Genomic DNA, 121,896 nt, shown 5'->3' with positions numbered 1-121,896 from the left:
TCTGGATTAGCATCCAGGAATTTTTTAAAGGATTGTTTACCATTGCTAGATAGGAAAAAACTGCACATTCAGAATCATTTCTTTCCAAATGCATATGGAATAGAAATGACTAGAAGTGACAGACATCCTCTTTATATTGCTATATCACAAGCTGATCCAGATCCACATGACTGTCTGGATACAGGGATTCAATTCATGCATGTTGTTGAGGGAAATTTCAGCCTTGGCGGAGGCGTGCAGTCTCAGGCTGCTCATGTTTTTAAAGCATTCAGCTTGGCTCTACTACACAGTACCTAAAGAGTGGAAAAAGAAACACCACAAGAGTCAGATGATGAATGCAAGGTCTTTATATATATATTTCTTCAGTATAATTGCAACATATTTATAGAGTACTGCAGTAGAACAGAATAAAACACAGACACCTGTTGTTGTTTCATGTAGTGATATGAGGCAGGAGGTTTCCCTTTAGTTAATGGGTGCCTTCATTATTCAGTCTTACTAGTGCACCATGATGAGAGTAGAGTCATTTCAAAGCTTCAGCAAACTTAAAAAACAAGAACAGACAAATAAATACTGTACAACACCATATATGTAATACTAGATTCAGAAGTCACAAAAAGGTCATGCTTTTCTCAACAGAACAGTTATACGTATATATGCACCTTCATATAACAATGCAGCATTTCTGGCGAGTTTCCCTTCACAATAACACTCTCATCAACAAATGGCAAAAGTAAAGTGCCTTTTCTTTAGAATTGGTGATACCAAAATGCAAATGCATGATTGCAAAAATGCATCTGGATGCAGACTTCCTGAAAAGATAAAGGTTTGGAGCAGACATCCATAGAATTAGACTGGATAGAAAGGACAAGTGGCACACGAGGTCATTTGATAGGCTGTTATAGGAGTGAGGATTGTTTAAGTGATGTGCAGTGTTTAAAAACCTCTGTAGCTACAAAGCCAAAATATATTCTGAGAGCGGTTAAACAGTCGCTTGATCAATCTCACGAGCCACACTTAACACTCTTAAGCCACACACTTGAACACACACCATATAACGGTAAGAGACTATTACCAGTATCCTGCGTCAGCCTGTTTATGGGTCGCTACCTGAATGACCTCTCAGGGATGTTTATTTGAGAAGCGATGTCCTTTCTATCCAATCAAGCACTGTACATAAACTCAAAGACCTTAAACAACAAACCACACAATTCATCAACAACAGGGATCAAAGGACTCCAACTGCACTAAAGCATCATCTGTTCAGCAATTATTGATTACACACCCAACACTCCTCTACTAATCTTTACCCACAAGACTGTACAAGATCCAATAGTGCTCCGCTGTCGAGGTAAATGAGCAAATTTGTTGTGATGGTCAGCTAGTCCCCCCCTGAGAAGATAGCAGAGACACAATCTAAAAGAACGTAATGTTTTCCCCACATTGCGTGGAGATACGGAGGTGGGATTTACACAGGCACCAACAGTCAGACTTCTGTTTTAGCTCTTTGGCACCCAGATCACATATACTTCCTGGCAATGAAAGAAAATGTGTGGAAACACTTGAAATCAATCGGTGTGAAATAGCATTTGAAATCAAATGTTCTGTTCTTTTATAGTCTCTACCTGAAGACTAATAGCATCATTCTCTCTAGCAAACTAAGCACTTGCAAATGAATGTTCCAAATCCTTTTAGCTTAGTTGTCTGGCTGAGACCTCAAATTTCTCAATAACCTCCTACTTCAGTTAAGTAACTCAGAGGACTGGCTGAATGAATGTGTCCTGTGAAACTAATGTCTTGTTCCACTTTATAATGCCTTTGTAAAACCTGAAGGATTTTATACTGTAGCAGCATAGTTAGTTATCACCTGGACTGTCCAAGCCATGTGCTTGTTCCATCAATCAATCAAGCTCATATTCATTATATTTCCTCATGTAAAATCTACAATAAGCATGATCAGGATGTTTCCTTAATGTTGGTGTTGTCAATCACAAGCGCTCAAAGATAGCATCAAAAAAGCCAGTAGGCAGACATCATGCTTACACACACCCAGGAGAGAGTACTGGATATAAAGAGAAAGAGCTTGGTGTCATGCCAGATGTGTAACAGGTTGGCAAGTGATGAGACAACAATGTATTTTTTGTTTTAGTTCAGCTTGGTTGAGGCCGATATAAGGATAATGTGCCAAATCCTAACTTGAGGAAACCAGACTTCACCAATATTCCTAAACCTCCGCAAAACTCCTAACCTGTAAATTTCCTTCAAGTCATGTCTATTTAATTATTTATAGGTGGCTTTGATGTAATATTTCATGACTTTTAAGGTAGGCTACCTCCCCTCAAATTAGGATTGGGCCCTCTGACTCTCTGAGTGAAGTGGTAGTTTTGGCTGTGGTCCTTCAGTACTCCCTGGCCTCTTCGAGTTCATTCATGAACACGTCCTCGTGGGGGTTTTCTGGGCAACTCAGTCCATTGTTGGGTGGTCGCACCGCATGGAAGCGACTCCAGTCTCCCTTGCACAGAATCCAAGGCAGCACATCCACTTTGAAGTGCAGCTCGGGCGAAAACTCGGTGCTAATCAGGTTCGGCGTGCCTGCGCCTTTTCCTCGTGTGATCAGCCTCCCGCGGTCGTCGTAACAACAGTGCTGTGCCGCAAGGGTAGTCGAGTCACTGGACAGTGCCGAGCGGATGCAGCTGCGCGCTGAAGGCTTGTAGATGTCCAGGCGCTCCTTGGAGCCGCTGGCATCGTGCCAGCGGAACGGCCGTCCGTGAGCGTCATCATAGACACTGACCACAGTGTACGCGGCTTCGAAAGGGTAGGAGCAGGGGCAGTTGGGCAGCTCAGACAAAACCTGATGGAGGTACCTCTGCAGGAACTCGCTCTTACAATTGAGCCATTTCTCACAGCTGTCTACATCTGTTGGAAAGAAGACAGCAACACTGCATTAATCTCTGCCACTGCTGAGAGCATGAACAGATGAACAGACACCATGGAGTCAAGTCTGAATCCTATACTTGCATCTGTATACATCTGCTTTACACTACTGAGTAAGCCTAATCTAGATCCAGTTCCAGTATATATCTGATTGAGAAACCTTTTTTACGGTTATGGAAAACTTCCCGAATAAACACTCACCTGTTCCAAAAGGCTCTGTGCCATTTTCCATTTCGAAAGGGAAAGGCTCTACCACAGTGTTGACATCACCTACATAGAGAGGGATAGATTAGCCGATTAGTGAAAAAAAAAAGCCCTGCAAATCAGAATAAAAATCTGAATATTTAATGCACGTGTTAAAGTAAAATATGCTTGGAAGTAAAATATTACCCGGGCAGGGCTCCAGGTCACATTTAGAAGCTTCTGTCAGAGTACAGGAGTACCCACAGGACTTGGTCCTCTTCCTCTCACCATGTCCACATGTCACTGAACAGGGAGACCAGGGTGTCCAATCATCTATGTCTTTCTCTGTGGAAGAGAAAATGTAAACATCAGTGTCAGGAACCCAAAGGTACACAAGTAGTGCTTAACAGATTTTAACTTCAGACATTTATTTGCTCTTACGCACACAAACATGCAAACGTGTTTCAGCCTTGTGGCTTTCATCAGCGCATCAGAGACTGAAAATGTAAGCATTTTCTGTGAACTCATTTCCTACTGATCAAAACCTATTCCACACAAACAAGAAAAAGCCTATTAAGATTAAAGCACAAGAGAATTTACACAATGGGAAAAGTGTCGTAGAGATTACGAGAGGTGATGAGAAGATTAGAATAGCAGCTCTGCACCTTCCTTTTGTAATAGGTGGAGCTAATTGGAAGCAGCTTCGAAGTGTTGATAAATAATTACAAGCACAAGAGGAAGAACCGGCAAAATACAATAACACCGTTTTGTGTTGCTATGAACTAAACACGCACTTCGACAGGCTAAAAAATCCAAAATGAGCTTTCAAACTTTCCTGACTGCCTCAGCCCAATTTTCTCCTGGTCTAACCTTTCCCATGCAAACCCATGTTCTTTTTAAGAAGGCTTCAGTAAAATTAAAGAGAGAAAAGCTGTGCTGTGGCTGTCCGCCTCCGCGCCATGCTTCCTTGTGGTGTTAATAACACTGAAAACAAGTCATTCTTGATTAAAGGCGAGGTGGGTGCAGAAATACCAGCTTGGGTGTAGCGAGCACCCAATTTTACTTCGTGGGCGCTGCCAACTCGCCATGTGGCCATACAGGAATGAGGTCTCAGGAGAGTCTTAATTATAGAAGAAGCTAAGGCAGACATCCTTGATTTATGTTCACCAAGCCTTTAGATGTGACCACTTTATAGGCATTGTTGCCTTTGCTCGCTCGTCTATACGCACAACAGTTAAACAGATGGAGCCTATATACCGATATAAAGGACAGAGGAAAAGCGTTACAGTAAAACCTAGTTTTAAGCACCTGTTACTGCATTACAATAAAACAGAGGAGTTTTGTGCAGCGTCAACCTTCATAACTGTTCAAAAACACAAATAGATTAATTGTGCACAAATTTGTATCTATGGGAAAACCTTTGACGACTAAAACTTTCATGCTGTGGTGAGTCTATGGCTGTGCACTGAATTAATTTGCTTTTCATTCACTGTACAAATCTGACCTCTTCTCATCTCGCACTATTTACTATTTTTACAACTGAACAAATTGTCTGTGCAAGCTGAGACACAACACTAGTTATGTGGATCCTTTAAAGCACCCCGAAATTCTTGAACTCGCTCAAAAGGCCAAGCCGCCGAGGGTACTGAGGACCATCAGGGTCTGAGGGGGGCCCGAGGGGTCCCAGGGAAAGATGAAAGGGCCGGACAAATGGCCGCTGTCATTCTCTGTTCCCAATCTGCCCTCTAATTGTCTACAAGCAGAGGGCTGTTTTGTCCCAGGGAACAGTGCCGGCCTCACGCTGCCATTAGCAAAAGCATCAGACCCATCTTCAAAAGGCAGGCCTCTGCGACCAGCACAACCAGTGTCAACTTCAAAGTACCCATAACCCACAATGTCCTCATATTCAAGTGCTCATGCAGCCTCACTTGCTAGCATTGTTTGGATCTCTGTGACTACAGTTAACATGCAGTCTTTCTAAGCTACACTTCTTTCTCCAGCTCTACTTCAGGACCATCTTCATCGCTTTCAATATGATTTACTGAGCTATTTAGTGTCCAAAGGTTCATTTTTAAGCCTTTTTTTCCTTTGGGAAACAGAAACAGTTGTGTTTATACGGCCTTAGTTACACACAGAGAGTGCACCACTTTGCAAAACCTACCATAGTAACTCTGTATTGGATCCCAGCCTTCGTTCCAGTGAGTATCCCAGTCCCCGCCTACTCCGCTGGGTAAGGGCTCCTCACTACCGTAATCCAAAGAGTAATCTTCCTCCTCCTCTTCTTCGCCAGTTTCCTCCATGCCCGACCGGCTGTTGCTGTCCTCGCTGGAATCGGTGTAACTCCAAAACAGGGGCCAGAAAAGCTTCTTGCCTCCGAGCAAATCTACTGTGGATGAGGGGGAGGAGGAAGAGGAAGGTAGCCAATCTTTTTCCTTGGCAAGGTCCATCTCCACTTCCATTTGAGGATCATCGACTACTTCAATGGTCACCTGAGTAAAATAAGAGAGTGTCACTGATATCACAGCATGAACAACGCTTAAATGAATTATTTGGAGTCAATGAAAGATAATCAAATATTATCCATCTGAAATGTTCAATATCGCTACAATAAATCTGCTTTGCGGTTATGAAAAAGTACAGCATATACTTTTTGCAGCTTTAGTGCTTGACTTACAACTCTTCTTAAGAAATCAACCATGTCAAATCCTTGGAAGGGTATTTTAGTCAGGAAACCCGCTCTCCGGATCTAAGTAAGCCAGTCAGACGTAAGCATGAGCACTCAGTCAACTAAACGATCCTCTCAGGGAGAGAATGCGAACCTTTATTCTGGATAACTACCTCTCATTACCTCGATATGACTCATCCCAGATTCACAGTACTTCCAAGGGCCCACTTCAGCTGATGTAAAGACCAGACAGCAGTGAGACTAAAGAGAAAAGCTATGTTTCTGTAATTGTTGTAAAATGAATAGTTAGAAAGTAGCTTGACGATCGAGTACTATGGTCATTTCAGTATAGCTGGGTATATTCTTGCTGTTATCCTCGGCCTAGGGTAGGTCTTGTAGGTCTATGTTACATAAAATCTCCTCGGAAATCAAATGTCTCTGTACTTATATTGATGTACAGCAGATTGGTAAAACTATGTCTCGCATTCTGAATACTCTGACCAAACAGGAGAAGATAAGTGCCTGCAGAGATCATAGAAAAGACTAAATCTGTGTCTTCATCTGTTTGTTGTAGACATTAAAGGGTTTCCTTTTAGCCTCTAGACATATAACACAGAGGTAATATCACGTGACTCCCTTGTCCCTACTAACCTGTATGTTGGGGTTCTGTGAGTTAATGTCAGCTTTGGCCAGGTCTGGAAAGTTCTTCAGATCCAGTATAAAAGGTTTGGTCTCCTCCTCAGGCTCAGGTTGTGGAAGAACACCAAGGGAGCGGTGCTGGGGGTGAGACCACCTCCTCTGGTGGCTGTGGGGCTCAGGCAGCAGACTCTGAACCTGGTTCTGCTGCTCCAAAGCCTCAGAGGCAAACTGGACACCACCACTATGAATTGACTGGCCATGAGCCTGACGGAAAGAACAGGTAAATGCAGGTTACAGTGAGCACAAGTTATCTACTGGAATAATTTAAGAAACTAACCAAAAGAACACTTGACAGAAAAACTCTTAAGGTGCGATTCTGCTTGCAAGGTGACAAAGTTTGCAGACACCACCAGTGTGTGCTGCTTAAGGGCTGGTTGCAGAAAGAAAGATCTATTATTAATAGTGGCTTACTGAAGGGTCTAAAAACAATTAGTGTTCAGTTTTCAGGAAGAAAGCCTTTACACCATCCACCGCTTTGCAGCTTGGTAAGCAATTCCAAAAGGCCCCTGGGCATCCACTAACCAGCCAAGTCATCACCCAGCCTTCGGTTCGTTTTCTTTTTTTTTTTTCCCACAACAGTCATGCCATCCAGGCCGTGGACAAAGAGGGTCCTGTGCCAGAGAGAGATCCGCTTTTAGCTTTAATGAGAGGGCCTGGGAGGCGTGGGACCCCTGGGCTGATGCGAGTGTGTCTGAACCTGCTGTGCTGCCGCCGCTACTGCCACTGCTTAATTTGACCTTTCAGGTTTTACAGTTACTGAGAAGGAAGGCCGGCAGGAAGAATCGCTGATCTCCGAGATTAATGGTGATTAGAGGTGACATTATAATAGTGGGTAGTTGCGGAAACATGTACCAAATGTAGAATGCAGTCTCTAAAATGAGATGCTGTTTTTTGCTTAGTCTGTTTTAAATCTAATAGGACACATGACTGTTTCATGACAGTCACTGGTAAAGAGGAAAAAAACAAAAACCCCTAATGAACCCTTGTCTGCCATTCGTTCATGTTTTTGTCATCCTGTGAAAGAGCTAACTGGCCCAAACATATGATTTGACAAGAATTTCAGATTGGACCTGTGCCAGTTTGTGGTACGCTCAGCACAACAGTGGCAGTCGGTGGGCTAAAGAGCAGAAGAAACGCTTTAATGAATGACCAGTCAGTTCATGATTTATGGTTATGGCCTCGAGAACAGGGCAGACTTTTCAGGGACCGCCTGTGATCATCCCATAAAGAACTTATGTAGTCAGTCAAATCCAAGAATGTGAACACATAAAGCTGGTTAGGAGGCGGTGCCTGTCGGGGATGATAAATGATGGATAAAGGTGAGCCCTCCTCAAATATGTGTAAGCTGGTGGTGACAAACAGATACTTTTTTCTGGAAACATTTAGGTGTTTTCTTTGCACTATTTGCCACTTTTCTTACAAGAAATGACAACAAAAGTTGACTGAAAATAGCGATGGTGCACATTTTTTAAGCAAGAATTTTAACATTAATTGTAAGAATATAAGTAGCGGTGAGTAACATTACAGTTGTATTTATATTACTAATGTAAAACAGTTATGTTTACTGGATTTTAGAATTTTTAGATGAACATTTAATGTGATTTTTACTGAACATTTTATACTTTACAATACATAGTCAGCCAAAGAAGACCGCCAACTTGCTGTGCCCCCAACACGCAACACCCCCCACACAGATCTAATGATTCACCATCTTCAACATTACATCTCATGTCTGATATAAGATTTCACTGGTAAAAATTCACCCCCACGTTGCTGCGTTTATCCCCGTACCTGACCTTAGTCCATACAGGTCATAACGGGCTTACACAAACCAAACACACACAAAATCTCAAGTCCAGAGTCATGAAAGAGACCGCATACTTTCACACCCTCCTCATCTCGTCCTGTTACACATCTGGATCCTGTATTCTTTCGCCCTGTATATCACTCTCCTCCTCCTTTCGTCCTCCCCCTCATTCTCTCTGATCGTGATCTCCTCCTCTTGGTAGTGGGGCTCCTCTGATCAAAGGCATCATGGCTGATGGCATGCAGTGCGTTTTAACAGGGACACTGCATGATGCACCGGGGGTACTCAGCTCTGGCCTGGGGACTGGATTTTCTTCTTGAAACAGCCTGACAATACACCCTTTTGGCAAACCGCAGCGTCCTGCTTTTAAGTGCCCGGAAAGACTGAATGTTGGGCTACTGTCACTGCTACTGTTGCTGCTGACACGCATTTAGGTTAGGGAGAGGAGGTCCGGAGACTGGATGGGGTGAGCCAGAGTAGAGGGGTAGGGACAAGATCCGGTTGGGGTTTGGGGGAGGGGGGTATGCAGTATGGCAGCCCTGATTTATGCACCCGCAGATATCAAAGGGTCCTGCACTTGGCTGTTTCCAAACCATTACAGAAGAACAATAAACTATGGACTCTCTTTGATCACCATCTTTGTGTAAATGGAAAGAGGACAACAAATGCATGCCTGGTAGAATCAGGGTGAGGTAGTGGAAGTTGGTATGTATAGTGGGGGTACAAAGCAGAAGAGGGCAAACAGGTCCCAGTATCTGGAAAATAGGCCACTTCAACACAACGCCCCTCCCTCTATTCTCCACCGAGGCATGGGGGTAAAGGCAAAAACAGGAAATTCCACATTAACACAAAAAAGAGCCAACGTAAACAATCAGATGAATGACACTTGACCTGAGCTCCAGTGTGAGAGATGCCTAAGGCTTCCCTTTCTCTGGTTACATAAGCATCTTCTTACTGGGCACCCTAACCCATACTGAGCTTGTCCTCCTCCTCCCGCAGTCTTCCTCTGCTAATCTCCCCTCTTCATCCACCACTCACACATGCAGGGGGTCACAGGCAGAGAGAGTCGCCAACATTTGGCTTTTTGGTGAATGAAATGAGCAGTCACAGCAGCCACAGTAAGATTTTTATTTTCTTCTTGTCACTAATGAGTCCTTCCTTGTGTCTTTTTGCTTTGACATCAATCAGGCAGATGATGAGAGAGAGAGAAAGTCCCAATAGGGCATCCATGGGAGGCCACACAAGAAGGAGAGAGTTCAAAGGCAAAAACTGAACCCTGACACAAACACACACAAGCGGACTTTGATATCCAAATATGTCCATGTGTAACACAAACATTCCCCTTTGACACACCGCACAGTGTGTGTGTGTGTGTGTGTGTGTGTGCAGAGAGTTTGGATTTAGCAGAGTGAATGCCCAGAGATGGCAAACCTTACTATACATGGAGAGAGCAGTGGAACAAAAGAAGGCAACAAATTTCTAATGTGGAAATTCTTTAGTTGATTAAAGAATGCCTGGAAAAAGAGGGTGAGAACATTTCATTAAGGTGTTTGTGATTTTTAAATTTCAGCAAACAAAATTACAAACAAATGCACAACATAAATTTTAAATGTTGCAAACAAAGTGAATAACTTAAATAATTTGCACCAAGCAGTTATATTACCAAGAGGCTGAATGGGAAATTAAAGCTAAGCACCAACTTTCTGATATTTTATTGTGCTCTAGTTTTAAAATTATGTTGGTACAATTTTATAAGCTATTGTAGTAATAAAAGGAACAGGACTCAGGAGACATTTTACAACCATCAGCAAAAACTTCCAACGCATTAGCTAATTGCCTGTCAGTGGCAAGTGTGATCTATGGCTTTTTCTAACTTGTTGCTAAACTCTACGCCACAAAAAAAGCCAACACACAGAAAGGGAAAAGAAAAAGGAAAAAATGGAGAAGAGAACTTACTTTGTGGGCAATATTCTTGCGTCTGGTAGGTAACCCTGTCACCACACTCACAAGAAGTATTGACCAGAGCACAACCAGCATCTGAAATCTTCTCGGGACCTCTTGACTCATCTTCTCCACTTCAAAGCTTCCCGTGAAGCCTAAAGGCGGTAAAAGTGCTTCACTGTGCACTGTGTGTTTTAGGTTAGATTACAGCTTTACAACAACAACACAAAAAACGCTTGTGTCCTTTTCGCGTTTTCTTCTCTCCGACTTTTGGCTCAGGACAAATAAAAGTTTTCAGCCTCGTCTATCAAGAAGTGTCGCAACTTTAATAAGATGCGCACGAGCGTCCGCAGGTATCCCGCGCGCTATCCATTCCTGACACCAGCGCCTCGCGCAGCAACTGTCAGTCCGTGTGGCGGCTCGAGCTCGATGCTGCGCTTCTCCATAAACACCGCGGGACGGAGGAGCTTTAAGTACCAGAAAGAAGTTAAATACCCCACGCAGAAACTCCCCGTCCGCACTGTCGCTCACTTATTCAGCTACTTCAGAGTGTGACTCACTCGTCGTGGGCGGGTGCTCACTTCCAATACATTGACATCTGGAGTTCATAGTACGCTGTGCATTTTGCTAGCTGTCTGTCTGATGCGTTCATCCATTATCCAGCTGAAGTTCATCCACCGGCTCTAGAGAGGGTGTGCGCGCGCACCGCCCAGCCAACCGGTTTCGGTAAACTTTCCTTTTACGCACGCATTCAGGGGGGTTGATGCTGAGGGAGGAGGGGGCAGGATGCTCATTGCTCACAGCTGTGCGGAGGGTGGGTGCGCTGGGCACTGAGGTACATGGTAAGGTTTAGTTTGCGTTGCAGACGGCAAGCCACAAGGCGGACATGCTCTCACGTGTTACTGGGAAAAGTTAGAGATTATCTTCAATCTCGAATACCAGTGGCTTAGGGGAGGAGTGTCAAATATAAGGCCCGGCAATAATTGTTTTTTTTGTATTTTCATAAATGTTACAGCTTATCCTCCTGATAAAGACACACACATTAATACTACAATGATGAAGTAACAGATAAGCAATTAAATGATACCATAGAAATGTCTAGTTTTACTGTGTCCACGGTAAAACAAACAAAAATAGGAAATTTCCCAGGAAATTAACAAAAACTTTCTTTATAATTACAGGACAGTCTGGGCAGTGAGGTCACAGACTTCTCTGTAATTTTACACATTTCTTACAAATTTAAGCCCAAAGTGACAGATTTATTTCATTTACTACATCTTTATATAGGTAAACTGAGATGTAGAAACTGCACTTTTTGTCCTAATAATGAGATATCTCAGAGATAAAATGTGAAGTTAGACATCTTTATGCTGACAAAGGGTATTCTTACTTGTCCTCCTTACTTAAGATCAAAGCATGACCCTCGAATGTAAGATGAGCTTGACAACACTGTTAAGTGAATTATTCAGCTTTAGCTCTGTGAAATTTTTTAATCAATTTAAATTTGTGTCACTGCTTTAAAAGTAGGTTAAAGGGCAGCCAATGACTGGACTGTAAGGAATGCTGACTTGTAAGGCAAGAAGCCTTTGTAACGTATTCTTCGTGAGCTGTGCCTGCAGTCTGTGTGTGTGTGGTAAATAAACACAACGTCTTTCTAGAAGTTGATACAAAGAAAGTGATTTAATCTTTGCAGCACCGTTTCCAACAGCACGGTCAACAAACATCATGGCTTTATAAACTCCTTTAAGTGGTTTATCTCCAACCCAAATACGATTCCAAAAGGCAAAAGCAACAGATAAGTTTCCACTGGTCATTGCAAGCAAGTTTACAGGTATTGTAAGCAGCTGTGCATTTGAATCATTTCTGCAGACATTAAACCTGCAGTTTCAGTGGGGGGAAACCAGGCTGAGAAAAACAGCCGTGTTGCTGTTTGCAATTACATTTTTTTTTTTTTTTTTGCCTCCATGGACAGAAATGTGAAGACTTAACATACTGCACGGCCCTGCAGGAAACTGAGTTTTATGTCAGGGTGCATACAGATCATAATGAAGTGTTCCACATTTTATTGCTTGTTAACAGCAAATGCATCTCCGATCTGTTAGTCAAACTATTTTTTTTGTGTGAACACAGTACTGGAATGATACAGACCAAAAAAAAAAAAAAAAAAAAAAAAAAAAGTGACTAATGTATGATGGATGTACAGTTTAAAAGACCAGCAAATAGCAGTCACGCTGTGCTGAAATGCCCAAAACATTAAACACACACACACACACGTCTCTAAACTTGTGTTTCATCGAGTGTTTGCGGGAATTGGCCAGACGCTGGCCAGGTTTCTTACTGGCTACACTGACACTGCAGCTCAAATCAATAAAGAGATGGAACATAAACACACAAAAACAACACACACTCAGATGAACAATGTTTGACAGTGGCTTGTAAAGCCACATGTTTGGGGTGACCTTACACAGTAATGTCGGACCAAAACAGAAAGTCAAAAAAAACAAATGTGACACAAAAAGCAGGTTGATATGGAATGTCATTCCAGAGGATGATAACATCTGGTGAATGATAAAGTGGGGGAAGGGAAAAACCAAAAAGAAAACCCCAATGACATTTGGACTATAACCAAACAAACCTTACAGGTTTTCAGTGACTACGTCATCTGGACACAAAACGCCCGTCAGTAGTGCTGCACTGAAGTTAAGACATGTAGTCAAGTTGAAACACACTTTCCACTCAGATAATGGTTTCCACAAATAAAAAAATAAAAGAGATCGCTAACGATCGACAAACACATGTTAAATAAATAAAGTTGTCTGTATATCAGATGAGCCCTACATCGTCATGCATACAGCGTGCTCAGATTGGCGATTCTCATGAAAGCGCTTGAGTGAGAACGATTTCAGCAGGTGAGAAAGCAACAAACAAGATAGAAATCACATGTAGCTCATTAGCTTATAGAAATGTTAAAGACACAAGGCTCAAGTTTTTGAGTGCAGGTGTAAACCGTAAATAAAGCTGAAAAATATTTCTAGAAAATATGCAGTTAAAAAAAATCCTTTGTCTTCCTCTCTGGAATTCTTTCCCTGTTAAATGTTTTAATTTTGAATATCTGCTTTGCATTTTAACAGGAAGGCTAGAAAACATATCTATACATATACTTAGAACCTTTGGTTGGGTAAAAGAACCCAATAATCTCTCTGTTCAAGTAAAAGTGATTAGGATTAAAACAAAACAAAAGCAGATAAATACATATAGTATACACATGCTTATTCCCGTGAAATAATGCATCTCTCGCTGAGGTTTGGGATGCTACCCCAAGGCAGTATTACCAACATTGTGATAAATAATATTTACATATATGATCGTTTCCTATCGACTTCATCATAGCACGAGCTATGATCAGATTTCAAGAGTGCAAGAGCAGGAAGTCATGGCAGAGCTTCTTCTACCTTGCTCTGAGTTATTTGAATTACAAAGAAACACCACGCTGCTGCTGTTATTGCACAAATAAGATACACATTCAATGTGCGCACAAGAATAAGACTTTATGTTAGACAGATGCAGTCGCAATAAGTTAGGACAAACTGGAAGGCTCTGAATGGACTTTGTAACAACGGACACGGACGCATGTGGCTGATTTTGGTCGCGGTGAAGCTGTTGGGACTTTGGCTTTGAGTCCACTGGAGTTTGATGTGAACAAATATGGATAGCATGAATGCAGACACTGGCTCAGACAAAAATACGTGGGGGCATAAGACTGATATCAGACGAGAAACGCTAAGAGAGGGGCCAGTGAGTTAGGAAAACACGCTCTGTGTGACAAGAAGAGGACGACGAGGCTCAGTCCTGAAGAAGACTCTCCTCGGACATCCACCCAAGCGAGGGAAGAGCCTGCTCACGTCTTGAGTATTTCAGCTGCAGGAGGTCGCCCACTTCACTGATGGCTTCCAATGCCTGACAAAGCAACAGGAAGAATGCAGTTAATCTCGATCCAAAATACAAGAAGAAAGCCACACAGTAAAAAAACAAAACAAAAAGACGGTACACATGCCAAAACTTAAGGGATTCAGCCAGACTGATAAGACTGGCTTTGATTTCTAACACGTCAGAGTGTTGAAGGAGGCGAGGAGTCCAAAAGCAGAGGTGAACAGAAGGCTCCCTGTATAAACCACAACTGAACACTTCTTTCCACCAGAGACTGTATCAGTGTTGCAACACACTGCAGGGCACCTGGAAACAATTTACCTTCCTCCTGACCTTTTTTCTGATTCCACGCTTTGCCTGGCTTTTCCAAAGACGGAAAAAACGGCTCCTAGAAGCTCTGCTACAAAGGCAGGCCTGATGCCGTTTAAACGGACTATTACAAATGGTGTTGACAAGCTTCCCAGTAAGATGAATGAAGTGTCTTTGGAGAGACAGAGCAGCTCAAATAAAAGTCTCTGCCTGAGTCACGCTGTAATCTTTAGAGACAGCTTGGCCCTTCTAGGTTCCTTCGAAATAAAAGGACATATTGGAAGCATTTATTATTCGACAGGCACGCTCACACATACATGGACTCGAACGCAAGGCACAAAAAGCTGTCAGTCAGCGGTCAGGCAGGCAGTTGATTAAAAGTGCAGGAATCCATGATCACCCACAGTGGATCAAAACAAACTCTTAAATCACATTGAGGATAAAATTAAGTCTTCAGCAATCAAATAGTCTATCCTGTAACAACAACTCTTGAACTGGCTTCAGTGGTGAAGGAGACCACTTAGAAATCAGATGTGCCCCTCTCTTTACGTCTTTGATGATATTTAAGAACTTATTGGAAGCTGCAGATCAGAAGTGGCACTTTTGCAAAGCTCTGGTTTTAGGTCGTGCTTTACAAAGCAACATTGCAAACTGTTTTTAAAAGAGTGAACAATATTTTCAACTCAGTTTTGCACCAATTCTGCTTCCATGCGCACACAGATACGATTAACTTTTAGAGTAAAAACAGCCCATGCTGCAAGTATGAGTAAGGAGGGGGGGGGGGAGAAGATAAAAGTAAACTTTTGTGTTTCATGTTAGAAATGGGACTTACTGTATCGAGCATCTCTCTGGTGTGAGCGGCTGATACACAGAAGCGTGCTCTGGATTCGATGATGGGCGTCGCGGGAAAGCCGACGACCACTGTACCGATGTTCCTCTTCAGCATCTCCCGACCGAAGGCGCTGATAAGCAAAGGAAACTTAGACAAAGGGCAGTGTGCTGCTATTCATACGATGGATCTACGATTAATGTTCTCATTAAGTAAAAGGTTATATTAAAAACAGAGCATATGCTCTTGTGCAGCTATACCCCAAAAAAATCTAAACAAACAAAATAAAAAACACACCCGATTTTGGCCGGCATGTAGAGCATCAGCGGTACAACGGGGGAGTCATCGTTGCCATAGATGATAAAGCCCATTTCGTGCAGTCTTCTACGGAAGAAGGTGGTGTTCTGTGAAAGCTGTCGGAGGCGATCAGCACCTGGAAAAGGTAGACAGAGATCCAACTGGGCTTCAGAAGAGTTATTCACAATTTTGAGTCAATCTTTTGAGTCAGTTTACTCTTTACTCCCTGAGATTTCTTCCTCTTGAAGAAGTATCAACTGATTCTTCGCATTTTTGTCAAATTAAATATTATAATCTCTATTAAGTTAACTTTTTTGCAATTGGAGACCTCAAGTATTCACCAAGTAACATCTCCCGGCCTTGATTAAAGCCCCTCCACATCAATGGTGCAACCACACAGGTGTTTTCACTAAATCTGCCTGATAAGCCCTCTTCAGTACAAATTGTTCCTGATTGGCATCCCCCCACCCCTCACTCCCCATTGCACCTGTCAGAACAGGAAAACTTACACTTTTATGGCACTTTATTAGTACATGAACTTCAGTGATCTCACGCATTCCAGACAACCTGAGCAGACGTCTAATCAGCCAGAGTGAAAGCACCTGTGAGGGTGTGCTGCTCCTTTAAACCACACCGTTCTGGTTACTGGTGCTTGTAAGCTTCGTAAAATTTCATTATCTGCTCTTTTTCTGCAGCCAAGTGAAGAAAGCAGTGTGTACTTTACAGAGACCCCTCCCACCACCACTCATGACGTCTTTATTCCTCAATTTAGCTCGCTTTTGAGCACAACTGATCCAGAGTGAAATACGCAGTTGTGGTTCTAACAGCAAAACCATGTTAACAAAAACAAACAAACAAAAAAAGTACAAAACTCTCAAGAGGGCCACATTGTTTCCAGCCTTCTAGTTATTTGAAGACTAGCTTTGAAGTCAAACAGAACTCTAATATTTTATGGTCAAGAGGTCAACATCAATCATGTGTCAACCTGATACATGTTGTGGATTCACTCACTGAGTCTGTCTGAGCCTCCAGAGATAGCATCGTAACCCAACAAATAACCATATGGCACAAAGCGCCTGCCTGGCTGTGCTCAAAAATGGAGCAGAAACAGCAGCTTCAGAGCACTAAGAGACACAACAAAGTCTGACATTACACTTAACCACATGCTTCTTTTCCAGTCAGGGGATCCAAAGGTATCCACAGAAGAGTGGAAGATTCTTAAACCTCCTTATATACGGATGAAAGCTTTGTCTACATACATTTGATTAATATAAGCTTACAGGCTTTCAGCAACAACAACAGTTTCGCAGGCGGCTCAAATGTCACTCGTGACTTTGTGTCAGCGCCTGGATCTTCAAAGGGTTTCATTTCGAGGGCTGACGGGGCTGCAACCAATCAAACTGTAATAGTTACTGCTGCAATGCTGCAAGGTCAGCTGGTCTGGCCTACTCCTCTCAGACTAACTTACAGGAAAAGCTGATGACACTGTAGAAAGACAGTAACAAAAGTTAACACCAGATGTTTATTCCTATGCCTAATGAGTTTCATTTCATCTTATATCAGCATGTTTTGGAACTCCAAGTCAGTCAAGCCCTGTGAAGAGTAAAGGGGTCCCACCCTGCAAGAAAACAAGACCCTATCATCTATTTGTGTGTGTGTAGGAGAGTCCAGCAGAGTTTGATCTGCACAGACCTCTGGTCGCGAGCACCATGCTGCTTTGTACCCACAGCGTGAAGGAGCACAAACATATACAAAGAAACACACATCTGAAAGCCATAAAGGGGGAGAGGGGAGGGGCAGAATAAAGCCTTCCATCAGCCTGGACTGAACTGGACAAAAGAAAGGAACCGTTAACAACCAAATGGAAGAGCCACAATCACACAAAGTTCAGAGCCTGACCAACATATGTTCTCAGCTAACTTCAGACCAACACAGATATATTGCTATCAGTGTATATGTTGTCAAATATGCAACTGGGCTTGGGAAGAGTTCATTTAGAATCAACGTTGTAGGTGAGCTTATTATTAACTCAACATGTTGCAGCAGATAGCCACCCTCCTCGAGCCAAGACTTGTTCTCATTATTTTTAAAGAGAACATAATGCAGAAAAAAGTGCCTGTAGTAATCTGGTCTCATCACATGCTTTGTCCAGCAGAGCGCGCTCCAATCTCAATGTTTATAACACGTAGTACCATGGACAACTAATCTATATGTGTCTGATACTTTAAAATAAATAAATAAATAAATAAATAAATACTGCATTTCTCAGTCCCTGATAAAATTCTGAGCCTAAAACTCCATCATCAGTAAGCCAACAGTTTTTAAACATATTTAGAAATCAGAATCAGAAGTGTCTTGTACTAAACTTTGCACCCCATGCTGCAGTCACACGTGACACTGTCAGATTGTTTCTTATATAATATGGGCATGTACCTGTGCAGCATTTACAGCACACCCAGAAAGCTGTAACACACACACGCACTTTGATAAAGTGGCCTGACACACCTTTATGTATAGGTAAATATTTACCAGTTAGCTAATAACACTGGCTTTTATCTCTTAGCTGTGATAAAATATAGACCGTATGAAGGAGTAGAAAAGCTGGCAAAGTTGATTAGAAATTAAATAAAAGCAATACCATAGTAACTTTGCATCCAATAACCCACCAATATGTCTGCAGAATAATATCTGAATGACTGGTCTATACTGCCATCTTGTGGTTAGGTCAAATAATAGCAGGAAAACTGACCACAAACACAAGGTTAAAATTTCAGTGATTTCTTAAGTGTTGCAACCAAAACAAAACTGCAGGGGGAAAACAAACAAAAAACCCCAAACCATACCAAAAACCATTTGTAATTAAAATTTTAAAGATTCAACTTTAATATTTGATTTGCCAGGCTAATTAACAAAACTTCTATTTGCAATTTGACCACCAAAATGTTTCTGCACAACAATAAATAAGCAGTTATCAGAAACAGTTTATGGATAAAAACACCGTCTACACTTCCCTTCCAGTATTCCAAACAGCTGTGAGCAGTTTTTCCACCTACCCAGTGTGGTCCCATCTTCTCCCATGATGATCTTCATAGAGGTGATTATCTGCTGGGCCACAGGAGGGGACATAGAGGTGGCATACATGGCGCTATGAGAGTGGCGGCGCAGATAGTCAATCAGCTCCTGACAGAATGCAATTAAAGTGAGGGGGGGGGAAAAAAAAGTATCACTAGGACAGTTGGGACATGATTTTTTTATTTTATTTTATTTTTAAACGTGGCATACTTGAGTTTTTCAAACTGTCGTTTCTAGCTCAAAATGAAAGCATACACTCAATCAGATCCTATCTTGTAAAACAGGAAGCTGAATTCTACTTTACCAGTAAACACTGTTGGCCAACACTGAATTAAGCAATTTAGGAGTTAGGAAACTACTCAAGCTATTGACTATGAGTAAGTGTCTCAATACTGTAATAACCATGAACCATTGCTTTGACTACTTCACATTGCACAGACTAGACTTAGCCTTCTGAAAACTGTCAGCAGTTCACTAACCTTTTTGCCTCCAATATATCCCCCAGCAGCCCCAAAGCTTTTGGTGAATGTTCCCATCATGATGTCAACATCTTTGGAATCCAGGCCAAAGTAGTCCACCACTCCCCTGCCATTAGGGCCCAGGGCGCCGATACTGTGAGCCTCGTCCAGGTACAGGTAGGCCTTGTAGCGCTTCTTCAGAGCTATGACCTCCGGCAGGCGTACGATGGACCCCTCCATACTTCAGGATTATGAAAAAAAAAAAAAGAAGAAGAAAGAAACTAAATTAAACGTCTGCAACAAACCTAAAGCCATTATTAACAAACACCCACAATCTGAACCAAAGCACCAGAAGGCTGCTGTGTAAAGCAGTTGACATTAAAAGGTACATGCCTAACACTTGCAGGGCTGTTTATGCATAGGTGAGTACAGTCTATTTTAGCAACATAAGGTTTAACTCTAGAAATCCCTGTGGAAATGAAACTCCATTAACATTGCATCAGTAAAGGGCACTGACTCTTTCAGGCAGTTGGTCTGAGAACTATATTGATCAACAGGATTGATTGTCCTTATAGTAAATCCCTTCAAAGAACAAGGAATTAGGGGTGCAACGATACACAAAATTCACGGTTTGGTTCGGTACTTTGGTGATACAAAAAAAAAAATGTTCATGCCTTTTTAATTTATCATTTATTAAAATTATAAATATATATTTTAACTCAAAAGTACAGTTTTTAAATTTAATGTTGCTGAAACAACAAAATAAATCTGATTGAGGAATCACTCATCTTTGGAAAAGAGAGTTTATTACAGAGAAATGTCTCTTTCCAAAATAAAAGCTATACTATACGCTTCTTCTGGGCTATATTCTCAGCAGCATATTAAACATATCAGGTCCCCATTAGGAGAATTATGTGCTAACGGCTGTCTAAATGACTCGGGTAAAGTTTGTAGCATGCGTGCTTGTTGTTTTTGTCTTCCACTTGTCTTTGCACTAGGATGCTGTCGGAGTAAATGTGCAGTCATATTCATTGTGTTCCCACAGACAGACAGCTGCTATGTTGCTCAAAGACCGATCAACCAGCTCACATGGACAGATATCCATGTTAGTCCCACACCACCCAAAAAAAGAAGCTGTGGTTGAAGAAGCTAACATATTAAACTACCAATCTGCTAACACCACCTATGTGTCATGATATCAGAAGTGGCTAATTGTTATCTCTTTGGGTGCAGCTGTCTGCCTTGGCTAGTGGCAGATGGTCATGTAACAACTTACACCCAACCACAGTAGTATAGTCATAAAATATTAATAATTAATTTGATTTGAAGTATTTATGAGGTTGAAATGACTAAGTATACATTACCAGCTCACACAGCATATAATCTATGCTAATTCGTTAAGGCAGTACATTATTTCGTTTAGGCAAGTGTAATGCTTTAGAATAGTATTTTATCGTGCTGAAAAACCACAAAAACTGCTGTCTGCACCTGTAGATGCCCTCCACCACAATAAGAATTTTCTTCCAGGGTCGGTGGGTTCTCGGCTGCCCGTGCACGATGGCATCTCTCAGTAGCTTCTCAAGGCTTTGCATGTCTACAACACAAAGGAGTTTGTGAATAAATGTTTGTTTTAGGTTACTCGTTAAATCACTGACAGTAAGAAAAGCCAAGTAATGAAAAGACAAGCAAATTTAAGGATTAACATTTTCCCAACAGAAATATGAGACCTGTGTTAAATGGATGAACAACTCTGTCAATATTTCATGATCACAGAGCATTTTCTCAGAAGCCACACAGCTTGGTTCCTGCCTGCTGACTACACGTCATGATCTCAGGTGTGTGTGTGTGTGTGTCATGTTTTTATCCTGAGCCGAAAAATAACCACACCCTATAATGTGTTATTTAGCACTGGAAACAATACAGTCAATGTATAACTGCAGACGTGAGTAAGCAAGTGTCCAAAAAAATAGTTTGGATTTTATAAAAGCAGCATGCTGAAATGTACGCACACACCCACGCTGAATGTCTTTGCTATCCTTTTGACTTAACGGGAATTATTGTTAATTGTTGCATAGAGTTGAAAGATCCATTCTAATCCTTTGTCTCCAGTGTAATGTCAAGCTTTGGGTGTAACGCAAAATACAGCTCAACTGCTTGCAGGTCAGAGGTTTAAAACTGGAAGTCACTCACTGTTGTGTTTGAAGACCCGAATCGTGGAGCCCGACAGACGAGCACCCAGCACCAGCGACGTATGATTCAGCTCATCGCTCAGGATGAGGCAACCCTACAACCGCAAACAGAAATGAATTTTTCAAATGAAAGCGACAAAGTTTACACATTTTCACGTAACTTTAGCAGCTCACCAAGTAGCCAGAACAGCAGAACGCCATCATTTCTCCAGAAATGTATATAGCTCAGAATTTAAAGAACTATCTTCGCTCATCCTTGTTTAGGGATGGATCTATTGTTATTTAGGTTACACTTAAGGTAAGCCTTTAGTACAAGAGGCAAATATTACAAGAAGAAGAAGTCGCGTAACTGACACACTATGCCTGCCAATGTGAATTTTTATTACATTGAAGAGTGAATTAAATATGACAGATAAAAAATGGATCGATAATTGTTAAGTTCATACAGATTGAAAGCAAAAAAGACATCATTAAAAGCAATACCAACCCGTTTAAAAAAAAAAACAAACCGAAAACAGATAACATAGCAAAATGGCAGCCTGCCCAGCTCTTAAAATCAACACGCCCAAACGGTCAAATAAAAGTTCCTCTAGCCAATGAAAACCCGAGTTCGTTACAACATCACACTATGAGGACAAGGATGTGAGCTAGTAGAAACGTGACAACCACAGTTAAGAATTTATTAATGTTTATGACCAGAGCAGTCTGATTAAATGTCAGTCTCGATGTTGTTCCCTTTCCCACGTTTGTCATTAATGGTCATAAAGACGTATGCTCTGACTCACAAGGTGCAGTGACACGCGCCTATCAGCACAGGTTTCTACCTCCCCACCAGCTACAGAAGAAAAGCATCACGGCTGGAACAACAGGAATTCCAACACTCAGATGTTTTGAAAACTTTCCCAGAAACTAACGGGTTTTAGAACAACCTGAACTCTACAAGCGTGGCTATCCATCTGAAAAAAATACCCTGTTTTTGTTTGTTGTTGTTGTTTTTTTTTTTTTAAATCCTGTCCCCTCTGGCAGCCTCTGCAATCTGAATTATGATCTGAATGCATGATTGTGCCAAACACATTTTGGTTTTCCCACCAACACAACACCCCAGGCCCCACACCCAGAGACCCCGATTAAACCTGTTTGACCAGGATGTATTATGAATGGAGTGATTTTTTTCCAACTGTTTTGGCAAGGCCTTTGTAAAGTATTTAGTTTTACATTTATAAGTGACATTGGGCAGTAGCTCTGTGGGAGGGCAGGATCTTCGCCTGGTATCCAGTAAGTATCCCATTTTCACTTTATACAGGAAGAGGTGGGTTTCCTCAGCAGAAATTGCTGTTACCAACACTCACAAAGGGCTCAACGTGATAACATACGTACAGACTCAGATGAATACATTTGAGTGACAATGGAAGTGAATGAAATTCCTCACCTTCCCCATGAGAGCAGGAATATTCATGGAATTGGTTGCAAAACCCATGCCAAAGGCCATGGCTGACTCAACTCCCAGAAACCTGGCAACCAATTGCTCCATTTCCTCGTGGATGTCCAAGTTTCCTGAAAAATCACAGCAGCTCTTCAGGTTCCTCTAATATTTAAATTACAGACTTTTCTCTAAGTCACGCTGCCTTTTCTATCATATCGGTGAAGTCAGTCCATTTCCCTTAAGCTACACCCCCCCCAAAAAAAGTAAAGAAAAAAAGAGAAAAAGAGAGCAGCATACTAGGTGCTGAACTGTAAAAGGATTTGAATTTCAAAGCTCCCATCACAGATTATTATTTCAGCACTTGAGCTGTGGCTACTGATGCATCCTGAAAGTGAAAACAAATGTGGAGCAGCGGTTTAAGTGGAAGTGGAGAGTCTGGGCAATTCCACTTTTACTCATAGTGGAAAAAAGCATCCTTGAAGGATGACGAATCACAAGAAGGATTTCACAGACCAAATGTCAACATTCAAAAGATTTCACCCCTTACCCATCTCACAGCGAGTGCTGCCCACTCCCACTCCATACATTTTGGTGACCTCGAGAGCAGCATCGGCACAAGCTCCGGTGTTCTCAGCGAAGCCGAGGTAGTTGTATGAGCCCATGTTGATAACGTCCTTCACCACTTTGCCTGTATGCCTGACGGGAAGAGACAGAAAATTGGGTTTTAAAAAAAGTTGTTTCTTTAACCTTGTTTGCTCATTTTGCAATGCAAATCTTTTTTAGTGTTTACATTTCAGCTTCCAATGTTATCATGCACATTGGAACAATAAACTTATGTTATCAATAGAATTTGGCAGGTATGCTGCATTTTTTAAAACAATAGATACTAATCAGAGAAATATTTTTAAAGAATGATAGTCTTTAAAATAAGCAGAGCAGTTTATTGACAGCTACTGAACTAAATTCAGTAGCTGTCAATAAACTTTTCAACTCTTTAATTACAGATCACTTAACATTATAAAGACCCTACTGTACCCTATTGTAGGTAGCATGTGCTAGCTCGTGCTACCTACAATAGGGAGAAATAACAACATCCCCTTTAACAGAAAGAAACTTAGAGCAGAGCCGGACTTTATGAACAAAAGTATTGGGCCACACCTGTTTTCAGCCCTACTGCCAAATGCCGTACACACCTGGCTTTGCAGTCTGCCTTCACAAACTTTTGTGATATAATCAGTCATTCTAAAGAGCTCACTGAATTCCAGCATGGCACTGTGACAGGATGCCACCTTTGCAACAAGTCAGTTCATGAAAGTTTTCCCTCCCAGACATTTCATGAGCAGCTGTAAGTGGCATTATTGCAAAATGGAAGCATTTAGGAACCACAACAACTCAGCTACAAAGCAGTGGACCTTTTAAAGTTACGGTGGATCGTAGGTAGAGCTGGGCGATAGAACGATAACGATATGTATTGCGAAATAACTTTTCTATCGAGGAAAAGTTAAACTATTGCGATAGGCCTCATCTCTCTTGTCCTCTTTAAATAAAAAAAAAAAAAAAAAAAAAAAAAAAAGGAACAACAGCCAATCCAAATTAAGTAGCGCAGAGCCGAACCAATCACAGCGGCAGCGTCACGTGACTTGTTACGTGCCGCACATGTGTATTTGTTTGGGAAGCAGCCAGCGGTAATGGAGGAAATGACTGACTAGAGAAAAATCAACCGAGCGTGACCAAAGGTTACCGAAGAGAAAACAGATGATGGTTCCAATGCCGGAGAGATTGTCGAACGGAAGAGCCATAGAAGTTCCGTAGTGTGAAGGTATTTCGGCTATTTCAAGTCTGACAAAAACAGAGCAGCGCCCACTGTAAATTGTGCTGAAAGCAAGTCTGGAAATACAATAAACCAGTGCATGCTCAATCTCTGACTGGAAGCGCTAATTCGTCATTCGGCTTTTGTCAGACTAAAGTAACTGTTGAAACTGTTTGAAAAGCTCAGCTATACAACAAGGAGAGATTGAGAATTTCCTTTTAGTTCTCAGTTTATTTGATATTGACAAAAGTTAGTCAATTTTGTCTGTTCTTCTGTAAAACAAACTAAGATTTATTTTTAGAATTAATATTTTGTTTCTAAGTGGAATTGACAATTTAGTCTGTTTCGTTTGTTCTATTTTGAAACTTAAATGCTTTAGCGGCTGCCTTTTGTGTAGTTTGCAATATTTGCCTTTATTTATCTGAAAAAGTCTCATGTTCCTTAAGTACATCTACCCTGTTGAACTTATTATGGGAAATAAATATTTAAATAAAAACAAGCTGCTGATTATTTCACATTTTACTTGTGAGCAACGGCACATTTAAATCTTACAAATATAGTTATTTGGCTTATATTGTGATAGATATCGTTATCGCCTGAAATGAAAAGAACATATCGTGATATGAAAAAATCTTATATCGCCCAGCTCTAATCGTAGGTAAAAGTCGCCAAAGCTCTGCAGACTCATTAACTACAGAATTCCAAACCTCCTCTGGCATTAACATCAGCACAAAAACTGTATGCCGAGAGATTCCTGGCAGAACAGGAATCTGTTTGTATTTAAAGTTTTACAGAAGTAAGCTGCTCTTTTAGGGCACTGAGCTAAAGCACTCTGAACGCCCTTGAAGTAAACACAGAAATAAAAATGATCAACTCACTCATCTAATTTGGTTCGTCATTATCGTCTAATCATATTTTCCTAAATAGTACCTCTGGAAATCTACAGGTGTAAGGGAAATACATTTGAGGCTTTAAAGGACCGACTGCCAGTTTGCTTTGGGATGTCAGCATGTTCAGGGATGATTTCTCTTTCATACTTTACTGTAATGAGTTGTGTAGGGTGTATCTTAGGACATCATGTGACAGAAAGCAGTGGTTTCAACATAACCACGTGAATCATGCCTTGCATCACTCACTATCAGAAACACAAGGTCAGTAAACTGTGAGTGTAAATCAGTGACACAGAAATACACACCTCAGAGAGACTACGTCACTCTCATTATCAGAACTGCAAGGTCAGTGACTTAAAGTGCATGTTAATGGAACAGACACACACACCTCTCAGGGGAGTAATGACCTTCGTGTGAAACACCTCTATTCAAAATAAACACATGGAGACAAAGAACCACAAAAACAACACAAAAAACAAGCGACTTACTCAAACGTCCAGTTGTAGTCGTGAGTTACTCTCTCTACCAAGTCCACCTTGGCACCAGGAACACTGCAGATAGGGCGGTTCCAGTTGTCTCGGATCCGCATGTACAAATTCCTGGTGTAAAAGTTTTCAAAATCCTGATAGAGGGGGACAAAATCCTGCAGAAAGAAAGCGAGAAAGTGCAGACGATTTCTAACATAATCTTGACAGTTTAAATTAGGAGCAATCTCTGAACCAGATGTAAAACAACATAACATGAACACCAACTCATCAAATATCCAAAATTCAAACATAAAACATGTTGCAATAAAAGTAGGACGACTAGATTATTTTGTCTTGTTTGGAATTTGTCCCCTGAATTTGTCTTGTATGTGAAAAACTTCAGTATACACTTCATTACCTTCTGCTCGTCTCTCTCACGGGCCACATGGCACTTTTCAATGTCCCAGTGTCTAAGGAAGTCTCTGAGGTAGCCAAAGATGGTGAGGATACCGTAGCCCATGTAGGTGAGCACAGCAACCCATAGAGGAGTCTCCTCGAAGGATTCCACAAATGGTTTCTTGTACAAGCTGGAATTATGGGGGACATTTTGGTTCTGGAAGTCAACAAAAAACAAAACAAAAGGTTAGAATCTCAATTTCAATTAACAAGTGAAATTTAAACATCTTTGTGCAGATTCAACCAGCCAATCTGAGTGTGAGATATAGATTTAAGACCATTTCCGCATCTCGCCAGATCTGTTCGCTTACTACTACTATACAAGAACTCCAAAACACAGCGGTCACTCCGGTTTAAGCTGGAGTTTGAGTTTGTCTTGCAAAGACTGTCAGAAAGCTAAAAGTTACACAATAAGCACATATATTCGTGGACACTGAGGCATTCCTGTGTCACTGCAGCCCCCCCCAGCCCATTCCCTCTAGGGCTCTGAGTCACTGAGCTTTATGAATAGTTATATTGATCTTGGATTGTGAGGTGATATAAATGTGGTCATAGATTGGTGGAGCAGCACAACATTGAAAAAAATAATAATAAAAAAGCTTGGCTATTTGATTTTTTTGGTAACAGTAAACCGATGAGGGCAGTTACTCATTACATTGCTCTGCCCTGCAGCTTAGCAGCCATATCGCATATGACCAGTCATGCCTCTCCGAGAAACACCTTTGAGCTTATGACCAGGAGAGAAGCGTGCATGTGTGTGCACAGGGTGTGTAACTAAACCCAACCACACAGGTAAAGGTTCACTGAAACAGCACTGAGAGAATAGCACTCGGGCAGCCATGTTTTCTGAAAGCAGTGAGCACAAAACAGTCCTGTTCAAGTGCACTGTTCAAACAGACTGTTGCATACCGATGGCAGCCAACAAGACTAGATGTAGTTTGCCTGGCTTCAGATTTACTCTGTTTAAAAATAAGATAAAAACTACACCAGAGGTCCCATTTGTTTATAGACGAGCATCACTGAAACTGCACCCAGAGAAACAGCCAAAAAACAACCCTTTATGTTTGCTCTTTCTCATGCTTCCTCTGCAGTTCAGCAGATCATATTACACTGTATACATAATAAGAGCAGCTCTTGGTGTACGGTTCACATCAGACACAACAAATTATGTCTAATTGTCAGCTGAAAGGATCTTTCACTCTGCAAGCTCAAATCCTTCTTCCAACCATTTTTTGATAAACTTGTCATACGTGATTATTGATCCGTCATTGAAATCCAGTCTTTACTGTAAAATGTGTTAAATACTGCACTCGATCAACAGGGAACACTCATTTCAACTAGCTGACTGAAGGAAACAGTTTAAAAAACAAAACAGTGCTGCTAAAAGAGAGAAATTATTAACAGCCCTATTCCTCCATCAAACACAGGTCTCACCAGGAAGCAACAACAAATTCAAGGCCTTATCAACAGCAAGCAGAGTGCCCAATCAAAGCAGGCACAGGAGAACGCTTTTTCACCATTTACAGCAATTCCAGTTTAAGTGTAAATACCATGTATAACAATGACCAAGGCCAATCACCCAGTTTGACATTGCCAAATAAAATTAAAGAGGTCCTAATGTGCGCATTTCTAGCTCCAGGTTTCTTTTTTTTGGGACTCCATTAGCTTTTACTTTTTGCCTTAAACCAGCTCATTACAGGCCCCGCCCTCATAAACTGAAGGTTTGAGGAGCAGGTGGGTAGGGCAGCAGTCAGCCTCGTGTCCCTAAGATGACCATATTCGCTACCAGTGACTCACACAGAGGCAAGAGTAGGAAAAAGAAACTTTTCTAAACTGATCGTTTGGTTCACAGCCTTTACCGCCACATACATTCATTTCATTATTTGCAACTTTGACGATGTTAAAACGAGCGTCTATATATATCTTTAAGGATTAAGCTGTTAATATAGCCACAAAATCTGGATCTAGTAATGTAAATGCATTAGTGTTGAAATCAGCATTCTGAATGCTGTTGGATTAATGCTGTCTCCCTTCTGTGTTTAATTTAAACAAGCTAAAAACAACAAACACAAGGCAGACCTCCACTACCACAAAAAAACAAAAACACTTTCAAAAAGAGTTCTTTTCTTTTCTTTTTGTGGGTTTCATTCCTGCCTTGGGAATGAAAGGGAAGGACCCCACCCTTCACAGCCTGAAGACATTCCTCTCCTGCTCAAGTGTCATGTGAAAGTAGTGGTGTCCTTCTCTCCCAGGATACTGATAGGTTTCTGTGGTAATAACTCCGCAGGACCTCAGTCGTCTCATACTGGGGTCAGCGCAAACAAAGGCCTGTCTGATTTCACCTGGCACAGGTGCAATATACATACAAGAGGTGAAAAACAACAGAGTGTAAAGTTACAGAAAAAAAGTCTCCACTGCAGTCAGGCCTGATCAGGTGGCATGCTCCCCTTGACAGCATAAGTATATGTAGCCTATACAGCGCAGTAAAACCCAATACAAGGTAGAATCACAGTAGTGACTTTCTAGATTGGAATATGTTAAAGAGAAATGCTTATTTAAAAATAAAAAGTAAGTACAAGTTAATTTTAACTTAAACAGCTAGCTTGAGGTTTATAGTATTAGGCCTAAAAGTGTAGACTGTATGAGATCACCAGAGAATGCATTTCCTGAAGAAACTGCAGTGTGAATGCTGATAGCTGAATGTTTTGAGCTGAAATGTAATGTCATATTGAATGAGCTGAAATAGGCCGAATCATTCACCTGAAGGCTAAAATGTAGAACAGTTAAGAGCTAAAGTTCACACAGAAGTAGTTTCAAAATTGGAAAGTAGCTGAACATCTTTAAAATTGAGATGAGAAAAAGCTGACCAATACCAAAAGAAATTTAGAATCACAAAACATCTGAATGAATATTGAAAGTTCATATTCTTTAAATCACTGAAATGTGGGGAGAATCCACTACAGACACACAACAGTGTGTTCGTTATGCTCCTGCTGTCATAAATGTGGCCACAGGAGCAATTTAAAAAGTGGAGTCTTTCCTGCTGTTGAGACAAACTAACTAAAAATACAACACAGTATGTCTCTATGGGTTGGTTAGAAGTTACTCCCTTCACTTGCATCCACAGTTTAAAAAGGTTACATGTGTTAGTTTTGAAAGATGCATTGTTGATAACTGTAGACCAAACTCTGTGGACACAGCAGCAGTTGAAAGAGAAGATTTTAAGGTGCATCTTTTGATCTATGCCACTCTGGCATTTGGCTTTTCTCACTGTAATTGCCAACATTCCATAGACACCCATTATAAACTCTGAAACGGGTGAAAAAAAAGCATTAAACTCAAACTTTGAACACCACAGACACCATTCAAACTTTGTGTCTGTAGGTCAACGTATGTGGAAGTAGTTAGAGATGAAAGATGAGTAAGTTGAAAGAAGATTTGAACAGTCTCCCCCACTGAAATACATTATAAATATTTGTTGAATAAAGTTGAATAATTTGAAAATATAAAAGTTAGAAATGAGGGAAAATACCAGCAGTAATGTCCAAAAGAAGAGGAATCTAACGGTGGTTTACAGTTTTTTTCTATGCTGAATGGCGCTGAAGGAGAAAGCGTAAAACAAACGTACGGAATATGAAATAATAACAATAATAATAAAGACGTGAACCAACTGCCCAGACTTCAGTCTTGGCTAATTTCATTGACATGGCAGCTAACTCGTGAGGTCACAGTCATATGGCAGCTACTCACACTCACATGCCTGCTGTGGAAACACACTCCCTCACAGGAGTATGTGGCCACAGTACAAACAGAAGTAATACAAACGAACGGCTCACAGGCTAACACTAACAGGATTAATTCAAACTATGCTGAAGAGCTGTTTGTATATGAATGTGCCCTAGCAGTTGACGGTTGGGCCTTACCTTGTCTCTGGGGCGGCGATACTTCTGTGGCTGTTCAAACAGAGAGTGATCCTTCACGAAGCCATTTTTACTGCCCTTTTTACCATTCGAGGTCCGGTGACAAATGTCCCCGTTTAGCAGCTTACTCGTAGCACTTTCCGTCATCTTCGTCGACCGGCTAAACCTATAAATTTCCCGGTTTGACGTAGCTTAACTTGGGTAACGTTATCGTGAAGTATGAGCTGAAGAAGAAGACGCTATTCAACGCCCACTATGAACCATGAAGACACGAGACTGCCGGAAATCCCCGCCCCTCAATGGTGTTATTGGCCAATGCGGTTACTCCAGGACAAAGATCGTCTATTTAAGTCAAAAAATATTGTTCCTATCGTTTAAACAAAACAATGAACGATAAAACACACACACACACACACACACACACACACACACACACACACACACACACACACACACACACATATATGGTGGTGTGTGTGTGTGTGAGAAATAGAGAGACAGAGAGAGAGAAGAGAGAAACGACTGTCACTGCTTATATCATTTCCTGCTATGTCTTACGTAACAGCTGCTGTTCAAATAACAAGAAAAGTGATGATAACTAATTTGGGGTCTTGGATTCATTGCAATTAGCACTTGTCACGATTCTCCCAATTTTTAGGCAAACAATTTGCCATTAAGCTCAGGAAACATAATCTGCAAATTTCGTGGCGGGATTTAACAACGTGATGACATTGCGTTTTATTAGGAACAGTGTGAGAGCTCTTACTCTACTCCTCCCTCCCTCTCTGCTAGGCCCACCCTCTCGTTAGCGTTGGACGTCCTAAAGCCCGGGCCTTGGAAATAACCCAGAATAACCTTCGCTTGGGCGTCAACTGAACACCTTTTTCCGCAGACGTTTTTATGTGCCGAGAAGATACAAAACAATGCGTCACTGTGTATACTGTGCAATAAATTAATTCCACTATTAACGCCTTAATTACGTATTACTTCATGGGAGAAACACTGCCATGGACCATATTTGAAGTACACAGGCAGGGAAGAGATCTCTGTTGTGAAAGCGTGCAGCAACAATGGCATTTCCTGGACACACAGCCAGGGTTTTGTGGTGGACCTCCTTGTTGTACTTCCTGTTCTTTTCCTGTTTGGTACATGTCTAGTGGGGAAACGTGCCTGGCTGTCAGCACACAGTGCTGGATAATATGTGACTGTTTGTACAATCCTCCTGCTGTAAAGCAGCATTACGCTCCTTTCTGGGTCCATCATTTGCATGTATTTGTTTGGTTGCTGGAGGAATATTTCATGTGAACAGGGCTGTTCAGACTCTTTAAAAACCCATTCCCACTTTTAGCCTCCTAGATGGCACTGTTGTGCTATGGAAAGGTTGAGCCCCATCTGTTCCCGTACCTGCAGTCAGAGGTTATATGCTGGTGCTGTCGGTCAAATATAGTTCAGAGTTAAGCGGCATCGGCGTGTTGCTTCGGTGTCACATCCGCAATTAAGACACTGATGATAAAATCTGATGATTTAATTCTCTAATCAATGGTCAGCCCTCCTCTCAAGGTGGTAACCTTGTTTGTGGATTAATGCAACATCAGCCTGGTCAGCTCTTACCACTGTGCACAAATGCAGTTAAGCACCCATCCATTCCAAACCTGATAAAGGTGATAAGGATCCAGCTTTAATAGGATCAGAGGCAGGGTTAAAAGGTACAGGGACGTGCTCTCATGGATGCAGATAGTGCAAGGAGCTTTTACGTTGATGGTATTCGTTCTGATGAGACTGTGGAAACCATACTAACGTAAAATGAGCAAGCAGTTTGTTTGTTCTTGGTATGACCTCTGTCTTCTCGTAATTATTAGCTTTATCCCTTAAACAGATCTGATGCATTGGATAGTCATTACACTGTTATTTGTTAATAATACAAATTCTATGTTATGTTACGCGTTATGATAACTGTGGAACAGATTCATCTCTGAGATATAACCTTAACAGTATCACAGACCTTTTTGTTTTTCAGCTGCTACTATCGCACGTCCAAGGGTTCCCAACTAAAGCAAGTGAGGCAGCAGTCCCAGGTACTGAGCTCCAAGAGCTGAAAAGATATTAAAAATTGACCTCCATTCCTGCCAGGGGTGCCAGATCTGTAGTTTTCCTAGAAGAGTGGGTTAAATAGGGTAGAATTAAAATGTATACCCTTCTCTTCTTCTTTCAGCTCGTCTTGTTAGGTGGATCATCTGCCTCACTATCTGCATGTCCTCCTTCATTGCATCCATGAACTTTCTCTATGGTCTTTCTATTTTCCTCCTGCCTGGCAGCTCCTCTTCTGCACATGTCCAAAACACCTCAGTCTCGACTCTTTAACTTTGTCTCCAGCTCACTCCCAGTGAAACTCTTAGCACCTTCCAATCTGTATACTCAAATCCTAACAAACTCCTAATTAAAGTTGCCAACTCTACTGGTATTGGGCTTTTTCTTTTAGTTTTCGATTTATTTTGGCTAGTTGTGATTGGCTGTTAGACTGACTTGTTGGCAAATGAATGCTGAAGAGGCCTGATTTTGTATATCTTCCGTAATTTGGATGACCATGACTTCATTTTTTGACTTTGTATCTTACTTAATATAATGATTAACTGGTCAATGAAACAAACAAGCCCATAATTACTCTCATTGCCTTACTTGCAGTTATAATATAGTTGTCCTACACAGTACTATAGGAATGAAAGTAGCAATTAGTTAACAAGCTTCAAGCCTTTGAGAGTTATTTAACTTTTCTTACTATTGCTACATACAGTTTTCAAGGCTGTTGATATCTAGCATTTTTTTTAATCTTAACAAAATGTAAAGTTGCTTCTATGTTCCTGAGCAATAAATATATAATGAATACTGAAGTCAGTGCAGATCTTAAACTTGCATTCTTTCTAATGGCCACCAGGTGACGACTCCACTGTATGCAAGAAGACGCTCCAGTGTGCAGAAGTGCGTGACTGAATGACATATCCTTGGTAAATGTTTCCAAATGTGTTTATGGTCTTAATGCTAATATTAGGTCACTTTGAAATTGTAGAAACAGTTGGACTAAAATAAACATTAAGCAGGCTGTTTTCTCATTGACGAATTGCTACTGAGTGAGGCCTAAGTCACAGTGATTATTCCCATCATACATATACAGTCTATGCTAAGATTAATGGGGAATTTGCCAGATGGGGGAATGCTAAGATCCTATCTGTCGATGCAATGGCAGAAAATGACAACTTGTATTGTGAGTTCTTGTTTTCCTTATGAACTGGCTGTGAGTTTAACTGACCCGTGCTGTTGTTCGTCTGATGTTAACATTTCAACATCTGCAGCCCGCTTTAAAATAATATGGTCTGTTATGGGAACTGATCAAAGGGATTTTTTTCATCCTCTCCCCATCTCTGGTTAGACATGAGGATCTATTGTCTATAAAATATTTGAATCTAAATGCAACATGAGAGTAATTATGCCTGGGAGCATATGTACCTCAAGCCTCCTCTTTCAAGCAAACATCAACTTTCCAGCCAACTGATATTCAGCTTTAGCCTAGTCATGCTACCTGTTGGTGTTTTTTCAAAATTTGCCCAACAACAGCTTCATCCTCATCATGAAAACGGAAAATTATCCTTGCAATTTATTCGTATTCAAAAGGAGAACACTGCACATAGCAACTCTTTCCCTGGGCACCTGGCTGATTGGATACCTGCAGCGACTCAGACATACTATGAATGCAAAAACTCTTTACAGATATTGATTCTTTCACTGATCCGCGGTGCTATAAAACCTATGTGCCTGCTCTTGCATCATAATCCAAATACCTTATTATCATAATCTACCCAGCGTGATGCCCCAAGAAAACTTCCCTGATGAGAAAAACATCACAATTACAATATCTCCATTGACAAGGTCATATGTCCCCGCCAACGTTCTTACAGTGTAATTCAAACAGGGCATTATTTCCCATTCACCGAAGATGCATTCCTGCTCTCTGCTGCAATTTCCCCGCTTTGATGTCATCTAATGAAATCATCAGGAGAATCAATCTCTCCTCCTATTCCCACGACAGCCTATTAAGACCCAGTACTAGAGGAAGTCTAGGCAAGCAGCCATTTTTAACTTCGGCGGTGTCTAAACGCAGGGCGATAACAAATGATGAAATCAAACTGGTGCACAAGTAAGAATATAAATGAGTATAAACGAGGGTGCTCGTCGCTAGGAATTACGCTCCGCTTCGCAGAGAATTTGCAAGTCATATCCCAATCAATGATCCATCCCGGCGCTCACTAATAATTCCTGTAATCAATGCTTCCAACAATCGTGTAGGGACAAAGTGTTAATTAGAGCACTGCTTGTGACACTGTAAACGGCTAAAGGGAGAATAGTCAGTATGGGCGTAGCATGGAGGAGGATTAGGTGATACTCATATGAGCAATATTACTCCACCATCGTCATTCCTTGTTGCTTGTTTTATAAATGAAGACATCAGCTGCCGTGGTTATAATCCATCAGGGAGCGGAGCAGTCCATCCCATATGGGCGAGAAATTAGAAAAATCTTGTGGCCCTCTTCTGAGTTTTCTTATCAAGTTACGTATACATCAAGCAACCACACAATATAAGACAACTTTTTAATATTGTAGGCAATGGGAAAGGAAAAAAATCTATACGCGCACCTCCACAATGTTGGATGGATCCTGTCGCCACTGTGCAGCAGCTAGGCTGCTTTCTGACTGACACCACCATTAGAGATGGTTACACCTGTCTAAACCTCGCCTCTGTCACAGATTATCAGCAGAGAGAGCCACTGAGAAGAGGACAGAGCCTCCTCCATGGAGTCAGGTAAGGCAGGCGGGACAGACAGATTGACAGGTGGACTATTTTCCAGAGAGCAGTAGACTCTGTCCAGCTCTACACCGCTTGCATAATGAGGAGTGACTTCTGGCGTGAATGTGCGCAGATGAGGAACTAATGATAAGAACGTGATTGAGGGGCACAGAGGTTGCTCAGGTGTGTGCTGCTGTTAGTGCTGAGTGTCAGTTTGACATATTCAATTTCCAGACTGTGCGGCTTTGTAAACTGCACTAACCCTATAAATATCTCAGTATGTGTTTGAGTGAAAAACCATATCAGGCCCAAAGGGGAATATTTCAAGATTACAATATAAAATAAACATTGTAAGTAGAAGACTGCTGGAACATAATGTAGGTCATGTTTTTTATGCTAAATGTTCAGTGAATAAATAGATATTTTTTTCTGCCAGTTAAAGACGGTATGAATATTTCATATATTACAATCAGCATTAATTCTTTGACTTTTTTAATGGCACAGAAATAAGATGTAAACACAGCCCTGACACATTTTAAACTGACCAAGTTAATTAATAAGTAAGCAGCAGACAAGGGACAACACCTTAATTTGCAGTCAAATGTTCCCTTATATTTACTAGCGAGGTGCTAATTTGATCTTCCAGGCTACATCCAAAACAATGAGCTAAAAGAGGATAAAAAGGGTCTGCAAAGCTATGGTGGAATCATGGGAAGGCAACAGCAACTCAAATCCCTCATTACAACCAAGATATGCAGAACAGCTTCTCTGAATGCATAACTTGTCAAACCCTGAAGAAGATGGGCTTCAGCAGCAGAAGACCACACCAGGTGTGTTCTAAGCCTTTCTGCTTAGAACACGAAAGTGAGGATGCAATTCACACAGACTCACAAAAACGGGACAAATAGACGTTTGGAAGAACATTGAGTCTTGATTGGTGCTGATACATTCAGATGATTGGATCGGAATTTGATGTAAACAAAATGAACCAGTGAATCCATCCTGCCTTTTATCACCAGTTCAGGATGGTTGTGTTGTTGTAATGCTGTTTGTAGAATTTCTTGGCATTTTTTTTGCCTCCTGAGTGCAAGCTGAGCATTGTTTAAACACCACAGCCCACTGAACATGTACTTCTCTTTACGACCACATCATACCGATCTTCTGATAGACGGTTGGAGCACAATCATGTGTAATGTCATGAAACTCAGATCATCTCAGACTGTTTTTTTCCACAGTCTGCAAATCCCAATCCAATAGATCTCAACAAATATGCATTATCATCATCTGCTATCATGTCAATGTGGACTAAAATCTCTGTTATGAATGGAGGGAGTTCTGAAGGCAAAATGTGGTGGTCAAGTGAAAGTATATTTTCTAGATTATTGCTGCTGTAAATCAAATTTACATTTCTTGCACAGTGCCTACGTAAATAAAGAAAAATCCATCTCATAGAGAGAGTAGGGATTTTTGACCTTTTGTCCTACAGAGCAGATAAGTCATGCCAGTTTCATGGCAGAGAGGGAATGGATCCAGTGTTTTCCGTGGATGCAGGGGTGTTTCTCTGACAAAATGAAAAGGTTGCCTTCAATACTGGAAGAGACACAGAGGGAGACAAGATCTCTCTCCGGCCACTGTTTTCGACAGGTCATCAGCAGCAGGCTAGAACATTTATCACCAAACTTATTGCTTTGCTGCCACCAACTGGAGGAAGGGGTGGGGTCGGGGGAGGGGGGGGGGGGGGGAAATCACAAAAGGAATCACAAAATAAACTAAGCTATCCTCCTTCAAGTCCAGCAAGTGGAAAGATGTGCCGCAACAACTCAATATTGTTTATTATTTCTGGGTTTGTTTCCTTGTGGAGCACAGATAAGGAGCTATCCATCACGGTCCCGGCTGGTGACCTGAGGATTCCATTATGTCCCGACACAATATGTTCACGGTTTACATTGAGCAGCACACAAAGGCAATGCCAAGGAACCAATTTCCTCTTACCTTCATGAATAAAGAATCTCATTCATCTTCCTCTGTGCACATCCATAAAGGCAGACAAGAGTGGAGAGGAGGCCCATTATCAAGCTGTCCTCAGTGCTTCCACAGTGGTCTAAGCACAAATGCGGCTGAAGGGAAACACAACTTTCCTGTTGTTTTGAGATAGGAAAGTTTAAATTGTGTTGACTTTTGAGATTTTTTACAACATTTTTTTTTTTACCTTCTTTCTTTTTGTGCCTCCACAACCACACGTGAGAGTCGTGCGTGACTACACTTGTGATTCAGTTACCCTCAGCTGGTGTCTGTCATATTGATTTCTTCACACTGACACTCATATCAAGCCTTCACAATAAACCCCCGCTGTCCCTAAAGTACCTCTCACACTGTTGAGTTTCTATCCCTCCATTCAACATTTATTCATATACAGCTTGTTCCCCTTTCATGTCATTGTTCCAGATAATATAACATGTTCGAGACAATAGAGTGATCCTAAAAATGATGCCTCACGCAGAAATGAAAAATCAGGACAGCTCTCAATATTACAATATCTGAGCCCTCTCCTACCACTGACTCGTGTTTTTTTTATTATTCAGCTCATTTCCTCAAGAGCAGAGGGGAGACTGTGACAAACCACCTGCTTTCCCCCACACTGGTGAAGAATTGGATGACTTTGGAGCATGTCGGGTTCTTTCTTCGCAAGTATAGGTCAGTGTTAAATCACATCAGAGCCACATTGCTGAAACTGAGCGAGAGTTTAATGTGTTTGCGCCTGGTTCCTCAGTCCGTAGACGAGGGTGGGTCTTTCACAGCTTTTTCCTCTGGTCCGACGGGAGGTGAGAACTGTATCAGCACAGTGAGGAGAATGAATTTTAGGCTATAGTCCATTCAACCTTTATTTTATTTTTGACTCGAATTTCTTCTGCCATATCATTACATATGTTTATACCTAGTTAGACTTATAGGAAAAATAAGGTTTTCATAGGAATCTATACGTTAAGTACACCCCATGATTCAGTAGGTTGTAGAACCATGTTCGTTACGATGTTCGTTACGATGTTCGTTACGATGTTCGTTACGATGAACCACTTGTTGTTCCTAGAGTACTTAAAAGTAGAATGGGAGGCAGAGCCTTCAGTTTTCAGGCCCCTCTTCTGTGGAACCAGCTTCCAGTTTGGATTCAGGAGACAGACACTATCTCTACTTTCAAGATTAGGCTTCAAACTTTCCTTTTTGCTAAAGCATATAGTTAGGGCTGGACCAGGTGACCCTGAATCCTCCCTTAGTTATGCTGCAATAGGTGTAGGCTGCCGGGGGATTACGGGTTTTTCCTTTCCAGTCACCTTTCTCACTCAACATGTGTTAATAGACCTCTCTGCTGAATAATACTTGTCATTAATCTCTGTCTCTCTTCCACAGCATGTCTTTATCCTGTCTTCCTTCTCTCGCCTCAGCCGGTCGCAGCAGATGGCCCCGCCCCTCCCTGAGCCTGGTTCTGCCGGAGGTTTCTTCCTGTTAAAAGGGAGTTTTTCCTTCCCACTGTCACCAAAGTGCTTGCTCATAGGGGGTCATGTGATTATCGTGTTTTTCTCTCTATGTATTATTGTAGGATCTACCTTACAATATACATAGCCTTGAGGCGGCTGTTGTTGTGATTTGGCGCTGTATAAATAAAATTGAATTGAATTGAAATTCTATTTGTTGGGGTTTACAGGAATTTGTTTGTGCACAGCTCGCCCACCACAGCATTTCAGTCAGTCTGGACTTTGACTGGGGCATTGCAACAATTTTTCTAGGTTTGCTGCTGTGCTCGGGACCATTATACTATTGCATGACCCAGTTTCGACCAGACGTTACCTGTGTGCAGATGGGACACAGGTAACGTCTGTATACTTTGGTTTGGTTTATAGACCAAATCAATGACTGCAAGGCCCCCAGGTCCCGTAGCTGCATAACAAACCCAAATCATTACACCTCCACCACCATGTTTAACACCTGATATGACGTGTTTGTGCTGATATGCTGTTTGCTTTATTCAGATGCAACTTTGCAAAGCCTAACTGTGCTAACATGTTCTTTTTTTGTGAGAAGCTTTCTCCTATCAACCCTCCCAAACAAGCCACACTTGTTCAATCTTTTTCCAGTTGTACTGTCATGAACGTTAACGTTTATCATGCCAACTGAGACTGTAGAGTCTGAGATGCGGCTCTTGGATTTGCTGCAGTTTCTCTGAGCATTGCACCGTCTGACCTTGGAGTGGATTTACTGGGATGATTGTGTCATTGTGCTCACCCACGCCTGAATGCTTCAGACCGACAAACTGCTTAAACTGCTGCTTTTACAGAGGTGCTCACACTTAACATCCTCTTATGGAAGCGGTGAGGCAGTACTTAGCTTTTCATGGCTGCAAAGACTTCAGTGAAAACTTTTTTCTTTACAACTACATATGCAGTTTGGATCGTCAGTGCCATTCCTACTATAGATGTAAATGTGTACAATGGTCTTGTGTTATTTATACCCTTAATATATATCGAGTATCATTTCAGGATCTGTGCTCAGTTGAAATATTAAATAGAATAGGAACAAGCTTAAGGGCTGAGTGCAAATTTGTCATCTCCATTTAAATTCTGGCAGACAAAGCAGGTTTTAAAAGTTTAAGCAACTTTAGGTTTTATGGAAATGGTGCAAAGTGTTCCTTTAGGGCTAGGATCGAAAAGCTTAGTTGCAATTTAGTGGGGTGGGGGCTGTGACTTGGAAATTCCTTGAAACTCACTGTATTTGTTAATGTTAGGAAGACTTAGTCTGCTATGAAAACTAAAGAAATAGATTCAGTCGTGTTTGGCTTTGGTTTATTTATTGTGTGCTAAACAGTGTATGAAGTAAATGTACAGTAGTACGCCCTTTCCTTGTGACATCTGCACGTACAATAAAATGTTATCACTGGCCTGCAGGCCACACTACACCCGTCTTTAAAATGAATTACACTTGGATATCCTAACTTGGTATTTAGAGGTCTTCAGTTTTGGAATGACCTTTCCAATAACCTCAGGTTTACATCAGTATCTGATCTTTCTCACGTCCAACAGAAAACATACTTTCTTAAAAAAAAAAAAAAAAGCCAGCTATCCAAAGTGGCTGTACGATAGCTGATATTTGATTTGTTATATAGACCTGCGAGTACGACCCCAGGAGTGCATAAATACAGGACTAAGTATTATTGCAGATGACCTTCAGCTCAGCAGTGAGCTGCTCACACTAAGCCTCCTGTGTAGCTGTGGCTTAAGGCTATAATTTCTCACCTGCTGGTAAAAAGATGTGCAACATAACAATCGCATTCAGAACCGTGCATGAGTCAATACCCACAAACAGCGCCCACTGAAGAACAGTCTTGTGCATGTAACCACTGTTTGTCCCTTTTCAAGCATCAGTGGAAAATGGCATGGTGCAAAGATTTTGGAGTCCACTGGGCTGTGTAATGCCACGCTGATTATTTTCCAGAGCCAGGGAAAATAAAACTGTCAGGCTGCATAAATCATAATTAATTGTAATTAATTGAACTAGTTTTAGCCTAATCATCACATAAATCGCACAGCCAATTTCCAGTGGGGGGAAAAAGCCCTGAAAACTACTCACACACTGTAATTGATGGCTTTGCTGAATGCATTTCAGGCATTTAATCATCTATGTAAATGGGCTGCATTACTCAGGAAGTGATTAAAATAATGGAAATCTACTATGTACAAACTATGCCAATTACACAACTAATGGACTTCCCACTATGTTGGAAAAGTTTAGAATAACTGAAGCTTAACCGGACTAAAAATAACTGACAAGGAAAGACAAGTCAAACTTGTTTACTAATTAAAAAAGCACAGCAGTTACACACGATATGAAACTCAATCCATTGGTAGTAATGTACAAGAACTATAAATTTGGCTGGATTTATATCTTCTAGATACATTTAAGCTGCTGTACACATCTGCCATAAAACAGGGACTGTGCTCACAAATGTACGAGGGGTTTAAATAAAACACTGCCATAACAAACAAAAGGAGGGAATGTGAGGAGAAAGTGAGGAAAAAAAAGGGGGTAAATACTGAGGAATTCCTGTTGAGTTTATTCTGTAACCTTCAGCATTACAGGTTTATAAAAACAAAAGCAGACAGTGACTAAAATCTACATTTTTTCCAGGGTCAGTTATCACCATTCCCAGCCACATGTGAAATGAAAGAGGTTGCACTGTATAAAGAGTAATGTTTCAGATGCAGAGCCCACTCATACTTTGCCTCACAACAAATGCTCAACATGGGTTAATGAAGTCTAATAGACAAAAAAACAAACAAAAAACAAGCGTTTTACACAGCCTTACACCCTCTTTCACACTGAAAGAAGACATCAATCTTAATGTCCAGTCCTGACAGATACTTGTATACCACAACACCCCTCAACCGCTGAGGGGATGCACTGACTCCCCCTCTGTATGAGAAGTGCACCGAGCTGCTCTCACTCCTTCCTGCGCTTCTTGTCGTGGTAGTCATCCTTGGAGCGGTTGCTAGTGGATGGCCTCTTAGAGCCGCCGTGCTGCTTGGCTTGCTCCAAAAATTTATCCAGACCGAAGGGATCCTCCTCAAACTGAACAGGTCCTTCGCGCCTCTGCCCGTGGTCGGCGCCTGAGAACTCTTTGTCTGGGGCAAACCTGAAAGTGGACAGGAAAATAACTCATTACCAATCCCTACCTGATCTGCAGGTTATTAAACGGACTCACTGACAAGGGGCAGAACATTTTGAATGAGAAGAAAATGACCCTGAAAATATCATGGAGCAAATGTCTCTGGTAAGTCAGTCAAAAACTGTTTTCAACATTCTGTTTTGCACAATGGTCTCGCACCCTGTGGCCAACCAAACACTCCTGAAGCACAATGACAACCTGGTGACTAAACATATGGGACAGGCTATGCTCGACTAGCCGAGTGTAGCACTGCTGCCTCAAGGACGAGACTTCCTGCTGGGATTCATGTGAATGCTTGTCTCGTGCCTCAAAATAAAATTAGAATAACCTTGAAATTTTTTAGGTCTTTGTCATTTAAAAAAAACATAGATACTCCCTTGGCTAAAGGGCGCAGGCTTAGCCATCTTGGTAGCAGCCTAATTAACAGTTACTATGCTTAGATTCCACACATTTTCAAACGCAAAATTCAAACAAGACAACAGCGACGACTTCAAGTTATTATAAAAGTGAGAAAACTGCTGGCGATGTGAATTGACCAGCTCCGGGAAAAATCAACTCCCAATGCGAGCGACTGAAGGAATTACCAATGAGAAGGCAGGATACCACTAGCTGACATATGACCTGGTATAAAAAAATATATATGACAAAGTTATTTAGGTAACCGGAGCCTGGAATGTCTGCTAGCAACAAACCGTCAGCACCAAACGATGCACAATGAGCGACCCACGTCCTGTGCAGACGGAGCGTATTGGAATACCAAATTGTATCCATGGCAGAAAGCTCTGAAATAAGGTTCACATGAGGAAGTATGATCACACATCTGTCACTGTGTTCCTGAGTTATGTTGTTAATTACTTGCTGGAACAATACGACATCCAAATAAAGCTGACACAGATACCACCACTTCAGCTTTTTTACCCTTTTAGACATATTAAACATATCTCTGAAATGACCTCATAATGAGAATATGAATATAATAAAGTAAGTCCAAGGTGTTCTTGATTTATTGTGTTCAGTCCTTCCTTGGGTGACTCTAAATTTTGGATGTGTTGTCAACACATTATGTTTATCTTAAAGGAACATTTTTGTAATCATTTTCTTCCCAGAACAGTTAAAAAGGTGAACAGGTCAAATAACGCCGTCTGAAGAAAAAAAGAAAAAGAAAAAGTCCTCATACCTGTTGTTGTGCATGAGTGAGTCCAAATCATCTGCATAAGCATCTTTGTCTATATTCTTGCTGGGCCTGTAGATGTTGGAGGCCATATCTCTGCCACTGCGGAAAGGCTGGTCATACACGTTGTACGTCTCATCTTCACCACCAGCAAAGCCACTGTCCATACCCTGAAAAGAATGAGGGAAAAAAGAAAGACTAAGATCCAGTTTGATCTGGAACTGAAACTTTCAGCTACATTTATCTTCACAGCAAAAAACCCAAGATGTGAACGCTGGAAGAGTGGAACTAAAAACGTGAGAATCATTCCAACCTTGCTCTGATTGAAGAGTCTCTGGTCATATTGCGCCTCGCTGGAGGAACGAGGGTTGGGCTTGCCCAGAGCGATGAGCTCACTGACGTCCCTGTCCTGATCTCTCTGCAGCTTCGACCTGGGACGCGGAAAGAGGAAATCAAAGGGATGTTCAGCAGAAATCAAAGACAAGATAGAAGAAATGACTCATGGAAAACTTTAGAGAAAGTTTACTTTAACTTTCTTTAAAAGTGCTGTAATAATGTGAGTGCTACAGCTTCAAAAATTTAAAGAGAATAAAAGTGTCATTTCAATGTCATGTTATATAATACATAAAAATTTATTGGAAAAATGCTGGGAGAAACTTGCATGAATGCTTAAACTCTGTATCCTGGCCTTAAAGCTTGAATATATATTGAAATGTGAAGTTTTTTTATTCAGTTCTTGGTGACTTTAACATCTTGATTGTCCTTCAGCAAACAGTCATCTCAAAGTGAAGTGAAAAGTAATTTTAAGATAACAAGGTCTGTGCTTTCTGACAGCTGGAATTGTGACTGTAATGAGCTCTCCTCTGAATTTCACTTTCTTCGCTTCTCCACGGACCCACAGTTCCATCAACTGACAACCTGACGTGCAGAACACATGACTTAACACACAAATGCACACTGGCGGCGCATCCCCCATGCACAAACAGTCTGTGGATCCTGAGCGCGCTGCTGGATCCTGCTGCGTTTGTTCAGTATTAGCTCTAGCTCCATGAATGATTCAGCAGTGTGGACTGCATTCGTGTATGCGTGCGTGTTTAGAGGGAAAGGGTGGTTGAGTTCACATGCGGTGCGTTTAAAGTGCGTGTCCAGCACCTCTTATCGGGAGCAGCTCTGGAAATGTTCCTGTCGTGCTGCCTCTCTTTCCTTCTGTCATGGCGGATCTCGTCACGCTCCCTGGCCTCGCCGTCCTCGCCACCTGCCGCGAGAGATGGACGGATGGGAAGAGGGAGAGAACAGGGTGCAAAGAAAAAACGAATAATAAAGAAGAAGAGAGAAGCAAGGGGTACACATGAGGTGAAATGGTGCAACAGAAGTGTGGAGTGAAAAGAGCAGGGGAACAGGGCGGGGCAGAAAGAGAGAACAAGAGAAGGTTTTATAAGTAACCTTAGAATATTTGAATCAAAATCACAGCTGATGGATGAAGCATTTACCACAGCAAAAGTTCTATTTTATAATCACAGTCAATGTCCTGTAGCTAAACAGTCATTCAAGGCGTAAAAAAAAGAAGAAGAAAAAAATAGACACGAAACATTGATTTTTCCTCTCAAAAATATACGTGAATTATCAGTGGGGAAGCAGGAACATCATTTCACAGCTTACTGGTCCTGTCAACACTGGCAGACTGAAAAATGTTGTCATGATTTATGCCGGTCATGTTCCCGATTTGGCAGTGGTGACAGCACTGATAACAGAGTCCGCTCTACTTGCTCAGAAAAGCCTCACACAGATACACCCATGAATATTAAGTAAACTTTATATTCCTGGCTCTTATCTTCAGGGCTCACCTTTGTCACCGTGACTTTTGATCCCTGCCCTGCGATCTCGAGCCATTTGGGCCAGCTCCCTCAGCTTCTCCTCCTTCTTTTCCTTCTCCTTCTGAGCCATCTTCTTCTCTACCTGAGCTCGCATCTCCACGGCCTCTCTGGCCTGCAGACATAATCAGCATTTAAATATAACCAACGAACGATCACTTTAAAGCACAACCTTTCAGATTCCCTTTGACAATCATGTGTTACCTTTCTATCAGCAATATAAAGGGCCTCAGCCAGCTTGGCAAAGTTTTCATTGATGTGAACCGTTTGAAGACCCCTCCCATCAGCAGCCAGACGTTTGTCGAGTGGGATGGTGTAGCCCTGAGCGCAACCAAGCATAGTGAGGAAAAAAAAGTGGGCACACACATGTACAAAAAACAAAACCGACCCAATAACTATTTCAGATGTCATGTTACCTTAGCGTTCTTCCAGTTGGAGATGCACGGTGGAATCTTCCACTCTTGCTGCTCCTTGACCGTCATCTGTAACAAAACTGAGAAACTATCAAACATAGTGCAAGCAACTTGATTTAGGATGCAGCGTTAAAATGCCTGAAAAGCCGGACATCTGTTTGAGCCAACTCTACCTTTCTGCTTGGAGAATGCATCACAGGGGCAGGGGGAGAAGGCGGTCCACGAGGAATCTTCTTGTTGATTCTGAAGCACGAAGAATGACAGGCAAAATATTTTAGATGTTTAAAAAAATTTATCCTGTAAGACTTTTTAACACATTTTACTTGGAAGTCCTCATTTACTCCTTACTTTAAATTTCTAGGGTGATCAAAACACCACACCCACAAAAGGGACACATTCTACAAAATAAGCATCTAGATATCATAACTATGTATTAAAGTGTCAAAACAGATATTAAAGGTTAAATGAACACATTTCAAATTACATAAATTAATGATGGAGATAATGTTTACTTACTTAAAACGTGGAGGTTCCATGGGGTCTTTCTGCATTTCCACCATGCGGATCACCCTCTGTTTGGCCCCTGAATTAAATGCCACTCCCTGTTGGGACGGGGTGTACCTTGAAAAGAAGGAGAGGATGAGGGGAAAGTGCCAGACAGACAAAACTTTATCCTAACCCACACTGACATCCGTTAAAGCTAAAAATACAAGCATGTAGTTGCGCGGCAGCAATAAGAGCTTTCTGAATTCTCCAAATACTTCAATAGTTCATTTAATAGCCCTTTAAACAGCATCCTGTATGAAAGGAGAAAACATAATGCTATCCCACAAGTTAGTGATACACCATTTGACCATTTATATAAACAATTAACATAACTGCCAAAGTGGTGCAGGTAATGTGAATGATAATTGTAAGTTAATCTTCCATTTCACGTCATGAGTTAGTGATATATTTTATCAGTTAAACTCTGATCATCACATTTTTCTAATAAAAAGCTTCTTGTTAAGTTGTTGCCTTGCATGAAATACACAGATCTATGCATGTTCTCAGAATCACGAGTCAGACTAATTGATCAGTGTGTTCAAGGTTCTGCATAATTCTGCTTGCACCCGTACCGTCTGTTCTTGTATTGCAGCCTTTAGGATGATCAGAAATTAATCAATAACTAACTAAACTAATACAGTCTCAGTGCAAAACTCTGGTTTTGTAGACTGAAATTCAAGTGAATCCAGAGGAGAGCTGCATTATTAACAAAGAGGTAATTTGGGGGGATGATCTGAATTGATTCCTAGACTTGAGTAGTTATGTTAGCTAGTTTACATCATTAGCTTACTGTTAATAAGCTATACCCAAAAGCTGTTGTACCCACGTTAAAAGAATCTAAGAACAGGAGTAGAACTGAAAGAAGGCCTCAGGCCCATGTACTACAGAGCACTACAGAAACTGGAAGTCAACCTTCCGACTCTCCTCCCTGACTGTGTGCAGTGTTGATAATCTTCTGACTAATACATACCTGATGTACTGTGCAGGAGCTTGTTTGTCTGCGGCTCTTACAGGCATGGCAGCAGCGATTTTTTGAGACACCTGCTTCTCCAGGGCTGTACGGGTCTTCTCTGTGAGCTACAAAAGGATGATCATGTTTACATTCCAGATTCAAGAAAAGCAGTCACATGACACAAGAGAAACTGTACTTCTCAAACATGTAGTAGTAAGAAAGCATCCTGACTGGAAACAACATAAACTGATGAAGGTTGAGCATGGTGCAAAATCGGGAGATGAACAATCTCAAACAATTGCAGGCTTTGATCTACTGAGAATCAGTAATATCTCAAGTACACTAAAACACTACAGCCTGAACTGTCTTTTTATTTTCTTTACTTATTTATTCATTCATTTAGGTCTTTATGGTTTAGTTTGCAGGAGGATTAAATAGACTTGAATCAGTAATTTTGTTAGACAACCTTGTATTTCACAATGACAACTAAAACGAATCTTAAAGATAAGCAGTCATCCTGGTGTCCAACACTTCTTACTAATTAAGTTTAAAAAGTCTAAATACAAAGTTGTCAAAACTAATTATGACAAATTGTTTCACTCACTCAGCAACTTTACTGGGACAAAAATATACGTTGTCCATTTTTTCTTTGACATCATCGATACCTCCGAAAAGCACTTTGTGACGGCTTTATATAAAATTTTTACTTCTTTGGTAAATGGTTCTAAAAATGACAAGTGAGCACTCAAATCTAAAGTAATTCTGAGGGCGACGTGCTCTTACCTCTTGTATAGCCTCCTCATCTGGCTTCTGTAGTCCTGGAGCATCTTCATTGAGAACTTCCTTTGGAAGCAGGTCTGTGTATTTACTGAAGATCACCTATAAGCATGAAAAATGAAACCAATAAAGGAATACCACTTTTTAAAATGAAAACAGAGCCAGAGATGCAAATAAACTAAAGCCTAAAAGTCATTTTCTGGCCGTGCGAAAGCGATGTACATGACAGGTTTTATTCAGGCCTTAAAAGAATTGCTGATTTTTATATTATGATTTAAAGACAAATTCTTGGATTGTATGGATTGTATTGAGAGGATCCCTGCTAACTGTCGAAGGGATAAAATGCCCATATACCTTATCCTTTCCCTGTCCTTGTCTGGCAATGGCATCATATTTAATCTTTCCTTCTGCATCCACTTGTACTGCCAGGGCATTTGATGTCTTCTTCTTTCTACCCATCTCCAGAGGAAACTGAGCCACATGGATCTCTGGGAAAGCACCTCCATCTCCAAAGTCCTGCAGAAACACATATTTTGCAGTGAAAACTCAGGGTTGATTTCATCTTCAACCCGTAGAGGTTAGACAAAAAGGGACCCAACTATAAGCGAGCCAAACAAGAAACCTTATCCCATACGAGCAAGAGGTTTTACCTCGAGTGAGCGAGGTATCCAGCCTTTTCTGTGTCCATAAGGAGGGGGCTCTCTACGGGATGCAACCAGGGCGGTAGAGTAAGACTTCTGGGCCCGGAGCTTCTCCTCTGCCTCCAACTGATCTTGGGACAGCTGGGTCGGCGCCGGTAAAAAGCTGAACACACAGGAATCCTCATGTAAGTCTCAAAGTGATGAACAGTAACACAGGCGCTCTAAGCCCTGGCTAGCATTAGCCGCTAGTGACAACAAGTAGCTTCGAGGTTAATTAAGACACTCGTGTGTCAGTTCAAATAGCTAATGATCAAGGTAAGTTAAGAGAAAACGTTAAAGAAGCAAGCTTAAACACGTGGCTGCCTAAACTACGTCTACACAACGAACTACATCATATCGTGACCACAACTGCGTGCTGATAAGCTAGCTATGCTAAATGTGGAACTCGCGACATTTTTACTTGCTAGCCGTAGCCGTTGGCATCGACTAAATCAGATACAGAAACGACCGCGTACATACCACACATATCAGTGTGATACATTAATCGTAGTCTACACACCAGAAACCAATCGGTTGAATCGATATCTTATTTCCTAACAGTTTTGCAATTTATAACTACAAAAGGCTTTGTCGTGAAGCTCACCTCGTCAGAGACATCTTCCCGTTTCTTCCTAAGCAATGAACTGCACATGCGCGAAGACAGAGCAGACATGCGCAGAATAGAACAGACGACAACCACCAGAAACAAGAAACGTTCTGGACAAAGTATATAGGTGGAAAGTAGGCAGGGGCATTTGTAAGGTCTAGGAAACGATGGCTGGAGAAAGAAGAGCAGAATTCTTCATACTTTTAAGTTAGAAAAGTATCATGCAAAATTGAAAACAATTACTCATTTAAGAATAGAAGAAGTGGTAACTGATAACCTGAAAATGATAACTAATTCATGTTCATCCTATTATATAAAAAAAAAACTTTATACGCAGTGATGCTCTGACCTTTTTAAACTCTTTACAAAACACTCCCAAACTGGAAGGAAGGTGAGGATTTATGTGACACTATCTGTCAAAAAAAATCTGTGAATAGTATATAGTCATTGATCAATGGTATTTGATCAGTGGTTGTTGATCAATGGTCATGACAATGTGCATGTTAATGATTAAGGAACTGACCTCACAGCCCATTGTTTATTCAGTGGGCTGGTTTGAGTTATTGTGCAAAAGTACTGTTTATAAGGTTGGGGAAGCCTGCAGTCAGCTGAGACTGAAGAAGTCACCTGGATGAGTGATGAAACGTTTCTCCCACTGAAAACACTTTGTCCAGATGAACAGATTCAACCTTTTGGGATCTATAAGAAGGCTGAAAAATAACAAATGGGACAGATAGCTTGTCATCTGAGTTCTATAAATTATTTCATCCTCAGTTGATGCATTACCCTGGCGTATGACTCAAGGATTAATTACTCTAATTCCCAAACCTAAAAAAGATTTGCTTTTAATAGACAGCTGGCGTCCTATTTGCTTATTGAATAATAATTACAAAATTGTGGCCCTTGTCTTTGCACAGAGAATCAAACCGGTGTTAGAGTCAATAACTGATGAAGAGCAATTTGGCTTTTTACCTAACAGACATATTTCCAATAATATCAGGCTTATTTTGGATATGTTGAATTAGTCATACCTAATTCCAGATAATGGCTATATTCTGTTTTTTGATTTTTTTTAATGCTTTTGACACGGTTGAACATCAGTTTTTACATCATTCACATAAAAGCCTTGCCTTTTTGTAGTTATATAACAATGCCAACTGCTCTATTAAGCTTAAACATGGGTCATCAGCCAGATTTAATGTGCAACGAGGCATCGGACAAGGCTGTCCAATTTCACCATATCTTTTGCTTCTTGTTGCTCAGCTGCTCTGCTCACATATAAAATCAAGCAACTTACAGGGCATTTCTATCACTAACATTTCTCATTGATCAACTTGCTGATGACACAACTTTGTTTTTAAAACATAGCACAGGGATTTCTTTTGCAAGTATTTTGTTAGAATCATTCTCTAAAACTTCTTTTGCCTTAATCTTAAAAAGTTTGAATTATTTTAAGGAGTGTTTAAGAAGTGTTTTATTTGGAACAACAGTTATATTCTCTGTAAAAACAAATCATTTTTTTTCCAGAACTGGTTTGATAACAGTCTCATGGCAAGCCAACTATTTAATCAAGAAGTGCATCTGTTTACTTATACTGAATTTTTACACTACTATAAAATTCCTCTTTCTCCGAAATAATTCTCTGTTGTTTTTGACGCTATTCCCTCAGGATTGTTTTCACTTCTTTGATGTGTAACAGGAAATAGAGCCCAGCTTCTGCCTCCTCTGGTCTCTGGAACTGAAATTATTCAGACTAGTTTTCTACCCTTTTAACCACCTAAAACAAGAACCAGACAACTCAGAATCTGTTTCTTCAAGATGTGCTGTTCATGCTTTTATTTTTGGTGGTTATTTCTTGATTTTATGTTCTTAAAAATTGACAGTAGGCTTTCTAGATCATGTAGTAACAAAGTGAATAGAAAAAGGTCCTCCTGCATGCTAGATTTATAGAGTCCTAATGCAGTAAGTGAGACAGTGTGCGGGAGTTATATTTACATTGTTGTGAAAATACAAAACTATACTCACTGCCTTTATAAGCCATCTGTATGTTTTTTTTCAGTTGGTGTTGTAAGTAATACTCACGGCTATCAGTGGAGTCTCAGGCAAGCCAGTAAGTGCAGACAGATCAGATTGTAACTTGCTGCAAAAAGCATTTGGAGATTCTGTATTGAGTGTACGTGCCAAGCATCAAACTGAAGGGCTGAAAAATGAACCCGGCATAGACGTGTCAAAAACTGCAGTTCCTGGCTGTGAATCAAACCCCACAGATGCTCCTGTTAAAGTGCCTACATTTAAAGCAAGTATTTCTTGCATGTTTTATCCATTTAATTAATTAAATTTAATTCATTGCTAAAATTCACAACTTCATTAGCAGCTTGGCTGCTCTAAATGGCAGGTGCCAGCACATGTGGCTGTCGATGGGAGCTTTCTGCTGTGCTCCAGTTTTGGTGAATTGCACCTTTCTGGCTCCAAAAACGCAAGTTAGCAAGTATTTAAACATATAACAGAAATCACGGAGGCTATTTCCATCTTTTATACCCTACAGTCAATGATATTTGCTTCATGACGCTTTTTTCGTGCTAAGTGTTGAAAATGGCAGCACACATGTCCTTGACATCTGTCATGGCATTACTATACTTGAAAGTTTCACAGCCCTGATGTCCCCCCTTTAGAATATCTTTTGTTTTTGAAGCAAAGTGTAACAAAGCAACATTTTGGGCTGGATTTAGGTGGAGATGAAGGCTGAGGCAGAGTATAGCAGAGGCAAGAGGTGCTTATTTGTCCACATATGCTATAACTGCACAGACAATTAAGGGCAGGTCAGGCCTTCCAACAGTAACACAGCGCACACACTGTCTAAGGACAAATGGCAGCCTTAAATACTCTCATCTGTTAAAGGACTAAACCATTATTTGCTCACATGTGAGTTTACCAAATTCCAATATTCCACCATCTATAGACAACCCACATTTTCATAAATAAACATATGCATTTTACCATTTTCTAATAACAATGAAAACTATGATATATTTTAACCTTACATCTCAGCACCATCATAAAAACACCAAAAGAACATGTTCCCCACACTCTCTTAACCCATCGGCTTTCCTGGAACCTTTAAACGATGTCCGGACTCCCGGGAAAGCATTTGCCCAAACAGCCTGGAGAGGTCACAGAGGACTTTTTACATCAAAACTTTTACCTCTAGACTTCGCACATAAACCTTTGCCTAAGTTTTACTAAACACTAGACCTTATTTGCTCCCCATAACAATTCTTTACCCCTCCAGGGCAACCACCACACGTCTCAATGAGGAGCAGCTATGCAGGCCCTGGAACAAAAGGCTACCTGCTAATTATTAAACTACTCAATAAATATTCAATAAATAAACTTCTTTTGTGCAAATAGTTATTGGTGTGCAACTCTATGCCTAAAGTGCGGTGTTAAATAAAATGCTAGTTAAAGTGCTTTTAATAAAAATTGCTGAATGGACTGACAAGTCACTGATAAATTGCAGCCCTTTGGACCAACAGTCCAAGCTGCACTTACATGTTTCTGTTTTTGCAAGCACTGACTCTACAAAGTAGTGTAAAAGCACAAGCAGGAAAAACAGCTGACGTTATCTTGTGTAAAGCAGCTGGAAGGAAACCCTCAAGCAATCACGTCCTAGTTCCCATTTAAGCCTATATGTTTCACTTTTTTACATTTGTTTCAAAAACGTGCTTTGCCCAAGAATTGTAGGATTATGTCAAAATAATAGAGTTTGCTGTTATATTGTATGTGATGAATATCTTGAATCAACCCTTCTGACATGATGATCAGCCATAAAGCAATACGGGACATCCCCACAGGTGCTTGTAAGCTTTCTTTCCTCCCCTTCCTCTGTGTCTCTCCTGTGAGGCAGTCTGTCAGTCCCTCAGCAGAGACATAGTTTATTAATGTGACACAGGGTAAAAGGACACGTCAAAGGAGATCAATCATCGGGCTGTGGTACGGGACAAGAAAGCTTTTAATAAACCCAATCATCTGGGTGCTTCTCCCTCTCGCTCTTTATTTAATGTGCCTGACATTTGGCATTGAGGAGCCCTACACCATCCTGTGTGCACACCCTGGATATGCTGTATCAGGATTACTGATGGAGAGGTCATTGTTTCACCACTCAACTGAAAAACCTCCGGGGAGCTTCTAAGAAGTGCTGTAGACGCATGACAAGCAGCATTTCTTTGTGAATGACGGGGGATGTTTGAATTCAGTTTTTAGGTTACGCTGACAGAAGTGGTCACGATACATTTTTCACACAAGTAGTTTTAATGATTGATTGATCCCACATTCCTGGCCGTTGAATGAAATACAAGAGGCTGCACAAATCTCTTCAGTGGGATTTAAAAATGACAATGACAAATAATTCAATTTTTTTCTCTATTTTGTTTGAAGAGCAACATTTAATGGAATATACTCCTCAGCTTAAGGTCACACAAAAAGCAAACCAGTCGTGCATTTTCTACATCATGAGGCCAGACTAATAATAGTAGGGCGCTTCCGCATGTTCCTGGCTGTGTTTAATTTGGGGTCATGACAAAAGGTGATGCAGGCCAACACGGAGGTGGCAGAGCTCCTGGCGATGTGGACGCTCAGAGCAGCAGTAGTGTCTGAGGCTGGGGAAGGCGACGCATGCCCTGATACATGACAACATGGCCCCTCAGTGTCACTGTAGGGGGACATCAACCAGGGAAAAGTGATGTTTAAACTCTAGGGCACAAGATGAATGGACATAGCCATCATACATCCATCATTCATCCACACGTCTATACATACTGAATGTATCCCTCTGCCCACCCGGCCCACCCGGCTCCTGAATGAAAGTTTTAGGTTCCTTTTAGTGCTGCTGGCTTCTGTTGCTTAAAAAAACATGACCTATCCGTTCAAAGACTCCTTATGGAAAACCAACTGTGTTGATATAACAATGACAAATGTTTCATTATTAATGTACACGAGGAAAGTAATATGTTAACTGTGTTTTTTTAGAACTCTCATGCAATCAGCTGAGCATCACTGTCATGCTCAGGCAAGTTTTGATACATTGTTAAAATAAAAATAAGAACTCTTAGAATTATTTGTTACATTGTTTCTTCATTGTTTCAGCTTCATGCAAATTTTAGTGCACAACATTACCATACAGCAAGACTGTCAAAGAATAATGGTTGTCATTTTTTAAAGTGATGTTAAGCAGTAGCTGTCCAGGCTTTCCAAAGGTCTTTCAAAGTTTTTCTTTGGACATTGGCTTCTTTTTCACCTTTTTTCAGTCACATCCTTATACCTGACCATTTTCAGATGATTATTTTAATGTGTGCTAAAGGGGAAAGAAAGGAAAATTAGTGGTAATGGGTCTGATGGGGTGCTCATTCCAAATTTAGACAGAGGAGGTCAGGAGAAAAATACAGTGTCAAGTATCTACAGCCATGTGTAAGAAGAGGAGGGTGTGTCATGGTTTAGCGTTGCATTTCAGCCAGTGGTGTTGGAGATCTTGTCAAAACTGATGGAACTATGAGGACAGAAAAATGCCATCAGATTTTGAGCCAGCATGCAATACCATCTGGAAAGCTTCTGATTGACAAGGATGAAATTTTTCAGGATGATCATGATTCTAAACACACTACAGGTGCAGTAAAAGCATACCTGGATAACTCAAAAGTGGACAATGAGCGCCGAGCTATGAGAAGTACTTGTAATTTGCTCGCTGGAGATACGGGAATCAAAAGAATTTGTCTTCTCCTCGCTCTATTCTTTGGAGAGGAGTTGTTCTCACAGATGAGCTCCCCTCTGCTGAAAATGATTCATGTAAATTCAAGTAAAATTTATTTATATAGCACATTTCACAGATAAAAATCACAAAGTGCTTCACAATAAGATCAGACATACAAGTTAAAATTAATTAAAAGCCTGTTTGTATAAAAATGTCTTCAGCTGCTTTTTAAAGGAGTCAGTAGAGTCTAGACAGCGTAAAGACAACGGCAGGGAGTTCCACAGCCTAGGTGCCAGTGCCTGAAAAGCCCGATCCCCACGAATTGTGAGGTAAATACTGGGAGGAGAACAGGAATAAGTTTCAAAAAAGAGAGAGACATTGAGAGAACGCACGAGAGCCTTGTAGCTCCTCGTGAGGAGTGAATGAATAAAATGAAAACAACTTAAAGTGGGTCACCAGACTGCCAGTTCCAAGTCTGGTGTATGTACACGCACCCACACATGCACGCGCACAAGTACACATTTGCATGCATAATATGCGTGCACAAATACAAATTGACACACTCGAGAGGATGTTTACTGCATGCCATGCAGCACATTTGACAAAAGAGAGCAAAGCTATTGTGGCACTTTGTTTATTCATTGTTGCACTGCAGTCCTCCACCTGAGCTAACAATCTCATATAGCGTCACTATGTGTCACCTCAGATATTAGATACAGAAAGATGGTCTTAAACGAGTCTGTGTCTATTTCCATTTACCTGCCACACAAGGTTACACAGAGAATGCTGTTTCTGTTCCCTCTTCCGGCTGCTTGATGAAGAGAATCGGTTTGAATTACATGGATGTAAGTTCTTCGGTATTGTCACAAATAGAATCTGTAAATCTGTTAGACAGGTATGGACACCTTGCTCGTTATCCCTCACTGGTCATTAGTGCTTAATGTTCACAAAATGTTGTTCTCTTTTTCTAGCTAGAAACTGTTGGGATTTCTGATATAACTAAAGAGGGAGCAAAGAAAAAGGAAGATGGGTACAAATTTTACAATGCAAAAAAGACTGAGTGAAATTAAGTTATTTTAAGAGTGGCAAAATCCTGGGTTACTGTGTTGTCAAAGCCAGGGGCAATGCTCACTGGCCTTCCTGCAGTGGAGTCCTGCTCAGTGCTCCTCTTTGCCAGGATTAGGATGGATTCCAGAAAAAGACTGGGCCAAATAAGGTCGGCAGAGGGCTTGCACAGCTTATGGGGGCTAAATAAACCAATGGAGCTTGTCATCTAAAAGAAAGGGAGCAGCACTGCGGACTAAGTGGAAGAAGAACAATATTTGATTGTTCGTATTTGTCTTTGTGAATCCATTATTTTTAAAACATGCATGTTCAGCTGATGGACACAATAAGGTCAGGGGATGGATGATTAAGTTAGCAGAGGAGTGGGTGACTCAGTGCTGAAGACCTTGTAGTTTATGCGGCGGCGTAAACAACATTAACAAATGTACACATCCCTGCCCGAGGTTGTGAATGATTATTTTATTTAGCAATGGTTAGATAGAAGAGCAAATAATACAAACATTTTCCAATATATATATTGCATCAATCATGTTCTCTTTTCTTTTGGAATGCTTATTTTGATTTTCATGAATTTCGAGGTCGAATAAATAAATGTGTTTATTCACCCTTTGGCTCATTACATAATGAATGAACCATGTCAAGCAAATCATATCTACTCCTCAGTTCACAGATTTGCCACTAGATGTCAGCACCATCCCGAGAAGGGTCATCAGTTCTGCGCACACACACACACACACACACACACACACACACACACACACACACACACACACAAATCCGAGCACATCCACTATCACAAGTGAGAACAAAGATGCCTCCAGGTGTTTCTATGACTCTGAGCCCTACTACACTGCATCTGTTTTGCATAAGAAAGAGACAGACACTGAAATGGCGAGATGATGCTGTATACTTGTGGGCGACTGCATGTTTTTTTTTCTAAAGCAGGCGTGCTTGTGCGCAGTTCTGTGCGAGTGCCAGGAAACGCATTAGTAGACAGCGAGAGAGAGAGAGGGAGCCAACAGCGGCCAGTCAGAGCCTCTTTGCATCAGCAGGCGGGCTGTCTGAGATACCCCCCCCCCCAACCCTCGCTTCCTGCTCTTTTGGCATTTTCCCAACTTGGACAGTGCACACCCCATTTAGGGTGCTTGGTTTTGTGAAATGGGCTCCCATCAACACCAGCACTCCCATCATTTGCCTCCCATGTTGGAGAGGAAGTCATTGATTTCCTAATCAACAAAAAATTGCTGTGTCATTCAGAGAGAGCTTGTTGTTGAGAGGGCGGACAAGAACAAATTAAAATGCTCTCCGCACACACTGGCAAGCCTTTTACGCAATTATTCAGCCTGCTGCGTGTGTTCAAATAAACAAGGAAGCCAAGTTGCTCTCTGTTAAACCCTAATTTCATGCCGCATTCATGCATTCGTGGGCACGCCGTGGCTGGTTTTCGGCACCTCGATGTCGATCTGACCTTGAGAATGGGGAAGGGGGAGATACAGGCAGAGCTAAGTATGAGCAGCGGCACACGGGGCTCGATGAAGGGTGCTGATAGTGAGCAGCGGCAGCGTCTCCAACAGTGGAGATATGCATCGCTCCAGATTTGAGACAGAGCCCTCGAAGTGAAGCAAAGGATTTGAGAAGCGACTTTAAGAATCTGCAGTTCAGCCTCATTTCATGCGCTCCCTGGTTTTCAGTGGAGCTAGCGTTACACACTAAAGAAAGACAATGTTCGCCCAGGTGCAAAATAGTAGTTCTGTGTTACTGTTGGCTTCCACTACTATGACTGGTCTGTGTTACTTTTGTAAGGGATTATGTGTAATTAGCCCTTAGTAAACAGGGTAACTGATAGACAATAAACCAGTAACCAGTTTTATCATATTTCTGATGGAACAACACAGTTACAAAGTCAGATGCAGGACTAACATCGTTAGCTAGCGCACCACGTACCTCATCACGTCTCACCTGAATATCTTCCTTAGTCTGTAGAAGTATCAACTTTACATAAATGTATATAGTGCCTGTATACTGCTCTCACCTGAAACACAGCAAAATAGCAGTTCTGTGTTACGTGTGCAGTTCACAGGGAAGTAAGGAAACTTGTGCAAGCTGCTGTAGTAAATGTTTGATTTGGAACTCAGCACTTGTTGTCAAGGTCACATTAGGACACCATGGGCTGCAGGGACTTTTTTGGGTGTCTTTTTCAAGCCCCTTGATTTCTCCAGCACAAGTCAACTATCGCTCTGCTACAGCTCCAACCTGCACAAACAGAGCACAACACAACAGCTCAGGACTGTGGCTACAAAAACAAGCCATAGATTGATTGTAAGCCAGGGTAAAGAAAACACACACACACACACACACACACACACACACACACACACACACACACACTGCTAGAGCTGCTTCATCGTCACAAGGCTATGTGTTGTTTAGTTTAGCTAGCTAGCTTAAATTTTTAATAAAAATGTTTAAATAAGATGGAACATAATCTTGCTTTGATACTTTTATTGAAGATAGTTATTTTCTAATATTGGTGCACACATTTACTCAAAAGTTCTGACTCTGGTTTTCCTCTTTCTGCTAATAATACTTATCTGTTGTGTTTCCGAAAAAGTGGACTGGAAGTAGAGGACATGTCATTGGAAAATTTGTAAAATAATTAGTTGTTGTTCTTTTTGGGGAATTCTAATTGTATTTTTTATATATAATCAGGGAATCTTAGTTTGTAAATTTAATTGTGGACCTATGTTAGGGTTTTTAGATTTATGTGATGTTTGGGTAAGCACCCCCACCCCCCTGCTTGTGTCTGGCAGGATAGCCCATGTCTACGCAATGTGACCAATCCTCTGTCTGTGTGTTCGAAATAACTAAGAGCAATACATAACTGAGGAATTTGTTGCTGTTGTGTTTAGAGGCATGAAACTCTCACTTTTGGAAAGAACAATCATTAAAAAATGCAATCATTAGTTATTAAACTCTCTCTCTCTCTACCACAGTGTGTCCTCTCTCCCTCCCCTCCCTGAGCCTGGTTCTGCTGGAGGTTTCTTCCTGTTAAAAAGGAGTTTTTCCTTCCCGCTGTCGCCAAATGCTTGCTCACAGGGGGTCACCTGATTGTTGGGCTTTTCTCTCTGTTATTTTGGCATCTTTACAATATAAAGCACCTTGAGGCAACTCTTGAAACTGAATTGAATTAAACTAAAATAGTCATGGATGGTTCCTGGTGAGGTCTAATACAGCAAGTATGTAATAAACTCTAAACTCTTATTAACTCTTGTATTTTCAAAACTATATATATTTATATTTTTTTTTAGCAAAGTTGTTACGTTTAAACTCAGATTAAAATGAGGTGGTGCGTTTGCTTAACTAAGTAGAAAAAGGAGAAGTAAATGTATCTGCTTTTGATGGTGTAACTGAGTTCTGATCATGTAAGGCCAACAGAACTGTACATATTTCATACCTTTTGCCTGGGATTTTTTTTATGTGGATTCTGGTTTGTGCATGTCTGTGTCAGTGATGTGCCATGTGATTTGTCCATAATTATCAGTGGGCTTACTCACACACAGCTGTGTGTGGGACATATTCCTGTGACAGTTGGGGAACTGCCAGGCCAGCCACGCCCTCTAACCACTGTCTGATTGATTCGTTGGAACAACGTTGGCCCTTGTGCTTTCATCTTTATGCATGGAGGCTCCCCAAGGCGATCAAACCCCAGATTTTATTCATTTCCCCTTCAGTCTCCATTCACCATCTTCTATTCATGGCTCTCTCAAACGTACCACAGGCAGCCAGTGTACTGAAATGGACCTCATTATCATAATAATTGCAGGCGAGGTTCACCTTAGGATGGCTGCTTCTCCACTACAACCAGATGACGTGTTCTGGTAGTGAGTGATGCGATGGGGCTGCTCCACCCTAACAGCTTTCGACAGTTGAAGGAAACTGGAAGTAGAATTTGCATCTTGGTTCTGCACGTACCTGGTAGCAGATCACCTGGCATTATCTGCTAAGCAAGAAGGGACACAGCAGCATCAGGATTTGATCCATGTTGTAGACATGTTGGTCATATCAGCAATCCAAAACATTATAAATGATTGATTATTAAATATTAAATATGCTAGCAATAGCAATAATGTTGTCTTTTAAACATAGACGCAGTAGTGGCAGCGATCTTCCATTGGTCTCTTATGACTAGCCCCGGCTGGTGAAGGAGAACTGTTCCTCAGAATGGTTGCCCCAATTTTGCACTCAGTTTTCCAAACATTTTCTGTGCTTTCTGATCTTCAGCAGCGCTAACTCAATTCAGTTTGAGGGGGTAGAGACCAAAAATGCACGTGAAGGTTTGTGAAGAACTTTGCATTAATAACTTGCAAACATCCTGGGCTTCAGCAGCCAGTGAAATACCTCTACACTTATTGTTTTTTCACTTATTTGGTGTGGTGGGGAGGGGAGCCTTTGGTGATCACTGAACAGTTACCACAGGCATAACTGGCTTGTGGTGGACGCGCATTCATTGTGATTTTGCTTTTTGATCCTTCCTCTCATTGTGAAGCAGAATTCACCAAGCATTGAATTGTTCTTTTAATCAATATTCACCTTTTTTACCTTAAGTTAAAAGAAAAGATTGGCACGACGTCTATACCACTATGGGGGCTTAATGTATTAGTGCAGATTGAAAACTGGAAACCAGATGAAACCATTATCTTGGCTCTTAAGTAAACAAAATCCAGCTCAGCACTTAAATACATTAAAGTGATGTGATTACTCTTTTCATTGATGGGTTCAGTAATTAGCCTAGATTACAGCTGCTCTAACCAACTGTTTTGACATTTCAAGTGCAGCTTCTTTGCTATTTAATTTTTTTGAGTTAAAAGGAATCTGATTATTTGCTATCATTTCAGTCTCACTACTTTCAGTGGACACGCTGATCTGATTGATTATGATAGGCTTGTGATTGGCTGAAGGACAGATGATATATAAAGAATGAATGAGACATCATTTCTTCTTTGGATTGCACACAGTTGAAGCCCAAATATCTGAGTAATGTCATACTGCACTGGTGACACTATTTGCAACTACCGTCTGCACATTAGTGACTGGGTGGGGTGACGGCGACGTGGTATCGATGTCCTGCTTCCAGGGAGCTGTAATGGTATCCAACTTTATATATAGTGAGCTGGCGATGTGACGTTAGTCTCAACAAAAAGAGGAGAAATGTGACTCCGGGTAACTCCACAGCTGTCTAATCCATATATTGTGTCTTTTTCATTCGCTTAGTCACACACCAGTGAGCCGATGTTCGAGAATCACCTGGCTTTTTGTTCAGGGCTGGAAAATGTGCGAAAATGTAGGCTGACGTCTCCTTAAACCAAAATATCTTTTCTTATTTGGAAATGGTTTGTCATGGGGTGCGTAACAAAAAAAATCTTATTTTAAACAATATTTTATGCTTTAAAAAGCTGAATAAACAGACCACATATTACTCACCATTATAGACATGAGAGTGGAATTTCTCTAAAGTGTCACATTTGTTCTTTAAAACTCTATAAAATCTTTAAAATAATGTATTTTTCCTCAATATCTATATATCTATCAATAGATATATAGATATATATATATATATGTATTTTTTTTCTTTTTTCTGCCAAGTAGTGTGTTATGACAAAGGTATTAAAGATCAGAAAAGGCACAGCGGATGCTGGAGTGGATATTCATTTACATCTCAGAGCCAGTCAAGGGTGGCGAACCCAAATGGAACTGCCAGTACTGTCTCCCCCTTGGTTTTATCGGGCTTTCTCCGAATTAGCACTGTATGAAAGTAAACTGGAATATGGATTTTCAAGGCCCTCCACCCCACCAATGCCCCCACCGCATAAAGATAACTCAGACGCTACCACTTGCAGCCTTGGTTAAGGGGTGTATGTATGTGTGTGTGTTTGTGTGTGTGTGGAGGGGGTGGGGGCTGTGAAAGATCACAGGGCATGCATTTCATTGCGCTGGCCTGAACTGTGAATTAGCCATGCATGACAGTAAAATACAAGGCATGAAATTAGCTACAGCTCCCCTCCTCTGTCATTTGTCTCCCGTGACATCAGTTGCTCTCTGCTGTGTGTGTGTGTGGAGTTTTTTGGGGGTGGGGGGTATTTTTCCATTACAAATGAAGTAGCAGAAAAATGCAGATCGGATTTGTTATGGATCAGCACTGTGGAGTGGAGTATGGTTATGTCTAACGCAAAGCAGTAACATAATTTGCTGCTAAATAAGAAAGAATGAGCAATACATGATGCATTTCAAATGAGTACATATATTCTGATTTGGCAGCAAATGTGTGCTTTGAATTTTTAAAGACAAGGCTGTTTTAAGTGTGAAATTGTTTATGAGAGGAGAAAAATTGTGCAACAATGCCTTGAAAATGTCTAGGTTTTATGTCCCAACTGATCTCTACTCTTTACAACTTCAAACATAAAAATATCTCTCAGAAATAAATGATGAGACGCTCCTCTTTTTTTCCACGCCTCTGAGATTGCTAACACGCGTGGCCTTGATTTCTTTGGTTGTGTCTTTTAGCTAGCTGATGACACATTCTCACATGATACACGTCGCTATCATAAAGGACATCTTTATGGAAGTCTTCAAGGACAGTGACTCTGCAGGATCTGTCTCGCTCTCTGTGCATGACTTTCGTTTCAGGTGTAATTCCCTCAGCAGGCTTTCGTGAGATCAATGCATATAGTTACACCCACTGCTTTTATGCTTTATGTTCTCATGTGATGCACCTACACCTGGGTTGAAATAACATTTCCTATCCCCCACACCACAAAAAAAGCCCATGGAAGAAAGGAGTCACTCGACATTGACTCAATTGACCTGGCTCTCCCACTGGAATGAGGTGTTTTTGGCTGAGTGAACAGTGTTTCAAGGTTATGGCGAGAGATGCAGTCAAACGTAATGGCAGCCTGTAATGAGTGTTTTCCTGTGGGATGGACGGTGACTTTGTGGATGGCAGGTGATTTAAGGCCTGAGGGAAAAAGGATTAGAGAGTCTTCTGCCATCTCAGGGTTCAAACTAATTTAAACTGATAAAGCACAGTTTGTTAATACCTGTCTTTCTGTTTGTGCTTCTGCACCCCTTTTGCTCCGCGTCAGTCAAATCTACGTCTCGTTTGTGTTTTTTCTGAATGAAATGTTTGCCTGTGCAGCTTTTTCTCAAGCCTGTTTGCCTCCTTTTGTGTTTGGCCTTTGTGATTGGGATATCCATTACATATTTTTGCGGTGCCTTAAAACGACGTGGCATGTCAGGTGCAGATGAAGCATTGTCACTACAGGGAACCGCTGGCATTGTGTTCGGGATGAAAACAAGTCAGTGTACGATGGCTTGATGCATGAGCAAAACATTTGCCTAAAATTTTCACCTTAGCAATAAAGACCAACTCAGCTGTACTGAATACACAATATGCTTATTGCCCACAGGTACATTTAAAGCAAATGTATGTGTGGGCTGGAAAATAACGTCCCTGAAAACTGCATCTTTTCTAATGGCCACTTGAGGCCAGCTTAAAAAACCTGAGTCAATCCCCCATATAGCATTATGGGTCATTCCATCTCCAATTATTGTGGGCCTTCTGCTCAGCCGTCTCTGATTTCCCTGCAAATTAATAGTCCAAAGTTTGGATATGTGTAAAGATTTCTGTGAAATTTTAGCTTCATATATCAATTTTTTTTCAAGATATATGCATATATACAGTGGGGCAAAAAAGTATTTAGTCAGCCACCGATTGTGCAAGTTCCCCCACTTAAAATGATGACAGAGGTCAGTAATTTGCACCAGAGGTACACTTCAACTGTGAGAGACAGAATGTGAAAAAAAAATCCATGAATCCACATGGTAGGATTTGTAAAGAATTTATTCGTAAATTAGGGTGGAAAATAAGTATTTGGTCACCTCAAACAAGGAAAATCTCTGGCTCTCACAGACCTGTAACGTCTTCTGTAAGAAGCTTTTCTGTCCCCCACTCGTTACCTGTATGAATGGCACCTGTTTGAACTCATCATCTGTATAAAAGACACCTGTCCACAGCCTCAAACAGTCAGACTCCAAACTCCGCCATGGCCAAGACCAAAGAGCTTTCGAAGGACACCAGGAAAAGTATTGTAGACCTGCACCAGACTGGGAAGAGTGAATCTACAATAGGCAAGCAGCTTGGTGTGAAAAAAATCAACTGTGGGAGCAATCATCAGAAAATGGAAGACATACAAGACCACTGATAATCTCCCTCGATCTGGGGCTCCACGCAAGATCTCATCCCGTGGGGTCAAAATGATCATGAGAACGGTGAGCAAAGATCCCAGAACCACACGGGGGGACCTGGTGAATGACCTGCAGAGAGCTGGGACCAAAGTAACAAAGGTCACCATCAGTAACACACTACAACGGCAGGGAATCAAATCCCGCAGTGCCAGACGTGTTCCGCTGCTGAAGCCAGTGCACGTCCAGGCCCGTCTGAAGTTTGCCAGAGAGCACATGGATGATACAGCAGAGGATTGGGAGAATGTCATGTGGTCAGATGAAACCAAAGTAGAACTTTTTGGTATAAACTCAACTCGTCGTGTTTGGAGGAAGAAGAATACTGAGTTGCATCCCAAGAACACCATACCTACTGTGAAGCATGGGGGTGGAAACATCATGCTATGGGGCTGTTTTTCTGCCAAGGGGACAGGACGACTGATCCGTGTTAAGGACAGAATGAATGGGGCCATGTATCGTGAGATTTTGAGCCAAAACCTCCTTCCATCAGTGAGAACTTTGAAGATGAAACGAGGCTGGGTCTTCCAACATGACAATGATCCAAAACACACCGCCCGGGCAACAAAGGAGTGGCTCCGTAAGAAGCATTTGAAAGTCCTGGAGTGGCCTAGCCAGTCTCCAGACCTCAACCCCATAGAAAATCTGTGGTGGGAGTTGAAAGTCCGTGTTGCTCGGCGACAGCCCCAAAACATCACTGCTCTCGAGAAGATCTGCATGGAGGAATGGGCCAAAATACCAGCTACTGTGTGTGCAAACCTGGTAAAGACCTATAGTAAACGTTTGACCTCTGTTATTGCCAACAAAGGTTATGTTACAAAGTACTGAGTTGTATTTTTGTTATTGACCAAATACTTATTTTCCACCCTGATTTACGAATAAATTCTTTACAAATCCTACCATGTGGATTCATGGATTTTTTTTTCACATTCTGTCTCTCACAGTTGAAGTGTACCTCTGGTGCAAATTACTGACCTCTGTCATCATCTTAGGTGGGGGAACTTGCACAATCGGTGGCTGACTAAATACTTTTTTGCCCCACTGTATGTTTATTTTTGCATTTTGAAATCTGAGGCAATAATTCAACATGAGTATATCAAGAACTGTTAAAGGTAAGCCAGACATTTTCACTGGCTTTTATTAGTATTGGCTTGATCACTCTTGCGATATTATAAAAGGCATATAGTTCCAGTTCACAATAATGCAAAGTGAAACATGTAAAACACCTTTTGAAATGAAATTCTTAGTCATAAAAATGAAGAAAATGCAATTTTTTATTCATTTTTGCAGGTTGGATTGAACATTTATAACAACTTGTACCACAAAAACCAAAATATTAGTAGTAACCCAAATATATGCATATTTTACATTTTGGGACCCACTTTGTAAGCATGCACGTCCTATAATTTTACGTTTAAAATATACAAAGAAGCATTAAAAAAGCAACAATTTAACTGTTTTATTTTTATTACAGCTTGTGCAGCATTTATTCAGCAGTTGGCGTGCTGACTGCCTCAAGTTTGCTTGCATGTAGCAGTCAAGCCATCAGGGTTATGGTTAAGGTTGGGGTGCCAATCATACCAATGCATCATGTGGACATTGCAACATGGCTTTGCAAGACTCCCATGAAATGAGATGCTAATCCCTTTTTCACTACTTTTAATTGTTTTACTATGTTATTTGTGTTTATGAAAAGTTTTGTTATATATATATATCTTGGGGAACATTGCTTCTAATTCTGCTCTTTAGGTATGGCTCAATGGATTGGCCATGCAGCACGTATTTATATATCTTGTTATAGTTTCATAGCATGACTGTTGAATAATAATGGCATTTTCTTCATTTTACTAAGAATTTCATGTTAAAAAGTAGGCGAGATGTTTTATTTTGCTTTATTGTATAATTCAGCTGTATACTTTACTTTTTTTATTAGTATGTGCTCTGTATATTATATATGTTGTATTTCATGCCTGAAGATGGAATGACCCAGTGTTAAAAAATTTTACAGGAGAAAAAACATTTATTGCTACCAAGGGTTTAAAAAAATTAATAATTGAAAATGAATTAATTGGCTGTGAGTGACAGACGGATGTTACACAGTGAGCTTGACTTTATCTCAGGAGCTGAACTGAACCTCTTGCTTATGTTTGTGGTGTTGTTGCCGTTTGCGGCATTTTTAATCCAATCCTGAGAAATATGATGTTTGCTGAGAGGTTGAATGTAACAGAATGCCCCAAAAGAGATTTTTATTTCTCTATGATTAACAGCTGGCTATGTGGTGCATACATTCCACAGTCTTGTGAAGCTTGCTAGGAAAAATGAACCAATAACTTTAGACTCTATTTAATGTGGCCACAAGGTTTGCAGAACTTTAATCTTCAGCATGGGACTCCTCCACTTATATACTGCATGTAAAAGATTAATATATTAATAATGATAGCTGAAGTGAAATAATATTTCAGGCTGTTCATTTAGGCTTAGGCATACAGTATGTATTATTTAGGGTTTTCACCATATCATATTTTCTCTATGTGATTAAAGTAATTAACTTAAAGGTGCTACTAGATGTCTAGTATAGACTAAAAAAAAAAACAGTGAATCGGCAAGCTGAGCGTTTCGTCTCTTTTTGGAATCAAACACTGAGGTCACATGTAGAGCACACACAAATGTAAAGATAAAGACACTGACATACAAAAGTGATAGTGAGACACAGACTTCGATTAAATTTCCTAATGAATATCGTTTTATTTAAGCTTTAGTCAAATTTTTAGAAAATGTGCAGGTGTCTCAGATAATGTTTATGATGCTTTTCATTTTTTCTCTTTCACTTCCATATTTCCTTTATCCATCCATCCATTACTCTGGCTACACACTCCATGCCTCACCAAGAGAGAGGAGGGCATGTGGTACTGCATCAGTGTGTGTCACTGTGCATGCCACTGCATGCTATGAACACTGAGGTGAGAGGAGGAGGGTGACAAAGTTGTGCCTTGTAGCGCTGTCAAAAGTCTTAAGCCACCCCTCATTTCTTTATATTTCACTAGGAAACTGGGAAATGAGTGCAGCGATTTATTGAAGCTTGTACAAACATACATGGAAATACAGTATATGAGGCAAAAACAGAGTCTGTACAACTGTAACAAGCTTGAAAGACAATATCTGGTACGACCACCAGATATTTAGTCTTCAGCCTTTATTCTTCCTTTGTCCTTTATTCTTGGCTGCCTTTTGTTCTGTTCCCTGTTAAGTTGATCCCACAATGTTTCAACTGAGGTCCAGGCTCTGGAGAGGCCAATCTATGACTGATAGTACACCACTGTGTGTTTTGCTATCCAGGTATGTTTTTACAGTGTTAAAGTGTTTTTGAGATAATTGCCGTGGTGAAACAATGAATCTGTTCCCAATCGGATGCTTTCCATGGATACCATCAGAAAATACCATCAGATTTGGATGAAAATCTGTGTTTTACAGATGGCTGCAGACACTGTTGCACCTCCTCTGTATGTACTGATGATGATGCTCTGAAACAAAAAGTTCCAATTTGGATTCCTGACCCTGTAAGTCCTGTTTTCCGTAACTTTAAGTCCAGTTCTTGTTTAATTTGGCATAACTGAGCCTTTTTGCAAACAGGGAGATATGCTTCTTGGCACCCACCCTTCCCCAGAGACCATTTCTGATGAGGCCTCAGTGAACAGTTGATATGTGCACATGAATTTCAAATACTGTTCACGTGCTGGTTTTTTTTAGGCCTGCCACTTCTCCTTTGGTCCTCCACTCTCCCAGTTTCCTTAATTTTTTTAAAGACACAATGAACAGCATGTCGGGATACGTGTGTGTTTTCAGTTATTAGCTTTTTTTGTTTGATGCAAAAATACTTTTTTATGCCTGTCAGTCTGTGCGGTCTTTGGAGTTTTTCTTAGATTCATTTCAAGAATTGGAAACAATATGAAAGCTGAAACTGAAGCACAAATAACTTGGATGGTCTGCAACGCACCGCAGGCACTTGTTATTTGTGAGATATATCCACTAAAATTGCTCCAAAAGGTGACAGCACCGCAGGTGCTGTGGAGCGGTCCAGTTCCAGGACTTGAATTAGTGGAAGTGAAGTCTAGCACACAGTGATCAGCTACAGCTGTCTGGCACCTGTCATTTGCTATGGAGGGGAGGATTACAGGGCTTCAAATTAGCTGTAAGCATGTATTTTTAATGCTGTTAGGGTGAACATTTTAATGTGAAATAGTCTATGGTGCACTCACATACAAACCTATGTGCCTTTTGATCTTAAAGAAATATTTTGCATTTCCTCAAGCTCAGATTCTTACATTATTTTAACAACCTTCCATACACACACGGAGCCTGCATCACTAGAAATGACACATTGCCCTCTCTGCATGTGAGACATACGCCGTGGCAGTAAACAGTGCAGAATACGATTTATGTGCCTCAGCGCTGTGGCAGGAACAAGTGATAAATCATGGAGTATTGTGAAGTGGACACTTCATCAGGCTATGCATTTTCTGAATATGTCTGCTGTAATTCTGAAGCAATGAGTGCTATTACTTTCTCCTCATTGTAATTAATGTCACCACAGAGAGAGAGAGATAGAAGTATAGAGGGAGAAAGACAAAAATAATACAGAGACAGGAGAGGAAATGAGCAGCTAGCAAGCCCGAGAGGAGAACATAATTCAGGGCTGGACCGAGTGCCTCGGCTGTGAGATAACGGTGATAATACAAGAATTGGGGCTGTTGTTTCAGGGATAAGCTAACAGTGTTAATTCCTGTAATTCTTAAAATTAGAGTTAAATTACTCAATGCATTACTGATTTAGCAAATATGTATTTGGAGCCTAACTGGGAGAAAATGTGAAAGTAATGTTTAGCACCTACCGGATTTTTGACCATTCAGGGGGAGTAGTGTCACACAGATCACATTTATAAACTACTGTTTTCACTATAAAGTTGGTAAGGCTGATGTTACCGACAAGCAGTTGCGTATTAAAAACCCAGTAGATACAAAAAAAAAGTTTAGTGAATTTTTGTTCTTCTTTGAGTCCCTCTCAAATTTAAAGGTACAGTTAGTGATTTTTGTAAGGTTATTTAACAGAAAAAAAGGATACTGTACTCATAAATATACAATGAATACTGTGTAATTACATCTTCCAACAAACTGATGCATTCTCATAAACTTATGCATTGTTTTACTATTTCTGGAAAGATACTGGCCACATAAGTGGAGGAAAAGAGAAGTCGCAGGCATTCGCTTGCCATTGAGAGACATGTAGATTAATAACTGAATCTTTGGATTCTAAATATGAATATGTCATACCTATGTTTTATTGTCTGAGAAGGGATCACCTTCACCAAAGAAGGGAAACGTGAAAAAAAGAGACAACACTACTGGCACCTTAATCAAATATCATCCTCTTCCTTCTCACCCCAAGCCTCATTTCCTGAACTGAAATCAGGGCTCTAACACATGAAAATGTGCATAAACATGCTCATTTTTCCTGAAAATGTCACAGTTACTTATTGTCAGCAGGTTAGATATGTGACCCTGCCATCTCCTGCAGCTGACAAGAACTGGCTGGACAACAACAAGTGGCAATAAGCGAACATTATGCTAGCTAATGTTGGGCTGAAATCACACTTTCTCTCTGATAAACATTTTGATTAAATTCTCACATTGTATGAGAGTGTATTTGCTAACCCTCAGAATCCAGCAATGTTACATCCACTTCAAAAAAGCTTCACAGCAAACAGCAGCTAACAGAGGCTAACAGCAGCTAACAGAGGCTAACAGCAGCTAAAGGAGGCTAACAGTAGCTAAGAGTGGCAAAAACAGCAGTGCTCACTAACAGTTCAGCATATCCTCAACAACTCACCACAGTATCTTTATCACTGATCAGAACTGAGCTTCTCTGACTAACTGACGTGTATCAGACTCCTTTCCCAAAGTTTCACAGCCTCTTTCAGAGTAAATAAAGGTGGACGCTGCTCACCTGGCATTGACGGCTGAGGTAAAAGTGGACTCACAGCCTTCAACAAAAAATGGATCTGACCAGTTTATACTGGTAGCAGTATAAACATGCTGATTGGAACTGGCTGTTATAGGCTGTATTTTGATATAATGTTTTTGATCTCTCTTGACTAAAACCTGTTTGTCCTGTAGCTAGGATTATGCACCTAACTGTGATGGGTAAGAAAACAGACCTCAGATGACTACAGTCTGAAGCTACTGACAGCTAGTGGTAAAAATTGTAACCACCATAACTCTAATTTGAAAGTCCAGGGTGACTGTCAGGCTAACATGTGAAATATTTTTTGGCAATAGTTAAAAATAGCAATATTGTTAAATAATATTGGGTTAAATAAAACCTTTCTATTGAACAAATGAAAAACCTGATGACCGCACTGGCATTGTGACCATAAACTTACAACTGTACACCCACGCAAACTCACAAACCAAAAGAAGGTGACTGTGGAGTTACTACAGCCTTGAAGTTTAGAAAAGCCACATTCAGTCAAGAGATACTCTGTGAGAAAACCAGCAACACCCAATTCAGAAAAAGTACAAAGATGTAAAAAAAAAAAAGAATAAAGAGATAATTACAACATCAAAACATCGATTGCTTGGTTTAAAGTGCTCAGGTGTTAAAGTGAAAAATAAATCAGACAAGGCAAATCTTCCACATGAACTATTATCGAACTAATTACAGTGAAAAGAAAACTAAGTCTCAACAGCAGTGGTATAAACACCACACATACACGCACACATATCTTTCAGTTTAGTCTTTCACCTCCTCAAATTCCTTTCTGCAATTGTTATTTGCTATTATTACAAGCAGTTCATTTTATTAACAAACATGCATAAAAGGCTGTAAAAAATACAACTGTTAATTGGAAATTTAAAAAATAAAATACCTTGCATCGCCCATCGGGCCAATTGTTCACAAATAATATGCACCAATAATTCTTTTTTGAGAGCTAGAATGTAAATGTGCCTGTCTCTAAAGCACTCTGGGTCAACTTCTGTTGTTTAAATGTGCTACAGAATTTAGCACATGAAACAGATGTGACAGTCAACGTATATTTTTTCATTTCCCCCCCAAAATTCAACACAATTCAGTGGATTACATAATAAACAAATTATCAAGCCTATTGCTCTTGTATCGATCCGATACCAATGCCTGCATTGGTATGGACACTATTGATATTTAGATCAATCTGCCCAGCTCTACTTCTTGTGGTGCCGAATTATTCCATAACATGTTTCATATATATGTAAAAAGATGTGCTGTTTTAAAAAAAAAAAAAATCTACTTAATGTAAAGAAAATGCTTTCTAAAAGTCTTTTCTGCAGGCTGAAATGTTCACAGATGCATATTTGACACCTCTCCCTGACACTGTGTATTTTTGACTGCTCCATTTTGTTTTTGAGATGTATTTTGCCTCGGTCAGCCTTGGAAATGAAAAGCTGACTGAGTGGCTGTGTATATTACAGGCCTCCAGGTGAATTTGAGAGAGGAGGGAGCAGCAGAGACCAAAAGCAGATGCAGGAAGCAAGACCGTCTGTCTGAGAAAGCGTGAGCAAAAACAAGGTTTTTGTGCTATTATTTGAAGTTTTATTATCAATTAAAGATGTTCTTAGACAAAGGGGAACATTACTTCTAATTCTGCTCTTTAGGTATGGCTCAATGGATTGGCCATGCAGCACGTGTGGACTGTTACGAGTACGCATGCTTCCACTTGGAAAGATTAAAGATTAAATACTAAGAGTTTTTAATCAACTCTGGAAGAAGAGAGCAGTTTGAGAAGTCATAGCCTGTACTATTGGAAGAAAAGATTGATTTGTCGCTTCAATTTACTCTCGGTAATGAAATACGATAAAGACTTTAAAGATCTCATTTTATTGTTGCCAAAGGGCAGAAACAGAGAAGCGAGTGCACTTCGACACTTCATAGCTGCTGTGATCTGCAGTACCTGCATGGCCAAATCCACGCTGCATACATCATCCTGAGCATACAAGGAAAAACAAGATGCATGTCAATGCTCAAAAAGGCTTACTGATGCAATATTGTTCTGTTGGAAAAACACCTGGCGCAATTTCTTCACTCGTCGCCCCAAAGCTCAGCAGTGTTTAAAATCCAGCACACCTTTGATCGGCACGCATGATGGATTTTCTCAGCCCCTCTAAACCGAAAGCGACAATGCATACTAAAAAACCTTGGGGAAATGCTACAAATTAAAAATCGAGTTGGAAAAACAAACACACACACACACACAAACGCATGCTTGCATCCAGCATTGCTCTCACGTCGCCTTCTCTCTCGCTGCTGTTGCGAGTTTCTGTTTGCTTTAAACACAGATATCCCTCCAGTCCCTCACGCTGCTGCACACTGTAGCAACTCAAGGCATGTTGATCAATGCAGCCTTAATTTGAGAGCATGGATTATAATAGAGGCATTAGCGTCCATTGATTGGAGCGCAGAGGGCCAGTTGCAGTATGAACGGAGAGTCAATAGAAACATCACTTACATTGACCAATACTTGCAAAAAGCCCCTCGGGGTGGGGGGATTTAAATGTCAAGAACAAGTTTGATGTGGGGGAGATTTGACCGGGCTCTATATTTGGTTTGTTCAATTTTTTTAAATGTTTTTTTTAATTAGAAGAAGAAGCAAAGTCCTGTGATCACGTCAAATAATTTAAAAGTGTTAGAAAAGCTGCTAAGGGGAAAGAGTTAAATATTTTAGATACTAAAAGTAGCGTTGATGAAGACACTAACTGTTCGTGAACTGGAAGATTGGTGCTGGGCTAGCGTATGGTAATTTAAGGGTACATCTGCAAGGTTAGGAGGAAAATTACAAATTGATTTTGGCGATTTCACAGGGTATTATAAGCTCAACTTGTTGCGTGCATTTAAAGATCCACACCGAGCGATTAGGGAAATGAGAGCACAAGTTCAATGAAAGTAAAAACACTTCATCTTGGAAATGTCTGTGGAATCAGTGCAGGCTTCAAAATGTCTGTTCTAGAACACCATCTAGGTGCTCGGGGCTGTCCACTGCAGGTATTTGTGGGTGATAAAAAAGTGTTTCTACATACTAATAAACATCATGGCTTCTTTATTTTGCATGCAAATTTCAAACACTTTGCTTGTACTGTTACATTCGGTCTGTGAGATAACATACATTTCTCCCCTGTAACATCCCATAATATCCTAACAGAGATAACAGGCAGTCTGGTCAGTAATCGGATTAATGAAGCAATCTGGCAATCAGTATTAATTAACCAAATGAGCCTAAGAATGAGTTTTTGGGGGGAGAAAAAGGCAAAAACAACAATAAGTAGAGCCAATCGTCTTTATCTGTGAGAACCACATTGCTCATCCACACTCTCTGCAGCCAATCATTCGAACCCTAATTAACTCTCTGGAATTGGCTCTGTGTGTGTGTTTTGGCCTAAATGTTCCTTCCCACTATTTACAGTGCAGGAGATTATCTTTTTGGTTGTTGTTGTTGTTGGTTGTTGATAATCTGAGTGTGCTGCAGGGCTAGCAAAAGCATGCCAGGGGCAGCAATATTTCCTCTCTGCTTGCACTTTTATTGGCTGTGCCCGGGTTGACAGAACCTGTCCAACAGTCAGTCACAGAGAGGTGTCCTCTGCTGCTTGTGTCAAACTACACCTAATCCTTTACATTTTGGTGGATAGAATACCTTAAGATGTCCAAATGCTTACAAGCCCAGAGATGGAAAGGTGTTTGACCGTGGAGAGCGTTCACTGTCTGTCTCTTTTGTTGCACAGATTCCCAGCTGATCTACGGTATTGTTGTGCTCTCCATTCCTTTGAAGGCACTATCCTCCTTCCTCCTCCCTCTTCATGCTCCTCTTGTGAAGCATGAAGTAATAGTGGCTCAGTGAAACTGCTGCGCTAGCTCTTTCATCTCCCCATGGAGCATCTGGTTGGTTTGAGCCATGTAGTTGCGAGTACACACACCCCGGGCCCCAGTGTGAAACTTCACCCGCTAACACACTCTGATGGCGTCCTCCGACGGAACCTTTTTTGATTTTCACGGCTTATGCTAAATATGGCTCTCTCGTGCAGCTGGAAGTAGCTGCTGGAGACAGAGAGCGAGCAAGAGTGATGGGAGTGGTGGAGGGCAGGGTTGCAAATGGTGATGTGGGCACATGCAGGGCTTGCGAGAATGAGGGGCATGACAGAAGAGATGAGCTCGGGCAGGTGAAGGGGTGAATCATGTTGTTGTGTTTTGAAGCAGCTAGGGGTGGGGCAGAGGCTGATTTGGAAGCCCAGAGGGGAAGGGGGTCGGAGAGTGAATGCATTGAGGCTAATGTGGGGAGATACGAAGGGGGAATGAGCTGAACAGTAGGCTCAGTCAAGCAGGCAAGTTCACTCATTCAACGTATTCCCACAGAAAGCTAATGTACAAGAGAGGCAGACAGAGTGGGTGGGATAGAGAGAGTTATAAAAACGAGAGAGGAAAGAAGTAGAGAAATATGAGCTTAGGGCATAAGTAGGAGTGTTACATCATGGAATAGTAAAAGATTGGGTCAGGTGGGAGTTTGTCTCCTCTAGGACTGAATTCGAAATCTCTCTGCTGCCTTTTCAGCGTGCAATAACAGCCAGCCCGATAACTCAGAGAGCTTATTATCTCACAGTCCTCCACTGCCAGGTCAAACAACAGTCTGCACCTCTGAGCCCCCAGGATGGAGCACTGCACCACAGGGGACCCAGGGCTGCTGCTCTCCCCCCTGCTGGTGGAACAAACTACACAGTCACCCAGGAGCACTTCCAACTGCGGAGACTTTTAAAATACAGACCTTGAGCCCTTTTGGTTTTAGCCATGTTTTTATTTTTTTAATGATTCATTAGGAAGCAGCTTGCCTCTTTTTGGCTTTGCTTTTAATCTTTGGTCCTGTTGGGGTTTTCCTGCCCCTGCTCACGGTCTTGGAAGAATGATCCAGATGCTCCATTACAATTAAAAGTCACTTACACTAACAATTATTCTCAAATCAGAGCTTTTGGCCACTTGGGGGCAGCGTAAACAAATTGTCAACCTGTCGTCTTTTATATCACTAAACTAAGAATCGGTATTTCTTTGTAGTGATGCTGCTGGTCATCTGCTGAAAGCCTTTATTGCCTTTTTGGTTTGTTTTCAGTTACCTACATTCTGAAAACAAAAAACAACCAGCTTTTCAGATGCTAAATGCTCCTCTATGTTTGCTGTCCAAGCACTGGCTTTTCATTTGGCGTTGCAGAACTATGCAATAGTTACATGCTAAGACCAACAACAAAAGAATAGCCGGGCTGAACCAAAGCAATAAAATGGTCATCCAATGATGTGAGATGGCTTTTCTATCACGAGCAACCCTTTATACATTTTTATCTTACGCGGTGTGTTTAGGTAAAAAAAAAAGATAAACTCTTGATATTCTCTTCTATCTCCTGTGGCGTTGTTATACAATGTCCCTTGCGGGGTTCCGTAATACTAGACATATATAGAAATAATAATAAAAAATTATATTTATTTATTTCAGTGTAACACATGCTACCTATGCCTGAAACTGTAGTTTATATTTTATTTGAAATGTTTATAACAACAACAACAGCAACAACAACAACAACAACAACAACAACAACAACAACAACAATAATAAAAGTGTTACTATAATCATCAACTTTATAAACTTAAGGCAAATAATCACTTCTCTGAAGTGAAATTAAGATTCTAATTGATTCAGGATCAATGTGTGGCATTATTGATCATATATGTAGATCTAAAAATTACTCTCTTTGTCTGAAGACAGATCTCAGAAAAAAAGACTCCTAAAGACACCAGGATACATCAAACTAAACTCAGCTCAAGTTAGCATTCGTCACACTCTTGATTATAATAATTGTCTAGTTTAGTTCATTTCCCTTCAAGGTGAATTTTGTAGACATTTCAAACGGCATTAAATGTGAAAACTGAGAAAATATTAATGTTCTGCATTACTCTAAATGGTTATGTGGACATCTTTAGTCTTTATATTACTTTAAAGTATTCCCTGGCAGTATTTTCTAAAGCCTGAAATAGAACTGAGAGTTGGTTGGTTGGTCTAGTCCTCCTGTGGGCCTCTTGAATTACAATATTGTGAAAGATTATCGTTGATTTTTTTAGCCAAAAACATCATATTTAGTCTAGAACACAGGTGTTTTTAAAAACATAAAGGGCTGTCAAGTGCATACCATAGACAATAACCTAACCATGGAGGTATGTTGGCCATTAAATGGCCAACAAACAACCTGGCGCACAGTCTGATGTCCAAAAAAAGAGATAAAGATGTATGTCTTTCAAAGTTCTTCACCCTGTGTGAGTTTTCCAAAAACTACAGTAACCCAAATCCCTGTCTACATGGGAACGTAGCCTAGGTTTAAGTATTCACACTCAGGACATAATTGTTACCTAAATTAGGAAGTTTAGAAAGGTAGCAACAGCTGGTAAACCATCTCCACACAGGAACTCTGGTCTGGATTCATGACGAATGGACCAGTTGACTAGATATTAATAAGTTGCTGCCTTGCTCATTAAATGTATTGTTCTTATTTTACAAATATGGAGTGTCAGTTACTGTTTCAAACAAGCAATGTAAGCAAAGATTTTACAATGAACTAAGGTAAAATCATATAGTGTTTTGGGATGTGGTTGCTAGCGTAGCAGAAACAGTGGTTGCTGCTAACGCTATTAAGGTTGGCCAAAAAAAGCCACACATTTCAGTTACATCGGAAACATGATTCTATTAATGGTTTCATATAAAATACTCACAGAATAGTCTGTTCAAGGTTCTGAAGGTTTTCTGGTTTTTAGTCAACTTTTACATTTTTTTTCTTTGCTTTAAACGATTAGCAACTTAGTTGCTAGGAACATCTCTCATCAAAGTTGCGCTTTCTTACATGTTTCCTTTGAATTCTCCAGCTAATTACCCACTTTTTAAAAAAAATATGTGCTCAAACTACTGAACAGCTGGGAGGGTTTAAAAAAAATACTTCATGCCCTGTGTGTCTAATTGGTTATTTATTTTTCATCTGATACACCTCATCATGGTGTGTTTGGCTTCATCTTCTCTATATATTAAAAAAAAGAAATCTTCAGAAAAAAAAATGATACATTGAAATTTACTGGACTATAAAGGAGCATAAAATGTAATAATTCAAGTGCCACAACTCTGCTTAAAAGAATGTGACTAAGAAGGAAGACTACACAAGCTGTAGTGACAGCCAGACAACCGGCCAGCGTGCCAAACAAGGACAGGATCCCTTGCGAGCTGCTGGCAGGGCTGCTTTGTTGCATCCTCCAACCTGCTCAGGTGTGCTGCATCCTTAACTAGGCCAGCTTCACCCATCGGTTAAATTGGAAAAACTCCAATCAACAACCCTGTGGCCATCACACAAGTAAGCCTAAAAGTTAGACGCAATGGCACCATTGCCTACTTGTCGAAATCAGAGTTAGTGCATTATGAAATGGCTCATTACTAATTTAGCCTGCTTGTTGTTCAATAATTTGTGCTATTCATACACGCGCTTTCTCTATGCACTCAAATTCTTCTGAGCTGCAGACAGCCAAAGTCAAATACTTTATCCACACTGCTGCAGACAAAAGGTTACTCTGATTCTCCCTCTGTCATATCTGCTCACCTCTTTTCTCTCTCACTCCATCTGTCTCCATCTCTCTTCTTCAGTCTCTCTTTTCTTTTTCTCCGGAGAGCTCATTCTTCCCGAGCTTATTTCCCACGAGCCGTCGCTGATTGTATGATTGCAATCACCCCACGCAGCTGCCATGGTGACAGGTAGAGCGTATTCTTGCTCTGAGCGCAAATTTAACACCACATTTGATGACATAAGCAGAATGAGGTGTACCAGGATGTGTCCCTGTATGTGTGGGTGCCTGGTTGTGTAAGTGAGGCTAATTTATCTAACGGACTTATACCCATCACAAAAAGCCACCGGCGTCAGAAAGTCTTGTGACAGTGTGTTGTGTATTTCTCATTTTCTTATTACATCAGAAAATGAGAAATACCAGCAGATAGTGTGAAGTTATATGTCAATTTGTAAGCATTCTCTCCTAAGGGGCATGAGGTTTGTCAGGGAATTGGGGTTTTTATGAGTGTTGTCTGTCTCTACATCTTTGTAGCTTCTATGAAACCTCTCTGAGGGGTGGAGGGTGCCCTTGCTTGTGTCAGAGAAATCTGTTTTGACAGGCTCGGGGTGATGTTTGATGGTAAGGTGCCTTTTCTGTTGGATTTATTTTAGGTATTAGTTCCTCCTACGCCGAGCGGCGCATCGGGCAGCTAGTGATCTCCATCGATGTCGGTCAGCAGCGACTGCTTCAGCTTCGTCCCAGGCAATGTCGACAGTTCTCAGGTCGTCCATAAATGTTCGACGCCATGTGGTCTTTGGTCGGCCTTGCTTTCGCTTGCCAGTTCATGGACGCCATGTCATGGCAATCTTAGCTGGGCGATGAGGGGGTAGGCGTAAAATATGTCCCGCAAAGCGAAAGCGTCTTTCTGCAACAACATCGGCTAATGGGCGGGTGCCTGCTCTTCGTAGGACCTCCTCATTTGTTATTCGGTCCCGGTAGGAAATTCTCAGGATTCGCCGCAAGCCACGTTGTTGAAGCACGTTCAGGTGTTGAATAGTTGCACTTGTTGAGCGCCAGGTTTCACTAGCGTAAAGTGCAGTAGGGAAGACGATAGAGTTCAGTAGTCTGATCTTGACCCTCACATTCAGGGAAGTCGAGTTCCAAATAGGTTGGAGACGTCGCAGGACACCAACTGCCTTCCCTACTCTGGCGTCGACATCCCGATCAGAGACCCCGTCATTCGAGATGATGCTGCCAAGATCTTTTCTGTTGGAAAAAAAAAAAAAAAGAAAATTGTTTGGTCTGTGTCATACATGCCTCCCTAACTGGCAGAGTCATCGCGAGCAGGAAAAAAAAATGGTTTGCATTGTGTGACAGTCCTTGAGTAAATTATGGTGAATGTGGGGAGAAATAACACCTGGAAAACCCTATTTCACGGCACATAAAACTGCACATCAAGCAGCTAATTTCCATTCTGAATGTATTCTCTTGCATTTGTCGGCAGAGGCAGAGAAAGCCGGCGCAATATCACAAGTTTAAGGGCTGATGTCACCCAGTTATCCAGTTATGTCTGGCTTTTATATCTGCGCCGCCGCAGTAATGTACAGAAAGCTCCACTATAGCTCACCAGGTTGAGTGGGTGACCCCACAGACTGAAGGGTTAGTGTAGATGCCTGTGTTGTTTCCCTCTTCTTCCCTTGTCAGAAAATTAATAAATAAAAAAATTGTTATTATTAATCTGGTTCTGCTGAAGGTTTCTTTTATTACTGTGCTGGTATCTATCTGATACCGAATAAATACAGGGCTGGTATTTCCAATGCCGATACCACTACCAAAAGCTGTATTTTTAACCCATGTTAGCGGATAGCAGTGTGTCATCATTTATGAGATGACTTTTCATTCATTTTCCAAATTCTGAACACAATTTAATGACCAGTAAATCACTGTTTGTTTACTTTCCACAATAGTCAGGTAACACAGTAAAACACACCTTTCTGCTTTAATGTATTTTTAAACTGCATTTTTTTGAGGTCACTGAGGCAGTTAAACAACTCCTTGGTGTCAGGGTTCTTGGGGTGGATGAGGTCCGCCCTAAGTTCCTAAAAGCTCTGGATGTTGTAGGGCTGTCTTGGTTGGCACACCTCTGCAATTCTGCATGGAGATCAGGGGCGTTACCTCTGGATTGGCAGACCAGGGTGGTGGTTACCATCTTTAAGAAGGGGGACTGGAAGGTGTGTTCCAACTGTAGGGGGATCACACTCCTCATCCTCCCTGGAAAAGTCTACATCAGGGTGCTGGAAAGGAGAGTCCTTTAGTTCGGCTATCAGGGAGGGGCTCACAGTAGAGCCGCTGCTCCTCCACATCGAAAGGAGCCAGTTGAGGTGGTTCAGGCATCTGACAGGATGCCACCTGGGTGCCTCCTGGGTGAGGTGTTCCAGACATGTCCCATTGTGAGGAGGCCCCATGGCATGACAGTGTGTCCAGGACACGCTGGAGAGGTGATATGTCTTGGCTGGCCTGGAAACACCTTGGTGTTACCCCTGACAAGCTGGAGGAGGTGGCCGGGGAGAAGGAGGTCTGGGCTTCTCTGCTTAGGCTGCTGCCCCCATGACTCGGCCCCGGATAAGATGAAGAAAAAGGATGGAATGTAAACATGTCTGTCTCTAAAACATTTTTGGGCAATTTCGTTTGTTTAAATGTGATATAGGCTATAAAAAATAAATGTGACAGTCTACAGATTCAGACATTTTTCATACTACAGATTTAAAAAAAATACTGACATTGGTATCAATACTATCGATATCAGTCTGCCCACCTCTAGTTTCTTCCTGTTAAAGGGCAGTTTGTCCTTACCACTGTAAATCTTAGATATCAGCTTAAATCACTTATTAAGTCATTAATTAGCAACAGGAAACCATCTTTTTAATCCCCATCCCATCTCTTCCCTTTTGGCTTTTCTTACATATACTCCTGATTTTTTTCTAACCTGCAGCTCTCGATCCTTTTCTCTTTTACATTCACACATCATCTCTCCTCTTACTTTGACTTTACTCTGTTCATTTCCTTCTTCCACCTTCATCTTACTCCCCTTTTCCCCCTGCCTGATGATGCTTTCACTCCTCAGGTTCATACTTCATCTCCTCCTTTCTTTCACTCTACCCTGCAATTTGATTTAATTTCCTTCTCTTTCACTTTAGTCTTCCCCCCCACTAGTTTTTAATACCCATCTGGATATAAAAAGGACACCACGGAGCATAGCTTCAGCCAGGCTGAAGGAGATGTGCAAATGTGTTTTATTATGAGTAATTTGGTAAATCTACTTGGACACAAATAACAGATGACAGTTATACAGGAAATATAATTAAGAACTTAACTTGACTATTTTAATATTAATAATTCAAGCTTCTTTTGAATTACTTTTAGGGAAAAAATACACTTAACGGCCACTTTATTAGGTATACCTTTCTAGACAGGTTGAGCCCACTTTTGGAGGCCGTTTGAGAAGAATGAGTTCACCTTTCTGTCATGTTCAAGGAACCAGTTTGAGCTGATCTGATCTGGCATTGTCAGCCACAACACTCAGGTAGGATGTTTTGTTTACAAATGTGGTGTTAATAGCCAAGAATATATCTCGCACACTCTTAAACCACCAGCAGCAGCCCGATGCAAAGATTGAGTCAGACCGTCATGCTGTTTATGTTGTTTATGCCAGATTCTGACCCCTAAATCCAAATGTTGTAGCAGAAAGCAAGACTCATCATACCAGGCAATGTTTTTCTTTTATCATCCATTATATATTTTTTAACTTTATTATTACTTTTATGAACTTGAGCAAACTGTTTCCTGTTTATAACTGACAGGAGTTTCTCATTCTTGATTGGAAGTGGCAGTTTCTGGAATCCATCCTTAATGTTCAAGCCAGACTATAAGAGAGGGCAGCATCAACGCTAACAGCAGGATGTCTCTGTTTGGCAAAAACTAGCCAAACTATTTGCTTAGGGTAGCACATTGTGGTGGATTTAGCGTTCTGGTCGCAGGTTGTTGTGGTCGCAAGTGACTCAATTCAGTTATCAGTACAAACATTTCAGTTGTACAATCTTTCTAATAGCTTATGGTTCTGCCTCCTTGACACTGGCCTTGTAATGTGTAGCAGCCTGTCTTTTAGCTTGGCTGTATAAAATTCAGTTTCATACTGAGCTTTGTTGAGAAGAGTCCTCTGTGAAATGGATTGAATGAACAGACATGTTTGCTGTTGGCTGTTGTTGAGCTGAAAAAAGACACCATATCCACTGTTGCTCTGTGCTTTTCTTCTGTACAGAACCCAAATGAATTTTACTTTTCTTCACAACAAGAAATGCATTCTGAGCCAATAGTGAAATAAGAGTGAGCAGGTGGATGGTGCTGCCGATGTAGGAGCAGGATGCAATAGAAGACCAGTTCAGATATAGGCGACCCTGCTGTAGGGGGCAAATGGTAACAGCTTTAGTGGTATTTTAACTAAATAGTTTTATTGATTCTGAATTTATGTATAAAATAAAATCCCCAGCTGCTGCTGTTAAACTTCTAATTATATGTGGGGATGAATCCAATCTCAAAATGTCAAGTGTTAAGTGTAGAGAAAACAGAAATGTCCAAGGTTTGGTAACACCTCAAATAAGATGAGGTCTGAGTGACTGATACTGCTGTAATCTGATCATATTTTATGGAAGTTGTCTTTTTAAGAAGAGAGCCACTAGGTTAATGAAACACACACACTTATAAGTCCACTGTTTAAAGAAAATCGCTCAAACACCTTGCTCTCTATCAGTTACAGATTATTTTTGCACACATAACTGCTGTTAAAATAATAAAAGAGGCAGTTTTATAACTTCTAGTTCATGGCACTCCCTGCAATGTCAGAATCCTGCTGCATAAATGTTTTGGAGGTGAGAATATTTCAACTGAAAGGTAAATTAATCGCAGTAGAGCACATGCAGCCACACTCTCATTATTGTAGAGCATTCATGGTGTCCACAAAGCGATGCACTACCCTTGCTTTATAGACTTTGATGTGTTGCACAGATCGGGGAGTTGGCCTAAACCCAAAGGCTCGTTCTCCTGGTATAGCAGTGTCATGAGAAAGCCTTTAAATTTAAACAGTCACTGTATCCAGACCTGATACACTGGGAGTGGACAACAAACAGATGTGGCTATTAATAACTTTTCAGCTTTAGTTATGGCAACAAACAACAGTCACATCGCCTCGGTTATTTTCTCCAGAAGATACAGAAGTCATCAAAGAATGTCTTCATTGACTCTTCGCTAAAATAGTCCCAGTTTGTGCTTCTCCCCTAGCTTAATCTCCATCTATTCTGAATTTGGCTACTCAAAGGAAATTTGATGATCGCTCTGGCAGCTGTGAATGAATTTTGTACTTTCATGTATTATGCTATAGTGCTCTAGTGTGTTTGTCTCATCATGCGTGTGAATTAAAAGCTGATTCTCTCCTTGACTGCCACTAAGAGCCACGTTGTAATGAATGAATGAATGAGAGATTTAAAATCTCTCATTCATTCACTACAACTTGGTTGTAACTGCTGAGCCAGGAGCACGACGGGCATCAGAGGCAAGGAGTGACTGAGCTGGTGAGTGAGGTTGTGGTTCACACAGGTCAAGTTTCCATCTTGCTAAATGAAAGACGCATATGCATAGAGAGGGTGTGTGTCATAAACTGGCTGTGTGGAGGCAGAAGAGGACCCAAACGCAAAACTCACGGAGACAAAAAGCTGAACTCAAAACCACTGCTTTATTGCAGGCTTCACAAAGAAACAGAACTAAACTGGGAATGCTAACTGAGGCCCGAGGGAACACAGAAAAGCACACATGTTCGGGGAGGAGACATTGACGACGCGACACCGAACTGAGGGAGACATGCACATAAATACACAGAGGGTTAACGAGGGAAGTGGGAGCACACGGGAAACACAGCTGACACAGATAATCATAACGAGACACGGCAGGCGTAACACAACACTGACGGGAGACTGTCAAAGTAAAACAGGAAGTACACAGAGGTGCAGACAGGAGGAGAGAGAGACAGAAGAGCACAGGCATAGCGGGCTGGGGAAACATGGAATAAAACACAAGGAGGGGAGACGAGGGCTCACAGATATAGAGGGGCACACAGGGGGTAAAAGTCACAAGAGGGAAATCAAATAAGGAACAACTTAACAGAGCAACCCAGGAACCATGGCCTAAATAAAGAACAAAATACAAAAATACATGAAAACTAAGAATGCTGGGCCAACATGGCCCAGGATCATGACAGTGTGATTTACTGGTGTTAATATTTAAAATGTTTATTATTATGTGTTTAGAATATAAATACTATCTGATAATATTATAATATTGTCTGTTTCTGGTCTCTTTCTCGAACCCATATACTCATTAAAAAGAGACCAAAGTACATATACAAAGCTAAAGATGAATTTATGTGATGACAATACTATTATTTTATTTATTATTTTACAAACTTCCATTGGTATCAAGACATCAATATTTCCGATTCTTTGGAGAACAGTGTTGTAGCAGCCTAATCCCATGTTGCGACAGCCCTGCTCCAGACACTAGTCGATAGGAGAAGAACAATTTAGTTTTGGATTAACAAGAGTTCAAAGAAAACACAAAGTGCTGCTTGGCAGAGCATTGCATGCATGCAGAAAGATGCTTGAAAGTTAAATGTTTGCTAGCTGGTAAGCTTCTTGCAAGCTGTGGGCACTGGCACACACACAGCAACAAGCAAGGAACGGCACGAGCTGTGTCATGTGATTTGATTCTGAGCGACGGATCCTCACAATAAAAACTTTTCACACAGCTTTGCAATACTGAAAGATATTGGAGGTTACCTTACCTGCCCCTAGAGTGAGACGACTACACAGGTGTAGCGAGTTGAAGAAGTTTTGTTTCTCCCTTTTCACAAAACACAATATATCTAAAGCTGGGAGGAAGTCTCAGCATGACCTCTGTGTCATGTCAGTCATTGCTAACACTGGCAGCTAGGACTGTGATATTAAGTGACAGAGACAACCTGCAGTCTCCAAAGGAGTGATCTGCTATATGAAGTCTCTTCTCTCGAGTTTGCCAGGTCCACAAAAGACGGGAGGAGTGAAGGCTGGCGTCGCCCCTGATGATTCTGAAACACGAGCACTCCTGCACCGCTGTGCACTTTGCAAGGCTGTTGCTTTTGTTGAATCGATTTTATTTATTTTTATTATACGTGTGTGTTTAACACCACACGAAAGGCCGAACAAGGAGGGGTCTTTAGTGACCTTTTTGACTTTTTTATTAAAAGATGCAGCGAGACTGTGTTTGCGGTTCTATGAAGCATATTTTTTGATAGAGATGTTCTGCTGTGCCACAAGAATTTTAAATGGCTCAATAACAACCTTGTAAATGTCAAACGTCTTACTCCCATCTTGCTGTTTACCCCCCCCCCCCCCCCCCCTTTACACGCTTTCTTCTTCATCCTTCGCTCATGTGTGTGTCTCGCCCATCCTATCCTGTCTTCCTCTCTCTTCTCTAATTGTCCCCTATAGCCGAGGGGACGGAGCCAGACAGGGAGACAATTATACAGAAGTTGCTGTTATGTAATTCATTATCCTGCTCCGTCTTGATTGGCTCACTTGGGTGAAGTAAGGGTAGGAGGGAGGGAAATAAGGCAGTTCATGCATGGCGCACAGAGTAAAAGGACGGCCGGGTAGTGATGTGCCTGGCACAGCATTCTTACATGCCTCAGCGCTTTCCATATATACACATATATAGAGAGATAGAGATTGTTGGAGTTTGGCTTTATCAGGCTGCACTCAGGCCAACTGCCCCTCCTCCTGTTTCCTCTTATCACCACGCCGCTCTGAAGGTCAAATATTACTCCGATGTTTGCTCAAAATGCTCGAATGAACACGCAGGCACAAGTACAAATCTGTCCAATTTATTACAAACCAGAAACACACTTGTTCATTATCCGTATGTCAGGAGTTGTAGATATGCAGAGTCCAGAAGAGCACTGAAGGCAGCTTTTTGGGGCTTACATGTAAATTAAATAACCGTTTCTTCACTCCAACATCATAATGCACGACTTCACAGAGCCTCTATCGCTATCCAGTGACACATTGCTCAATGAAGCTGTTCATTGTGCTTGCAGCAAACATAAAGTTAATCAAATTATGGGTGTTCTTCATTTTTCTAGGACACTTCAAAAGCACCCGTGGTGCCACTTTGGCCATTTCCTTCATACAGAAGACAACAGATGGAACAAAGGAGTCGTTTCATTTCAAGGCCGAGGACAGGGGCTTGATTGTCTCCCAGACAATTTTAGGCTTATTTGTAATAAAAAAAAAAAGAGAGAGAAAGTGGGAATGACTTTCAAATGCAGCTCTGTATCGTTAGGAAAAAAAGCAGTCTAGTTTCCTCTGCGCTGCTGACTGGATGCCTAACATAATGGACGGACACCTGTTTGAATTAACCAAAACGTTGCAAGGTTGCTCTGACACTATAGGCATTGCATGGTGCATTTAAACAAAGGCTGTCTAAAAGAAATGATGCAGTGATTGAGGAGTGAGAGAAGAAGGGATAAAAGGAACAGGAGAAAGAGATGGAGGAGGGAGAAACAGAACAAGGAAGAGTCACACTGACGGGCGTCTTATAGCAGGGCCGATGTCCTCAACATTGTGCGTCTGTCATAATCTCCCTAATTCACCACTGTATTACATAATGCCAGGCAGGAGGCCTTGTTTTTATATAATAACCGTTTACTACAGGAAATGCCCGAGTCAGTGTGTGCTATTTAGTTTTGTATTCGGACTCGAGGAGTAGAGAACGGAACTTGGAACGTATTAAATGACCGTTCCACAAGCAGCACCTACGCAGCGACACTCAGCCTCGATCTCTCACTTCAGGAAATAATCGCTGTGTTTTATTTTACTAACATATTTACTTGAGCATTCCTGTGCACGGACAACTTGACACACAGTGCCGGTGTGTTCAGATTTCCATTATTTTTGTTTCTCCTATGTAATCTGAAACATTTATCCGTGATGCAAGGAGTCATCCCGGCAGCGTAGCTACAGAGATCGGTGCAGACTCAGTAAGTTGTCAGAATTGCTATGACACTTTATACTGACATTCATTGTCCCGACATCATCTTAAAAGCTTTGATAGTACCAGGATCTTTCCCCCTCCTCCATCAGGAGCTTGACATATGCAGTTTTGAGTAAAATACGTTGACATGTATTGGATGGACTGTCTTGAAATTTTTCCAGAGACATTCATGATCCCTTTGGATGAATATATCAACTTTGGAGATCTCAAGGCTTTGACTTTAGACACGTCTGGCATCAGGCAGTGTGAGGGGGCTCTGTGCTTTGGGAGAACATGCACATGCGTATCATCAACAGTGACAAGCAAATTCTTCCCTCATATAAAGGCCTGCATTTCAATCCAAAACCTTTTAAAGATGTTGAAGAGCTGGCCTCATTTGGCAGACTGTATAAACTGTAACAAGATCTGATGTGTGCTGACAAGCCTCTGCTGTGGATGTGGGCTTTGTGCAAAACTACCAGCTGTAAAACCGTTCTGCAAAAAGATGTACCAGGCTACCTTGAAAGAGTACATTAATTTGAGTAGTAAGATGCAACTAATGCAGTCCTGCTGCATCCTCTTTTCCGTAAGCCTTATTTACTGAAAACAATTTATACGAGCGTCTTAATTGCTATTGTATTTTTAAAGGTAAAACACGTCTCTGGTGTTTTATCTCCAAGTTCCCTGCTAAATCTACAGGCCTGGCTTACATTTTAACACCTAGTGATTATAGCCAAGATGAGATGGCAACTTTTTTTCCTGTCTGGAGCATAGATTGCACATAAAATATGGACGTATAGATGCCTGGATCTTAAAAGTGTAGCCAGTGCTGTGTCTTAAAACTCTTTCCAGTGGTTGTTGGGAGAGGTTTATTTTTATTTTATTTTGTTTTACAAAATACGTTGTGTATGTATTCAAATTGTTATGTATTTATACAATTATAACCTGTTACTATAATGTGCATGACACAGTCATTATAAATAACACGACATGCGGAATCACGATATGCCTGTATGTTGTCAAACAATGGCAGTAAGAAACATAGTTTTAATAGCTCCGAATAGCATTATTTTCACCTTGACACTCAGATTCATCTGTTGAAGATGAAGGAGAGGTCAAAGGTCAAATGCAACATGCTATTTTAAATCTTTATACAGTACTTTCTACATATTGACAACACACGCCACACTTGTAGCAATCATGGCGTCTAAGTTATAAGGCTTTCTGACCATTTTTGACTAATAAATGATTAAACTGACTTTGAAGAGCTTGGTGGAAATAAGCAAAGGTGTAATGGATGGTTACCATGACTCCACTCTACAGCCGTACATGCAAAACTTTACAAATTATTGTGTTCACAGAAGAAATGATGCCAAGCAATCAAAAATATAAGCTCCGTGGCAGCTGTAATTATCTATGGAGAAGTGACCCTTCTTCTCAGTTTATGATCACAGAAGATACTTTTCTAATAAGTTTAAGGTCTTAATCGCTAGTTTTAAATCCCCAACAAAGACCAATTTCCTTTTTATAAATCATGATCACATCCAGACACAAAAACTGACAAAAGACAAGAAGCCAATCCTGCATGAGTGTGCAGTGCTCTCGATTCCTCAGTCAGATCCACCCCTTGCTTGCATAGTCTTGTTTGAAAAATTAAGATACCGATGGACAAACTGATGAACTCATGGCTTCAATATGGGGTCTGCCACACACGAGGTGATGTCATCTTGCTCACGTCAACTTTTAACATACAGCCTATGATCAGGAGCTTGTCAACATCAAACAAAGTGCCCAGAGCTGATCTGTTTGTGCAGTCGACTACAGCAGCTTCACTGTGTACTGTGGGTGGGGGAAATGAATATGTACAAACCATCAGTGGGCTTTGCCAGAATTTGTCTCCTGACACCTTGTGTTTATCTCTTTGAATGCATTACATCTTGTTACTTCAGATAATCAAATTTGAATGTGAGGCGCCGATTAAGCAAAGCTCACACAAATATACACATTGCACTCAAATATTCATGCACACACACACACACACACGCGTGCATTTATTCTTGACCGTTTGAATTGCACCATTATGGTGATTGCAGTTTACATCCATCTTCTCTTTCTCTAGACAGCCACAGTCAAACCTAATGAGCTTTGCTCAGACGGAGCTCGTGGCTCTATTCAGGTTGTGCAAAATGTGTGGAACCTAATCCTTTCTTACGCAGATCACTAACTTACACTGATCAGCTAATAACTCTGCCAACTCTCTCATTAACCACTCTCAGTGACTCTGGTCCGGCGCCCATGAACTCACAGACCTGGCACACACACGTTTTTCCTCTCTCTTCCATACATGTAACAGTGCTGGGTGATAGCAAGCAGAGAGCTATATTTTAGGGTGCAGTTAATCCTTTACATACATAATGCAAACCAAAGACATTTTTATCACTACACCTGTAAGGCCTGGAAGCCTTCTCGATTTTAAGCCACTTCGATTTGGTCAGAAATGATCCAAATGTAAATCTGAGTGAGAGCTTACTGCAGCATCAATGACACATCTTTAAACATTTTCAAATGTTGAACAAAGTTTTAGGCACAATGGTTACTGTCAAAGGCCTCTTCATAATGTATTTATGGTACTAAGTATGCAAAATGGATAACTGTTGGCATTCTTATCCGAGGTTTGGATCAACATTAGGGCACTGCATCATTTAGCGCTGTTGCATTGGCTCAAGAAGGTCCTGGCTTCTGTGTGGAGTTCACATGTTTTCCCCACATCTGCTTGGGTTCCCCCGAGTACTCCGGCTTCCTCCCAAAGACATGCAATTATTTGGTTTACGGTAACTGGTGATTCTAAATTGGACATAGGTGAGAATACGAGTGTGAATGGTTGACAGAGAAACATTCAACCAAGGTAACCTTTCCAGGGTGTACCCCACCTCTTGCCCTATGGTAGCTGTGATCGCCTCTAGATCCTCTTGTGATCCTGCGTCAGATAAGTGAAAGAAAATGAATGGATGGATGGGTCAGCATTAATGAACGACTGCTACTTTGGAACCTTAGAGAAAATATATCTACATACAAACATATGTGCACATGGAGAGATGACACAGCTAGCTTTTAACATGGCGTCCTACAGCTCTTTGTAACCAGTGCCAGTATAGTGTCACTGATTTATTATATATTTGTGATAAAGAATGCAATGTTGGGGCCAGTATGTAATGCTGTGTTTAACTTCCAAACCTAATGAATTATGCAGGCTGTGGCTTAAAAGTAGCCTGAACAGTAATGTAATATACATATATACATATATACATATAAAAAAAAAAAAAACACCCAGCACGCCCCTGCGGGCGGTTTTATCCTTCAAGCTCGGGTCCTCTACCAGAGGCCTGGGAGCTTGAGGGTCCTGCGCAGTATCTTAGCTGTTCCCAGGACTGCGCTCTTCTGGACAGAGATCTCCGATGTTGTTCCCGGGATCTGCTGGAGCCACTCGCCTAGCTTGGGAGTCACCGCACCTAGTGCTCCGATTACCACGGGGACAACTGTTACCTTCACCCTCCACATCCTCTCGAGCTCTTCTCTGAGCCCTTGGTATTTCTCAAGCTTCTCGTGTTCCTTCTTCCTGATATTGCTGTCATTCGGAACCGCTGCATCGATCACTACGGCCGTCTTCTTCTGTTTGTCTACCACTACTATGTCCGGTTGGTTAGCCACCACCATTTTGTCCGTCTGTATCTGGAAGTCCCACAGGATCTTAGCTCGTTCACTCTCCACCACCCTTGGGGGCATCTCCCATTTTGACCTCGGGACTTCCAGGTTATACTCGGCACAGATGTTCCTGTACACTATGCCGGCCACTTGGTTATGGCGTTCCATGTATGCCTTGCCTGCTAGCATCTTGCACCCTGCTGTTATGTGCTGGATTGTCTCAGGGGCATCTTTACACAGCCTGCACCTGGGGTCTTGCCTGGTGTGATAGACCCCAGCCTCTATGGATCTTGTACTCAGAGCTTGTTCTTGTGCTGCCATGATTAGTGCCTCTGTGCTGTCTTTCAGTCCAGCTTTGTCCAGCCACTGGTAGGATTTCTGGATATCAGCCACCTCCTCTATCTGCCGGTGGTACATACCGTGCAGGGGCCTGTCCTTCCATGATGGTTCCTCGTTTCCCTCCTCTTTCTTGGGTTTCTGCTGCCTGAGGTATTCACTGAGCACTCGGTCAGTTGGGGCCATCTTCCCAATGTATTCTTGGATGTTCCTTGTCTCATCCTGGACTGTGGTGCTGACACTCACCAGTCCCCGGCCCCCTTCCTTCCGCTTAGCGTACAGCCTCAGGGTGCTGGACTTGGGGTGAAACCCTCCATGCATCGAAAGGAGCTTTCTTGTCTTTATGTCAGTGGCTTCTATCTCCTCCTTTGGCCAGCCTATTACCCCAATATATATATATATATATATATATATATATTATATATAATATATATATATATATATATATATATTATATATATATATTATACATATATATATACATATATATATATATATACACATATATATATATATATATATATATATATATATATATATATATATATATATATATATATAACACTAACAAGCTGATCTACAATACGGCAACAGTGATCAGTGAGATGCTTGGCTACAAGTTGAACAGCGACAAGGGGCAGTACCCTCCATGGAGAAGGAGGCTAGAGGGCAAGATCAAAGTAGCACGGAGGGAGGTTAGCCAACTAACGGAGTTGCAGAAAGGTGCGACAAATAAGGTGCCTAAGAAATACAGCAAACTGTCCATACCTGAGGCCTTGGAAACTGCCAAGCAAAGACTCACAGCCTTGGCCAGCCGCTTGAGGAGGTACACCAGAGAGATAGAAGGCAGGAGAATAAACCAGCTGTTCTCCACAGAACCAGCAAAGGTGTACTCTCAGTGGCAAGGAAACAATAAGAGAACAGCACCACCAAGGCTGGAGACGGAGCAATACTGGAAGAGCATATGGGAGAAGGATGCAACCCATAACGGCAATGCTCAGTGGCTAGAGGATCTGAGGGCTGACCACAGCGACCTCCCTGAACAGGGTCCAGTAACCATCACAGTGGCAGATATCCAAGAAAGGGTCTCCAGTATGAAGAGTTGGACAGCACCAGGGCCCGACATGGTTCACGCCTACTGGCTGAAGAAGCTGACTGCACTCCACGAGCGTCTGGCAGCACAAATGAACCAGCTGCTAGTTAACGAGAGACACCCGGAATGGCTAACTGAAGGCCGGACGGTCCTGATCCCCAAGGACCCCAAGAAGGGACCGGTCCCCTCCAACTACCGACCAATAACCTGCCTCAGTACTACATGGAAGCTCCTGTCAGGCATCATATCGGCTAAGATGAACAGGCACATGGGTCAATACATGAGCGGGACACAGAAAGGAATTGGCAAGAACACCAGAGGCGCAAAACACCAGCTACTGGTAGACAGAACAATCAGCCGAGACTGCAAGACCAGACTGACCAACCTGTGCACTGCCTGGATTGATTACAAGAAGGCCTATGACTCAATGCCCCACAGCTGGATACTGGAATGCCTAGAATTGTACAAGATCAATGGGACCCTAAGAGCCTTCATCAGGAACTCAATGGGGATGTGGCGTACAACACTAGAGGCCAACTCCAAGCCCATAGCACAAGTTACCATCAAGTGCGGGATCTACCAAGGAGATGCTCTGTCCCCACTGCTGTTCTGCATAGGCCTGAACCCCCTCAGTGAGATCATTAACAAGACTGGCTACGGATACCGACTACGGAACGGAGCAGTTGTCAGCCACCTCCTGTACATGGATGACATCAAGCTGTATGCCAAGAGTGAACGAGACATCGATTCACTGATCCACACTACCAGACTATACAGCAATGACATTGGAATGTCGTTCGGACTGGAGAAGTGTAGTCGGATGGTAACAAAGAGAGGGAAGGTAGTCAGAACTGAGGGGATTGAACTACCAGAAGGCAACATTGCAGACATAGAGGACAGTTACAAGTATCTGGGGATCCCGCAGGCAAATGGGAACCATGAAGAGGCCGCTAGAAAGGCTGCAACCACCAAGTACCTGCAGAGGGTCAGGCAAGTCCTGAGGAGTCAGCTGAATGGTAAGAACAAGATCCGGGCCATCAACACATACGCCCTGCCCGTGATCAGGTACCCTGCTGGGGTAATAGGCTGGCCAAAGGAGGAGATAGAAGCCACTGACATAAAGACAAGAAAGCTCCTTACCATGCATGGAGGGTTTCACCCCAAGTCCAGCACCCTGAGGCTGTACGCTAAGCGGAAGGAAGGGGGCCGGGGACTGGTGAGTGTCAGCACCACAGTCCAGGATGAGACAAGGAACATCCAAGAATACATTGGGAAGATGGCCCCAACTGACCGAGTGCTCAGTGAATACCTCAGGCAGCAGAAACCCAAGAAAGAGGAGGGAGACGAGGAACCATCATGGAAGGACAGGCCCCTGCACGGTATGTACCACCGGCAGATAGAGGAGGTGGCTGATATCCAGAAATCCTACCAGTGGCTGGACAAAGCTGGACTGAAAGACAGCACAGAGGCACTAATCATGGCAGCACAAGAACAAGCTCTGAGTACAAGATCCATAGAGGCTGGGGTCTATCACACCAGGCAAGACCCCAGGTGCAGGCTGTGTAAAGATGCCCCAGAAACAATCCAGCACATAACAGCAGGGTGCAAGATGCTAGCAGGCAAGGCATACATGGAACGCCATAACCAAGTGGCCGGCATAGTGTACAGGAACATCTGTGCCGAGTATAACCTGGAAGTCCCGAGGTCAAAATGGGAGATGCCCCCAAGGGTGGTGGAGAATGACCGAGCTAAGATCCTGTGGGACTTCCAGATACAGACGGACAAAATGGTGGTGGCTAACCAACCGGACATAGTGGTGGTAGACAAACAGAAGAAGACGGCCGTAGTGATCGATGTAGCGGTTCCGAATGACAGCAATATCAGGAAGAAGGAACACGAGAAGCTGGAGAAATACCAAGGGCTCAGAGAAGAGCTCGAGAGGATGTGGAGGGTGAAGGTAACAGTTGTCCCCGTGGTAATCGGAGCACTAAGTGCGGTGACTCCCAAGCTAGGCGAGTGGCTCCAGCAGATCCCGGGAACAACATCGGAGATCTCTGTCCAGAAGAGCGCAGTCCTGGGAACAGCTAAGATACTGTGCAGGACCCTCAAGCTCCCAGGCCTCTGGTAGAGGACCCGAGCTTGAAAGATTGACCGCCCACAGGGGCGAGCTGGTTGTTATATATATATGTATATAAAAAAACCTAATGTTATTGATTTACCACACTGTGTATGTGTGCAAACTTGAACAGAATAGCAATGACTGCTGAGATGTCAGTAGTTTTCCCTCACAGTGACACCTGGAACTGAAATGACAGTGAGGTTGGAGAGCTGTTTACTACTCACATCAAGACAAATGCAGTTCTTCACTTTAAGACTGTGGCCGTTTCCTTGTCATTCACCACAGTGGGTGTGACTTCAGAGAACAGAAATATGTTAATTTTCTAATGATATCATATATGACTGTAATGAACTAATCTGTCAAACGTGTGTTGCTCCTATCTGCCAATCGTCTTTCATCAAATGAAGTGTTTGGTAGGTGGTTATGTTGGTAATCTTTATAGCTATTTTAATAGCTCCCATTATTCCCCCGTTCCACTGCTTTCACAGTGATTCAAAACCTGCTGACAGCAGCAGCTGCCTGGGAAGCAGCAACTGGCGTACTCATTATTTCACAATCAGGAGTCTTTTATTTACCTCCATTCCCTCTCATGGTCTCTATGGGAGCTAATGGGAGGAGGAAATGTTTTTCTTATTAAAATGAGACCAAGATGGGATGAACTGACTGGCAGTGAAGAACTTGAGGTGTGGCTTCCGAGAGAAATCTAACACTGGTCGTTTTGTAAATAATAGCAAATGTTTTTTGAGTTATAGTAGAAATTGTTTAAGTTGTTGCAAATTAAGACTGTTATCTTAAGATTGTACATACTGAAAAGTTGGAATAAAGTAATGAACCTGACTATGAAGCTGGAGAAGTTAAGGGTTTAAATTCCACCTTCAGAATAACTAAAGTGATCTGTCAAGAAGTCTAAGGAGCTTAAAAAGAAAAGCGTCTGGACTTCTTTAAGTTCCTTGAAGATGTTTCACCTCTCATCTGAGAAGCTTCTTCAGTTCTAGGGTCAAATGTTGGGACTCCCCACCATAGCTTCTCAGATGAGTGGTGAAACGTCTTCATGAAACTTAAAGAAGTCCAGACGCTTTTCTTTCCAAGCTCCTTAGACTACGATGACCTGGATGACTGAGAACCTTCACAGACATCTGTCAAGAAGCCAATCTTAAGGAGGAGGAACGGGGAGAAAAAGCTGAAGTATGCCAACTTAAACAAGAACTGGACTTAAAATCAGTGGCAACCGATTGAAATTTCTGGTTTAAGGTAGTCTCAATATCTATGGAGGGGGTCAAGAGAGAAGTGCAACAGTGAGTGTCTACAGCCTCTAAAGCACGGTGGAGGCTCAGTCACGATTTGGGGCAACATCTCAGCCAGTGGAATTGTGAACACAGATAATTACACTCAGATCACCATCTGACATCTTAATTTTTCAACACGACATTGCTGTAGTTCCATTTATTTTTGCACACATTTCAATAAATCACTGCTTGTATTTTCCAGACTTTGCAAACTGTTGTATAACTCATGTTTCAGCTATACAAACAAGGAAAAAATAAAAATGAAAGAAAATGTTGCAGAAAGCATGAATGACTCTATCTACCTGTGAACTCAGAAAGTACCCCTACATCCTACTACTTTACTTACAAGCTTTCTATTTGCATGTGTTTTAAGGTAAGTGAATAAGCTTTAATTTTATGGGGTGTGCATGCTGCAGTAACCAGAAAGAACCGGTAAACTGTCATTATGGATCTGAACGTCTTATTTCCTAAATCTATCTTTTAATCTTCTCCATGTAGAGATAGATGACTGCATCACTTTAGAAACAGAACCTGTTGCATACTACTGTCCTTTGTTATCTGTGGTGCATGTCAGACTAATTATGAGAATAAATTGTGCAGCCTGGTTTATTTTAAAAAAACTGGCCTGCAAGAAGAAAACGTGTCTTCCTTGCTGAATAATGCACAGCGTTAAAAAAAGAAATCCATATGATCCTTGTAGGAAAAATGGGTCCTTGTAACATTTAATTATTAGAAATTGCTGAGTAGAAAGGTTTTGTAATAATAGCCCTTCAGAGAAATACATAAGCATTTATCCTGTAAGGGAGAAGGCCTTTGGTTGTTTGGTTTGTAATTAAGGACGGTACAGCTCCTGCAGCTAAACAGCTCTCTCCTCCTCTTCCTCCTCCTCCTCTCTTCCTCCCCTCTTGTCGGGAGCAGTGTTCAGTGTAATCTCTGGCCTTAATAAACACATGAAGATACATGTGTGTGCACACACACCAACACACTGACACACACATATTCTCTGTGAAATCCCTTTAGCTGGAAGAGCACGCTGTCTTAACAGTGGAGGCCTTCACCACGCGCGGCAGTGGCTATATATAGAAGTCATCATAGTCGGCTTTCAGGCCCCCTCATCTATTTCCCCTCTTCTTCTTTTCTGTATTAACCGCACCACTGGTTTTCTTTTCCTAAAGTGCTTTCTAGCCGGACAGCCCATCCTCACTGCTGTCCTTGAAAAGGTTGCACACATGTTTCATTCTTCTCCATTTTGACTGTCTCCTGCAGAGAAATCAGCGAAGGGCGACGGCAGAAGAGACGGAGAGCGGGAGACAGTCCCTTCTGATTGAGAATGATTAAAAGCAGCGGGATGTCACACCCTGCTGGTGCTGATGACACGACAAAATTACAGTGTGTTAAAGACAGTAAGCTGAGGAGGACGCCCGGAGTAGGAGGGAGAAAACGCTGGGAACGAAATTGCGATCCAAAATCAGTTTTGACAAATTGATGTTGAGGTGAGCCTGAAATCCCACACGTCTTGCCGTCTCAAACCCAGTCACCCCACCCCCCAGTTCAGTTGCCTCATTATACAGAGAGTGACCTCATTATTTCCTACAGAAACAAGCATTCCCTTTCACGACCCTTATATGAGGTGCCCCCAGGATCCCATTAAAGCGACGCTCTGTTTGAAGACCATTCGGAGACCGACACTGCTCCACTTGAATTGTTAATGTACCAACTGGTGGAGTGCAATGGCTCTGAGCTGCTTGTGGTGGTGTTGTTAAAGTTAATGTTTGATTATGGGCTCTCTGATTTGCCATCTGGACTGCATGGGAGGAGAAATTAGCACCGTTACAGAACTGTCACTTCCTATGCTCATCAACAGCTCTGGCTTTAGAAGATATTTGAGGTTTTTTTTAATAAGGTGCAAAGCAAAAAGTGGATTATCACTTCATTACAAATGTAGAGATCTGGTATTTCAGTGGAGACTGCAAAGTTTACGGTCTTTAATACCATGTAAAAAGTTTTATCAGACTAGCAACAGCCCTTTTTTATTAAAGAAAAGATACTAAATAAATAATAATAAAATAAAAAAAAAAGAGCTCTCACATTAACAGTCTGAGACTGAATGCTTCCAGCAAGGATGGAGGTTCCCTTCCACACCATACAGGAAATGAGTGTCTTTCCAGAAAATTACCTAGATTTGGATTAACTTGTGATATTTTCTTGAAAATGAAGTATTTAGGGCTGTCAACGTTAACGCGGTACCGCGGAAGGATCCGTCATCGAGATTAACACAATTAACCCATCTGGAGTGCAGAATGACTCAAAATCCCTGAAATGTCTCCGTCAACACATTTTGGGCAGTTTGTCCATTTTGCGCTCCAGTTAAAACTGTTAAAAATTTAATTACGTTAATCGTGATGACGCGTTAATGTTGACAGCACTAGAAGTATTGATGTAAATTACAGAAAGAATAATTTTAAAAATTCCTGGATCTGGACCAAACTCCTAAGTTAAGCTGGGCCAAGCCTTATACATTAACTCATGCAAATTCGTCCTTAGGATAAACTGAAAAATCACATTTTCGTGGATTTTTGTTGGTTTGAGTCTTTTTTTTTTCTTCTTTTTCTAAGTTCTGCATCCTTGTAGAATGCAGAGATTTCCACCTCTGTTGTGCATGCCTGTGAGGTAGCATAACATAAACAGCAAGGCAGGTGATAAGTAGACAGCATCAGCAAACTAGTCAAGTTTCTTTTAAGTATTCTTTATTTCTGGTATCTGCATTCTGCCATAAAACAACCAACCAGGTAGGCAATACACACACCTGAACCTCATTAGTCTCTACCATTGAAAAAATAGGTCAGACCAAACAATGCGATTCTAAACAAAGAACTGGAATACGATTATGCATCAAATTGACTCATTTACTCAGCTAAATGGTCTGAAAAGTAAAACACTGCATACAATACAACTCAAAAGGCTACATTAAAGAAAATAAACAATACTATACAAAATGAAAAACCCTTCATTTGGTTGCACCCAGTGATGCGATCGATGACCTCATGACCCTATATAAACAGGAAGTACTGGAGCAGCTCCTCCCACACACCTGTTTTAGATACAGGACCTGACGAAATAGACAAGTATGGTAAGTATAACCAAAGCAGCATAAAGAAACATAATTTTCTAGACATTTGCCTGTGAACAGAAGAAAATTGAAGTGACTTGATGGTTAGTAGTAATTGCTTTAAAAACATGTGCGTGGGTGTAATGGATGTAACCACTGCTACCACAAACAAACCTGGTATAGTATGTTAAGCAAAGTTACACCAGCAATGTCTAAATTAAAGCATTATGGTCAACTGCAAAATAACAAGGAATAGATTATCAATATGGTTTTAGCAAAGGTCTGGTGTTCATGTTTTTAGTATGATTTGTGGTATTTCAATGAAATCTTTCTCTCTCTGACCTTATTAAGCACTACCTCACCTGAGGTCAAAGTGCCAAAGCTACAGTTCACCAAATAACGTGTGAAGATGCGTAATGGTTCCAAAAACACAATGGTTGCTGACACAGAATCTGCTAAATGGACCTCGTGTGTGTGTGTGTGTGTGTGTGTGTGATAATTTTTCTAGTTTTGGTGACTAAACTATAATGTAACTTTCCGTGTGGAGTTTGTTCTCCCTGTGCCTCTGTAGGTCCTCTTCAGGTAGTCATCCTTCCACACACATGCGTGTTAATAAATAAACTGGTGGTTTCTAATTGGTGATAGGTGTAAATGCTTGTCCATCTCCTTGTGTTACTCTGCAAAAGACTGGTGAGCTGTAAAGGGTGTACCCTACCTGTCAAGCAATGACAGCAGGGTCAAAGCTCATCCCATCTTGGCTGACGTGGCGAATATTAATGCAGTGATATTCCTTTGGTAAACATCTTGTGGAAGCCTTAGATTTAGCACCGTCATTCTTTCCTATCATGAAAGTTAACTTTAGATTAACATTAGCTGTGTTACACTGGCAGTGATAGATTACCATCAAGTTACAGAAATCCTATGTGCACGCTGCAGGCTCGTGGTTTGTTTTTCCTGTTTTGTTGCTGCTTTTTGCCAGATTGTAATTATAATTTGTATAACGAAAGTTGACTTCAGTTTCTTGTGGTAACATAAAACAGCATTACTGACATCTACATAAAGATACTGAATACAAAATACCTCTAATTAACAGCAGTGCAACAACACACATGTGGCTAAATATACTTCGGGGAAGCTGAGGAAACTTGTACTAATTAGGAGCTGGAGTGTTATCATTTAGTTTTTACTCACTGATGAACAAAATGTTTTAGGTAAAAAAATAAACAAGTAGTACTTTTCATCAGTTTTTAATAATCAGATCTTGGGTAACGTTGCACGATGTGCGAATCATTTCTACATGTTTCAGGATGGTGCCTGATGTCGCACTTTTTGTGGAGAAGACAAATTTGGTTTTAGTTTTTAATGGTTTATCAGACGACAAAAAGGTTAAATTTAGAAAACAAATTACTGAAAAATAAGTACAGAACTGCCGGCACTTTCAGTCGGTTCTTAAAAACAGAATGAATGCTTCTGGCATAACTGCACTTAATTCCATGGTTGGTGTGAACGGCTGCATTAGGAATAAGTGAGTCCGAAACTTGTATAAGGAGCAGGTTTATTGCTTGACCAACACATTTTGGCCCGTGGCCTTCATGACCCTGCTAAGGCCTCACAAACTTTTTCTTGCAGCTACCTCAGTTTAAAATGTATAAAACCAAAAAGTTCCCTTACAGTGGAGTTCTTAAAAATGCAAAGTTTATAAACACTACAAATGTAGGATATCGGTGAAGTCCTTTACACACTTTGCAAACTTAATCTATTTGTTAGATTCCTGAGTTGTGATGTAACAACATGACAACTGGGAGTTCAGGTGTGCACACAGGGAGGGACTCGCTTATCATTCATGTCTTTGAAGCTGACAGCTGATCACTTACAGACTAGGCTCCAGTTGCCTTTATAACCCTCTGCTATATTTACTACCCTGTCATATTCAAACAATAGTATCCTGTAGTATCTTAAGACCTTTACACATAGGAAGGGTAAAATCTGTGTAAATATTTTGTGCATTAAAAATATTTTTGAGACTCACCTGTCCAATCAGATCTCATTGGTTTGTTCCAGGTCAGTCAGCTCTCTGAAATGATTTGTCCGGATCCTGAAATGTGCTCCCAACTCTGCCAGCAAGAACTCAAACTGCCACGCTGACATCCTGAGATATGTAAGAAAGTGGTCATGAAACAGCTTCAACTCCTGGATCAAACCATGAAATTCTCCCTGCTGCTGCTTTCTCCTAAGAATCTGCAGAATCTCTGTTTCTTCCTAGAAGATAGAAAAACACACGACAGAGCACCATCAGTCATGGATTGATCTCCCCAGAACTTGAACCTCCACATTGTTAAACAAACTGTGATATCATCTCAACACAGAATGGGACAAAGTACACTCAACATCCAAAGAAATGTTTGCACTGTTACTACTCAGCCATACCCAAAATTGACTTGGCAAGAACTGTACAAAAATATTTCAATAAATCACTCCACCTGCTATTTATTTTCCCAGCAAAATATAAGAAAAGAGTGACAGTTCAAGAATATTCCACAATACTGTAACGCAACCATATTTATTGTTTTAAGATGTTTTAGCTGCTTTGGAGTGATATATGAATGTATACAAAAAAGACTTTGGAGTCCTTTCAATGAAACTCTCTGATAAATGATTGCTTGATGTGCACTTAATTGTGCTAATAAACTGTGCCCAGGACTTCTGGTAAGTGAACCTAAAGTAATTTTTATTTACCACTTATTATCAGGAATCAATGCCTGTGCTATCCTCCTGCACAATTTAGGAATGCAGTTTGCCAACAGTGCCCCCTGCCCCCCACAAAAGCGTTCTAGCGAACAGTGTTGGGGAGTAACGGAATACATGTACCGCCGTTATGTATTTAAAAGACAAAATATGAGTAACTTTATTCCGTTACAGTTACTGTTTATAAGGGTGGTATTTAGAATACAGTTACTTTTTTGAAATAAAGGGATTCCACGGCGGTCTTTTCCTGTTTCACATGTTCGGCTCTGCCCTCTCTATTTTTGGTAATTCCACACCGGTGGAAACCCAAACAAAACAAGAGGCTCAAATGCCCGTGTCTCAATCTCGCGTCTCATAATGACGTGAAGAAATATTTTAAAAAATGATTTAATATGAAGGCAATAGCAGAGTGTTACAGGCATCGCCCTAAAGCATGTAGCCTGATGGGCAGTGTAGTCCGTGCTGCAGGGAGAATGGACTGTCATACCCGTTATGTGTCTGTGAGCGAGGGAGGGAGAAAAAGGTGAGTGGAAAAGTACGAGCTGTCACTGAGCAGAAACGGGAGCTGGAAGCATGTAAATATAATAATAACCACTGCAGCCAAACAGAGAGCCTGACGAGCCCAGTTGTAAGTAAGCTATTAAGACTCGAATGTACACCGTGTTCGTGTTTTCCTCCAAAACAATAAATTCCATTGAAGCAGCCTTTCAACGCCTCTCTCTGTCTCTGCTACCAAAGTTGACCCAGACAACAAAGTAAAGCTAGTTTTTGGCTACGAGCCCGACACGAACCCGACGTATTAGCCAGAGGTCCTTTACTACGGTTCAGAGCCACAGACCTGTTTTCTATACGCGCGGAATAGTTTTCTATATGAGATCGCTGCAAAAAGTGCAGCCTTACCTAATGTCCACCTACTGTTACTCATTTATATTAAGATTTAAACATCTAGTTGCTAATGGTATGGTGAGTAGCCTTCAGTAATAGTAATAAATCACACAGCAATAGGACATTCATTAGTTGTTAAAAAGCATGATAATATATTAAGTAATCCAAAGTATTCAGAATACATTACTCTCATTGAGTAATGTAACGGAATATGTTACAAAATACATTTTGGGGCATGTAATCTGTAATCTGTAGTGGAATACATTTTAAAAGTAACCTTCCCAACACTGCTAGCGAAGACTGCAGATTGTTATGATAACGGAAGCAATTTATCCGGACGGCTTTTCAAATGAGCAAATGGAGGCATAAACTCCTCGTTGACAGACAAGCGAAAGGTGGAAGGAGAGGAATGGGTTTTTCAGTCTAAGAGATGACATGTCTACTTTGCTGTCCTGCCAGCGCTACCTGTTCCCTGGTAACATTTAAATTGCTACCTTGCTGCAGGCTCAGAGATGAGCAAAAATGTCAGTGTGTGATGACAAACAAACAGTGCCTCTACCATGTCTTGATTCTCTCTTTATTAGACAGAAACGCGGTAAGGTTCATTTGCATCGAAAAGAAATGTGGGCGAGAAAACCTCAGGCGCACACAAAGAACTGCCGGTGTGACGCTGCGAAATATGACATCGTGCCACAAATAAAAGTCAATCCCTCAAAGGCTACATGCTTTTTTTTCTTGCTCTTGCTTTCTGTGAACAGTCTCTCTCTCTCACACACAGGCCCAGTGGCCATTCGTTGTTTGAGCAGCATGTACCCATCAAATCCTACCTCCCCTCCCATCCCCGCCACCTCTCTCTCTCCAAGTGTATATCACAGGGCTGACAGACAGCACTGGGGCTGAATCGCTCCCTCAGCTTCGGAGGTCTGCTCTAGTGTGTAATACTGATCTGTGTGCCATCAGCCACCATTGGCTTCACTTACACACTGCCTCATAGAAGCAAATTTTGCTTCAAAGGGAGAAACTATTTATTTTCTAACATTTGTACCAGAGAAGCACACAACTAAGCTCGCCAAGGATTGTTTTCTTTTTCCAGGTTTAAATCCAGGACATTAAAGCTGCTCAAATTGCCTTCTCAAAGCTTTCTTGGTTATCTGTCGACAAAGCAGTCCAACTCAGTAGTGCAGCATAAACAACATCTCATTTATCTTCGTTTTAGTCAACAGCAAACGTCTTGCTCTTCGATTCAATTTGCTTCACGCAGCTCCAATGATCAGAAATATAACTGCCAGGCATATGGAAGAGAGCTAATCCAGAAATGTTTATTAGTGTAGCAATTGTACCTTTATGAGCTTTCAGCACCACACATCACTACACTAATGCAGATGCAGGACTCGCTGTTAATGAATGCTGCCTGAATAGCAGCCATTCATTTATCATGCAGGGAAAGATAATGTTTAATCTGTAAAAGAAAAGATATTAATCTGTTATTTATGTTGCTGATTTGCAGTCCCAGCTGGATCTGCTTTACTATTCATAGAGTTGAGCCTGAGCCTCGCTGCATGGGCCGTTAAGGCCGTGATTTGCACGAGACATTGCCCTGTGCGTATGTGTTTATACAATCATGCATGCATGCACTTGTGCTTGAATGCATGTCCATGTGTGCTTGACCCATCTCTATACATGCAAGGCTGGCTTTCAGCACACCACACAGGCATGTTTTTTTTCCCTATACAGCATATTTTTCTCTCTTAACCTCTGCAATCCAGCTGATTTGGTGACTCAACACTTTTGTTGCAAAAAGAAACACAGTCTTCACAATAAAATGCAGTGCATCTCGAATTAAAAAATAAATGTGTGGACTATAAGCTAACTTGTAGGAATTTAATAAACCTTGTGAATAAGTAAAAGCCACCAGTACCAGTAGGTTTGATGGTGAAGTGCATAAATTAGGTTTTTTACAATAGCACAGTTGTATTGAATTGTCATCTAATATTCAATCAATCTGCTCTGCATGAAATTTTTGGAAATGAGACCTTAAACTATGACCTCAAGAGATGGTGCCTTTAGCAGATCCGGGATTAGCTATGTTGAGTGTACACAAACCCATAGTATGGTTAACTACTATATACACTGATCAGGCATAACATTGTGAGCAATGACAGGTGCAATGAATAACACTGATTATCTCTTCATCGCGGCACCTGTTAGTGGGCGGGATTATTATATTCGGAAGCGAGTGAGCTTTTTGTTCTAAAAGTTGATGTGTTAGAAGCAGGAAAAATGTACAAGGATTTAAATGAGTTTGACAAGGGTCAGATTATGATGGCTAGACAAATGGGTCAGAGCATCTCCTAAACTGCAGCTCTTGTGGGCTGTTACCGGTCTGCGGTGATCAGCATCTATCAAAAGTGGTTCAAGGAAGGAACAGTGGTGAACCAGTGACAGGGGAGACAAGGCTGAGGCTCACCGATGCACGTGGGAAGTGAAGGCTGGTCTGTGTGATCTGATACAACAGATGAACTACTGTAGCCAGTTGACGCTGGTTCTGATCAGAATACACAGTGCATTGCAGTTGTTGTGTTTTCGGCTATACAGCCACAGACCAGTCAGAGTGTGCATGCTGATCGCTGTCCACCACCAAAAGCACCAACAGTGGGGATGTGAGCATCAGAACTGGACCACAGAGCAACAAAAGAAAGCCTTCTCATCTAATGAATTATTTTTTGTTTTTGTTTTTTGTACATGTGGATGGTGTGGTGCATGTACACCGTCTACCTGGGGAACACTTGGCACCAGGATGCACTATGGGAAGAAAACAAGCTGGGGGAAGCAGTGTCATGCTTTTGGGAAAGTTCTGTTGGAAAGCTCTGGGTCCTGGTGTCCACGTGGATGTTACTTTGACGAGCACCACCTACCTAAGCTTTGTTGCACACCATGTACACCCTTTTACGGAAGCAGTATTTCCTGATGGCTCTTTCAGCAGCAGGAACATGTGCCCTGCCACAAAGCAAATATAGTTCAGCAATGGTTTGAGAATAGAATAGAATTTTTTTAAGGATTTTTTTTATTTAGTTTTAGAATAGAAGAGGAGCACAAGATTCAGTTTGAGGTGTTGACTTGGCCTCTGAATTCCCGAGATCTCAATCCAATCGCACATCTGTGGGATGCACTGGTCCTGTTGCTTTCCTGGTCATAATGCTATGTCTGATTAGTGAATATGATTAATGCACTCTTTATCATGATTTGCATTTCCCCCCCGCTGAGCCATGCTGGATGATTTTCACGTACAGGTATTTAACCCGGGCTACAGTCTGCACTGTTATATCTTGGATGGAAATTCAGGCAAATTACCTTAATATTTCCACTTCACTGCTAACTGGATATGTATTCTAGCTGGTCTCATAAAGTGGCGAGGAAAGTGGAAGGTGAAACTGATTTTTATTATTTACCCCTGCAGGCATCATTTCACACAAATCATGCACTCACTTTTCCTTTCCTTCAAAAGAATCTTAAATCCTTATTTTTCTTTTTTAACCCCCATGAAGATTGTTGTAGAGGGAAAAGCTAAACATATTCCCCTGACATCAATTCCAATTCCCTCAACTGTACTGTAATATCACTGCATATTTCATAATTAAATATTTTTGTGTTCATATCACTAGTGATCTGTGCAATGAAAAACAGACAGGCAGCTGAAGCTCAAAGCAAAGTGTCAACCCTCTGTGTGGTACTTTTACCTTTACTTCCTGTTTTATTTTATTTTATTTTACCCAGAAGGCATGCCATTGCAGAAATTATAAAATCAATGTGGATATAATAAAAATGAATATACATTATTAAAAAAACAAACAAAACCAAGTCAGAGTCAACAAATACAATATTACAAAAACATAAAGTCAGACTTATGAATATTAATTGCACCAAAGTTTTTATAAAAAGTAAACTTGCCCAGGGAGGCAAAAGCATTCGGCTTCAGTGTAAAGTTTATTCCAAACAGAAGTGCAAAATAAGACAAAGCTGTTCTACCAAGTTCCCAAAAAGACACCCTAAGGAGCAGCCATCTAGACAAGTGCAAATCATAGCAGCTATCTGTAAGTTGTAAAGGATTGCACAGATAAGGAGTTTACCCAATATAGCACTGTACTGGGGAAAGTGCTGTTGCGATCGTGTTGTTGCGATCGTGGCTCAAGAGTTGGATGTTCATCTTGTAATCGGAAGGTTGCCGGTTCGAGCCCTGGCTCAGACAGGCTCGGTCGTTGTGTCCTTGGGCAAGACACTTCACCTGCTGCCTACTGGTGATGGCCAGAGGGGCCGATGGCACGATATGGCAGCCTCGCTTCTGTCAGTCTGCCCCAGGGCAGCTGTGGCTACAACTGTAGCCTCCACCAGTGTGTGAGAGTGAATGAATAGTGGTATTATGAAGCGCTTTGAGGGGTCCTGAAAAGCGCTATATAAATGCAATCCATTATTATTATTGTGTCCTTCGACCTAAAGAAGGCCAGAAAAAAGTGTGATGTTTTTTTTCTTAAAGCGACTCATGGACCGGGCCGCGAGAGTTGACGCTCGGGTGTGAAATTTATGGTTTTCAGGGTTTTATTTTGTTGCATTTATCTGCGACACCTTAAACGCCGGTCTGTGAAAACATTGTCAGACATAAATAAAAAGGTTGGGGGCCGCTGTGTTAGACAACTAATTTGATGAGAAGCTTAAAGAGTTGTGATACGCAGTCCAGACAATGTAGTGTAGAAGAGGTAGTTTGCATGTAAGTAAAGTCACCACGAATAGTAACATTTAAGAATGTAGCCAGTACGTGGATTTTCTTAACTGGTAAATTAAGGCAGTTTTTCATTAGTCTTTCAATAAAACCTCCTCCTAGATTACGAATGCCAGCATTAACTAAGTTATTTGTGGAAAACATGTTGGCATTTAGAACCTAATTGAAAAGATGCTGTGATGCCTGAAAGGCAGTCTGGAGCTCCTTAGTTTCCTGACTCAGAGTAAAGTATTGTGTCATCTTCATAAAGGTGAACTTTAGCTCAAAAACATATTATCCCAAATTTTATTTACAGAAATAGTTTTTTGTTTTTTTTGTTTTTTTTTAAAGAGAGGGCCTAAAATGGAACCAGGAGGGACTCCTTTGAAGAGATCCAAGAATTTTAACTGGAAATCCTTTCACGGATACACACAAGGTTAAATCTGCAAGGTAGCTCCTGAAGCACCATATTACCCCCTCACTCAAACCAGTATCAATGAGTATGCCTAACAACAGGTCATAGTCTTCAAAAGGTAAAGCTGCTGCTATACTGTGACCCACTCTAAAGCCAGACTGAGTTTTGTTGAAGATATTTTCAGCCCAATACTGTTTTATTTCATACAGAGAGGCTACAGAAGTATGCTGTAGCCTCGGTGTTACCCATGGTGTTAATTTATCACTTTGAATTACAATGCTACAACTGTACACTGAACCACACGACATACACACTCACACATCCATTAAGTGGCGTGTCGGATATCCAGCCGTGAAATCAACCGCTGAATAAGGAGTGCTTCCGTCCGGGGAAAGAGATCCATCGATCGCTGTCTCCAGACATAAAAGAGTGTCTTGATGCAATACCCCACAAGGATTTGTGCTAGACATGCAGACCGAGAGGAATCTCATACTGTACTCTGCGATGGATCTGACCTGAGTGACTCCTCCTGCTCCTATCCTACCTAACAACTTTCTACTCAGACACGATTTCTGTTGTGTGAAGTTCATTGCATACCTCAAGTGATAAAGCTCATACCAAACAAGTGAAACATCTGACACAAAACCTTTGTGAAATTCCCTACAAGGAAAACTGATTTTTCCAGTCACTTCCACTTCCTCCACCCTTTGAACTATTGTAACATGATCTTTTTGGGTACTTTTTTCCTCTCTGTCTGCTAAGGGACAAGACCAAGAAAACCTGATCTGAATGAACCAAGTGTGTGATAATGAGGCGTATGATAATAGCTACGCTACACTGTGACCCTTAGCTCCTTATTCAAATTCAGTGTGATGATGGGATTGAATTTCTTCCAGCCTGGCCCCTGAAATAGAGCGAATAACCATGGTCATTAAAACAACCTTATCCAGTGGAGACCCATGAGAAAAATGACCTATTTGAGTCTAAAGTATAATAACTTAAAAGAGCCAAAGTATCCAACTGTTACGCTGTAAGATCCAAATAATTCATCTATAACACAGTGCTGCTGAAATGCTATGTATTCTTAAAAGAATAGATATTTTACTGGTATGACTAGTCTAGTGAATCTAAATCTATATTTAATAGACTTGCAATGTGGGCTTCAACTCCTATAAACCGAATTTATTAGTGAGGAAACAAAAAAGACAAAAAAAAAGACTTGCTAAATATTGTGCCCACAAGCAAAGGATGTGAGTCAGTTTTCATGTTACACATCCCCAGTGGAACATTGGCTTATAAAGTGCTCCTCCATAAAATGTCGGCTGTTACGCCGTTCTGGCAGCCTCCAGGCAAAAGCTGTAGAGGTAGCTTGATCTCCTTAGACATTTAATTTTCTTCCGTGTAGGACAGAAAAACTTGTTAATGTGCTCTTATATGAGGTTTTTAAGCGCAAATCATCTACATAATCTGTTGTTTTTGTCTGAGGTTTGCAGGTTTTTGCGCTACATAGTCTCCTTTTCTATTTCAGTATGAAATTTGCAAGTAAGATGTTCTCTCCAACAGTCTGTCCGTCACTCAATTATCACCCCAGCACATGTTGTATACGTTTTAAGCAGGCAAGCTGCGATAACAGGGGAAGTAGTGTCGTTTTTAAGAATCACTTTATTCGTCGTGCATTTGCACGGTATGTTGTGACACACAACACACAGGTGTCTGCACGGAGCAGAGTCAAAAGCAGCTGTGTTACTTCCTGTGGAGTGGGTTCTTGATAGCTGTCTGTCTACCGGTCTGTGTGAACACACATCAAAGCCTCCTGTCAAAAACTTCTGATGGAGTTGGAACAGTGACATATTTCAGAGCTATAATCAGTCACAATATGACAGAGAAATTACCACCTTCCCTCAAGAGCAATCAGTCAGTTCCAGTGCCAATCAGCTCATCTGATGCTCACACAAATAGACATGTCAAAAAAAAGAAAAAGGATACCACTCCCACTCTGCTGTAACGCTAGTTCTTTCTGTTTGTGGAGCTCCGAGGAGAACCGAAAGAAGCTTTGCACTCCAGAGATGTTTAAGTCGTTCAGCGAAACACCTGTGCTTGTTTCATTAAAACCCATTTGATTGTCAAAATAGGTGCACACACTTATCAGTGGTCCTATAAATTCTTTCAGTTGGTGTCTGAGTAACTTGTACGCAAGTGCACGCAAATGATTGCAGCCGCATCTTTGTCAGCTCGCCTCGCTGTACGCAGCAGGCCGGTGCACCTAGTCAGTGTTAAATGATCATGTTCCAGTCTGATGGTCTAACCAAGCTCTGCTGTGCAACGACGATGCCTAGAGAGACGAGGCTCCATTTGAGCAGAAAGATAAGACGGCCTCCTGCCGGTCTGCCAGCGCTTGGAGAGTGCAGCAGGGGGTGGGAGAGTTTGACGGTGGAGGAGCGGGGATGCATAAAGTGGGAGTGAAGAGTTTGTAGGGAGAATGTTTTCTGTCTCTTCCTCTGTAATCTGACCAGAGTAAAGAGAGGGACTGAAGGGTGAGGTGAGGTGAGTAGTTGTAAAGCAAATGTGCCACACTGGCAGGCCCCTGGGAAGACCCTGTAAACACTGCTCAGTCACAGCTCTGATTACAAAGGAAGAGAGGGGAGGGTTATAAAAAGAAGAATGGAAAACAAGGGGGAACTGGGAGGGTGTGACAGCAGGAGGGAAGGTGGGATGAAACCAAAGGGACAGAAAAGGACGTGGAAAAAAGAAGAGGAAGGGAGAGATGCTAAGTGGATGGAGCATAAACTAGAGGTGGCTGATGAAAGAGTGGAGAAAAAAAACGTCAGAGAGAATGAAATCGATATCAAAACCCTTTGTTATTTCTGTTTAGCCGGAAATATTTTTCTCTACAGGTTGAATTGTTTGCTTCTATAGGAAATCATCCAGCCTTGTTGTGCAGCGTATAACTCCATCACAAAGTCAACACATGGATTTACCTTCTGGAGTCGATACTGCAGCTACATCTAACTCTGTTTCATTTGCATTTCTTTAACCATGACTTTTGTGCTCCCCTCTGTGCTATTGATCCACGCAGCCCGTGCAATATGAGGATTTGAAATGGCGGAGGAGAAACGTTTGATATAATTTTCCTTTAAGCCACAGCGCCTAATTATGTGGCATGAGCATGAACACTGACAAGAAAGCAGGAAATTGGCCTCGGCTTCTGAACTGGCAATCAGTGCTCTTTGATAGAAAGCTATGGAGTCATATCATTGCATCAATAATTACAGCTGTGGATAAGCCCCAAAAACAAGCACCAGCAGAATAGGAACCAACCAATAAAGAGAGGCAAAACAAAGTGGGCCAATCAAAAGGCGAGAAACATTTAATATGTCAGCGTCAAGCCAAAGAGGCACAGCAAGAGGGATTTTGAGACTGAGTAATGAACGTCGGTGTTTGTCTGTGAGGTTGTTTGTGGTCCTGATAGCTATCTGTGACGTGGGGCAGATGGATTAGTTCAATATTGAATTAGAGCTGTCTTTTTAGAATGCCTCTCCGTGTTCACAGTTAGCCTGTTTAATGTCTCGTGCCATTCATCTGGAGCAGACTTCCTGCTGGTTCAATATGAGATTGTGTTCTTTTCTTTTAATGCATCTTAATACAACTTTAATAAAGTGATATATGGAAGTCTGTCGATTTCAGTATTAAATTTCAGTGCCTAATATGTGTTTAAAGTTACTCTAAGAAACAAAAACAAAAAATAAACTCACTTAGTATGCTCATAAATCATGAGCACACAGATGATAAGACACGGTGTTAGTTTATCAAATGTTCAACATTATTAATATACATACACTGGCCCCTTCAGTAGACCTTATGCGTCAGAATTGGCTTAAATTCACCAAGGTGCTGGAAACATTCCTCTGAGATTTTAGTCCAGCATAGCAGTTAGTGCACGTTTGTCAGTGTCATGATCTGGAAAATTCCATCAGGCACCTGAGTTTCCTTGGTCTCCACCCCTGGGCGGAGCCATCATTGCTCCTGCAGTCCTGCACACCTGAAGCTGATTCTGGGTAATCGGGTTGAGGATTTAATCTCCACTCAGACTCTGCTTCACTGCCAGTTTGTCAATGACATCATTTTCCCTGGGCCTTCTTCACCACTTGCCTTCAACCTCAGCTTTTCTCAGGTTATCTCCGCGTTCCGGAAAATACAGAAAACCTCACCTGCCTGCCCTCCAGCTGTCGCTCACCACCTCGAACGCAGTGGAACTCAGGTCAGCCCTCTTCAATACTCACCCAGATTCTCGCTGCCGCTCCCTCAAAGCCAAACTCACTCTGGCTATCAGTAAGCAATATCAGTCATACTCACCTTCCCTAAGTGTCCTGCACCCGCCACCTTTCTAACCACGTACTTTTCTCTTCCCAGTCGCACCCGCTCCATTCCTGTCCCACCTGTCAATTCCCAGTTCACCCTCACTGACCCACAGCCGCATCACTAGTAACACTTTGCTACGAATTAATCTGTTTTCTTAATAAAACACTAAAACGTACATGCCATCTCTGTGGTTCTCTGCATTTGACTTCAGTTTAGCTATCGGCCTCTGACCGTTGTGACAATCGGCTGCGTATTCATGATGCAACTGTCCCACTGTAACACATCCCAAAGCATGTGTGTATTCTGTTGAGAGCTGGTGACTGTGGTGGTACGATGACCTTATTGCCATGATTAAGAACCAGTCAGAGACAATCTAAGATGATTTGAGGTTTGTGACAAAGCATATTATCCTGCCATAAGCAGCCATCAGATGTTGTAACTTAAGGCATTTCAGTTGCAGCCATCCTGTTTAAAATATCCTTAAAACAAGCACTAATCAGGGCCAGTTGGATGTTCAGAAAACATCTGACATTATTTCCATGGGGAAAAAAAACAAAACTGCTGCATCATGACCCAAATAAGTCACACATGAAAAATGGCGAAGAAATTAATTAAATTAAAACAGAATGCATCTATCTCTGTCTACGTGTGTGGACACTCCACTTCTTACAGTCATCGCACAAACACACGCACCCTTTCCATTTCCTCCATTCCCCTTCCCTTAGCTGACTCGCTCAGAGTGACAGCCTGGATGATTTCTCTTGTCAGTCTAAGTGTGCGCTGTCACACCATAGCTGCACCTGCCTCTCTCCACCGCAGCACTCACTCTGCCCTCACCTTCTGTGCTGGCTGCTCTTTCCCCAAACTTTCTCCTCCTCCCTCTTGTTTTGCTTAAATCTTCTTTTATCCATCCTGCAGACTCATTTGGTCTCAATTCACTGCTTAACATCTTCTTTCCTCGCAACACAAACCTCCTATCCATGTGGGCGTAGGGGATGGAAATGGGAGTGATATAATTGACTTTCGGGTAAAGCTCATGCTCTGATGGATGATGTGTTAATATAGCTGCAGTGACCTCAGATCAGTGTTTGGTGTTCTGATCTTATCTGCTAATAAGTGGGTTAATTAATCTTAATATTAACTTTGACCCATTGGAGGGGAAAAAAGGATGTGGTGTGTTCATAGGTCTCTGTAGGGACTGGTCCACAGATATGAGTTTCCATGCAAATGCTGAAGTTGAGCCTATTTTAATGAAGCAGAGAAAATAAAACAACTGCTGCATCTAAATGTGAAACTGTGGGAAAACATACCCATCTTTGTTTTTAAGCTGAGGCGGAAGGCAGGAGTCGGTGAAAGAACACTACGTGAAAATTTTAAATGCCAAGTTTAAATTAAAGCCCTGCAGGTAAAATTAATGTAGAATATTTGAGAACTATAATAGACCGAAAGCAAAGGAACACTCATTCAAAGACGATAACTGTCAACATCTCAGTATCCCCATGTCTGTGATCGTTGGAGGTTAGTAACGTGCCTTACTGTCAGCCGCAGTCTGCCTTAATTGATAATCACTGTCAAACATGTAGAAATTAAAATTCAGTGATGGATTTCTTTTCTAGGATGGAGTCAGTATAGCTGCATTAAACATTTAAACCTGCTTTTCCTACAACCACGAGCGAGTATTAGTCTATATATTTAAGGTCTTATCTTGACCTGTTCTAAGGAGGAAGGTTTATTTTATTTATTTATTTTTTTAAAGTATAGTGCTGTCAGTTTGATTTGCAGCATGTTTGATTTTGTTTGGTCTGTTTGTGCTGGTTCTCCACACCTTAGTGTGGTTGAGGGGCTTGTGTGTCTCAGTGATCCCAGGGGCTTTGTTGTTGGGGGGCTTTTTGCCTCTGATTTCCCAGGAAAAATTGGGTAAGGGACCACAAAGAGCAATTCACTCCTATGTATGGGGGGGGGGGGGGGGGAAATCAAGGGACAAAATTACCCAGTCTGGAATAAGTTTACCAGGGCCCCACCCTGGAGCCATGCCTGGGTGCACGCCTGAGGCAAATCGCCTACCTGATCTGAACCACAGTGCTGTTCTATTATTGGACTTCTCATCACATGATAGTTTGTCTATAAAGAGGACAATATCTGAACATAAGGGTGTCTGTAAGTGCATGTGGCACCAGGACACCCTAGGTCACAGGTTTAACTCAGCTCCCAACTAATCATTACCTAGGATCCAACTGAAGATCAGGTGGATGTCTTCAGTAGAGGAACCAGATTCTGGGGACGAGGGGGGCAATCCACCCATCACTGGGGACGAGGTAAGTGGATTGGTTGTTATACAGCACTTTATACAACATGGCTCATTTACCTACTCACACACATTAATACAAGCACTTTATTCTAAAGATGATTTAATAGTTGATTTATATCCCCATGTTCATCTATGGTCAAAGCTTTGTATAGTGACCAAAAGAATGAGAACATGGATCCAAGTGACAAAAGTGAGCTTCCTTTGAAGGGTGTCTGGCATCGAGGGGTCCCTGGGATAGAAGAAGGACATGCTGGAAAGATTCAGCTGGTCTGTGAACGCCTCATTGTTTCCTGGATGTTGGAGGAGGTGGATGAGGAGAGGGGAGGGTATTCTGGGTTTCTCTCGTTAGGCTGCCCCTGCAACCTGGCCCCGGAAGGGGAAGAAAATAGATGAATTGTTCGTGCTGTTGGAAACTGATGTAATTAATCAAATTTAGAAATGTAAAGGGGAAAAAAAAATCAGTGGTAGAAGTTGTAATTTGTTTAAAATGGGAACACCATTGTAAGGTGGTTATTAGTAATCTGTAATTCAACTTTTGTGAAAATAAATGAGATTAGCTGAAATTAAAATGATAAGATGTTTTCATAAGGTGTAAGTGCATAAACCATAAAGATTTAAATATGAGTCATTTAGCCCATTGCTAAGTGGTTACCAGGCAACATGTTGTGTTATATATCATATGCGATCGAATGTTACTGCAGTGAAATAGAAATTATATACTTTTATAAGGTGTTAGAGGTGCATCAATGTGGAAAAACAGGCCTTTTTAAACCATTGTGACATGGTTGCTAGGCATCCTAATGACCTCATTACTATACAATATAGATAAGAACCTTCAAGAGCCCAAGATATACCTGTGTATCAAGTTTGGTTGCTTAGATCCTGATTGTGTAGAAGAGGTTTGTAGACAGAGTGTGTGCATACTCTACCTCCTAGATTAGGCATGGGTTTTTCAGGCTCATCTGTATGTCATTATCACTTACCTGCAGAATTCAACCCCAGCTCAGGTTTCCACTCATCACCAGATCGCTGACCTACTCAGTGTGGTGAGAAGTTGAGTTAAATGAGTTGCTCTGGCTCTTGCAGGATCTAGCTTTGATGCTTGCCTTTTTCACTTATGTACCTGCCTTGTCCTCCTCTTGCTGTGTGTTATGTGAACAAACAAAACTGCCTTGCAAGTCTGAATTTATTTTCTAAAACACAAGGAGGAGGCGCAAAATCAGTGGAAAGCAGCAGCAGCAGGCTGCTCTTCCCATCCCAATACTGGGTCTGTCTAAGTTTGGCTAAGAACCAAATGTTCCCAGCCGCCATGTCCCATGGATTAATCTCTTACTACAGCAACACATGGAAACTTAATATTACGAAGAAACTTCATATCAAGAGTTCTACAGTCACTTGCCATGGCTCTTAGCAGTGCCAGAAGGCTAATAACAGGATCTAATAGGTTTTAGACCCTGCTAACCATCTGCCCGCCCCTGCTCTCTTCTCACACTGCCTACTCCTCTATGAGTGGAACCAGCACTCAACACAAGCACAGCTCAGTTCAGCTCCCTGCTCTCTAGATTTTGCTCTGTCTGGCTTCCTTCAGGAAACCACTGATCCTGCTCTACTCTTCCTAACATTCACTCTAAGCTCAATCCAAACTCTAACTTCTGTTCTGAAGTACTCTCGGGTCATTTTGCTATCTTCTTTTACAATAAAAAATCATATTAATTACAGCCTCCCCCTCCTTACTTGTAATATTATATGTAGCATAACCATTCCCAGTCTGATGGGCAATGATCTTAAAAAAGGAAAATTTGCTTTTCTAAGACCATTGCACCTGGATACTCCAGACCAGCAGACTTCTGCTCTTACAGAGATGTTACGGTGTAATCTAGTGCTCTGTTCATCTGAGGCTGAACCTAGCAGTGACCAAAATGTTTTTTTTATTTTTATAATCCTGATGCGTAAACCCTTAGACTCAAAAGAGCATGTACTTTCTTTTTTGCATGACTGTCTATAGGGGGAAGAAAAAAACCTTGGTAAATATTTTTCAAAACAGGGTTGATGAAAAACTTATACCTATCACATCAGACAGAAGCCTCACCAGAATCCAGCCAAGGTTAACCCCAGAGCACCCCTGGGCTAAACACAAAACTGACTTTGTGATCTGCACTGCATCAGATTTCAAAAACTACCTTCAACACCTTTAAAGCAGCTCGGTCTCATGTGATTTGTTTCTGCAAATTTAGAAATATTTTTCCCGTACAGTGTCTTCCCACAGGAGAAGCAGCATTAACATAAAATGAAGCCAGTTTACACTTACACAAGCTTGCTGCCATCAAACACTGCTACTTAAGGATATTTTCTAAATGTTCTCCCTTGAGTGCTACAATATTTGGATTGCAGCTCAGCAAACGCCAAATTTTCAAATGCTTTCATTGTAAGCAGGTGAAACGGGGGAAAAACAAAACTGTGCTAAAAGAGACAGGATGGTGGAAAGGAATGAATAATGTTCAACAACTGAGGGGACAAAAGAGCAGAAGCTGGCATAAATTGGCTTGCAAAAGCAGCGTACAGTCATAACGTACGTGTGTATCTAACCGAATGCGGATTCATTACTGGAAATGTTTGCGAGAACCTGTGCACTTGTGGTACAACTGATACAGAAGCAGAAAACCCAAGGTGGTTAGAGTTTTTAGGTTCGCAGGCAAACCGACACAGATTAAGAATCAACACAAATCGAAGACCCAAACTTAACGACTCTGCAGGGTGTTGTTTATTTTTATTTTTTTACATTTTCAGTTCAGTGCAGAACTAGGGTTACTGAGTGTTGAGGTGTGTGTGTGTGTGTGTGTGTGTGTGTGTGTGTGTGTGTGTGTGTGTGTGTGTGTGTGTGTATATATATGGCTTTAATATCCTCTGTCTGATCACTTGTTGGGTCAGAAAAGATGATCCATGGCTATTCATTCTTATCACGGCTGCTTTTGTCAATTTGTCGTATTATTGATTGGACCTGGAAGCGAAATCTCTGCAGCATCCGAACAAAGATGAAAGAGGAATAAAGATGGTACATCTGCAGTTTGACCGTCACACAAGATGGCTTAGGCCTGCACCTCTGTCCTTGTGTGCGTGATATGTGTGGAAGAACACTTCTGGGGTTCGCCCCTTGATACATCCACAACATAGATGGATGAGGCACACCAAAACAATATACCCTCTGACCTAGATACTAATAGAACGGCCCCGGCCTTCAGTCGCTCGCTGCTGTTCATACCACACTGTCTCTCACGAGAATCTACACAGTAAGAGAAGGATTACTGTGTTCCTTATATGGAGTAAACATTTTTAAGTGGTGTGTTGCTCCTGGTTTTGTGGACATAACTTCCTCTTAGGGAACAAAGAACAAAGTCCCTGAAGATGTTCAGCCTTAGGGTCACAAACTAGTTTACTCCTTCGGCCAGTCCTTAGTTTCTTCTTCTTTGTCGTCGTCTTCTTATAAAAACGTGTGTGTGTGTGTGTGTGTGTGTGTGTGTGCGTGTGTGTGCGCGCCAAAAAGCCATTTTTGTCCCTTTTCATTTGTAACACATGCCTTCATGCACGCTGTCCACATAACCTAGAGTAGTTGGCTCGGTGCATGTTTTCTCACACTGTGTTTGTGTAAATACCGGCATTCACAGTGAGACTGTTTGCCATTATTAAATATTAACTATGGGAGTGTTTGCTCTGTCTGACAGACCAGCTACTGCTAATGGCACTGTGAGTGTGGTTTATTTGTGAGATGAGGTTCTGTGTTGCAGGAGCTGCTCCTCAACTTATTGACAGAGGGAAACAGAGCTTGGTGAGGGTGGCTTTACCCCTGAATTATCTGTCTTGCCTTCACATGCAGGCTCTCACATCCTCAGCCGTCTCTCCTTCTGGTCAGGTCTTAAGAATTGCTGCCTGCACTTGACCCTCACTGGGGTTTGCTGGGGTAAAGAGGGGAATAAGTTAAATCCCATTGCTGAAAATGAAGTCCACTTTGGACTTTGTTCCAAGGTAGACTTTAATCAAAAAGATGGATGTGGAAACATTACAGTATCCATAGGCTTGTGGATTCCCAAGATTTTACTGATGTTATTGTCATTTTCTAGAGACATAGGTACTCCACGGTTTGACCTCCCATTTTGAAGCCTCAAGTCAACCAAATATATTTCAGCATCTTCTTAACATCTTGATAACTCCCTGGGAACTCTGAGTCACCGTGAGTTGTTCAGAGGGACGTTTTGTCAAACAACAGAGGAGTTATCAGATGGAAGGACTGCTCATGCTCAACAAGGATGAGACAAGAGAAAAAATCCAGTGGTGACATTTAGTTGCGAAGCACTGCCCTTTACCAAAAGTCAATTGAACAGGAACACACAAAGGTCAGTGTGTTATAAACTGCAGCACAGCGATGACACGCAGGTGATTCACCTGTAAACAACACTGTAAGAGCTTCTGTTGCAACAAAATGAGGGGGAAACGGTTCACACAGTGTGGGCACATATTCCATATACACTGAAATGAATGTCAAAATCTTCAGTCGCTTTTCTCATTTAGGTCACCGGTCTGATGCTCTAAACTTTTGATCCAATCTAGTTTTGAAACCTTGCATTTCACAAAGCATTCCACGATTGATGCAATGTACACAGCAGTCTTTGTTAGAGCTTCTTTTCAGTTTCTTTCCACTTTAAGCTCCAGCAAAATGTTTTTTTTCCCTTTTCATAGAAAACCCATTTTCAGAGGCTAGATGTCAGTATAAAACATGTTTTTACTGTAAGTGTTTGGCATGTGTTCTTGAATAGTAAACTTGTCTCACTTTGTCAGATGTATGATGGGAATTGTAACTGTTACTGGAAATCCACATTAAAGTGTTTGGTCCTGTTAACACTCAAACCTTCACTAATTTACTTTACAAAGGTTGTTTTCAAGAAGGCTACACATCCGCCTTGGCAGGCCAGAGAGACCTGGGAGGATACAATGAAACAGGAAAAGTATTGCTGACACGGGTTTAGGAGTGTTGTGCATTCACTTAACAATCACTTTTTCCTCTTTTGTACAAATGAAGTAATCATGCTAGAAATTTCAACAAAAGGTTTCCTTATAAATTCTTTCTGAAATTTCAAAGAGTCTCCCAGTGTTTTACGTTGTATTAGATGTGGGGTGATTATTGCTCATGAGATCAATTTGCAGTATCCAACACCTCCAATCGTCTTTGGCCCTGCTTTTTCAGGGAAACGGGAATTTTTATTTTTTCTGTCAAGTGAATGCATGATACTTTCATACTTAGTCTGAGTGTATCTGTTAAGCTTCTAATATAACAGTGGAATAAGTCCCACTGTTAGAGATTTTGCCCCACTTATAATGTAAAAAAAGCGTTATGCATTGAGTAATCCACTCTGACTCGATGCTCTACAATGCAGACTGCAGACTGAACGATTAACTGTAATTTCTGTGAGACAGACAAGGAACAGACAGCTTTTTGTGTGGCTTGATCCTTTTATGTGGCCTGATAGCTCACATTTGTTTGTGGATTTTACTGCTTGTTTTGTGCTTTTCCTCCCTATTAAAGCAATAAAGTTTTTCTGTTTACTAAAGGTGAAACTGAAAGTTTGGCTTCTTTAGGGTGTCAAACGTCTTCACAATTCTGAAGTTACCTGAGGCATCTGGCTGTAGGGTTTCTATAATTATGGATCATTGTCTTGCATACGTTTTGACATGCATCATATTTTCCAATGATATCTGTTCTAAAGCTTTATTTATTTTTAGTTTTTTATTATTTTAAAATAAGTGCTGCATTTTCAGGATCTGTGGGGGAAAGAAACTTTGTTCCTTCCACTGGCTTCTACCTGTGCAGAGACAGGCGGACACAGCACAGTTAAACTGCTGCAAATCAGCAGTTTAACTTCAAAGATAATCTCATTTACAGAACTTTTCACCTCAAGTATGCCGATAGAGGCTAAGCATCATTTCATCTGCAGCCAACACCACCTCCTTCAGTTGATGAGCGATACGTCCTATTCATAGATGCTTTTGCAAATAATGATAAATATGATTTACATTAGCATTGAGCAGAAGGGAAATATAAAACACTTTCACCATAGAAGAGCTGAAAAGCAATTTTAATTAACAATGTTTTACATTTCCATACTGAATACTTCCATTAATGTTCCAGCTATGGCAAACATTCGTCTGGGGCTTATTCAATCAAAAGTTAATTAAGTTTTGTTTGAATTAATACAAATGCATTACAAATAAAGGATTAGCATCTCAGATACCTACCACTTTTATCAATTACAATACTTTAGAAGCACAGAAATTTAATTGGAAACTAACCAGCTCTGCTGGTAAAAGCAGAAAACAACAAAGCCTTTATCGCACAGTGAAATGGCCTTGGTTTCAGAGTATGAAAAATGTTTTACAGCTCAAATTATCACTGCATAACAGTGTTTAGGATAATTTTCCCCAGAGGGTTAAACAAAACAGGTTCGTGACAATTTATCATAACACAATTTTTACGCAGGTTTGAACATAGCTTAAACCTTGACAGTACACGCTCACCATTACACACATTTGCTTTCCCCCATTTCACCTTTTTTGCCTCATGTGATCTGTCTCCTGTGTGGATCTCAGAAGTTTGACTCAGACTTACGGTTTCCTCAGCCTCCTCTCGCTTCTATCATCCAGCTCTCATGCTGCCTCCTTTCTCTCTGCCCCACCTCTTCTCCATCTTCCTTTTCCTTTCTCCTTGTCTGCCATTCTTGCTGGTGATGAGAAGCATTATTTCTCAGAGCTTTTACACCCAGGAGGCCGCTGCCTGGCTTTTGGCAGACGTTGATAAGGGATGATGCTGCGGTTGCCAAGCCATACAAATTATTTCAGGAATAAAGAGATCAATAGCATCTTTTAGCAAATCCTCCCCCTTCCCAGACCACCGTTCATCCCGAGTTTATTTTTCACTGGCAGAACAAAAGTTAGAGGAAACAAAGAAAAAATCTGAGGGAGGCAAGTTTAAGCTGCGTAGTGCACCAGAGGTCATTCATAAGAAAGAAAGGAAAGAAACAGGAAAACCAAATGTCAGCTTTTCTGTTTGCTGAAGGTGCCAAGCTACAACTCACACATGTAGACACAAAGGTGTGTTTCTGTTCAGTGTGACTGACAATGTAAGGATGCTGTATGTAATAATACTGTTAGGTTTATCTAAGTAAAACCCTTTGCTTAGATAATACACTTATTTTTTAATATTATGTTATTCTTTAAGCCTATTTGTGAATGAATTAGTGTAAATAATTTTGATATACTTGTTTGTATGATATATTTGCAGGTTGTTGTAGCCAAGCTTAGTTTAAACAATGGAAATTATGGGATTGGGTAACTGTTAAGCATAATGGTGGCTCTGCTGTGCAAAGGATCAGGAACACATGGGCATGTAGATTTTTCAAACAAGCTTTCATGAGTGAATCATGGATCCTACAACTTTTCCGAATGTGTTCATATGTCGCCTACAGTAGTCCTACCACCAGTGTTGGGTCCGTTACTCAAAAGTAATGTATTACACATTTCTCCTTACTTTAATTAAACGCAATGCCGTACATTGCTTAATTACTTGCCACAGAAAGTAATTCATTACACTACTTTGATGTTTGTATTACTCTGTAAAATGACCTGAAGGACATTGCTAACTGATAATTTTGTCACCATGTAAACCTGAAGCTACAGGTCCACACAAAGACAAAAACACAAAATTGACAACACAACAACGTTCAGCCCTGAAAGTTCATCACTGCCTTTGTTAGCTTTTTGTAGCTGCTGTTGGCATGTACTAGCTTTGTGTTAGCATGCTCTCTGTGCAGATGCTTGTAATATTCATGTGACTGCAGTAACATGTTACTGCACCCAACCCTGCTCACCACCAGTTTGATACTGACTGCTTGTGCATGAACACTAACGTTTCTTGCCTCTGGCTGAGGAAAAAGTTTCTGTTCTCTACTTTTACATCATTTCCTCTGGGATTAATAAAGTATTCTGATTCTAGGGTTTCTGTTACTTTGTTTGGTTTTCCTTCTGTTTCCTTCTGTCAAAATGC

The 121,896-nt window shown here is 41.3% G+C and overlaps 3 protein-coding genes and 2 long non-coding RNA genes across 5 annotated transcripts; 1 reads left to right on the top strand and 4 right to left on the bottom strand.

The window, feature by feature from the left end:
• Positions 1-331: 331 nt before the first annotated feature.
• ism2b (isthmin 2b) lies at positions 332-11,018 on the bottom strand. The gene is made up of 6 exons (XM_082505630.1): positions 10,245-11,018; positions 6,434-6,685; positions 5,279-5,606; positions 3,325-3,462; positions 3,136-3,204; positions 332-2,916 (listed from the first exon to the last, which is right to left on the bottom strand). Exons 1-6 carry the CDS (start codon positions 10,353-10,355, stop codon positions 2,399-2,401), a joined length of 1,416 nt encoding a protein of 471 aa, XP_082361756.1. The 5' UTR covers positions 10,356-11,018; the 3' UTR covers positions 332-2,398.
• Positions 11,019-11,890: 872 nt separating this feature from the next.
• On the bottom strand, positions 11,891-30,571 carry sptlc2b (serine palmitoyltransferase, long chain base subunit 2b). The gene is made up of 12 exons (XM_082505629.1): positions 30,280-30,571; positions 26,319-26,513; positions 25,922-26,076; positions 23,281-23,429; positions 22,740-22,864; positions 21,312-21,405; positions 20,610-20,715; positions 19,143-19,362; positions 18,645-18,771; positions 15,592-15,727; positions 15,298-15,427; positions 11,891-14,186 (listed from the first exon to the last, which is right to left on the bottom strand). The coding sequence occupies exons 1-12, from the start codon at positions 30,421-30,423 to the stop codon at positions 14,073-14,075; spliced, it is 1,695 nt and encodes a 564-aa protein (XP_082361755.1). The 5' UTR covers positions 30,424-30,571; the 3' UTR covers positions 11,891-14,072.
• A 10,366-nt stretch (positions 30,572-40,937) lies between these two features.
• snw1 (SNW domain containing 1) lies at positions 40,938-48,950 on the bottom strand. Its single transcript, XM_082504576.1, has 14 exons — positions 48,843-48,950; positions 48,209-48,362; positions 47,913-48,074; positions 47,565-47,660; positions 46,800-46,906; positions 45,800-45,904; positions 45,457-45,526; positions 45,287-45,352; positions 45,075-45,191; positions 44,844-44,985; positions 44,152-44,254; positions 43,313-43,430; positions 43,006-43,169; positions 40,938-41,795 (listed from the first exon to the last, which is right to left on the bottom strand). Exons 1-14 carry the CDS (start codon positions 48,854-48,856, stop codon positions 41,603-41,605), a joined length of 1,611 nt encoding a protein of 536 aa, XP_082360702.1. The 5' UTR covers positions 48,857-48,950; the 3' UTR covers positions 40,938-41,602.
• Positions 48,951-56,752: 7,802 nt separating this feature from the next.
• Positions 56,753-70,223, bottom strand: LOC309688683. Its single transcript, XR_014271142.1, has 3 exons — positions 69,949-70,223; positions 59,488-59,650; positions 56,753-57,906 (listed from the first exon to the last, which is right to left on the bottom strand). It is a non-coding gene; the product is annotated as an uncharacterized lncRNA (long non-coding RNA).
• Positions 70,224-111,199: 40,976 nt separating this feature from the next.
• LOC309688684 lies at positions 111,200-119,376 on the top strand. Its single transcript, XR_014271143.1, has 3 exons — positions 111,200-111,398; positions 113,727-113,814; positions 114,015-119,376. It is a non-coding gene; the product is annotated as an uncharacterized lncRNA (long non-coding RNA).
• Positions 119,377-121,896: the final 2,520 nt, after the last annotated feature.

This window comes from Aulonocara stuartgranti, assembly GCF_965226115.1.
Source record: "Aulonocara stuartgranti genome assembly, chromosome: 15".
Classification (NCBI taxonomy): Eukaryota; Metazoa; Chordata; class Actinopteri; order Cichliformes; family Cichlidae; genus Aulonocara; species Aulonocara stuartgranti.
This window is presented reverse-complemented; position numbering and strand designations above follow the sequence as displayed.

Excerpts from the sequence above, each read along its gene's own strand:
- snw1 (XM_082504576.1), bottom strand. Across the intron at positions 47,661-47,912 it reads AAGGACAGGGAAAGGATAAG|GTGATCTTCAGTAAATACAC; the intron begins GTATATGGGCAT and ends TCATGCTTATAG. Across the intron at positions 44,255-44,843 it reads CAAAAGTCACGGTGACAAAG|GTGGCGAGGACGGCGAGGCC; the intron begins GTGAGCCCTGAA and ends CTCTCGCGGCAG.
- sptlc2b (XM_082505629.1), bottom strand. The coding sequence starts at position 30,423 with ATGACGGAAAGTGCTACGAGTAAGCTGCTAAACGGGGACATTTGTCAC. Across the intron at positions 23,430-25,921 it reads GACTACAACTGGACGTTTGA|GCATACAGGCAAAGTGGTGA; the intron begins GTAAGTCGCTTG and ends TCTTCCCGTCAG. Across the intron at positions 15,728-18,644 it reads AGAAGATGGGACCACACTGG|GTGCTGATCGCCTCCGACAG; the intron begins GTAGGTGGAAAA and ends TACCTTTTCCAG.
- ism2b (XM_082505630.1), bottom strand. The coding sequence starts at position 10,355 with ATGAGTCAAGAGGTCCCGAGAAGATTTCAGATGCTGGTTGTGCTCTGG. Across the intron at positions 6,686-10,244 it reads GCAAGAATATTGCCCACAAA|GCTCATGGCCAGTCAATTCA; the intron begins GTAAGTTCTCTT and ends TCTTTCCGTCAG. Across the intron at positions 3,205-3,324 it reads TGACCTGGAGCCCTGCCCGG|GTGATGTCAACACTGTGGTA; the intron begins GTAATATTTTAC and ends CTCTCTATGTAG.